The sequence below is a fragment of the Pseudonaja textilis genome, chromosome 9 (genome assembly GCF_049901715.1).
Source record: "Pseudonaja textilis isolate UNSWEBS1 chromosome 9, rPseTex1.2, whole genome shotgun sequence".
Lineage (NCBI taxonomy): Eukaryota > Metazoa > Chordata > Lepidosauria > Squamata > Elapidae > Pseudonaja > Pseudonaja textilis.
This window is the reverse complement of record NC_141998.1, coordinates 13,906,904-14,047,657: the sequence shown is the minus strand read 5'-3', so window position 1 is coordinate 14,047,657 and position 140,754 is coordinate 13,906,904. Positions and strand designations below refer to the sequence as shown.

The following is a 140,754-nucleotide window of genomic DNA, read 5'->3' as shown; positions in this document are numbered from 1 at the left end:
CCCTCCAGCATGCTAGCAAGGGAATTCCTGGAGCTGAAATCCATCCAAATTAAAGCATGCTTGTAGGGGAATTCTAGGAGCTGAAATCCACCTTTCTTTATGTAGTTGAAGCTGACAAACACTGCTCTTTCAATTACTGTATCTGAATTGGAGGAAAGGCATGTATAAAGCTAACATTTTCTTAAATTTTATTTATCCTATAGTTTGATCCTTTTACTTCCTATCTTCCTATACTTAGGATTTCATTTCTCACCAAACATCCACACAAAATAAAGATATCCATATTATTCCAGTCTGTTTTAGAACGACACCTTTATTAATCAAATCACCAAATCATATGTACATTTTCAAGGTCTTTAGATCTCTCAATTAAACAGGATGAACTTGGGAGGTAATAAATTCTTCCCTGTCAGATAGACACTGGTTGCTTATCTGAGAAATGGTGCATTTGCATCCTACATAACAGATTTTGCACTGAGCAAAAAGAAGGATTTACACTGGAGCTGGTTTCATGTGCAAATGATAGAGTAGCATTAATTTTCCAAAATATATTCAATTGTGAGAAACATAAAAGATTCTAAACAGCACTGTGTTTTTCACAACCAGTAGCATTAGTCTCACCGGTTTTCAGTAATTGATTACCACTTTTTCATTAGAAAGATGCACAAAATTTGAATTATCACTTTTATCTAAAAATGTGGTTTTATTTGGTTTTGGTCCCATGGGAAATCAAAGTAGGGTGACCCTTTTGTCTAGCAAATATATCTTCAATTTTTAACCTATTCTTAGAAAACTCAACTGCATTAATTTCACAAATTCTGTTTCACAAGTCAGACAGAAAAGTTCTTTGCAACTGTAAGTAGCCTATTTCTTCAGGTAGCAAGTAAAAACTGATATTTCAGCTTGAAAACACATATTCAGCAAGACATGGAAGAATTGATTGCCTGGAAAGTTTATCAGAAAAGCCATTAAGAGTCTTAGACCAAGGAAATCACTTCGGAAGAACATGTTACAAAGAAGTGTTGGAGTGTTATAGGTTCCATGAGTGGACAGTCAACACATTGATAGGATACAATTATTGGAGTTCATTATATCAAAGTGCCCCTCCACTTTTTGAATTCAAGGATCCAATGGTCCATTTTGCTTTTTCTTCATATGATTTCTCATCACAACAGCAACTTTCTTCATTATGTGTTCATATATGAAGACCATATCAAAAGCATCATTTTTTTCAGGAAAATACCCCCAGTTTACAACCAAATAAGCAATAATCATACAGGGCAATCTTAAGACCCATTACATTCTCCATGCCCACTGACAGCCATACTGCAGCTGGAAGTCTCATTCATGGAACTTAAAGGTATTTCTATCCCCAAGTGATGATGGTTGCACAGAGATACAGATTGGCTCCCTTGTGTTTAGCTCCCTATACACGGTAGCTGTGATTTCTGCAGTAAAAGAAAGATGTTCCCGTATTGTTATCCACCTGGTGAGACACTTGCAGTACCTATGAAAAAAGAGAAGATATAAACTTATCACATTTATTTATAAGAGATGTGGTGGCACAGTGATTAGAATGCAGTACTTCAGGCTACTTCTGCTGACTGCTGACTGCCAGCAGTTTGGCAGTTCAATTCTCATGGGCTCAAGGTTGACTCAGCTTTCCATCCTTCTGAGGTTGGTAAAATGAGGACCCAGATTGTTGGGGACAGTGTACTGACTCTGTAAGCTGTTTAGAGAGGGCTTTAAAGCACCCTGCAGCACAAGAAGTCTAAGTGCTATTGCTATTGCTATTGCCCTCCCACCAGGACACCTCCAGTTCTTTGTCCCCACCTGGACTGGGCCATCTTTTCCTGGAAAAACCCAGTGCAGAAAATAACAAGAATGGGGCTGACGCAACGGTGGGCATAGCTGAGACAAATAGTAGCTTGGTACAAGTAGAAGAAGTACAAGTTGCTGAAGGAGTGGCTGTCAGATTAACCAGCTGCAGTACATGATAGGGTGTCCAGCAGATAAAGAAGGCCGCAATGATTGTGAGCGCCATGCGAGTCACCTTCTGGCTCCGGGAGGATGCCTTCCGATGTGCACGGTGCATGGTAAGGAATAGATGCTGCAGAGTCAAAGAATACAACACCGTAATGACCAGCAAAGGCAGGAGGAATGCTATTAAGGATTGGTAGAGGGTGTACCAGTATACACTACTGGAACCTGGCAAGTCTATAAGGCAGATCTCCATCTTATTGTCCCAAAATATCTGGGTGTACAGCATAGCGGGAGTAGCCAGAATCAAGCTTCCAATCCATATGCCAACATTGATCATGGCTGTACAATGCAAGATCCGCCTCTGGGCAATGGTAGATGAGTATACCATTGCTACATATCTGGGGAAGAGACATGAAGGCTCATCACTTATAGAAAACATGACTAAATATATACTAAAAACATATAGATTGAATAAGAAAACTCATCCTTTGTGATTACCTACATGCCTACACACATTTTCTACAGGGCAGTTAATAAGACCAATGTTAGAGATGGAAGACAGTGCATGGGTTGAGAAACTGGTCTATAGGCCTGCTTGGATTCCAGATTCAATCCCTGACATTTTCAGATAAAGCTGGGAAAATGCTTCTATAAAACCCTGGAAAGCTGGTAATAATCAACGCTGATGAATGAGCTGATGGTCTCACCTAGCAGCCTCCACTTCCCTGCATCTTTCCCTCCTTCCTCTGAGCCCCTTGCTCCTTTGCAAATGCCAGAAACTTTCTCGTCAGCCCCCTTCCCCAAAACATATCATATTGAGGGTGCTAAAACACTTCAAGAACCACAAGCTTGTAAAAATGTGATTTACGTTGTTGGTAAGACATGCCAGCATTCCCTAACTCTCTTCTTCTGACCAGCAAGAATATTTCCTGTCTCCTCCACTTGGTTGCTGCCAAAATGCAAAGAAAGGTTAGCTAATGCTGTGCAAGACTGACCTTCTAGAAGGACCTGATCCAAGATATACAGGGAGTCCTCAACGCATAACTATTTGTTTAGTGACCATTCAAAGCTACAACAGCACTGCAAAAGTGATTTACAACCATTTCCTTATGACTATTGTAGCATTCTCATGTCACATGATCAAAATTCAGGCACTTGGCTATTGGCATGTATTTATGATGGTTGTAGCATCCCTGAGACATGTGATTGCCATTTGTGACCTGCTTCCAACAAGCAAAGTCAATGTGGGAAGCTGGATTCCTTTAACAACTGCATGATTCACTTAACAATTATGCAAAAACTTGTAAAATCAGTTGTGACTCACTTAACAACCACCTTGCTTAGCAACAGAAATTCTGGTCTCAATTGTAGACTATCTGTACTTGGTGGCAAGAGGCTGCTGGGTTACAGGCAGTCCTCAACTTACAACCATTTGTTTAGTGAGCAAAGTTATAACAGCACTGCACAAAGTGACATAGAACCAGGAAAAAGGTTTTAGCCTCACCCACTCCGTCGTCTTCCTTCCAACCTAGATTAGCCCTTACCTGTCTGTGCAGAGCAGAGTGATGATAGCCACACTGCTGAACTGGTTACTGAGATCAATAGTAGTTGCAGCCCAACACAGAAAGTCTCCAAATACCCAGCCTCGCTCCTGAAGAAGCTGATGGATGATGAGAGGCATGCCAAGCAGGAAGAGCAGATCAGCGGTGGCCAAGTTCAGAATGTAGATATCCAATACAACCTTCTGTTTGCAGCCCAGGACCATGGAGATCACCAGCCCATTGGCCAGGACACCCGAGGCACAGATGACGGTATAGATGATGGGAAGCACTAAGGAAACTGCTGGACCCGGAGAGCTGTCTGGGTGCTCTCTGAATATGGCTGCACCAGTTCACTATCCTTCAAAGACTGGTTGACTGCAAAGGATGTACATGAGAAGTTAAACCCAAGAGGAGAGTCACAGTTTCTGTTTTAGCAAAACACCCATGGCAAGGGCTTTTGGCAGTCAAGGTAACTTCAACCTGGCCACTCAAAGGACCTTGGGGAGGAGAAGATGTTTTTGGACCCCAAAGAAGATTTCATCTCTATTTAACTCTTATAAGTCATTTAGGCACAGCCTCTGAAACAGCAGGAAGGAATGTTTCCCAAAAATGAATGTGCTCGGTGTTGCCTGTCTTTCTGATAGAAGCTTATATTTGTCCCAGAAGCTGGGATGTCCATCCTGTACCTCTGTACCTCCTCAACAAACTCTAGTACCTAGAGTTTGTTGAGGAGGGACTGTCATGCTTCTTGTTTCCGTTCTTTTTCATGCTCCTATGTTCTCCCTTAGGAGGAAATCAAAGTCCCTGAGTTTGTTTCCTCCACATGAAATAAACAATAAAACATAAATGTATCAGCCAGAAACTGTTCTTATATCAGAGGAGAAGAGAAAGGAGAGGAGCTTAAGCAACTGGGTTGAATAGACAGTTCTGGAAATAAATTACTTTCCCAATTCCCAAAAGCTAACCAGCCTTTCCCAATCAAGTAACTTTTAGATGTATGGGTTATAGCTATAATATCTTCCAGCCAGCAGATGCAGCAACCTTGTTGGCTGAGGGCAATGGAGGTTGTAGTCCCATGCATCTATAGGAGTATCTCCTAAAGACCAAGAGTACACTAAGTCAGGGGTGGGATTCAACTGGTGTTACCACCGGTTCGGTGATTATGTTTTACGTGCGAATGTGCGCGTTGTGTGCGTGTAAGAAAACTTAAGTGTGCTACCTGGACAGCTGAAAAGCGCTGTGCACGGGTGCGAGTGTTTGAAAATCCTCTTCTTTCCTTCTTTTTCAACCTCAGCTGTGCCACGCAAACCAGCTGAATTTGAAAAAGCAGGAAATAAAGAGATAAATAAATAGAGCCGGACAGAACCGGTAGCATCCCACCCCTGCACTAATTCATCATCATCATCAACCTGCATTTGCACTCAACACTAAAGCTGCAATTGCTCCAGATGTCACCCATGGACAAGCACCAGGAAAAATAGAGCTCCAAGTTTCATACAATCGGGTAAATCTATATTTCTCATTTTTGGCAATACCTCCAGTAGATTAAATGACTATTCCCAAAGTACAAGTAGATTTATGACCACAATTGAGCCCAAAATTTATGTTGCCAAGTGAGAAATTTATTAAGTAAGTTTTGCCCCATTTTACGACTTTTATTGCCACAGTCGTTAAGATAGTAACATAATTGTTCAGTGAATCTGGCTTCCCCATTGACTTTGCTTGTCAGAAGTTTGCAAAAGAGGATCACATGACCTTGGCAACCATCATAAATATGAACCAGTTGTCAAGCATCCAAATGTAACTCACATGATGATGGGGATGCTGCGATGGTTATAAGTATGAAAAATGGTCTTAAGTCACTTTTTTCAGTGTCATTGTAACTGGATGGTCACTAAGCGAACTGCTGTAAGGGCTACCTGTACTTTACTTTTTCTTGCTACGTGTTTATTTGTTTAACAATGCAGGTTTTTTTTAAAAGGTTCAACATTATTTTATTTATTGAATATTATTAGTTCAATAAATATCTTACGAATCAGCAATTTTAATTTTAATATGGTAAATATTGATCAATCTAACCCATACAAACAAACAAGCTTTTTAAGGAGTCCCCCACAAGTTTTAAAGGTTGGAAAGGGTCTTTTGAGCAAAAAAAAGATTAAGAAACACTGATCTAAACACTAGAATAGATGGTGTTTGCTTTACACCTCACCTGATCTCCAACAACTCAATAGTTCTACATTTTCCCACAACACCCCCTCCTCTCTTGAGATATGTTGGGTTGGCAGAGAAGGAGTGACCCAAACTCCCACTGATGACTTCTGTGGTTGAGGAGGAGCCGAACCTGGGTCTCCCCAGTTCAGATGTAACCATCCCCAGGAATTCCAGTCTGCTCAAAAGGCCTCGCTCTGCGTGAACCTCCACAGAAATGGCTCCTGAAATGTATCCCTCCCTAACTTGGGTTACCCGACCGCTTAAGTCTGAAACCAGCCGCTGATGCCTTGGGATGACATAGGTTAGGCTGGAGAATCGCTACCAGATTTCTGCGTCCCGGAGACTAACCGGGCTCCCTTCTCCAAAGCCACAATACACCCCCACCAACATCTGGCGAAGGCAGCTACAGCCGCCAGCATGCGATTACAAGCCCTTGCCCCACTCTTGGCAGAGCTGCTTGAGCAGGGCAAGAGACTGGCGCTAAGCAAGGCTTTCGCTTCGCTTTCTTTTCGGAAGAAGCGCGCCCGGGAGAAGCGCGGACAAAAAAGACGCGCGCCCGGCCCAGCCAAGAATTATATCCCGCACTACATGAGTCCGGTCTCCGAAATGTCCCGTCTTCTCTTCTTTCCCTTCCCGGCCCCATCGCAGAAAATTTACCGCCGGCTCTTCCCAACGCTGTCGCAAGGGCCGGTGTTGCTGTAGACCCGTGGGTGCACGATTAAGCGTGGGAAGGCGCAGCCTTCTGCCGGTTCTCCTGCTTCGCCTGTGAGCACCATCATTCTCGCTCGCGGAGCTTTGCTGCCCCGCTTCTCCGACATTTGACTTCCACCCTCCTTCTTCCCAGGACAGGTGGGAATGATCTTCTCTGGCTGGCTTTGTTTTCATCCTCCTCCTCCACGGCAATCCCGCACCGGCAACTCGGCGGATCCCAGCCAGCTGCTATATGCGCAAACCTGGGCGGCCACTAGGGAGCACCAAAGAGAATCCCCCCCCCCTTTTTTTGCAGCCCTCTAAAGGTGCTTTGGAGTTCTGCAGGCCAAATGTGGAAACTTCTGGGGTGGGGGAAGGAGGCTGGATGGTCAGCTCCTCTGCCCTCCATCCCTGCTCCTTCTCTTTGACCATCAATTTTTCCTTAGGACAGCAAGGAAGACCAGCTGCATTACCATCACAGTGGGACCAGCCAGAATGCCAAAACATGGCTTAATTAACCAAGGCTAATGATCCACAAGACTGAGTTCACCAATCCAACTGAGTGAACAAAACCCACTTATAGATTGCAAGTCAGATTCACACAGCAACAAAGATCCAATCAAGCATAAAATGGTTTTGATGCAAAGGATGAACCCATCTCAATCCGAGCCACCTTTCTCAGTTTAGGTCTCTCCAGGTGATTGACATAGTCTATCAAAATTTCCAATCAGCTTTGCTTCTGGCAGATGAAAATCCCTTGTATTTGGACCTTAAGGGCAAAGATATGCAGTAGTCTCTATTAGGATATGGAGCGGAAATTCAGCATCATTTATAAACTATCACCTTGCAGGATAGGACTGTTACCACTTCTTCCAATCCTTTCCACAAGCAGATGATGAGGTTCCTCACAAATGCAAAGTTAGATTGCACCCATTTTGCTGACATGGACTGGTATGACTCACTCCAAGATCTGCATCTTCCCACAGAATTGTCTTAGGCATAACCTTCTCTGTCTTCTGCTGCAACTCCAAATTGCAACTTTGGGGCCCTGATTTTGGACTCCGGGGAGATCAGCAATGTTTTCCCTTTGGAAACGGAGAATTCTAGGCTGTAAATCCCACTGCCTTTCTGAGTGAAGGAACCTCATCAAAGTTAAGACATAATGGGGGAAGATTGTGTTGTAACTGTAGAAACTTAAAATCTAGACATAATGATCATTCAGGGGTGGACTTTGAATATCTATGTTTATTAGTTGCATTCTCTTCTATCTCTGGCTCTACATTCTTGGTATCTTAAAGCAGAACAGCCTACTCCATTTGCATAATTGGACAAAATGTAGGTAGTCTTCCAAAATAGCCTTCAAAACTTATGCAATGCATATGCATCCACATAGGGAAAGTAGGAGCTGGAAAAAGTTTATTAACTTTTACATCAGTTTATTAACTATCCTTCTAAAATAAATATCTAGTCCAATAGAAGAGAATATTTATAGCTCAGGGTTGAACTGTGGGGCTCTTGGCACTGATGATGTCATCTAGTTTGGTAATGAAACGTCTGCAAGAAACCACCAAGAACCCCACAGTAACTATTCCAGAACAATTAGAGGTGAAACAATAGGAAGAACAGAGCTGTGTTTAGCTTAAGGTCAGATTGGATGACATTTGAAGGCCATGTTATAAAACATACTGGGAATGACAGGACTAACATTAAATTGGGTTTTATTTCTGTGGGGTTAAGATAAAATTAGCTTATACAATGACTAAGGCCTTTTCCTAATGCAGCAGTGTATATAAAGTATAGCCTTATTAATCGCTGATAGCAAAACACCCACACTCCGCCTGTAAATTAAAGACTGTTCTTTTCCACCTAATATTTTCTGGAGGCTTCTCCTAACAGTCTTGTCAGTACCAGGGAGCATCCACAGCTTAATGCATTCTTTATTCACTTTCTAACTGCACATACAAATACTGTATATGCGCACAGGAAATGAGACAAAATAGTGGGTTTCTCTGAAACAGCTGCCAATCTGAATCATGTTTCCAATCTCCTCACCTGCCGGAACCATAGCAACTGCCTGTAATCATGGTTTGCTAAACTCCTAGTTGACTGGCAAGGGAGGAAGACCTCCTCCAAACCCTTGGTATTTTGTGATTGTGAAATATAGGTTCCCTATGCTTGGTTATGGGACGGGGGAATAGTTGGGGCTGGAGAGAACACAGAATCATAGTGTTGGAAGGGACCTCAGAGGTCTTGTAGTGCAGCTCTTGTTCAAGGAAGGAGACCTTTTATCATCTTGGTCAAATGGTTATTTAGTCTATTTTGAAATCTCCAGGGACGGAACACACACAGCTCTGGGAGGCAGGCTTTCCCACTGATTTTCACTGTCAGAAAATTTCTCCTTAATCCTAGGTTGGATCCCTGTTTAACAACCTTCCACCAGTTGCTTCTTATACTGCCCTCAGGTACTTTGGGGAATAGGCCAATCCCTTCTTCTCTGTGACAAACCCTCAAAGTACTGAAAGACAGTTATCATGTGTCCCCGCCCCCATCCTTCTCTTTGATAGGCTAGGCATACCCAGTTCCGTCAATCGTTCATCATAAGATTTAGCCTCCAGACTGGTTATCTATATCACCCCACAAACCTAACTTTGGTGCCTTAAAGCCCCCCCCCCCGACTTTTAAGGATTGCTTGCAGAAGATCTGCAATTAAGTTGCACAGATATTGGTTTTTCTGTGGAACATCTGTTTTGATGCCAGCTGATGGAAAAAGCAGTGTTTGATCCAGGTCTCAGCAATGTGCAAGGACTCTAGTATGAAAACCCCTATTATTAACAGGAAGGCTAAAACAAGAAGGACCCCATTTTAAACTCCAATGGTTTTCACCCTTGTGCTATTTCCGAACATAAAGATCTCACTCACACAAGTGGGGGTTTTCACTTTTTTTTTTAATTTCACCAATGCCCCTTTGCTGTTCCTCTCACTTTTTGACCTTGCCCTGTGCTGCCACAGCTTCCATGGCCTTCCTCACGGTCTCTTCATCACCCAAGAACTGCATGGGCTTAGTGGGCTTCAGGTTGTCATCCAATTCATACACAATGGGAATCCCAGTTGGAAGATTGAGTTCCATGATGGCAGCATCAGACATTCCTGTGCAGAGACAATGGAGCCAGGTCAGATCATCATCCACAGAAGTCTTCTACAGGATAGTCAACAATAAGGCCAAGCCAACCAAGTATAGGTAGTCCTCAACTTATGACCACAATTGAACCCAAAATTTCTGTGCTAAGTGAGACAGCTAAGTGAATTTTGCCCCACTTTATGACCTGTCTTGACTCAGTTGTTAAGTGAATGACTGCAGTTCATAAGTTAGTAACCTGGTTGTTAAGTAAATCTTCCCCATTGACTTTGCTCATCAGAAAGTCACAAAAGGGGATCATGTGACACCAGGACAGGACAGGTCATAAATATAAGTCTGCAGGCAAGCATTCAAACTTTGATCACATGATCATGAAGGTGCTGCAGTGGTTGTAAGTGTGAAAACCGGTCATAAGTCATTTTTCACCTTCACATGATCATGAAGGTGCTGCAATGGTTGTAAGTGTGAAAACCGGTCATAAGTCATTTTTCAGTGCCATTGTAGCTTCAAATGGTCACTAAATGAACTGTAAGTCAAAGACTACCTGTAACTTTCTCCCTTCCATTCTAAATCTATAAATTAAGAAGGGTTGATTATGGGGAAGAAAAAGTTTCTTCTCTGTGGACCGAATAAAGAAAGCCTTTTCTCTCTCTCTAGACGTTTTCTCTTTTTCTCTTTTTTCTGGGGGAAAAAAATCTTACAATAAAAAAACTTACAGCACTGGACCAAACCGTAAAAGTAAGAAAAATGCAGTGCTTAACCGTACAAGAGTTCAAAGGATTTGTCAAGATGATAAATGTCTTAATTCATGCAATAACTCATTTGCAGAGAGTCTGGTGCTAGGGTCCTTGCTACCTCTGCAAATGTCAAGATAAACAAGCATGTTCTCTGTTATTATCCAAAACTAAACAACATCAGAGTCAGCCAGGCTTCCCAAAAGACAAAACTGCCTTTTATTCATATGATTAGATGGATGAAGAACAGAGAGTTCTTTTCATAGTCACCCATCTTACCTCTTACACCAGCTTCTTCACACACTTTCGTTAAATTGCTGACCACCAGGACAATATGTTAAATTGCTAAATGTTACATTAGCCGAGTGTCTAAACAGATTGCATCTTCATGTAGCTTGCTTTTAACTCCATCCCTCTCCATCATTTTGAGATTATAAACCATGGAAAGCAATTCATTTGACAAGTAATTAAAAAAGGACTCAACAAGGATTACAGTCTATGAACCAAAGAAGGCCAAAACCAGGCCAGAAGGTTCAGAGAGAGATGAGAGAAGCTTTCGAAGCAGCTATTAATTGGCTGAGGTCACCACCCCAGAAGCAATGAGGAAACCCAAGCAGCTTCTTCTAGTTTTTATTGGAACTATTGCCCAGATAGAAGCAAAGGTGATAGGTATACATATCTGTATTCCTTAGATACTATCTAGTGGTGGTCTGATGCTGGAGAAGACTCTTGAGAGTCCCTTGGACTGCAAGGAGATTGAATCATCCAATCCTAAAGGAAATCAACCCTGACTGTTCTTTTGAAGGACAGATACTGAAGCTGAAGCTCAAATACTTAGGTCACCTAATGAGAAAAGAGAAGTACATTGGAAAAGACTTCTATGTTGGAAAAGATGGAAGGCAAAAGGAAAGAGGACAGCAGAGGATGGGATGGTTAGATAGTGTCATCAACGCAATGAACATGAATTTGGACAAACTCTGGTCATGAAAGGTCAGGCATGACTTAGCAACTGTACAACAACAACAAATGGTAGTCAAGATTTCTGCAATCTAGATATCAGAATCCTTATGAAGCATCTCAGCAGCTACCAGTGAAGGACATAAGCAGAACTTTGCAAAGAACCGGAGCATTGTTTGAGCCAAAGCAAATGATGTCTCACCTCCCTCCTTATTTGTGAGAAGTACTTTGCAACATTCATAACTTTGGGAGATATTGGGGCAGAAGTAGGGGAGACAGAAATGCTATTAGAGCCAAGGATGAGATGGAAAACGCAAAACCTCCCAGCTGCCCTTTTAACTTTTGTAATGTGACACCAGACTGAAAATAGCAACATAACCCTCAGCGGGCAGCTTGTCAAATTATATTCAATTCATTTCAAACCACAACTTAGGTTTGGTAGTAGCTTTTCCAGGACAATTGCTGGAGAAAGAGTGTTGATAGATGGGAGGGGAGGGAGGGGAAGGAAAGGTTTGAGTGCTAGAGTAGAGAGGATACAAATCTATTTTTCCATTGTGCCTTGTGATAAATCAGTTTAGTAATTGGCCTTATCCATCATGACAACCATTTTAAAGAGAGACATGGCAACTACTAGGTGAGAACTGCATGCCAGATGTGCTTGTTGGTTCTCATGGTGTACTAATGGTGTACAATCATCATTCTGTTGTTGGTTAATATAAGTCCTGTGTTGCAGCAAAATGCTTCCTACAGCAGATACTGCAGAAAGGTTAAGATGGTCCAAGAAGGCAGACATAAGTTACCAAGGTTCAAGGAACCTAAGTACATATCTGAGAAGCCACAAATCTGAGGCTCTGCCCATCTAAATGTCACCTGAAAGTGATATACTCTTTTATGAAGGCCAGGACTCAGCTGTCCTTTGGTGCCCTGGCCTTACAACAACTTTCTTAGCAAATCTGGTTGGTCTGTCCAGGCAACCAAAATTGCATATACCATAAGTAAGTGTATGTATGACACCTATGTAGGCTCTAGCACCTTTTTTTCCTCTTTTCTGATTCAGTTCAGATTCAGAAGAGCACGGGAAAGATTCATCTTCGCATATCATGCTAAGTCATGCTTTGCTTAACAAATTATAGTTGGCTGGATCTGCACGCTCATTAAACCATAAACCTACCAATCCCATAATGGCTCAACCAGTGACTTGATTGATCTGGAGGTCTTAATAAAAGAGCTTGAGATGAAATCAAAAGGTACTTTTTCCTAATCAAAATACTTAATTTTTTAAAGAAATGAATGGAACTGCCTTGATGGCTTCTACTTCTTTACCCCCCCCCCCAACAAAGACGTTGTGTGAGGCAAGAGGGATGGGAAAATATAATATATCCATCTACATCCATAATTTTGTACAGGGCTGGGTGATGCATGGTTGTCCTTACCTTCCAAGTGTTTGACAATACCCCGGAGGCTGTTGCCATGGGCAGCAATGAGTACCCGGTTACCCTGTTTGATCTTGGGTGCAATCTCATCATTCCAGAAGGGCAAAGCCCGGGCAATGGTATCTTTCAAGCTCTCACAGGCTGGCAGTTCCCCAGGCTTTAGTCCTGCATACCTTCGTTCCTGTATGGTTCAAAAGACAGAAGACAATGGTTAGAGCTGAGAAGGGGAGGTTAGAAAGCTTTGGGTCAACCTCAGAGATTGGGGATGACTTCTTGGAGGAAGAGAGGGAGGAGGAATACAGAAGAAATACATTGATTCTGTTCTTTATTCTTTATTCACTTCATCCAGAGTTTGATGTATTTTTAAAAATTTATATTGCATCGAAGAAAGTTGGAAGTATTCTTTTTCTGCTATTCTTTTTCATTCCTTTTTCTTTTTGCATCTTCTGCTTTTTTGATCTTTTCTTTTTGTTCTTATTTATCTTTTGTTTTTTAATATATTTAAAATATATTGGTTTTCATGTGTGTATGTATATGTATATATGTGTGTGTGTGTGTGTGTGTGTGTATGAAAACCAGTTTAAATCTATATATTCAAAAACAACTGGAAAATTAAGAGATAAATGAGCAAGTGTGTGTGTGTGTGTGTGTGTGTATACGTATGTATGAAAACCAATATATATATAAAGAGGTAAAGGTGTTTCCCTGTCAGTTGTGTCTACATACATACATGGAGGAGCAATGGCTAAAAGGTTAAGAAGCTGAGCTTTTGTCAGCTGGAAAGCTGAGAGCCCGAGTTTTAGACCCAAGCGCTGTCTGACGGGGTGAGCTCCTGCCCATGCAGCAATTCTAAAGCATGAACATATAAGTAGACAAAAAAGTACCAATTCGGTGGGAAGGTAACAGCGTTCCATGATTCATGATGTCATGCTGGCTTTATGACCATGGCTAAAAAAACAGATGAGCATCGTGCCCTCGTGTCTCAGTGGACAAAACGTGCATTGTAGCCTTCCTTAATCAGATCATCCCAGCCAGCCATGTGTCAGCTTGGGGAACTCCAATGTACTTCAAGTCGTGGTCTGTCCATCTTAATGTAGTATTTGAAACTATGGCATATATAGTAGATATTTTTTAGATATTGCTGAATAATGGCACAATGAAATAGCATAGGAGACAGCTGGATTTTCTGATTCTTAGTGAGTAGGGGGTACAATTCCCCCCCTCCCAATATGTGGAATGCATCTTTGGAATGCAGGGGAAATGTGTTTGCACTTGTGTGGGTGTTTTGATGAACTATGGAAGGAGTCAAACTTGTAGCCTGCAGGCCAGATCCGTCATGCCCACTCCCGGTTTAGCAAAGGCCACAAAAGTTGCGATACATCACGTGATGATGTGATGTCGTGAGTTTGACACTCCTGAACTAAGGGATAGCTAAATGTTGATGAAAACTAGGAAAAGCAAACGATTTGTGACATTTCAGAATGATGTATTCCGGAGCATCAGACAAACTGCTAGATATCCTCCCCTTCTTTTATTAAGACTATAACAGCATTTAAATAATTTTCAGGCAGTTCCTTTGTTAGTCTTTTGTAGCAAATATAATAAATATACTTTAAGGATTAATTGGCTAATCTTTAAAATGTAACAGCTTAAAATTAATGAATGCATTGGCATCAGCTTTCACACACTATTGCTAGGAAGGTAAGTCATCTAACAGTTATTTGGGTTGGAGAATATATAAACCAGGATAGACATTTTAATACGTCTCTTTAAGGAAATGCTAAAGGTGTAATTGGGTGTGGTTCATCAAACAGCCATAAGATGGAGACAGAAACCTGGGTTGTTTAGTTCTTGTTCTGGTGTTTCTGGAGTGTGTGTTTTGAGTCTCAGTGAGTCTGTTACTTCTGTTGAAGAGAGTTGCCGTTCCTCCTGATGATTGTTACTGATCGTTGATGTAAGTCTGTTACTGAACTGTTTTTTGATACTGGACTTTAATATTTGGATTATCCCTGAACTGAACACTGACTGCCTTACCTGTGAATGACTTGGAATGCTTGTTTGGACTGTGCTTAAACGTTTATTGGAAGTAAAAACTTACATTTACTGTACAGTGTATCTGTGTGCTGTGTGTGTGTTATTCTTCCCTACTCTCACTACGTCTCCCTGTATGCGCTCATTCTCCTAACGGGGAATTACCTCAACACTGGTTATGGGCCCAGGCCATACCAGGCTCAGATAACTGAGAGTTGGTGTGAATGCACAATACTGTTTACAGACAGCTTTTTACTGTTTAATTGTGGGTTAAAGATGGCACAAGACACTTCAACCAGTCTATCACTGATAACCCGGTTAGATGGAACAAACTATGTTTCCTGGTCTATGAAGTGCAGTCTACTTTTGCGTAGAGAAGGTTTATAGAATGTAGTTCAAGATCCACTGGATGTAAACGCATGGCATTCCAGCTAATGAGGACGATGCCAAGAAGCTTGCTGACTTTAAACAGAACAATGAACGAGCTCTTTGTATAATTGGACTAACACTAAGTGACCAGCAGCTAGTCCATATTTGTGGAGAAGAGTCTGCTGCTAGGTGTTGGGAAAATTTGAAGAGGATTTATGTTCGTGACAATGTAGGTGCACACATACATCTTACACGTAAACTGTTTACAGCACGTCTTCTGAAAGGTGGAGATATGTTAGCTCATTTGAACTTCATGAAAAGAACTTTTCAAGAGCTACATGAAAAAGAACTGATATTTTCAGAGCTGCATCAAGTTTACATCATTCTTTCCTCATTGGATGAAAGTTGTGATGATTACGTATCTTCACTAGAAGTCCTGACCAAAGATGAACTAACATTGACCGACATAACCAGAAGGTTGTTAGAAGAAGCAAGAAGATGGCTGGATAGGGAGCAACTGAGGAAGGAACAACCACAAGAAGTCTTCAACTTCCTATACTGTTAGGAAATGTTTTTTCTTGTGGGGCTAGGGGACATATAGCTAGATTCTGTAAGAAGGGAAAAAGACAGAATACTGGTAATCACCAGAAGGCTAAGAAGAAGGTTAGTTTAGCTATGTCTAGCAATTCTACTGTAAACCATGATTTGTGGGTTGTTGATAGTGGAGCATCGCAATGCATTACTAAAGGTAGAGGTTTGTCCATGAGTAAATAACATGTATCATTGGCAAATGGATGGAAGATTAAGGCTTCAGGTAAAGGTACTACATGTTGTTCTTGTGTAAATGAACATTTAACTATGTTATATGTACCTAAACTGAAATTTAATTTGTTATCAGTAAGGGATTTAGTTAATATTGGTTATGTAGTAACCTTTAGGGGAGATAACTGTATAATAGAGAAAGAGGGTAAAAGTGTGACTGCTACTTTAGAGAATGATTTATATGTGTTCCATGATGACCAGTTGAAGATGGCTAACTCAGTTTATAACAATGTTAAGCCACATGATGAATGTATACATTTACTGCATAGATGTCTAGGGCACATTAATTTCAAAATGTTGAAACAAACTGTTGAATTGTGAGAGGGAGTAAAATCAAAACCCTGTAGCAAGTATTTAAACTGTAATGCTTGTAGCCAAGAGAAAAGTAATGTCTCCCTGTATGCGCTCATTCTCCTAACGGGGAATTACCTCAACAACTATGAAAAGGGAAAGCTGTATCTTCAATACTAAATTATTAAATAAAGTAAAATTAATTAAATAATTAAATTACAGACATGTATGAAGTCTTAGATGTTTAATGCTACCTATTTTTAAAATAAGATTTTTCATCTTCTATCTTTTTCCATTTTGTTTGCAATTACCTCTCAAGTTGGAGGCGAGGGCTATCAGGCTTTGCAAAGTAGCCTCTAAGGAGCTAATTAAGTAGCATCCTTAACTGCCTGTAGATAACTTTAAATGTTTCATTAAATTACACCATGGTTTAATTGTGTTATGGCTTAGAAAACATGGTTGATGGCCTAGAGAGTGATGAGTGAACCCAGAGCAATATGGCTCATTCAACTAACCACTGCAGATTATGCTAAAGTGTAGGGAAATTATATCTTACTGTGATGAGGGAAAACTTTAGTGTTGGCCTATAGATTCCCACCTCCTTTAGCTAGTCAAAATTCTGGGCAAAGGCCAGATTGGAAAGCATCTCCTCATGATTTAGGACTATTTTTCAGAATTATTGCAAGTTTTTTTTTCTTTTCCCAACGGGTTCCATACAATTTCCAGTGCCCTAGCCTCAGTTCAGTTTTAAAAGGAGGGCTGTAGAGAGCTAAGAATTGCTTAAGGTCCTCTATTAAGAAAGTACTATTGGGGAAGAGACTGGGAGGGGGAGAGGAAGGGGAGCAAGACAAGGAAATAAATAAGAGAGGGAAGAGGAGGAGGGCATAACAGATCCTATATTCAAGCCTCCTACTTCTTTATTCCTAATTAAAAAATATCAGGAAGTGCTGACTTCTTTGCTGGAAGGACCAGACAATCTTCTCATCTTGCACTGATGAGGAATCTGAATTAATTACTCTGAATAGTGTTTCCAAGCAAGCCATGGTTTATTGACTAAACCTCACCCAGCATAACATCTTCTATAGCCTGCCAAACCAAAACCCACCCAAGCATATTATAAGTCAGAGGATTATGCTGCGAAACCTTAGACTCTTGGGATGGACTTTCCTTCCCAGAGGCCCCCGTGTTCCTTGCACAGTATTCTACCCAGATGGAAGGTCTTTATACTGTAGAAGACATAAGTATGTTGTAGCGGTCAATTGATGAGCTTTTTGCTACTCATATTTTGCTTCTCACATTCCTTCAAAAAAACACGAGGCAGCCAAATAGCTCTTCCCTCCCTTCTATATATCTTATTCTCACATCCTTGTTGAGTATTAGATGAAGGAAGGAAGACTGAGAGTCAAGGTCGCCCTTGACCCTCAAGCTTCCTACAAAGGGTTGAGGGTTTCCTACAAACCCTCAAGCTTCCTACAGGTAGTCCTCAACTTACAACAGCTCATTTAGTGACAATTTAAAGCTACAACGGCACTGAAAAATAGTGACTCATGTCCGTTTTTCACCCTTATGACCTTTGTAGCAGCCCCATGACCCTGGGATCAAAATTCAGATGCTTGGCAACTGGTTCATACTTATGACCATTGCTATGTCCCAAGGTCATGGGATCCCTTTTTACAATCTTTTGTCAATGGGGAAGCCAGATTTGCTCACCAAGCAGGTTACTAATTTATCAACTTCAGTGATTCACTTAACAACTGTGGCAAGAAAAGTCGTAAAATGGGGCAAAACTCAGCCTTACAAATGTCTCACTTCACAAGAGACATTCTGGGCTCAACTGTAGTCGTTGAATCCACATCGCCGCAGCCTTATTAACTGCCCCAATGCCCACCCCCTGCCAGTCCTCTATCAAAGGTTGTGCTGCCACTGACCTTGCTGATGACTTTATAGAAAGGGTGGTTTTCATCCATGGGGGGAGGTGGAATGTCAAAAGATCGCCTCCAGATTTTGACCTGCTCCTCCCCGTGCTTGGCTGCGGTCTCAGCCTTGTTGAGGCCTGTCAGGCCCCCATAGTGGCGTTCATTCAGGCGCCAGGTGCGTACCACGGGCACCCACATCTGGTCACAGCCGTCCATGATGTACCAGAGGGTGCGGATGGCTCTCTTCAGGACCGAGGTGTAGAAATAATCAAACTCATAGCCTGCTTCTTTGATGGCCTGGGCTCCGCGCTTAGCCTCCTCCTTCCCCTTTTCACTCAGCTCAGCATCAAACCAGCCACAGAAGCGGTTCTCCTGGTTCCAGGTGCTCTCGCCATGGCGCACAATCACAAGCCGGTGGGTTGGCATTGTTCTGGAGGAAGCAAACACTGTCGGCCTCAACAAGGAGCCAGGACCGAACGCCGAGTTTGACTGATGCCTGGAGCTACCCACGCCGAGAATGGGAGTTTGGATGCTATTTATACAGGTCTTCTGCTTCGCCCTGCCCATCTCTCCCCTCCTGACCAAGCAGCTCCATCTTTGGAGCCATTCATGCTGACGGAAGAGCAGCTCTCCCATTCTGGCCAAAGCTTCCTGGTTAAAAATAGCAAGAAGATAACTTCTTCTCCTGGGTGGGCTAGAAATAGCAGAAGACTTGGCACAGGGCTGAGAAGTTTCTGATCGGAGGCCTCTGGCTACACATGAAAGGGGGGAACTGGATGGTGAGAACTTCGCCACCACCACCAACTCTGTGAGCAATTGGGAACTGCCAGGAATCTCCTCTTTCTTAACTGCCACTTACAGCATCACTCAGGCTTAGGAGCAAAGCAGAAAGGGCCCTCTTGGATGGAGAGTTTATGTCTTGTTCCGTCCCTTTTTCCAAAAGGCAACTGGACTTCCTTGGTTTTTTTCCCTTGAAAATGTTCCGCTTCTCGCCCAAGCAGCTCAGTTCTCAGAAGAACTAAATTGATGAACAAAACTGAAGAAGTTTCTTGGATGAGAAGCAAAACTTTTTCAAGGAAAAAAAAAACAAGAAAATCCAGTTGCCTTTTGGAAAAGCACCTTTGGAAGCCCTTTTTTCTCTTGCAGCAACTCCATGATTCCTTTGAGTCTAAGATCTTCCACATTAAGAAGGATCCGTGGCCCAAATAAAAGTTTCAAGAATTTTAGGCAGAAAATCAAAAGCAGGAAGTTATTAAAAATCTTGACTGCTCTTCTTCTTTCTTATTGCTCTGGCCTTTGCTTACTTCACCCTCTAAAATATTCAGTGAGCGTAGAAAAGACAATGATTTCCCAAACCCATTCAGCTCAAAACTAGGACTAGTAAATGTCTACACAATACAGGAAAACCTTGATATGATCTATGGTTATTGCTGTGTGTATTTAAGGTTGGATCTTACTAAAAATGCACCAGGGTCTGAGCTAAAAGCTAAAGATAAAAGAGCAGGCCAAGACTTTAATCCCCCCTTTCTGCTTAATTAGCACTTCTGCTCTGTGGATAATGCAACACAGAAAGGCCACTGAGCACTGCCACTGGGAAGTGAAAAGGGTGGTGTAACTTGGCTGCTCTAGCGAGTTAAATCACCATTATAGAAAGACAAAATATGCAGTTAACTATAAAAATATGCAGTTAACCATAAAAATTTAGAATGCCCCCATCTGGACCACCAGGTGGCACTGTGGGTCACAGTCAGAAGTTTTTATTGAATTTGTCTTCTAAATGTGCTGGAATTTTTTTTTTCTTTGCAAAAAAAAAAAGTATCTGGAATTATAGAAACTGAGATTCAGCCTATGGAAAAAGCATCAGGTTTGAAGAAAGCTGCTTTCTTGGTGGTTCGGGAAGGGCATGGACAATACTGTAATCTTGATAGGAGAAATATCTGGTCAGGGGAACCTAAGTACAGTAATGTCAGACTTCGGACTTACTTTTTCTGCAGCTTCCTCTTTGGATACAATATTAGCTACGCATCTTTCCAAACACACTCACACAAAAATAATCATATGCTTCTTACCTGCTCAAATCCAGAATCTATGGCTGACTTTTCTTGAACCAATCACATCACAACATGCAAATATCAACCAAACCAGGTCATAAACATTTCCAAGGGAAGGAGTTGCTTCATTACGGACCAAAGCCAAGAGCTGCAGGTACCCACTTTTCTGGGGCTCCAGAAATTGAAAGCCCTTTGAGGTAGGTCAGTTATTGTGTTCTTCCACAATAACAGAATAGCAAGAGCAGTTAAGGAACATGCCCATCCCTGTGAAGTCCTTAAATGCCTAGGACCGGTTTATCTCAAACTGAGTCTGGCTTACACCTAAGATCAGCCTTAGGGATCCTGCTCCATGCTACCTTAGCCACTGAAGAGAAAGGTGGATAAGATCTCTTTCAAATCAATGGAATTTAAGGTTAGTGTGGCTTCCCAGGATTATGTCAGCTGTAGTATCTTCACCCATCAGCATTCTGACTATTATTTTCACTTCCTGGTGGCAATATATTTTTTTCTTTGTATCTTCTAATATTGTTTGCACTGGATTTCAAAGCCAACAGTTAGGACTTGATTGTCATGTTTCTGTTGCAATTCTATGTTTACTATTAGCATTTCATTGTTTGTACTGGTTTAAAAAGATCATGCTGGAAACTTCTGAGGTTTAACAGCAAGTAAAAACATGCATTTCAAAAAGAATCCCGCCTGCCAGGTAACTAACCTTCCAGGATCTCAGCCTTTCACAAGCTCTCCTATCCATATGTCTTCAGAATGCAGTGAGGAATCAGTTGCTCAGCCTGGCCAGTGGTTAAAACTGAGTCGGAGTAGAAGCTAAAATATTGGGCCCTGTTCCCTCAAAGGAATTTTTCAAAGTGGCAAAACATGCCTAATGGATTTAATAAGGCAACATTTGCACAAGTCAAGATCATTTCTTGAAACAAGCAAATTTATTGCAGTGAGATTGTGACATACAGAATGCTAAACAGTATACTTCAATGGTTTTGCATTTGGTGAACCCAGCCCGTTTTAAACATGGCTTATGTCACACAAATTAGGTCCATTTATCAATCTAGATCAGCTTTCCTCAACCTGATACTCTCTGAATTTATTGTAACTCCAGCTCCCAGAATTCCCAGCCTGATAAGCAAGAAACACACCTTCCACTCTTCCAGTCTGACAATTCCATTTTGTGATGAATACTACATAGTTCAGTTTTAACAACTAGCATACAGCTTTCCTGTCTCAGTGGGTTATTTTCTCACAGGAGTATACTTCAAACCTTGTAATTCACAGCCCGATGAGATTTGGGAATTTGATTTTAGGTAGCAATCTTTTAGGATCTTCTAAAACGGGGTCACCAACTGCTGGTCTGGGAACCACTGGTGGGCCATGAGAAAATTGTGGTGGTCTGCAGAAAAATTATTTGCATTTTTTTATATTGCACTAAATCAGGGGTCCTCAAATTATGCAAATGTTCATGCAATGAACATTTGTGTTGCTGCAGAGTGTTTCCCCCTTCAGGGTCTTTTTGTGCGGGTCAGCGGGGAGCAGAAATTCTGACTTGGGGTCTGCTTCAGACTCCTGGTGCGGGGCTTTGGGTGAAGGCTGGAGGGAAGGGCCACTGATGGCAAAGAACCGGAGGGCCTTGTTCCAGTGGGACCGCATCATGGCCTGGAACCAGCTGACCATCTCAGCCCGCCTAGCCTCCAGGCACCAGCACCTGACTTTGCACTCCCACAAATCTTCCCTCTGCTTGGAAAGACTATGCTCATAGTCCTCGGTGAGGTGCTTCTGCTGAGCCTCCTTCTCAGTCAGATCCAATTTGAACTGAGTCAGCAGTTTTGCCAACTCTTTCTTGTGGTGGCTGCTTAGCTCCAACAACTACTTCCTGTTTGGGCCCTAAGGAGCCCAGGATGGGAAGGCGAGGAGTGGCTGGGAGGGGAGAGGCAAGTAGAGACCAGTGAGGCACCCCTTGATGTGAGTGACATCAAGTTGGCCATGCCCACCTAGTCACAGCCGGTCATTAGACAGATTATATTAGTGGTCCGTGGGATTTAAAATTATGAATTCAGTGGTCCCTGAAGTCCAAAAGGTTGGTGAGCCCTGTTCTAGAACTGGGGCGTCAAACTCACGTTGTCACGGCAGTGTTATGTGACATATTGCAGCTTTTTTCCCCCTTTGCTAAATCAGGCATGGGCATGGCCAGCACGTGACGCATGCGGCCCATGGAAACTGATGGAAGAAAAATCCGGTTCAGTTCCAAGCCGGGAGAAAGGTGCTGGAAATAGTGTGAGGCTGATTGGAAAGGACTCTGTATTGATTAGCAGAACCAACCACACTATGCAGTTCTGGAACAGCTGACAAATGAGTGAATGGATCTTTATGGGTTTCTGTGACTTTGAAGTTTGGGATTGTGAAATGAAGGGGCTTTTGGATTTGTGTGGGGATTGTAAATTTTAATCCCAGCCTGGGGGAGCTGTGGCTGAAGTTGTTTTGTTTGTGAATAGGCTGGCCTGGATTTCTTAATGGGCACAAAATATCCATCTCTAAAGATTTTAGGCATCTCCTGGAGGTTGTTTTACTATGCAGGAAATTGGGACTGCCTTCTGCCTTTAAGAGCATGTTCCTCCATTTCTCCTTTAAGGAAATATAATATTCTGCCTCTTAATAATCCTTAAAATATTTCATTCTCTAGGGAGGGGGGATTCCTACAAAACCATTATTAGTAGCTTACCAGGGCGGGACTGATTGTATATCCAGTCTCCGTTGGCCGATTGCAAGTTCTCCAATAACCTTTAGAGCGGGAAGGGAGAAGATATTTTTTTTTTCAAACCGCGATTCGAATGGTGGGTATTTCCTTGTCCACAAACGCAGGGAAAAATGTCATCTTTGGTACCAAACTCGCAAGCGGCATCCTTGGCTTCCCAGGGCCGCTAGGGGGCGCGCTGGGAGCGAAGCCATTGCGGGCGGCCGCCTGTGGGATTGAAGGCTGGGCGGGAACGAAGCCTGGCTGGGAAAAGGCGGCAAAGGCGCTGTAGATTTCCACTGCCCCACTTGGGGCTTGGCTCTTCCCCGGGGCCAGCTCGGCCTCGCCCGCCCACAGGGTCGAGTGAGTCAGCAGGGAGCCGGCTCCGTCTTCTCTTTGCTTTGCTCCGTTTCTGCAAGAAAGGGAGGCTGGCTGCCGTGGCCGCAGATGGGAGCGCGCTGCAGAGTTCGCCCGCTTGTGCAAGCGTCCTGCTCGGCTAGCTTGGCGGTTACGCCCTGGCACGGAAGCGAGGCAAGGGCCCGAAAGCCGCCATTGGGGGCTCCGGAGAGGCGGGCAATGGACATCCCTGCCCTCCCCCCTTCCGGGCTCCGCTTGTGTTGCATTGCGGTGGTTTCAGCCGCGCGGGCGCAAAACTTGCTCTCCAGCAAGAGGGGGAAACGGCGCCAAGCACGCTTTGTTGCAGCAAGAGCATTCAAAGGATCCCGTTGGGATGGGATCTCTACGGGGACCGACGGGAACGCCCAGAAACGCCTTAGCGGATCCCTTTCCCGTTGCAACACGGAAAACTGTTCTTCCGGGGGAGGGCAGGAGAGGGTAGATATGGGTGGGGCCATCTATGGTCAAATCTTATGCTTCCATTCCATCACATTTGAGGCTGGTATGTTGGGACTACAATTCCTCTTTGCCTGGCCATGCTAGCTGGGGATGATTGTTCCCTTCTGATTTGGAATTACGAGTAGGCAGTTTGAAATGTGTGGTGATGCGGCTGGCATGCAATCCTCTGCTGACCTTACTTCAGTATCAAAGATCCTGGACAAATAGGGAGAAAACCAGGATACTGTCAGACTGGGTTGATTTCCTCCCCCCTTACAGTATATTGCTTTCTGCTGGAAGGCATAATGCCCTTCCCCGTGTTATTCATCTCCAGCAGTAGCCAACTAGGTCTTACTGCAAAACCGTAACTCTTATCACATGCTGTGATAATACTATATAGCTGTGAGTCAACCTTCCATAGGGGTTTTCAAACTATGGTCTGATTGGAGAGGGGACAAGGTAGATCTGTCTCCTACAGACCTTCATAAATGCTTTAAATGCAAAGTCCTTCCAAACATTGCAAGGCTACATTGCCACATTTTGAGAATTCCGTGCTATCTTCACCCTGGAATCCCAACGTTATTCATTTTTTATTTGTTATATTTATCGCCTGTCAAAGTAGAACATGAGAATACATCAACATAACAAGATTAATTAAAAGTCTTAAAGGACCCAGTGGCTGCACTGTTCGGGATTGAGATTTAAGCCTGCAAGAACTAACCTGCCAGAAAGTGGGATGAAGAAGCCTCAAACCCAAAGAGAAAGGATGCCTACCTCATGCTAATTCTGTTCTTGCTGAAGAAATTTAAGGCTGTATCTGTCTAGGGGAGGGAGACAACTTTATGAAAATTCAAGAATTTAAGACTTATATACCACTTCGCAGCCTTCTAAGCAGTTTTGTCAGCATATTGCCCCCAATAGGTCATTTTACGTACTGCAGAAGTTTGGCAGACAGTCAATCTTGAGCTAGTGATGGCAGTCAGCAGAGGTAGTTAAAACAGTAGTTACCACTGCACCATGGCTCATATTTAAGGGGTATATACAATCATTTTTAAGTATCAAGGGCCTGTTCATTGGTTTCACTTCATTGATTAATCATCGAACTATGATTTATTGCTTTTAATGTTTTATAATTTTAGAATTGTATGCTGCTGTCACTTGTTTAGAACTTGAATGGTATCTGAGACTGAAATAACTTCTCATTAATTTTTCTCATGAACAGTATTAAGAGTTGAGGGTTCATATGCAGCTTGTTCTCGAAAATAACCTGGATAGTACCTGTGTGCAATTTTGCATTTTGTTTAGATAAGGTGGGGAGGATAGGATTATTTCCCCCCAAACTGCAAATCAGCTATCTCCTATAAACAAAGGCAGGGGAAAATGTCATTTATGGTATCAAATTTACAAGTGCTGGCCTTAACTTTTTAAAGTCCTACAGCCCCTTGAGCAAATAAAGAACAAAGTTGTGTGAATGTCAGGTTCCTAGTTAATATTTCTTGATCTTGCTTTATAAAACTCAATAAATTATAAACCTTATCTAATGACATTTGCTAATGGAAGGTACCAGTTTAAAGTCAAAACTGTTTACATGAATCTCACAGTATTCGTCTTGTATGGGAAGATCTCAAAGAGCTTGCAATCACTGTTAGGAAAGAAATATTGAACACCTTTATTGCAAAGTAAAAGAACCTCAACCCTGCATTTTTCAATGGAAAACCCTATGAGGTTGGCACATCTAAGCATTAATCACTAGCAAAACCTCTGCCTATTGAGGGCATCACCAATATCATGTAAGATTAGCAAGTATGGAAAATGTGAAATGCACTTATTTGCAAATTATATATTGGTTTTTAAGCAGACACCAAAAAAATACTATATAAGATCCTTACTTTGGACATTTACTGGGAATACATCTGGACTTTGCACTGTTTTTAGGACTGCACTGCTGGACATGCTGCTCTATCAAACTTTATTCTTCACACTAAATTCTTTGCAAACCTGGTGTAGCAAAATTGGATTCCACCCAATACATTTAACAAGGCACTCACAGGACCAAGAGGATCTCAATGGAACACAGCCAATTAACCAGTCCTGTTATGCTGAGTGTTATGAAACCAGCTTTTGGAAGGCAAATGCCAAAGCAATCCAGATCTTATTCCAGCGTGCATTATCTTTTATGACCTCTAGTCAAGTTACTCCTGCTGTACAGTCCTTATAAGACAGATGTTGTACAGTCCTTATAAGACAGATCTCCTGATTACAGGCAATTGGTAGCATTAATAAGCATACTGGGTACTTTTATGCTTCTTAGACGACTTAAAATGGATCTCTGGATGACTGTCATACTCAGGAAATCAACCAGGCAAAAAACTCTGGAGTAGATGTGGGAACATGGCAAATATTCAAATACTGGCTTACTGATCTCTCCTGTAGGAAGGTAGCCTTCAGATACTGCAGAATATCAAAAGGCATTTAGTAATATTTCAACCAAGAAGCCAGCAGTGTATGCACCCACACTCTCAGCAAAAATCAAAATCATTTGAAGCTAATTGCTAAACTACTGTAACGATCCTGCTTTTGAGATCCAGCAAGAAATCCATTAATGGATCATTTGAGGAAAAGCTTGAGCACATGTGCTCAAATAAGTTTGTTTCTCATCTGCTTGTTCAATACAAACAGCAGTCTTTCAACCTTAATTATTTTTAGTTGATTCTAAGCTATGCAGTTTAGCCAGCCTAATTACAGAAGTACAGCCCATTTTATAATGCCTGTCCTGTTAACTGGAATCTCTCAGTTCAAATAATTTAAAATTATTTGTGTATCAACAGGATTTGCTTTAGTAAACTGACACTGACCACTCTACAGCCATGGGATTAGAAGCCTTCCAACACCAGACATAAAACTATTTTATCTTACTGCCCAACTTCTTGTCCATCCCCAACATCTGTAATGTTATGCTGTCTGCATAATTCATCAGATCTGATAGTGAGCTTTTGCCTGCAGGAAGAAAACACAATCAGCACCTGGTTTAACTTGTTTTATTTCATTTTGAAAACAAATTTGTCTTCAGTCCAGCTGGACTTGTGAGGGAGCAGAAATTGAAACCCAATAGAAAGGCAGCAGTAAGTCAGGAGCATAACGATTCAGAGGGGACGAACCCCAGCTACAGAAGGAATGGTCGATTTGTTAAGACAACAAGAATGTTATTTCAAATCTCCACAATCAGAGATGATGATCTTCTTGCTTGGCTTGCCATTCTTTGAACCAAAGCTCTCTATTTTCCTCACAACGTCCATTCCCTCTCTGACCTGGCCAAAGACCACGTGTTTCCCATCCAACCTAAGAGAAATGAATACTATGGTGAATACAACCTGCAATTCCACAAACGAACATCCCATCTGCATTCAGGGCATGGCAATAGGTATTTTAGCAGGAATTAAACTGATGATTACTTGTGCAACTTCAGACAAGGTTCTCTATTCGAGGATGGTTACTTAAACAAGTCAAGTGAACCAATTCAATCTCAAGCCAAAGCTTACTTACCATTCAGTTTTCTCAGTGCAGATGAAGAACTGAGACCCATTTGTATTGGGACCAGCATTCGCCATAGATAAAATGCCAGAGCCTGTGTGCTTGAGTATGAAGTTCTCATCAGCAAATTTCTCACCATAAATAGATTTACCGCCTGTTCCATTATGGCGAGTAAAGTCTCCACCCTGCAGAAACACATCCCAAGTACACTGAAACATCAATTTAGCCAGGCTTTCCCCATCATGTTTATCATCACCTCCAGCCAAGATGGTCAGGTGAAAATCCATGAGACTTTAAAACACAGCAGATAGCTTATCACATACATCACATAGATAGCTTATCACATACATTGTACATAATGTACAATGGGTTTTTTTAGTAACTGCAGTAATTTCAAGGCTTCTCAAGTAACGAAGATACACAGATTACAACACATGCTAAATTGATGGAGCTATATACCTGACACATGAATCCAGGAATGACTCTGTGAAAGCATGATCCCTTGTAACCGAAACCTTTCTCCCCAGTGCTCAACACACGAAAATTTTCTAAAAAGAGATTGCAGAATTTATTTAGATCTTTTGACAATGTATAAATTCAAATGAACCTGCCAATAAATGTTTCTAACTTTACCAACCTGCTGTCTTTGGAACTGTGTCTGCAAACAGCTGTAGAACAAAAGTGAGACAATAGTTAATGCTCTCAATAGTTAATACAATATTTCTGGCATTGTTACACTGACATGCACATATTTTTCCAACTAATGTAAAAAGTATCTTCTTCATTAAGTAATCTTAAATACTTTGCACAAAGAACTGTGCAAATGGTTTACTGGCTATCACCAGAAAATAGGCTGGTGAGTAGAAAACGTGTGTATTCTCAAAAGTGCAAATACAGGGGAAATCCAAATTGTATCCAATCATTTCTTTGATCTACCAGACTTCAGGCAAGGAAACCATACTTGTGGAAGCTATACCATACCAAGGAAACTATACTTGTGGAATTCTAATCACATTGTCAACCCTAGTAATATAGACTCCTTGCTCAGATAAGCAATTTTCTGAAGCACAGCAATTTAGCAATTTGTATTGAGAAACCTAAATGTCCTTCCCACTCTAAATATTTGGAGGTCACAATTTTTCAGCATACAAGTATTTTATTTGAGCAATTGGTTTGAAAGCTCTCCTAACAGAGGGCAAAGTTACATGTAACTGCATCCACAACTGGTTTTTCCTCTACAAATTACCTGGATTTCCTCTCATTTATGGTTTTTTAAGCATACAAATGTAACAGGAACTCAAACAGGAAGCAACAACTGCTTCAGGAATTGACTGCAGATTCTCCCAAGAAGGAAGCCTTCGAAGCCATAGAAATTAACTAAATCTCACCCATCTCCATTCATCTAAATGTAGAATTCTATATAGAAATGGGTTACAGTATATGAACTGTAACCCATTCTGCTAGCCGTGTGTGTGTGTGTCTCGCTCTTTTGCTCTTCCCGTACAAAATCTAGATACGAGGGCGTCTCAAAACGTGGTGACCCGGCTCGATATCTCGATCTACGCTATAGCGCTTTGGGGACGTCCTCCTTGCTCGTTTTGTCCGGGCAGAGTGAAGGAGCAAGCATTGTTCTTTAAACGACCCCATGGAAGTGTTTCCCCCCCTCCGTAATATTTAAAAAAAGCGATTAAGAGCGAAAGAAGCCATCCTCTCCTCCCGCGTCGTCGGCACTCCCTTCCCTCGAAGCAGGAGAGAAGGGTGGGGTGCGGACAAGCGCAGCTGGAACCGTGCAGCAGCAAATCCTAAGCGGGAGGAGGATCGCGTGATTCCACGAAAAGACCGCCGAGCCTCCATTTCCGAAGCACGGGAAGGAAGCAAGAGGAAGGCGGCGGCCACGTGGAGGCGGCAGAGGAGAGGACGTGCGCGCTCCCGCTCCCTGGCTCGCGCGCCCTCCCTCCCCCACCACCACCCAGGTGCGCACGCAGCTCCTCCGGCGCGGCAGCCAGGCTGCCTTTCTTCCCCCCCCCACCCGGGGTATGTTTCTGCTTCCTCCCCTCCCGCTGCATTCAACGAAATCCCAAAATGGCCCCCGCGCTCCCACCCAGACAGGAAATGGCGGCACGTCCGCCTCAGACCGAGTTTTTCCCACCGAGACGGTCTTTTTCTTTTTCCCGCCTCCGTACCTCGAAGGTGATGCGCCCGAGGGGCTGTCCGTCGGCGGTGACATCGAAAAACACGAGAGGGTTAGGCATAGCTGGGGGAAACGCACCGCGTGAGCGAAATGTAAGGTTTTTTTTTTTTAAAGCGCGGCACCAGCCACAGACAAGAACCAGTAATCGCAGCTCCCACACCAGCGAGCGCGGCGCAGCGGGAAGGGAAGCGCTTCTTCACAGCCCGTTATATAGACGACGTCTCCTCCCCCGGTCCGGACTTTCCCTCACGCAACCTTCCGCCAATCACAGAAAGGGCAGGTTGGCTAAATGAAAGGATCGCCGGCTAATCCGGGGGCTCCCTTGACTGGCAAAGGCGGGCTCGGCGCGTCCCGCGCCTAGATGTAGGGGCGTGGCCTTAACGAGAGGCGGGAACCGAAGAAAGGTAGGCATGGGGCGCATGCGCGGTATTAGACTCCGTTGAGAAAGGGGAAAGGATGGCTGGGAGTAGGAGGGGTCTGCAGCCATTGGGGTGGGGGTATTGCTCCTTAAAATTATTTCCTGAAGGAATTGCTTATTTGCCATTAATTTATTACTTTTTTAACTGAGCGCGCATCCATTGGCTGAGAAAAAAAATCTGCCTTGAGCTGGTTTGGCACATGATTTGCAACCCAAATGGAGAGATGCCCTGAAAGGGACGAGGCGGGCACGAAAAGCAAATCTTTAATTAGGAGACGAAGGCGAGGAACACGCGAGGATTTGGGATCTGCAACCAGGCCTTGGAAAGCAGCCTGTCTGCCGAATCCAGGATAAGGAAGCTGATTTGCTGCTGATTTTATTTGACGCCACCCCTTTTTCTTCAAGGGATTCAAAGGGCTCTTTTTTAAAAAAAGTCCCACAAACTGACCTCTGTGTGGAGTACGGTTCAAGCGAGGAACTAGCCCCAATGGTAACCGAGCCCTTGGTGCAAAATTAATAATTAGTGCATATTAGCTGAGTAATTCATGGCATATGTTGTATGACATACTGACACACTCTGGCTTTGATTCCATTGAGGTTGGGTGAAATTTTCTCCTTAATAAAATAATTAAAATTCCCATTCTCCAGGAGTAGGGAAATATGTGTGCCACTTCTATGGTCTGTAAAGTAGATTAAGCCACAGAGTGGCCAAATTCGTTGACAGTGGATGTTTTACAGCATCCCTCTGGCTGATCTAGGATTCCCCCCCCCCCCCTAATAAGTGTAATCTTTAAACTTTGCATTGCAATCTAATAATTTAGTGCAAACTGCTCAGAAAAAAATTAAGTGCCTCATTAGTTGAATTGGTCATAATTCACAGTGTATCAAAATGATCTGGAATCAGTGCCTTTTATTGGTTTTTTTCTCTCCCACTTCAGCTGGGACCAGATCTATATCCTGATAGTGTTAGATGTAGTTTGAGTTTGATTGATAGTAGCTGGCACTTGGGGTATCTGTGTTGCCCTCCATTTGTTCTAAATTACAAAAAGCTGCCAAATTTATTCTGCCACCTTTCTGCAAAGCCTATTTAGTGTAAAAAATAACATTGGGAATAACAGGTCAGAGTCCTTCAGCTTGTTCCAATAAAAGGAAGCACAGAATTCATGCTGTTTCTTTGGAGTGAATTTAGACTCAGCTTTCAAATGTGTGACCAGCTAAAGCAAGGGTCTTCAAACTTTGCAAGTTTAAGATTTGTGGGCTTCAACTCCCCAAATTCCTGATCTAACATGACGAGAATAAATTCTGGGAATTGAAGTCCACAAGTCTTAAAGCTGTCAGGTTTGAAGATCCCTGAGCTAAAGCTTCAGTTGTGAGACAGGCATGTGCTTGAGGAAGGCTCAGCAGATGACAGGCCCTCAAACAATCTAATGAGGACCTAGTGGCTGAAATTAGTTCCAGGTTGGGTTTTTGCCTAGATATAGGTAGTCCTCAATTTATGACCACAATTGGGATCAGAATTTCTAATTAAAGTGGTGGTTACAGGGGATACATCTGATAGTATAATTCCCCCCCCCCCCAGCAAATCACTACAGTTAAGTGAATAAAGCAGTTGTTAAGCAAATCCAGTTTCCCCATTGACTTTGTTGGAACCCATCTGGGAAGGTCACACATAATAATCCCATGACTTCACAAAGCTGTAACAGTCATAGACACATGTGGATTTCTAAGTGCCTGAATGTTGAACATTGTATATATTGCAACAGTGCAAGGGTTGGTTATAAGTCCCTTTTTTCAATACCCTTTGTAACTTCAAATGATCACTAAATGATTGGTTGTAAATCGAGGACTATCTGTATACTCTTAGCAGTCCTTCCTTCAAATATCAGACAATTAAAATGGATTCAGATAGGTTGGTGGTTTAGATCAGGGGTCCCTAAACTTGGCAACTTTAAGACTTGTGGACTTCAACTCCCAGAATTCTGGCTGCAGAATTTTTGCTCTGGGTTAAAGATTGGATAAATTTAGAAAATAAGGGGATATTATTAGTATTAGAAGGGCATGATCTCCATATAGGATGGCATGCCTTTCTATGGGACAAAGGGGAAAGGACACATTTGTACTTTTATCACCATCAAATTAGAGATTCATTAATAACAATATGGGAAAAGTTAAGGAAGAAGCACTATATTAAATTACCAGACTGGGTGTCACTGATGGAAGCAGTAATTTATCCAAATAGAACAGAAACCAAAAAAAGTATTAGATATAAGGAATTATTAGATAACCAGGGGGGCTTAAAAACAACCAAAAGATTAAAAGAACAAGGTATAACTAGATACATGCAGATTCAAACTAGGTTAAAAAAAGATACAGAGGAATTTGGAATAGAAAGGGAACCCCAAAAATTAGACCAAATTTTAACGGGCAAAGAAAAAAAAATTATTACTAGAGCATATAATTACTTACTCCAAGTAGAAAAGGAGGAAGAGGGAGTTAAGGATCCGATGATCACTTGGGCACAAAAGGTAGGTCACAACATACAGTTAAAAGATTGGGAAAAAATGTGGACCAAGAACTGCAAATTAACAGCTATCAACAGCATATAAAGAGAATCTTATCAAGATGTTTTATAGATGGCATTTGACACCGGCGAGATTGGCCAGGATATACCCAAATATGAACATACCCCACACTGCTGGAAATGTAAGCTAGTAGATGGAACATACTACCATATGTGGTGTCAATGCCCTAAAGCCAAAAAGTACTGGGAAAAAATGAGGAAATGGATAAGAGAAATTACAGGATACAATATCGAATTTAAGCCAGAAAACTTCTTACTGGGGTTGGTTAAAGGAAATCTGGAGAAACTTACCCAATATGTAGTTCAACATGTAATAACAGCGGCGAGAATTGCTTATGCCCAAAACTGGAAAGTAGATGACATACCTTCTGAAACCATGGTAATTAACAAAATACTTGAGTGTGCTGAGATGAAAACTTAAAGGAGAAAACTTAAAGGAAAAGAGGAGTCGGAGTTTTATGAAGTCTGGGAAATGTTATATATATGGTTAGAAAAAAGGAATAAGATTTGATATGAAATAGAATTGTAAATAAAATGTATTTTATTTATAAAATTGTAATGCTTGACACAGAACTGTTAAAATGTAAATACAAATGTATTTTGAAAATAAATAAAATTTAAATAAATAAATACAAAAAAGAAAAAGAAAAAAAAATGGATTCAGATGGGTAGGTGGTTTAGATTAGGGGTCCCCAAACTTGGCAACTTTAAGACTTGTGGACTTCAACTCCCAGAATTCTAGCTGAAGAATGCTGGTTGAGATGAAAACTAAAACCTTTTAGGCTCATTTGCTGTCCATTATGTGGTTCTGGCAGTTTTGAGATCAACATTTTTCACACTTTTTTTAAACTTAGAAGCACCCCCTTTTGAAGAAAGCCTTCTCAATGTGAGTAAACATTTGGAGAAAAGCATTAAGCAATTGGCTGCTTAAACTGCAAAAGGGGAATAAAGGATGCTTTTGTGATCCTTGAAGTAGGAAGAGTGTCTAGCATCAGTATCAACATGAAACTGATAAAAATGATTGTACCTCCTTATACCTTGAAACAAACCTAGTTAGTTGCAGCAGCTATGCCTGATGTTCCTTCAATTCTACAAGTTGTCAGAAGCTAAACATATTGGGAAACTTTGGGGAGTTGGTTTTTCCATTATTAATCTTAAGATTAATAATCCCAGCATCTGTGGAGAAACACCATGTGGAAAAAAATAAAATACTGTTGGGAACTGAAATCATGTTAATCTTGCTTCTTTAGTAGTAGTCTCCTCCTAGGTGCACTTGGATACTCTCCTTGTGAAGTGGACTTTGGTCTTTTTCTTGCCTGTCTCCCCACCCTGTCCTATGACTTAATTGCTCTTTTAGTTCCAGGTCTAGCAGTTCAACTATCCTTAATTCTCCATCCCCTTGCATTTTTTTTAACTTAAGTAAGGCAGAAAAGAATGTTTATATGGTTGCAAAAGTGCTGACTTTCCTCCAATAGAAACATGGTAATTGGCTCCCTTATTTCAAATTGTAAACACTGCTATATCCTGAAATTAGGACTAGGATTTCCCATGCCCAGGAACTAATTTCAGTTTATTCTTACTCTTTAAAACTAAAGGGTCAAGACATGCCTTAATGGAGTGGATTTGTTATTTCAAGCAAGAACATATCTAAAATTCTGTCATTTGACAAGGAAGCATCAATCAAATAAACAACACCACTACTTGGGTTGATTTATCTTGTCTCGTGTCAGAAATCAGGAACTGGAAAGGGGAAAATATGTATCTGCTACATCAGGATACCTTGCCATGCTTCAGAAATGAAGCAAACACGTAGGGTTAACCCTATTCCACCAGTTATTGTCGTTAAAAATAGGGCTAATATATACACACACTTAAGTTACTTACATGTATGGCATTCAGCTTTGGGTATTTTCCCATGTCATTGTAGTTGTGCTTTTAAAGTTGTAGCAACGTATGTGCAGTAGAATCCAGCCTAACCAAATTAAATGCAGATGAAGCTGATAAAATAAGACACCAAGCTACCAACATCCTATGCACAAGCAAACCACCCAAAAGCAACTTGCAGAAAGAAGAAATTAAAGCACTACAAACCCTGAAAAGAGATAACAGCATAATCATACTCCCAGCAGACAAAGGGAATGCCACAGTAGTAATGGACAGAAAAGACTATGAAACAAAATTGACAGACCTACTCCAAGACTCCAGATACAAACCCATAAACACAGACCCAACCACATACCTGGAAAAATTAACCAAGAAGAAAATTATAACCAGCCACATGAGCAAAGAGATCCAACAGACAATCATCCCAAGAGAAAAATCTTCCAGATGCCCCAAACTATACGGCCTCCCAAAAATACACAAAGAAGGCATACCTCTCAGACCCATAGTCAGCTCCAGAGGAGCACCACTACAAAACCTAGCTAAACACTTAGCAAAACCGCTACAGCCCCATGCTGAAACAGCAGCTTCACATGTACAAAACTCATACCACTTCTTGGAAATGATCAAAGATCTACATGTGGAGCAAGAAGATCTGCTTGTAAGTTTTGACGTGGTTTCACTATTCACTCAAGTCCCGATAAAAGAGACCCTTGAAATCATCAAAAATAAATACCAACCAGCTAAACACCTCATGGAACTAACAGAACACTGCTTAACCAACACATATTTCATATACAAAGGACAAAGATACAAACAAATTGAAGGAGCTCCTATGGGATCACCACTGTCACCCGTCATTGCAAACCTGTTCATGGAAGAATTCAAATCCAGAGCCCTGGCCAATGCCATCCACAAACCCAAACTATGGTTAAGATACATCGATGACACATTTGTGATTTGGCCCCATGGAAAAGAAAACCTAAACAATTTCCTAACACACCTAAACAGCACACACCCCAAAATCAAGTTCACCATGGAAACAGAAACAAACAAACAACTACCATTCCTAGATGTACTAATCTACAAAAAAACAGATGGCACACTAGGACACAACGTATAACAGAAGAAAACACACACTAACCGCTACCTCAATGCCCAATCCCACCACCACCCAGCACAGATAAACTCCGTGGCTAAAACACTAATTGCCAGAACCAAACACCTGGCAGACAAGACACACATTAAGACTGAACTATGCACCCTGACTAAAGTACTGACAGCCAACGGCTTCCACAAAAGCAAAATCACTGGCTTGATCCACAAAAACACACTAAGACATAATAGAGACCCAGAAGATGAACAGACCTATGGAACAGCTGTCCTGCCCTACATAAGAGGTACTACAGACAAAATTAGTAAGATACTACACAGACATCACATCAAGACTGCCTTCAAAACAGACAGAAAAATATCAGCCATCCTTAGAAACCCCAAAGATAAAATTGACCTGGAAAACCAAGGCATATATGAAGTCCCCTGTGCATCATGCCCAGCCACATAGATTGGACAGACCAATAGAAGAATAAGTACCCGCCTGGATGAACACAAAAATGCAGTCAAAAAGCTGGAACACACTTCCTCACACTAGTCCAACACATGGAAGCCACAGGTCATAGCATCAACTTCAATGGCACCAAAACCCTAGCCACCATAGAAAACCCCAGCCACAGAATCATCAGAGAAGCCATAGAGATTGAAAAAAGACCAGAAAGCATGAATAGAAGAAATGATTCCACCAGACTGTCAATCATTTGGAAGCCTGCACTCACAAACAAAAAAATCTCCACACCACAAGCCAGGCAAACACCTGGGCAGATCCCCGGATACCTCCAGCTCAAGCACACCCCAACCAGGCACCCAGATGAAACCTAGCTTCCTAACTAATGATAGCAGTCCATTTACCCGGAGCCAAACTGCACTAAAGGCCTCCAATAAAGTAACACAATGTTGCCAGCCAATCAAGATACAAAAAGAGCCAAAAAACAGACAGAAGACATTAGAAACACCAATCAAGCAGAACAAAGCAAACTCCAAGACCAATAAACACAGACCAAGACTCCCAACCAATCAGGGTGAAGAAAAAACCATTCTGGCACAGCAATAGGCTGCCCCAAATTTAAATCTGAAACCACTGTAAAAGTCTGACTCACAGATGAACACTATACAGAAGCCTGATGATGGCAGATGAGATTCTGCGGAAAAGCACAACTAACAATGATGTGGGAAAATACCCGAACAAAGCGGAATGCCATATATATATATATATTATATATATATATATATATATATATATATATATATATATATATATATATATATATATATATATATATATAATATAATTAATAAGACAATAGGGCTATAATATTAGCAAAATTCTTTTGTCACTGATCAAGTGGCATGTAGTCTTACATTCATGGGCACTTGACAAAAGGATCAAGATGGTAAGGGAAAATGCTTTCCAAACCCAAGAAAATTTTTTACTTTACATTTTTACTTTAGATAAATACATTAACTTATCACAATGATGTTTTGTGTGCCCAGCCCTTCTAAATATCCAAAAGGAAAGGTCAAGATAAATGAGGCCTGTTGCTAATATACCAGCTTGTATACTTAGTAGGCCTGTGCATAAGCAATCATCACAAAGAGAGATGGATCAAAGCCAGTGACACTAAACATCAACTTTCCTTCTAAAAGCTTTTAAATCAAGGCTGCAGTTTTAAAATTCCCTCCACTAAGGAAGTCCATCTAATGGGACCAAGAAGAAGGACCACCTCCTTGTGGAGCACCATCCTACAGAGATAAGATTGGCCCCCACCTTGATATTCTCTCAAAAGGCCCTGAAGGTGCTACAGTGCCCATCAAATGATTTGTTTGATTATTCTCACCATGGGGGTTGAGAGTTTACTGAGTTTTGTATTTGGGGTTTTACTTCTGATATAGTTGGGAAGCCACATCAGTTTTCTTAAATAAACTTGTTGCTGTCAGATGTATGGGCCTACAAAACTTGTGGTTTTCTAATTATGTGAATGGCCCCATACCAGACAAGACTGAACTAGGGAAAGAGAATGAGACATCAACATGGTAGGCATATAGTTAACCTGGAAATAAGCTTTGTGAGAAGTTAAAATGATCTGGATTTCTACTACGGTAGCAAAAAAAAGATCACATTTGGAAAGAGGAAAGATTACTAGGGTTAGTGCAGAGATCCCCTATTTTTGGCATGCTGAGCACATTTAGAATATGTCCAAGGGATTGTTACAAAATAGTGACCAATAGTGGCCAATTGTAGCACTTCCTTTACCAGATGGGTAAGATTGCTCCAAATCACAGTCCGTCCTGTACTAGATTCAAAAGGGCAAAACTATCTGGAGCACACACGAGTATTCATAAAGCGCTGATCAGGAATGCCTCAAAGCAGGAGAGGAGAGGACATCTTTTATCCTTGTTCAGCAGAACACTACATTTTGAGAGCACTGAGGGCAGTACAGTGGTGAAGTTTGGTCATCAGACTAAGCCGTGCTCTGTTCTGTTCCTCTTGGCTTGACCTATTAAGGATGCAGCCCGTGCTACTTGGATTTGTGTTCCCTACAGATTTGAAGAAAATATAATAATTATGGCCAGGGAACCCTCTGTCTGCCCACAAAGCATTTTCAATCTCTAGCACAAACAGCATCAGCACTAATCTCCATGTGCAGGCCCCTGGCTACAAAACAAGGATGTTTATTGGTTGGCCCTGCTCTGGGCAGCTCTGTATTTAATTAACTAAAGTGGTAAGATGGGTGAGAAATGTTAAAAGCTTTGTCAGCAGCCAGAGGACCCCCTGGGACGCCTGGTAGAAGCTAACTGGCAGGTGGTGCTTCCTGTGGGTATCTTTATGGCTTTTCTTGGATAACACAAAATGGTGGTTTCAATAGGCATGTCATACGGAAAGGCTTCTTACAAGCATACAATGATGAGAATCTGCTTGAGGGACTCAATGTGCCGTTTTAATTCCATTTGGTCTTGTAAACCCTATAAGAAGCCGAACCTATTGTAGAGTGAGAGGAAAAAATAATAATAAAGGACATTTTGAAGCTCCATCAATTGGCCCATGCTTATCAGAAGCCTGGGATGTACAGGTAGTCCTTGATTTACAAGAGTTCATTTAGCGATGTTCAAAGTTACACCACCACTGAAAAAAGTGATTTATGATGATTTTTCAGTTACAACTGTGGCAGTGTCCCCATGATTATATCGAAAATTGTCTACTGGCTCATATATAAGGAGGTGGCAGTGTCAGGGTCATTTGGTCATCTTTTGTGACCTTCTGACAAGCAAAGTCAATGGGGAAGCCAGATTCACTTAATATCTGTGTTACTAACTTAACTGCAGTGATTCACTTAACAACTCTGGCAAGAAAGGTTGCAAAATGGGGCAAAGCTTGCATAAAAGCTGTTTCATTTAACAATAAAAATGTTGGGCTCAATAGTGGTTGTAATTCAAATACTTTTACAGGATAGCTTTTTATTGCTGCTACTCCCCTAACTAAGTACATTTACACCTGCAACCTGAGAAACTTTGATTAGTATATATACTTGTTATAGATTAAAAAAGCCCTCACATTCAACTCTCTGCAGTTAAAAAGAATGATTTGCCATTGAATGGGATCAACAATTGCCCAACAGAGCCTTCTCAAATACAGTAAGTACCAAATGATGGAGAACAAAATGATAACTGGCTGGGATGCATTCTTTCATCATCAGTTGATGTGACAAAAAAAGAGTTTCCTCTAAGTTTGTACGTCCTTAAGAGTGGAAGGCGCAATAGATTATTTATATCAACTCATTTCTTTTTCATCTGAAAATGGTTGCAGAAAACTACCCCCAGGTGAGAGAAGCAGATTTGGTCTGCTCTTGCAACAGAAATAAACAGTCGCAATATATGAGGGATCGGGTTGGGGGAAATAAACCAAGAAAGTTAAGCCAATCAAAAAATTGACCCCCCCCCCACAAGAAGAATTGGCGTTCTTCTTTACGGAGAATCAAAAGGAGGAAACTTCAATGCAGAACTTGTGGGACACCATGAAGGCCTATACTAGAGGCTTGATTATACAAGAAGGAGAAACGTTAAGAAAAGACAGAATCAACAAATATTAGAGGGTGAATACAGGAAACTTGAGAAAGAATTGCAAAAATATCCACAAAAAATGATCATCAAAAAACAAATGGAGGTTATTAAGGACAAAATAGAGTTGACAGAAAAAGTAGAATTAGCTAAAAAAATTAGAAGTGCCAAACAAAACTTCTTTGAAAACGCGAATAAACCTGGTAGATGGTTGGCATACAAATTGAAAAAAGAGAAGTGAAAAAGATAATACAGCTGATTGATGATCAAGGTGTGAGTCACAATGGAAATGAGGGAAAGAAAGAGATAATACAGAAGTATTATGAGACGTATAAGCAAGAGAATATCGAAGAAGAAAAAGTTAAACAATATTTACAAGAAGCAGAGTTACCTCAAATACCTGAAGTATTAAGATCATGCTAGAAGGAAAAATAACAATGATGGAACTGACAGAAGCATTAAATAGACAAAATATTGGGAAGGCTCTGGGCCCGGATGGTCTCCCAGCTGAATTTTATAAGACCTTACAGAAATATAATGCTTGGAGTGATGAATGAAGTTTTATTGAAAGCTAAAATACCTGACTCATGGTCAGAAGCATAAATTACTTTGATACCAAAAAAGGACACTGATTTACAACAGATTAAAAATTATAGAACTATTTCCCTGTTAAATGCAGATTATAAAATTTTTGCTTCAATAATGGCAGAAAGACTTAAACGATACCTGAATAACTTTATACATGTTGATCAAAATGAATTTCTGCCTAAGAGACAGATTAAAGACAACATAAGAATAATTTTGGACACTCTGGAATATTATGAAACTCACCCAGATAAGCAAATGGCCTTGGTATTCTTAGATGTGCAAAAAGCTTTTGATAATGTAAACTGGCAATTTATGATACTACAGATGGGTCAGATAGGCTTTGGAGAAAGATTCATAAAAACAGTTGAAGCAATATATCAAAAATAATCTGCTAAAGTGATGATTAATGGAGATTTGATGAAAAATATTAATATTGAAAAAGTAACTAGACAAGGATGTCCTTTATTGCCATTATTGTTTGTATTGACTTTGGAGATATTAAATAGAAATATTAGAGACAATAGGGAAATAAAGGGAATGAAAATTAAAAAAAGGAGGAATATAAGCTACAAGCCTTTGTGGATGACTTGTTTTTTATATTGGAGGAACCATTGAAATCAACGCCTAAATTGTTCAAAAAAATTGAATATGGACAGGTGGCAGGATTGAAAATAAATAAGGATAAAACCAAGATATTAGCTAAGAATATGACAGGAAAACAAAAGGCTGTTTTGATAGAAGGACTGAACATTCAGATTATAAACATAGTAAAATACCTAGGAAAATATTTAACTGCAAGATGTGGAATTTTGAAAGAAGACAATTACGTTAAACTTATAAAACAGATTGCAATAGATCTAAAAACTGGCAGAATCTACAATTATCTTTCCTATATAGGGAGAATATCTACAAGTAAGATGAATATATTACCAAGGATAATATATCTGTTCCAGACTATTCCAATTAAATTAGGGAAATAATTTTTATGGACTTAAATAAAATAATATTGAAATACATATGGCAGGGGAAGAAGGCAAGATTTAAACTTAAGTTGTTACAAGATGCTAGAATAAGAGGAGGATTTGGCTTACCTAATTGGGAATTATATTATCAGGCAGCAGCTTTGATATGGGTCAAAGAATGGGTTTTGTTAAAGAATGTTAGATTATTAACATTAGAAGGTCATGATCTATTGCTAGAATGGCATGCTTTATGGTATAAAGAAAGTAAAACTCATGGTTATTTCAAGAGACATTATATAAGAGATTCTTTATTGCTGATGTGGGGAAAAAAACAAGAAAACAACATTAAATGAAAATTCCAGTCTGGTTGTCAACTACAGAAGCATTTGCATACCCAATTGTTTGTAGAATGGAACACATGGTTAGCTATGGTGAAATTTTAAATGAAAAGGGTGAACTCCAATCTAAACAAGAACTAGAGGAGCAAGAAATTAAGATGAATTGGTATACATATGCAAATACATTCTAGGTATGACAAAGATTGTAAAACAGAGAGATTTTATAATGAACTTTACAGAACTGGATGGAATTTTAACAGGTACTGATGAGAAAATGATTTAAAAGTTTTATGGTTTATTTGCTTGGAATTAAATTGGAGGAAGAACAAGTTAAAGAAACAATGATTGTCTGGGGGAGGAATTTTGGACATGGGATAGATTTAGATAAATGGCAAAAACTATGGTCTTGAAATTATAAATTGACAATATTGGTAGTGTATAAAGAGAATTTGTATATTTTACAGGTGGCATTTACCCCCAGCACGAATAGCAAGGATGTTCAAGAACAAATCGGAGAGATGTTGGAAGTGTCATCAGATACCCGGATCATATCATATGTGGTGGACGTGTGTGGAAGCTAAGAGATACTGGACTAAGATTCATACATGGCTTGAAAAAATGATAAAACAGCATATAGACCTGAAACCAAAGATATTTTTATTGGGTATCTTGCTTGAAGGATACAGTAGAGAATTGACGTATTTGATTATAAATGTGTTAACGGCAGCTAGAATTGTATTTGCTAGAAATTGGAAGAGTGAAAAAATTCCAATAGAGGAAGAGGTGGTTAAGAAAATGATGGAATGTGCAGAAATGAGTAAATTGACATTAGCAATCAGAGAGCAAGAAGATAAAGAATATTATAAAATTTGGGATTTATTTTATCAATGGCTAGATAAGAAAATAGAGAAGTAAACTACGTTATGGAAAGGAATATGTAAGATAATATGATGTAATTATGTTATATAATTGAATGTAAGGAAATGAATCGTATGATCCCAGTTTTGTTAAAATAGAGATTTGCTTGATAAGAAATATATACATTTTTAGTTGGGTCTAATGATACAAAAATAACACAATATAACATAATATGTATAGTTGACTTATGTAATATGAATGTATTTTTGGAAGGGAAGACCGTTGATATTGTGACATTGCACGAAAGAAATGTACCAACCGACACACTGTATTTTGGAAGATGGTTTTATGTTGATGTTTTATGTTTGTGTTTGTTAGTGTTTGACTTTTTTTAAAACATAAAAAAACTTTATTAAAAAAATTGACACCCCCCCCCAGTGAAAAAAATATTTATAGTTTTTGCTTTGGGAGTCAACACCAAAGTTGAGCAGATTAAATCCCTCACTGGGGCAACCCCCCCACCCCCACCCCAGCGATTCCCAGGTACGATTGCAATTTTGACTGAAAGGAAATGCAGCCTGGTGCATCTCCTTGACTGCCTCTAGAGAGGCTCCCAATAGCTGCCAAGGAGGTTGCACTGCTATGGTCACACCAGTAAGGAAGTCAAGCAAAAGCAGTGCTGGTATGCTTGTTATGCTCATGTCTGACACTGAAAAGCCGCAAGTTCTTCCAGCAAGATGGATTTCTTGGAGGGATTCTAGAATATTCCTTGGGAATTAGACCTTGAGGCCCCACCTGTTCCCTCATCTTCCCCTCTTCCTTTACTGTCCTGTACCTGTCACTGGAAGCTGAGCAAGAGCCATCTCCCCCCCCGCCCCCAACCTTTGGCACAGCTGTCAGACACGCTGAGCCGCCCTGCTATGCAAAGTATGAGCTCCTGATTTAATTCACCAGCAGCTGCCAAGATTGCTTCTTAGTTGCAGACCCAGGAAGTGCTTCAATTTGATCTAGGGAATACTTTTCAAATAGGGCTATGTGAAAATTTCAGGAGCGTTCAAACTTCTATGGCTAAAATGGATTCCTTAAAGCTTTCAGAATGAGTTTGAGCTCAGTCCAATCTTCCGAACACTTCCGAACACAGAATGACTAGCCAGAAAAACATCCACACCCTAATCAGAGTCTTGAAACATCTAATTGAGTTTCCACATTGTGCTAAACTTTAATGTGATTTGATTTAGCATGCAGTGTGAAAAATGATCATTTTGGTTTCTAAATCATGCTTTAGCACTTAGTATGACGTGCAAATTTTGTCAACTACTGTTTCTACATTAAACTACCTTCCATAAACAATAGATTGGACTGCCTGAACGCAACCATGACTTGGATGACTGAGAATCTCTACAGACCTCAGCCATTGTGTGGGCAATTAATCTTTTTAGACCAGGCTTGCCATTAACTTGAATCTGCAGCACCCCGGTTTTTCAGGGTTAAGGTCAGAAAACTTTATTATTTGCATACTTGCAGGACACCATTGCTCAAATAACTCAGTAGGGGATAACATTCTCCATGTCCAGTGGCAGCTACCAGGATGGCAATTAGAATTGGGAAATAGGACACAAATAAGGGCTTGTGGGACAGCAGACCTGAGTTGAAGAAATTGAACCTAATTTTTCCACCTGAAGGCAGGAAATGCAATGGATGGAAACTAATCAAGGAGAGAACCGACCCAGAATTAAGGAAAGAATATCAAAGAGAGCTCCAACCTAGAATGGAGAAATTTCTCAACAGAACAATTAATCAGTGGAACAGCTTTCCTCCAGAAGTTGTGGGGGCTCCATTACTGGAGGTTTTCAAGGATAGCCATTTATCAGAAATGGTATGGGGTCTCTACTTGAGCTGGGGTTGGACTAGAAGACCTCCAAGGTGCTTTCCAACTGTTATTCTGTTTTATTCCCGTGCCTGCTGCCCAATAAGGTAGCATGAATATAAATTTATTCTACATTAATAATTTTGTATTAAGTAACAGTCTAAATTAAACACTAAAGACTTCAGAAGAAGGTTGCAGCATCGACAAGGCTATAATAAACTGCAGTTTGATCTGTTGCATTGTCCTCTCTAGGAATGTAATTTTTATGCATGGTTATCTTCAGATGTGCTGAATTATGACTCCCATTGGCCATACATGGAGATACTGAGAATTGTTGCCCAGCACATCCAAAGTACAATTGTGGGGATGGAGGTGGATTGTGGGTTTATGCTTTTATTTCTGCCAGTGAAATGCCATTGGAGTGAATAGCAGGAAGAGAGAGATGTTCAGCCATTCATTAACCTGTGTTATTCCTTGTCAGAAGTTTCTGGATGCTGAGAATATGAGAAAATAATTCTTTATCGTGGGATTGTTTTCATGCTCTATGGGGCATGCATGCATCTGTATTTTTGTGTGTCTGTGTCAAACAGGTAATAAATGAGACCAATAATCTTTTTCCAGGAAAGGAATGAATAATTAAAATCAACGTCAATAAGTGAAAATAATGTATTATTCTCTGGGTAAAAATGGACCAGTTTCACTTTCTACCCCCACATCCCCACTCTTCATTTCATTATGGCTGGCTTCAAAATTAAAAGTCAATTGTGTTCTTCACCTGGAATAACCTCGAGTTAAGCAGAGTTTCAGTTATTTACAGGTATCGTTCAAAAGTTCATTTATTTCAGTAAAGCAACTTAAAAGGTGAAACTAATATATGAGAGACTCATTACATGCAAAGCAAGATAGTTCAAGCCATGATTTGTCATAATTGAGATGATTATGGCTTACAGCTCATGAAAAACCCCAAATCCACAATCTCAGAAAATTAGAATATTACATGCAATCAATAAAACAAGGATTGTACATAGAACAATATCGGACCTCTGAAAAGTATAAGCATGCATATGTACTCAGTACTTGGTTTGGGCCTCTTTTGCAGCAATTACTGCCTCAATACAGCGTGCATGGAAGCTATCAGCCTGTGGCACTGCTGAGGTGTTATGAAAGACCAGGATGCTTCAATAGCGGCCTTCAGCTCTTGTGCATTGTTCGGTCTCATGTCTCTCATCTTTCTCTTGGCAATGCCCCATAGATTCTCTATGGGGTACAGGTCAGGCGAGTTTGCTGGCCAATCAAGCACAGTAATCCCACGGTCATTGAACCAGGTTTTGGTGCTTTTGGCGGTGTGGACAGGTGCCAAGGCCTTCTGGAAAATGAAGTCAGCATCCCCATAAAGCTTGTCTGCAGAAGGAAGCATGAAGTGCTCCAAAATCTCCTGGTAGACAACTGCATTGACCCTGAAGCACAGTGGACCAACACCAGCAGATGACATGGCTCCCCAAATCAGCACAGACTGTGGAAACTTCACACTGGACTTCAAGCATCTTGCAGCGTGTACCTCTCCATTCTTCCTCCAGACTCTGGGTCCTTGGTTTCCAAATGAGATGCAAAAGTTGATCTCATCAGAAAAGAGGACTTTGGACCACTGAGCAACAGACCAGTTCTGTTTTTCTTTGGCCCAGGTAAGACGCTTCTGAAGTTGTTTGTTGTTCAGGAGCGGCTTGACAAGAGGAATACAACATTTGAAGCCCATGTCCAGGGTCTGTGTGGTAGCTCTTGATGCACTGACTCCAGCCTCAGTCCACTCCTTGTGAAAGTCCCCAACACTTTTGAATGGCCTTTTCCTGACAATCCTCTCCAGGCTGCGGTCATCCCTGCTGCTTGTGCACCTTTTTCTTCCACACTTTTCCCTTCCACATGACTTTCTATTAATGTACTTTGATACAGCACTTTGGGAACATCCAACTTCTTTTGCAATTACCTTTTGAGGCTTTCCCTTCTTATGGAGGGTGTCAATGATGGTTTTCTGCACAACTGTCAGGTCAGCAGTCTTTCCCATGATTGTGATTCCTATTGAACCGGACTGAGAGACCATTTAAAGGCTCAGAAACTCTTTGCAGGTGTTATGGCTTAATTAGCTGATTAGAGTGGGACACTTTGAGCCTAGAATATTGAACCTTTTCACAATATTCTAATTTTCTGAGATTGTGGATTTGGGGTTTTCATGAGCTGTAAGCCATAATCATCTCAATTATGACAAATCACGGCTTGAACTATCTTGCTTTGCATGTAATGAGTCTCCCATATATTAAGTTCACCTTTTAAGTTGCATTACTGAAATAAATGAACTTTTGCACGATATTCTAATTTTTTGAGTTTCACCTGTATTTAATCTGGTGAGAAAAGGATAATGCACAGCAACAGAGCGGTCAATGTCTGGAATACTCTACCTGACTCTGTGGTTTCTTCCCCAAACCCCAAAAACTTCAACCTTAGACTTTCTAATATTGCGCTCACTCCTTTCCTAAGAGGCCTGTAGGGGCATGCATAAGTGCACCAATGTGCCTACCATCCTTGTCCTATTGTTTCTTTTTATTTTTCTTATATGTATCCATTTCATGTATTCATAACCATGTTTATACTTATACCTGTTATTTAATAATAATTTGACAAAATAAAATAAAAACATTTATGCAGACGTTTTTTCTGACAATTCAGAGCTGCAAAAGAAAATGTATGGCGCTCTTAGGATAAAATTGAGCTCAGACTTGCTGGCTTGTTGATAAAAGCAAGCACTCCTTCATAAGAAATGCGTTTATTGGGAGGTCCATTGGGGTAACAATGGTGGTCAGCAGAACAAATTCCTGGCAATGCAGAACGAAGACATTCAGAATCTGCAAGACTACCTAATTCTCCTCCAGTCTTTCCTGATCAACCATCTGGAAATTGGTAGGGGAACAGGTATCATCCACAGCATTAATTTTCTACATACCATGAGGGAGGCTCAATCTAGATACCAATTTATTTCCAAGACTTGCTACTTTTTTTTTAAGGTGGCATCTGGGCTATTTCCTTTTTCCAGTAGTCTGCAAAAGTTCAGCATAAAGGACCCGACATCATCCCCAGGCAAAATAATGTGGAAGAATGATGTGCTTGCTGACAATTATATATTCTAATGTGCTTCCTACATTTTGTTAATACTAACAGATTTAACAAATTAATAGTTGAAGGGTTCTAGTCCAACCCTCAGCCCAAGCAGGAGACCCTACACCATTTCTGACAAATGGCAGTCTAACCTCTTCTTGAAAGCCTCCAGTGATGAAGCTCCCACAACTTCCGAAGGCAAGCTGTTCCATTGGTTGTTCTCACTGTCAGAAAATTTCTCCTTATTTCTGGGTTGAATCTCTTCTTGTTCAGTTTCCATCCATCATTCCTTGTCCTGCCTTCAGGTGCTTTAGAAAATAGTTTTGACTCCTTCCTCCCTGCGGCAGCCCCTCAAATATTGGAAGACTGCTATCCTGTCTGCCCTGGTCGTTCTCTTCACTAGACTAGCCAAGCCCAGTTTCTGTAAACCGTTCTTCCTATGTTTGTCTTGGTGCGATTCAATTTTTTTTTACTACTGGTTCTATGGGTGTGGCAGGGAAAGGAATCTCCATTCCCTCCCCATTCCTGGAGGAAGGTCACTGCAAAATCCCCATTCCCTCCCCACCCCACTAACCTGTTTTCCAGCTCCGTTCTCCTGTGCAGGGCAACAAAAGACGACCCAACTGATCAGCTGGGACTCAGGGGGCGGGGCCAGTCAGAGGTGGTATTTGCCAGTTCTTCAAACTACTCAAAATTCCCGCTACCGGTTCTCCAGAACTGGTCAGAACCTGCTGACCACCACCTCTGGTTTGTCTCCAGTCCCCTAACCATCCTGGTTGCTTTTTGCACTTATTCTAGAGTCTCAACACCTTTTTTATAGGGTGGTGACCAGAACTGGATGCAGTATTCTAGGTGTGGTTTATAGAGTGGTATTAATACATCACTTGATCTTGATTGTATCCCTCTGTTAATGCAATTTAGGATTGTGTTTACTTTTTTGGCACATTGCTAGCTCATATGTTGCATAGATTCTGTCTCACACTTCCTTTTGGAGATTTAATTCTAAGCAATCAAGTTCTCTTTAGTCCTTAATGATTTCTCCACCTTGTTCTAAAAGCCTTCCTTGAGCTTTGCAGTAGGATGCTTTATAAGCAAGAACTGCCTTTAACTCATTTTTGTTCCTTCCCAAAATTTGTCTTGGGGTACAAAGCAAGCGCCTTTCAAATCTTCCTTGCTACTTAACGCTCCAGAAAAATTTCATACTGCATTCCCTTCCCAAAGTTTTGATTTCCAAAATTTCCTCGTTCCTGGAGACCATCTGGGATTCAGGAATTATGGTCATCTGTTACATGCTTTCCCCATCTCCCCTTTGCTTAGAAATTGCTTCGAGTACATTTAACCCTGGACTTTCTCCTAGATTACTAGGAACCTGCAGTCCACCAGACCAGTTGTAATTCCATCTATCCCAACTACTGCCTATAAAAAGTGGCAGAGACATTCCAAAATGTCAGACAAATATATTTTGCAACCTAATCGGCTGAACTGGAGATGGGGGATCAAACCTTGATACGGTGCTCTACCAGTGACCCTTCTCAGGTTATGCAGGGCACCTTCAGACACTTCTATGTCCAGCACCAGGTCGACTTCAAAATGTCTGAAAGCTGAACTTTGGGACTCGGTCTTGGAAAGAGATTCAACTTACTAAAAGCTCTTCTCACCAAGATGGCTTTTTGGAATTGTTGATTTAACCATTTAGTTGTGTCCGACTCTTGGTGACTTTATAGGCAAGTGTTCTCCATGCTATTGTGTGAAGCACAGCATCTTTCAGTTGTTGGATGTTCATATTTGTGCCAGATTTGATGTTATCAAGCGAGTTCTTTGCTTGCCACTTCTTATTCCACCAACCATTCCTAGCATAATTGCCTTCTTCAATGAATTTGTATGCATGACATGACCAAATAACTCAGACATAGCCTTATGGTTTTAGTTTAGAGTGATGTGTCTGGTTTTATACGATTTAACACCTCTTGTTAGTTACTCTGGCCGTCCATGGTATACACAATAATTTACACCAGCACCACAGTTCAAAGATGTTAATAATTCTTCAGTCAGTCATTCTTAGCTTTATGGACTACTTCGAAGGAAACCTGTAAAGTAGATTTTTTTAAAGGGAGAGGAACATGCATGCCCACAGGAAGACTAGATCCAGATTCTGTTATACCTGAAATTAATAGGACTTTAGTTAGACATATCCAAAATCTCAGTAATTTTATTAGTTTTCTCAAGCTACATCAAGGTCCAGCTCACTTGGCACTGCCATTATAATCGCTGGTCCAGTGCCATCAACATGCTTCCTGATGTTGCAAAAATCTCTAATTGCAGCAAACTTTAGAAATTAATCTGGGGCTATCAAAACTTGGGCTATATATCACTGATCAATGGACTTTCTTTAGTACAAAGGAAGGCTACTTGTGAAATGTTCCCTTTGGTCTTTTTTGGAGAAGCATTGTAACTTTCTGTTCTCTTTGGCATACCAGGACAACTAACACTGCAGTAATTTCCTTGATGTGCACAAAGTCCTGCAACTTGCTTAACATAGAGGCTTAACCTTGACTTGCATGACAATCCCAGGATCCTGTCTGTGTCTGAGATGTTCACACCTCCAGTTTGGTAGAAGAGTAGCCAATTTGGGGTGCTTCATATGGGGCGATTCTAATGATGGTAATAGAGTGTGTGTAGTTTCTTTCTCTTCAAACACTGAGATTTGAATGAAAAGGGGCCAAGGTTTATTGAATTCCAGCACAAAGACCTAGAAGAGTTAAGATTTAAGTTTTTACTGAAGGACACATAATATCAGATTCTCTTAAAAGAGGAGAAACATCAATCAGTTTTATAGCTATTTATAGATTTTTCTTCTCACCACCCCTTCAGGCTCCACCATCTTTTTAATCTTTTAGTGTGGCCCCAAAATGTTTCTCCCCTTCCAAAGTTGTGTTCTCTGCAGTGCTTGTATTCAATTTCCCTCAAGGTTATTTTGCCTCTTGTGACAACGGACCATCTCCAACTACGCAAATGATTATAGTTATGTCCCAATTAAAATTGTGCTCCTAGTCATTCCTTGGTTTCTCTGACACGGCTGCCAATTTCAATACTTTTTAGGCTTGGGTAGGTCATTGACTCATCTCTTCAAGGAATGAGTTTCTACATTCATCAGAAGTGGAGGAGAAAATAATTCACCAAGTGACCTGTCCTTTCTCCCCTCATTTACCCCTCAGAGCTGCAAGCAATCAAACTTGAAAGACAATGGCCCACAAAAGATATTTGGTGAGCCCCACCAAAAAGAATCCTTTAATATATAGCAATAATGAAACAAGATACACGAAAGTCAACAGAGCTGTCAGCACTTGGGACACAGGGACTCCCTGGCTCAGGAAACCTGGTCACAAACAATGGCTTGATTTTTCACAGACAGACCACATTTGGGACCTCCACCCCAAATGCAACCTTAACCAAAGTAGGTTCCTGGGCAGGATGGAAGGGAACAGAAGGCCAACACACACACACACACACATATTTTAAAACTTAAGTTTTTGGAGTTGTCTCACTGCCACTTAACATTTGGGGACTCGGGATTAAAATGAGTAAAATCTTGGCATCCAGACTTTCCTGGGCAGGATCCCCACAGGTCAAATGCAAGGGACAGGCCCCGGCTATGGCTAAAAGCATCACGTCTCTGGATGGTGCACTCTGTCCCATGTGGAATGGTCTATATTACAATCTAGGAAGCTTATGCACATTTATACAGAGGACCTTTGCCCCACGGCTGGGGAGCCCCATGAGACTATACAACAAGTGTGATGAGTTTTTAAAACATTTTCTTTCCCATCTCTCCCACCTTCGTTTCCTCCCACCCTCACTTTTTTTTGTTTCTTTTAGTGTTTCTACATTATGTACATTGTTGTGCTTGTAGATGGATCCATCAACTGATGGAGGCAATCTGTCAGGCTGTATCTGAGGAACTTTTGGTTCTTTCAGTCAAAGATGCATTTCTTCGCTTTTGCAGTCAACAGGAAGTCACAGGGGAATATTTCCTAGCTTGAATTTGCCTGGGGTCCTTCTGCAGGGAACAGCCTCTTTTTGAAGAGAGAGAGAGTGGGCTGGTTGCTCATCTGAATTTGAGAATGCTCTCACCATGATGCTGCAATCATTGGGTGAACTGCTGCTCTGTCCATATCAAGGCTGGAGAGGATGGACAGGAAGAACCACTGTAGCTCATGGGATCCAGGGACAGATAAGAGCAGGCAAGCTTTATCTGCTTTCTCTAGATATAGTGGAGCTCTGATGTAGTGGAGCTCTGATGTCCTTGGAATTTGTTCTTTAAAATCCACGAGAAAAGTGGATGAAGTATGAGGTGTCAGTTTCATTCCATAGCTTTAGATGATCAGGCAGACATACTCATTCCAAGATGTCAAGAATGATGCACATGATGGGAGTTGTCAGTTCTACTAACATTTCCAAAGACTAACCAGATGCATTTCTTCCTCCCCTGGCTGCAGGTTTGTTGGGGATACCTTGGGAATATTATTAGAAACAAGACAATGCCCTGTACCTGATCTGGCCTGAGCAACATGATAAAAAGCCATTTTTCAGGAACAGTCCCCATCAATAGCAGCAGCACCACCATCTCTCCTGGGCTGGAAGGATTTCTCAAAACAAGTAAACCAAGCATTCCTAGTCTCCCATGGAGGCCCTTTTACAGACAAGAGGCCATCCTAGCAAAAGGAGATGGCTGTCTGGCCAAAGTCCCTTGAACTGATTCACTAGCAGGGCTTCATGGCTACCACCAGGATACAAGGCGAGGTCTCTCTCTTGATGACAGCCTGGGAAGCTATGGGAAGAATTCTAAGTGAAAGTGTGTATGAGTGTGTGAAAGAAAGAAAATGGAGAGAGAGGGAGGGGGAGAGAGAGAGAGAGAGAGAACGAACAAGGTAGGTGGAGCATGATGCCTGGTTTCCATCTGGGGTGGCTTCAATTGTTCTCAAACAAAGAGAGCAGATCATCGTTGCTATTATTGGGAAGGTCAGGGGGCCCCAAATAGGACAGCAGCTCATCTGGATTTGTCAGCTCAGGAAGAAGCTGAGGACAAGACAGAGAGAATCAGGGTTATCTACTAGCTCTGTGGTGGTAGAACATTACACAGGTGACCAGGCTGCAGGATCAAAAACACATACAATCAAGAAAAGTGATATGGGCAAAGGACATGAAAATCTCAGGCAAGAGGCCCAGAGAAAGATGGAGACCATTCCCCAGAGTAGAAATCTGACGGTATCACCTTCTAACTGCCACGTTGAGATCTCTTGTCTTTGCACTTCACCTTCTCCTAATGAAGACCTTTTTATGTAATTCTGGAGCTGAGCCCTCCGTGCCAATATAATCAATGTTTAAATCAACCTTGACTGTCTGATATGGGTCTGTCTGCCACTGAAGAGTGACAAAGGCAACACACTGAACTAGCAAACCTGTGGGATGGGACCTCTCTGTGCTGGAGTTACGCTGAATAATAAGGCAGGCAGTAACTACTCTGTATTAGCATTGTAGCTTCCTGGCAAATGTACTATTGCCATGCGCTAAATAATAATAATGTGTTGGAATGCCCTCTTCCAAAGATTACACCCAGTTCCTCCTTTTTTGACAAAAAGTGAAGACGATTGCCTTCCGTTACGACTATTAATAGTATTACCACACCACTATGTTTCTCATCTGGTGACCTTGCTGCAAGCCTTGTGTGAATTACTATCTTTTTGATTCTCGTATGTCTGATTTTATTATTTGACTTGTATTTTAAATTGTATGCAATTATATTAAAAGCCTATGGCTGAAAGAAAGACATAAATATTAATTGTCTTTTTAAATAGGCCATGCCCTAACCATGACAACGTTGCCCTGAGTCTGCAGGGAAAGGTCTTTGTACTATCTGCAAGATAGGGTGGGCAAACAAGCCCTTTCTGCTTCCCAAACTACCACTTAAAATGAGTAGAACTGAATTTTTCAAAGCGTTATTTTGTATGTGGATATGGCTTTAGGTATTAAGCAGATCCTGTAGAGACTTAAGTGCGTATCTCATTCCTTAATCTTCTCCCTGAGGTGGGTCCCAAAGGTGCTTTTTCAAGAGGCAACTGGACTTTCTTGTTCTTTGAAGACGTTTCGCATTTTATCCAAGAAGCTTCTTCAGCTCTGACAGGATGGTGGGGAATGGAAAGAGAAAAAGAGTGCAAATGACCAGCTATCTACAAGGAATATAAATCCTTCCATTCAGAGCTGAAGAAGCTTCTGGGATGAGAAGTGAAACATCTTCAAAGAAAACAAGAAAATCCAATTGCCTCTTGAAATAAAAGCACCTTTGGGACAACCATGAGCTGGACGACTAAGAATCTCCATAGACATGTTCCCCCAGGTGGGCCAATTTTTGTGGAAGCTTCTAAGGTACCTATTTTGACTCCTAACCTTCCTGACAAGGCACTAGGATTTGCATAGCCCCATTCAACAATGAGGGAGCAGAGGAGAATATGCTGGCAAGGCAGACACTAGTTTGGGTCCCTTCCCTCCACTTGGTGTGCCTCTTGGAGACTTTCTAATGTCCAGCTGCCTTGAAGTACATCACACCAATTGGATTTCTACACATGGGCACAGCTGCGGGGAAAGGGAGTTTGGGGCTTCAGGCATATTCAGAAAGAGAGGGGGGAAAATGAGCTTTGGAGGGGCAGCCCCATGCTACTTACATCAAGGGAAGGTTCAGGCCCATCCACAGGTCCAGGGGGCACTCCCATCCCAGGACCAGGGTTGAAAGGGAGCTCCGCCCCATGTGCTGGGCCTCCGGTGCCTGACTGTCCTGGTGCCTGGCGTGATGGTGGGGGAGGAAGGGGGGGATTCCGATGGTGGAGTTGTGGCTGCTGCTGCTGCTGCTGCTGTTGTTGCGGTGGCTGCTGGCCTGGCTGATTGCTGAGGTTGGGGTTGTTTAGGCCCTGTTGCACCGTATTGTGTGAAGAAGGATCCATCCTGCTTGATGGAGGCATCTGCAATTGCAAACGAAGAAAGCAAAACTGCTGACAACAGGAGGACGGGCAGAGCTGCAATCCCAGGGGAGCTTCACCATCGCACAATGCAGGCCCTTTCTCTGGTGCAGGCAACTTCATCCCCCAATGTTTTCCCATCCCACCCTGTGGACCGCCCAAAGAGACCACACTCCCATGTAGTGCAAAGACATATCTTGACTTGGCAGGGTCTGTACACCAGCCTCAATGATCAACAACAGTGGATTTCCTCCGGGCGGCTTACAGTTACATAAAAGCTAAAACATAAAAAGTTAAAAGCAAACATTAAAATCAAAGACACATGGGGAGGGAGGGAGGGAGGGAGCAGGAGCAGAGTGGGGGTGGGATCTGCTGTTACTCAATCAACCACCCCCATTTCTCAGTGCCTCCACTGGGGCCCCAGGCTGACTGGTAGACCCAGGTCTTATGAAAAGATAGGATGGTTGGGGCCCAGTGGGGGCACTGCGCAATGGGGTGGTTGGCTGAGCAATAGCAGATCCCACCTTCTCCCCCCTCCACTCTGCCCCTGCTGCCCCCCCCTCCCCATGTGTCCTTGGTTTTAATGTTTGTTTTTAACTTTTTATGTTTTAGCTTTAGTGTTACCCTGCGGTAAGATGGGCGGCCAAAAATTTAATAAATTTAATAAATGAATTTAATAAATAAATGAGGCTCTCTCACCACACAAGCCAAATACAGGTAGTTCTCTACTTACAACCGTTTGTTTAGTGACCGTTTGAAGTTACAATGGTATTGAAAAAATGACTCAGGACCATTTTTCACACTTTATGACCATCACAGCATCCCTATAGTTATGTGACTTACATTCAGATGTTTGGTAACTGCTTTGTATTTATGACGGTTGTGACCCCCTTTTACAATCTTCTGACAAACAAAGTCAGTGGGGAAGCCAGATTCACTTTAACAACCACACTACTAATTTAACAACTGCAGTGATTCTCTTAACAACTGTGGCAAGAAAAGTCATAAAATGGGGCAAAACTCACTTTAAAAAATTCTCTCTTTGCAACATATATTTGGGCTCAATTGTGGTTGTAAGTTGAGGACAACCTGTACACATTCTGGCTTAGAGCAAAATAAGAATCCAGCTGTAAACATGTCTCATGTTAGCAATAAGGATGGAGACCTTCCCAGTCATCCAGATAGAAAACATGACCAAACGAACTAATTCTACTTTAGTATAGAATCTATCAAGTCTGAAGGTACAAATTTTCCAGCCTTCACTTTTATCTGATCCATTGGGGTGGAACTTTCCTAAGTTTCTTCCCCTGATCATTAATCCACTGGGGAATCCTTCCTCTTATCTGTTAGGCAGCATGTCTCCCCACTGTCCCTCAAGGTCACCCTCACATTCCATTCCATTATCTAAACTTCCATCTAATTGACTTCAGGATGTTGGGCATCGTTCCTACACTGCAAAGATTTATTTCTGGTTCTGTTGCAGTGCCTTATTCTGACTGGGATATGCTTTCATCCATTATCCTAACAAGGTGCAGACTCACACAAAAAAAGACACACACACACATGCCTAGGAAATGTTTGCCTAGCACTTCTTCCAGCATGAGACAGCTGGAAGTCACTCAGTACTTACAAGAGAAACTGTCACCTACAACAGAAACTGTCTGTTTCCTCACAGTCTCTGGCAGAGGCGCGAAAGACATTTTTCGGCAGAAAGTGCCTTCCCCTTGAGGTAATCTGACAAGGACCCCCTGCTGATGAAGAAAACAGTCCCCTTCTTTTCCTCCCTTCCTGCTCAGTGGGCTACCTCAAATTAAATCCCTCTCAAAATTACACAGAGTAGGCTGAGGAGTGCCAGTCATTCAAACCTGCTATTCTTAAGGGAATGTTTTTAGCATGAGGTTTCTTTTGAGTGATTTTTTTTGGGGGGGAGGGGTGGTTCTTGGCTTGTTTTGTTATTCATTTCTCCACCCTGGAATCCCACACAGAGGAAATCTGCTGATGACACAATGAGCAGAACTGGCCAAGAAAGACAGTTTGTGCCATGCAAAATGTGGCTCTCCCACAGTTCTGCATGATGGCATTGGGAATTAGCTGCTTAGCAGGGGCAGAAGTCACGCATCACAACAGCCAATGTGCCAATTCTTCAAGTGGTGCTGAGATCCAGTCATGCCCAGCACCCCTGTAGATTCTTCAGTCTGGTTAGCTCTCAGCCTTAGCATTGATTGAAGTTTTGTTACCCCACCGATAACTCGGTGCAATCTGCAGGGGGTAAAGCCTAAACCCAATAAATCTTGAAGTTCTTTGTTGGATTCTGGGCTTGAGGGGGGCAGAAGAGACAAGGTTGTAGCTGCAAGGCTCACTTTGCAGGCCAATGTTCATGGACTGGAGCTTTCAGAATAAGACAGCTGGAAGACACTTCTAGGTCTTCTAGCCAATCCCCTGCTTAAGCAGGAGACCTTATACCATTTCAGACAAATGGCAGTCCAATCTCTTCTTGAAAGCCTCCAGTGATGGGGCTCCTACAACTTCTGAAGACAAAGCTGTTCCACTGGTTCTGTCAGGAACTACCACCTTAGTTCTAGGTTGGATCTCTCTTTGATAAGTTACTTCTTGTCCTGCCCTCGGGTGCATTGGAGAATAAGTTGTCCCATAGAACAGGTTAAAACTCCATTGACTGGCTGTCAGTCATCATAGACAATAACTGAGAAGATGAAGTTTCAGATTCTTTGTAAGGCACTTTTCCTTGCTTCTGTGAATCCTGGAGCCACCTACTGGTAGCTGGCTGAATTTTGGTGCATTTTTCTTTTAAAGTTGATGTCATCTCTCTCCTATAAAAGGCTGGGCAGGGACTTCATGATAATGATGCTGAGAGAGGAAAACCCTTAGTGCAGAGAAAATGAAGACTGGGACATTTTTTTCTCTTTGTCATGATGCCAGAGCTGGAGGCCAGCCAACCAAAATTTGATTCAAAGAAGGTATGAGAGGCTTTCCCAGGATCCATTACTTTACACACTAAAGAGGGACAATCAGCTTAGAAAGAAGGGATGTGCTCAGGGCTTGGAGGGGACACTTTTGGGTCCTGTCCAAGCCCTTAATACAATACTTTTGTAAGGTATTAAAAAGCAAAAGTACAAGAAATCCTTGACTTATAGCAGTTCGTTTAGTGATCATCGGCCCTGGAAAATGTGACTTAGACTGTTTTTTCACAGTTACAACCTTTGCAGCATCCCCATAAACGTGTGATCAAAATTCAGTTGCTTGACACCCGGTTTATATCTATGACCATTGCTGTGTCCCAAGTCATGGGATTCCCTTTTGGTGACCTTCTGACCAGCAAAGTTAATGGGGAAGCCAGATTCACTTAACAATGGGGTTACTAACTTAACAACTGCAGTGATTTACTTCACAACTGCAGTTAAGTGAGACAACAAACAAATGTCTCACAACAGAAATGTTGGGTTCAGTTGTGGTTGTAAGTTGAGAACTACCTGTATGTTGGTGTGTTGTGTGCGTAACAGCAGTCTTCTTTATAGGCATGGGAAAGGCAAGGGAGTAAATGATGATACAATGTAAAATAGAATAACAGAGTTGGAAGAGACCTTGTAGATCATCTAGGTGAACCACCCCTCCAAAGCAGGAGACCCTACACCATTTCTGACAAATGGCAGTCCAGTCTCTTCTTGAAAGTTTCCAGGGATGAAGCTCCCACAATTTCTGAAGGCAACTTCTGTTCCATTCTGTTGATTGTTCTCACTGTCAGAAAAGTTCTCCTTATTTCCAGGTTGAATCTCTCCTTGATCAGTTTCCATCCATTATTCCTTCTCTGGCCTTCAGGTGCTTTGGAAAATAGTTTGACCTCTTCCTCTCTGTGGCAGCCCCTCAAATATTGCAAGATTGCTATCATGTCTCCCCTGGTCCTTCTCTTCACTAGACGAGCCATGTCCAGTTCCTGCAACAGTTCACCGCCTCCAGTCCCCTAATCCTTCTCGTTGCTCTTCTCTGCACTTTTTCTAGAGTCTCAACATCTTTTTTATAGTGTGGTGACCAAAACTGGATGCAGTACTCTAGATGTGATCTTACTAAGGCTTTAGAAAGTGGTATTAGTATTTCACGTGATCTTGACTGAATCCTTCTGTTATGTTGTGTTACCACTGTGCAAATGACACTTATGTGATTAATGTATATTAAGCAGCTTGCATTACCTGTATTATGACATCATGGCCCTAATGAATGATATCACTGAGGCTTCTAATAAACACTTATCACTTCCTGTCACAATGATATATGAGTTTTCGATTAGATGGACCAATAATCTATCCCGGCCTGGCTTTTCCTTTTTTTTAATGATTATACAACGCTTTTCTTAGATTATAGTAAAGTCGGTTTCATCAAAATAATATTTATAGGAAAGAGGAAAATGTCTCACTAGTCTCTTTTAGTTGCTGAAACAGCAAACCTTTAGCATTAATTCATCTCCTCCTGGCATATCTATTTTGAAACCACTTTCACAGGCTAGGAGGAATAAAGTGCAGCTGGTGTCGGTGGACTCAACAGCTGTTTTCTCAGGACAGGGGGTTCCCCAGGTCTTGAACTACAACTCCCATGAATGGCCATGCTTGGAGTTAGGATGGGTGATACAAACCAACATATATTGCAAGGGCCTGAGGTTGAAGATGGATGTTCTGCAGAGTGAAGACTACGGAAGAAGCTTAAAACTAAAATGAGATGCTCTTCCTTTCTACAAAAATGGACCGGAATAGGTAAAGCATTGCATCTTTCTTTCTTTCTTTCTCTTTGTTTTTAAGTGTCTCACATAGCAGAACAAGCTGTCTGATCATCCCTGCCTTGCTGACTCCTGAGAGAAATCTTTCTGTTGTTCTCTAGAGGATTCTCCTCGTAAGGCTGGGGAAAAAAATCTGTATTGTCATAGGAGAGAAATAGGCCATTTGTTCAGCTGCCTTTACAAGGCCTCCTGGTGGCTGGCGCAGGAAATCACCCAAGGAATCCTCTCCTGTTCCTGTGTTCACATGCCTGCCAACAAATGCATGATGGGAGCTTTGTGAAAAAGCTATAGAAATGGGAGGGCCTTCCAAGTAACTGATTGTGATATTGCTCGTGAGATTTTTATGAATAGTTTTTAAATGGGTCAGGAGAAAAAATAGGCATCGTTTGCTGCCAAACTTCCCAGATTTAAGAAGCTGCCCACAAAATCTTTCAAGGTTCTAACTATAAATTTTGGAAGCTCCCTGCCTGTGGAATCTATCAAAATCCAATACTAGGACTATTACCTATCATGAAGAGGAAATGGGAGAGGAATTTATCTACTTGTTCAAGAAGACTTAAGAGGAACTGACCATTGCAGAGTGAAGATCCCAGAGTTGTAGACCTCCCCTCTAGCCCATTTACAACTACCACTTCCCAATATTTTCCAGGAGGAACGTCTCACTGACCTGTCCAGAAATGGAAGGAACAGTTGGCTTTTCGGGGGTCAGCAGGCTGCCCGGAATGTCAGACTGGTAGGAGATGGGAGGAGGCCCAGGGTTGAATTCATTTAACGTTGGGGTGCCGGGGTTCACGGTGGGGAATGAATCTGGGTAAGTTCCAGAAAAGGTTGAATCTGAAACAAGAAGTAGTAGTAGTCAGAAGGAAAAAATATCCTTCAGAAAAGGCTTGTACATATACAAATGTTATGAATGAAGGTTAGTTCTAACCCCATGCAATACAATCTAGGGAGATAAATAGGGCAGGGACCTGGCAAGTCATCGTATCATTAAGAGAATTCATATTAAGCCCCTGCAATTATGTGCGTATCTTGTTTCTTGATGACACAAATGTAACACTTGTGCCTTTCAATGGTGATTATGCACCATACACAAGGTAGATCCATGAGATCCCAATGAAGTCTAAAAGAAGTCCCTCTCTCCCTCCCTCTCTATCTCTCCATCTCTCTACCTCCCTTTCCCTCTCCTTCTCTCTCTCTCAGAGGAGGAGAATATATCCCTCTCTATAGAGTCCTGGTGGTGCAGTAGCTAGAATCCAGTATTGCAGGCAAACTCTGCCACAGCCAGTTCGATCCTGACTGGCTCAAGGTTGACTCAGCCTTCCAACCTTCCGACGTCGGTAAAATGAGGACTCAGATTGTTGGGGGCAAGAGGCTGACTCTGTACAGCTTAGAGAGGGCTGTAAAAGCACTATGAAGTGGTATATAAGTCTAAGTGCTATTGCTGTGCCTCGAGATCTGGCCCTTTCTCCCTCTCCCCACCAGGGCTCAGAGGCTGACTCACTTTGGTTGGTGTAGTCATTGGTGCCACCGCCAGCAGAAGAGGACTGCAAAGATCCAAATGGCGAGGGGCCTGGTCCCAAGGCTGCGATCATCTCCATGACGCTGGGCATCACCATGTGGGTGGGACTCATGGTACGGCAACGCTTCAGCACAGGCCCATCCTGTTCCTCCTTGATGTGAATGTCAGGTTTGATTGGGACCGGCTTCCAGCTGCACGTCGGGTCGATGGTGATCTCTTCAAATTCGGAGCTGAGTAAATGGGATGTTTGCACATGACACTCAACCCTGGCTCCCACACAATATAGTGGATTTATACAACTACACAGCATGTCATGAAGCATGCTGGGGTTGGGCTCAATGGCTTACATGGCCACTTCCAACCCTAGAATTTTATGCCTCTACACAAGACTTCTTGATCATGAGCTGGTAACTTTCAACCACCCACAAGACACACCATTATATTGTCTAGCCCACAAGGAGGAAAAGGAAAAATAGAAAAGGGAAACAAATAAACAATCCCAAAGGGTTCTAAAAAAGAAAATCCCTAAATGTCTTTAAGGCAAGGGATAACTGCTGCAAATGCCTCACAAAGATTTGAGGGCTGAGGTTGAGGGGCTTCCAACTTACATTTCTGAGGCTACATGGATGGTTGCCTCCGTTCTTAGCAATGTTATTTTTCTCACCAAGAGACATTATTTCATTTGGAAAAACACACGACAGAATACAGTGTCCTGCTTCTATTTCTATTCTTCATTGAAAAAGAATGCTTGTAAGCTGATTACTGATTGCATTATTAGGCAAAGAATAGCTCATAGGAGTGCTACTGTCATTCCACCCATGGAACAAGCTCTAGTGTGTTCCATGGGGCTGTCATCTGATGGACTTCCTTGGAGAAGCATTTCTTCTACCAGCACCATTATAAGAAACACAAGCCTGACAATATTATCGGAATTCTAGAGGAAATAAAACAAGAGAGCCAGCAGCATGGAGTAATATTATGCTGCATTTTGCTACAGGAAGTCTTACATTTTTGCTGCAATTGCTATGCATTCCTGGACAACCACAGTTTGGGGAAAGAGAAGCTGGCTAGCATGTGACTAAATACTCTTGAGTGAAAAGTTGAATAGCACCAGAAAAGTGGAAGTACATCAATTTAACCAACCAGCTCACAAGGATTGAAGAGTTGCCCTCTTAAAGAGTGCTGATTTGATTATCTTTAACTGCCAGTTTCTTGGAGTAGCTCATGGAGATGGAGTGGGGTAGTAAGACATAGGAAAAGATGTGGAGGGAGGCCAAGTGAAGGGAAACAAGTACTTGAATAGGGCGCAGCTACTTCAGATGTGGTTCAGCTACCATGCAGAGAAGAAGGGAGAGTTGCGGGCTTGGGTCTAATTCAGATCTGTTCAAAGGGATCATTTGCATCTCCCTTAACTTTGCTATGAGCATGACTAGCATTTCTTTCAAGGCACAAAAAGCAACTGCGTAGTGGCTCCTTTCCCACAAGGAATTTGTAATAATCTTACAACAATCTGGTAAAGGTGTCTTGCTGCTCTAGGGCTGTGGTGGCGAACCTATGGCAGCATGCTGGAAGTGGCACACAGAGCCATTACTGCTGGCATGTGAGCCCTTGCCCAGAAAAGGTCTATTGCACATGCGTGCGCGCCACCTGTCCAACAGCTGATTGTCGGGTATCTGGTGTGCATGCATGGCGATGCAGCAGCACAGAGGAGAAGCATGCAGGGAGTCATGCACACATGTGCAGAAGCATGCAACATGGGTAGTGTGGGTTGCATGCACATGTGCAGGAGGCATGGGGAGGCACACGCATTGCCTTCTGGGTGATGGCACGTGAGCATGAGCAGACAAGCACACTCGCAATTATCGGCATGGGAGCCCAAAAAGGTTAGCCACCACTGTTCTAAGGCATCCCAGGCAGGGACATGAACCTGATTGATCTCTCTCATGGGTTGAGACTGGCCCTTGGCCTTCTTCTTAAAGGCCTTCTTTCTGAGATCTGCTGGTCTAGCTCATTGTAACCAATCCAACCTCCAGAACAACTGAATACCCTTCAGAGATACTATTTCTATTTCTATTCTAAAGTCTTAGGTTTCATCTAATTTCAAACATCAGAGTGAAAGAAATATCTGAGTTAGGGTGGGTGGGTGATAGCCCTTGCCCGCCCCCTGGTGGCTATAAAACAGCATCACCACACCTGGCCAATCCCATTTCTTTTTGTACAAGAGTGAAACAAACCCAGCAAATCCAAGAGACTTACTTTTGAATGTAAATCAGGATTCCCAGCATGTACTGGTCCACTTCAAGCCCTTCCAACAAGGCTGTTTTACTGAGTGAAAGAAGAAGAAATAAGGTGTTTGTGTTGGGGGGGGAGGGAGTAACCATATAAAACTCTGACAGGCTGCAGCTGCAAAATGTCAAACTGCAGGTGGGGTGGGGTGTAATTTTTGGCTGTACAAGATTTTATAGGTAAAAACAGAACAGTAACTGAGTATATAGTCAGCCAGACACCTGATTATAAATTTTAAAAAGAGCAAGGATGTTGGGACAAACTGTATCCCCTCTGGACCTTATTGGGAGGTGGAGCCCAGCCCAAGAATTAATGCTGGGCCTTGGTGCTGCTGTCAGTCAACTGCCAACCTTTAAGTGCTCTGTTTTGTGAGCAGCTCTTGACTTCAGCCCAGTAGCCCTGTGACAATTGTGCCACTGAAGAGGAATGGAAAAACTATTGCTTTTAGAACTTGCTTTGTTCAGCCCAAGCTGGCCACAATAAACAGCTACAGCAGGGGTGTCAAACTCATGTCATCACGGCAGTGTCACGTGACATATCCGGACTTCTTTCCCCTTCGCCAAACCGGTCATGGCCAGCGGGTGATGCCGGGAGTTTGACAGCCCTGGGCTACAGAAAATAATCCACAGCATTTTTTCCCCAACCTTGGGAATTTTAAGATGGGTGGACTTCAATTCCCAGAATTCCCTAGCTGGCATTGAAGTCCACACACCTTAAAGTTCCCAAGGTTGGGGAAAACCGGTCCACAGGTTTTCTCTTGTATGCTGCTTTCCTAACCAAGGCCCTTTCTTGGATTGAATATCCCAGATGTCTTTGTTTTTGTCACAGTCGCCTCAAATATAGATACTCACTTGCAAACAGGACATCTCCAAGTCCCCCTTTCACAGTTTAGCTGCAGATAGGATTCTAAGTCAAAGCACTGCACAGAGAAAGAAAACAGGAGTCAGTTGGGCAAAAGGCATTAGAAAACAACCCCAAAGGCTTTGGTAATAAGGGCAACTGTCCAATTTCAGGAAAGGATGATACCTGTACTGGGTCCCTTGAAAGCTTTCCCTTCCACAAGAGTCAATGATTGGGGTTTTCTTCCTCTCTTCTCTTCAACAGCCCTCCTCCCTTTGTCAGCAGTTCATTGTTCTTGCTGCAGGGCTCTGTTCCCACCTTCTCCGTTAGTCAGAGGGTAGGAAGACATGGGAAATGACTATAGACTCACCTGTATGTGCCTGCAGTCGTGACCCCTGGCAGGAAGCTGGATTCTCCGAAAAGTAATGGGGCACTTCAGAGACACCTTAATGGCTGTCTGCTCCACACCATCTTCGCCATTTGGACCCGGAGTCCCAGGGATTGTGCCGCTACTGAAGTTCCGTTTGACTAAGGATGGAAAAAATGATGTGTCAATGCAGACCCAATGGATCAAGGGCAGATCTGAAAGACTACCGTGTCATTTTCTGCCGTCAGTTTCCTGTTTCTATGCAACTCAGTGAGCTGGGAGGGGTGATGGCCAGCAGAACTGGGAAAGGGTTGAGGTACATAGTATTCCAACATCAGCTAACAATGGTAAGAGCTTCCCTGGTCCATCTGATAATTTGGCCCTCCTTACACGTAATCTTTGACTTACCGCTGTTTGTTTGAAGTTAGGACAGTGCTGAAAAAAAGTGATTTATGACTAGTCCTCACACTTACAAGCGTCATAGTGTCCCTTTGACCACATTATGAAAATTCAGACACTTGGTGACTAGTAGGTATTTACAATGGCTGCAGCATCCCAGGGTCATGATCACCATTTGTGACTTCCCCAGACAAGCAAAGTCAATGGGGGAAGTCAGATTTGCTTAGCAGCCATGCTGTCTGGTGAATTTGGGGAGTTGAAATTTACAAGTTTTAAAGTTGCCAGGTTGGATACCCCTGCTCTACACTCTTCTATCTGGTCTTCAGAACATCCTTTCCCAATGTGACACATTCAGAGTAGTTTGATTCTCATCAGGCCTATTCCAATAACTTACAGGAAGCATGGAAATTTCCTCCCTTCTCCTCCTGAGCTATGCATTTATGAAGCATCTGCCCCATTGCCATGCATCTCTGATCCCAGCCTTATGGAACTTTACAGGAATTCTACTGATGGCTTTTACTCTCCTGAAGAACCAGGCCAGACAGTTCTGTCTCTTTGGCCAGACTTTACAGGTGGGGACAGATACTCACTTTTGGTGATGCAGTGCTCGGCCGGCAGCAGCCGCTTCTTGATCAAGCCTTGCAAAACAGACCGTACCGAAGGCCTATGCACCAATTGCAGGACAAAAAGATGGGACTAAAACGAAGAAAGAAGAGAAGTCATGAGCAGTGTCAGATCTGCCATCTTCAGCATGTCTTGCTTCCTGCCATAAAATGGAGGATGGAGGATGGGGAAGGAAGGAAGGAAGGAAGGAAGGAAGGAAGGAAGGAAGGAAGGAAGGAAGGAAGGAAGGAAGGAAGGAAGGAAGGAAGGAGTGACAGGAACCAGAGGGGTCAATCCAGAATGAACTGGCTGATCAAGGATGGAGCTGTGAGAACAGGAATGCGAAACTAAACCAAAGAAGTGCAGAACTCCAAAGCTGTTTCTGAAACATTGGAGGAATATGATTGGACATTGATGGGCCAGTCAAGGGTGGGGAGGGTCAGCAAAATGGGAACATTGTGGGTTTTGCATGAGAATAGTCAGATCCAGCTTTGCTTATGCTGTAGTTGCTTGACTATGTTGAACCTTTCACTTCAACAAAATGGAGTTCGAGGGTCTTTCCTAAATGTCCAAGTTAGGACAAGCCACACAGACAAAAAGGCCCTTCTGAACCCAGAGAAGTAGGCATTTGAACCCAGAGACCAGTAAATGAAAATATTATGAATGAAAAGCTACTCCACAAGGAAATGCTATCCACACAATCCACTTATGAATTTGCTGCTGCAAGGAATGACAAAGGTAACTCGGTTGGCTTAAAAGAGAGGAAACATCCCCTTTATCCTGGACTTCCTGCACCTGTGTGGATTTAGAGGCAGAATCCATTCAGCCAAGGGTAGGCCAAGACCATCGTCCCTGATTTGGTGCCCTCTAAGTAGGCTGGGACTGCAGTCCTATAGAACTCTGTATCCTAAAGGAATTTGGGAGTAGTGGTCTCCACCTGCCCAACAGACCTCAAGTTGGAAAAAAGCTGATACAGGAATTAGGACAAATAGCAGTGGAGGTGGTCATCTGTTTGAAGCAGCTGGAGTATCAATGCCCTTCACAGCAAAACAGGCTCAGAGAAGCTGCTACCTTCACTCTAAAGACCATTACCAAACGAACAGAAGTCGAACTTACACAGCAGCAAGCCGTGACTGTGATCTGGATGGTGTTCCTGCCGGGCTGGCAGACCTGCTTTAGGTAGAGGGGTTTGTGTGAAGTCTTGTTGTCTCCCCGCTCGATGGTCAGAGGGGTGGCATTCACGCTGACCTGGACTGAGGCTGGCCAGTTGGTGTTCATTTGTCGGTCCTCGTGATGGTAGCATTTAAACTGCAGCTCTAAGTCAGGCCTGAGAAGCAGAGAGGAACCACAAAATGCCTTTCTAAAGAAAATACTCGTGGTGCCTTGGAGAAGGCAGGGAGACGATGGGGATAAGAACTTTGCAATGGGAGAAAACTCTAGTATGTCCCATCTCTTTTGGCCATGAACCTGTGTGGTCCTCAATTCCTGCTGAGAATTGTGCTGCTACAGTACAATTCCCAGCAGCCCTAAAGAACACTACCAAAAGTGATGGGTGCTCTGAACTGTAGTGGATCAACACCTGGAGAATCACAGTTCCTCATCTCTATCGTAGAGTTCTCCCTGGGAATGCAGAACCTCTCCCTAGAGCAGGGTTTCCCAGGTATATGAACTTCAATTCCCAGAATTCCACAGCCAGCATGGCAATTGCTGAAAATTCTGGGACTTGAAGTCCTCCCACTTTTAATTTGCCAGCAGTGGGAAATACTCTCCTAGAGAGACAAGAAAAACTTTTTCTTCCCAGTTAAAGGAAGTTCCTTCTTCATTGGTTAAGATTTATGAAATTGTTTACTCACACAGCAAAAGAACACCTACAAACGCCTGGGGAGAAGGGCTATAATTTTTTTTGATGAAATCTTTGGAAAGTCTCTCTCAAACAGACCTGTCAACTAGTTATCTGAAGTAATTATTGAACTAAAATCAGCAGGATGATATCCAAACACCTTCCTTAAATGATAACTGAAACAGAGTCACTTGGTAGAGAGATGGACAGGACAAAAATTTAACAAATAAACTGAAATGAAGCAGTTAACAACTAGTTGATAGCTACTATTGCATCCCGCCCCACCTTTAATTCTCTACTGCTTTTCCTCCATTGTTTCTCAGCTGTCAAAGCAAATCCTTGAATAACCTCACTTGTATTATTTTTTTTCTCCAGGATATTTTCATCTTTTCCCAGAACTTTCATCTATCTGTGAAAGAGCATCTCAGGTTCAAGTGGTTGCCAGGTACAGCCCAGAGAGTCAGAATAAAGCAGAACCTGTTGCTGCTTTTTTCAAAAACAGACAATTAAAATATTCCATTTGTGCTATTTCAGTAATAAGATATGAACCAAGGCTGTAGAAACAACAGGGGGAAATGTGCTATTGTACAGAAAGGTGGATGAGATCATAAATAGAACCTTTTCTGGTTTTCAGGATTGCTGGGAGTTAGGAGGCAAATAACAGTTTAAAGTTTTGCTCTTTTGCTTTGTTCCAATGTGGGTTCAAAAGCAATGATGGAGTAAGTTCTAGTTTATCCTCTGCTCCCAGCTCACCACTAAAAAAAAAAAAGAAAAATGCAGAGTTCTGGATTTAGCTCTCAACCACCTTTCAAAAGCTGCCTGTACTTAACGATCAAGGCGGCAGAAGCCAATTCTATGTTAGAGAAGGAATAAGGTGATATGTTGACTTAGTAGCATGGCTTGGGAAAACCATCATAGGTCTCACCTGAGCATCAGAGTCTTGTAAACAGAGTCCCTGAGCTGGAAGACATGGTTGCTGACCGCCAAGTTGTGCTGGAGGCGGAAAGGCTCCAACACTACACCATCCCGTACAGGGAAGGTCAAACGCAACTCATCACAAGGGTTTCCTGGTGGGACAAAAGAGAGTGGGCTGATCATGATCGGAAGGTGCACAGCCACAGGTGCAGGGATGATATGGGGCAGAGGAGCCAAGGCAGGTGTGGGTGGAAACAGGCTGACAAAGCAACAGGGGACATAGTAAGATATTGTCTGGGCTGTGGGGCATGGCAAGGGGCAACCAGGTGGAAAAGTGCTGCAGGTGGTGTGAAGAACAGGCCTGGCTTCTGTCTTGACTCCATCAGGAGGGCTGTCGTCTCCTTTCCTTCCCCTAATTCTGTTGAATTTTGCAAGCATTTGGGGAACGAATTTTGGCACTCTCTCTTCTTTCTATTCCCACTGCAAGTTAAGGAAGTCTCTCAGGATTTTTTCTCTCAGCACCAAACTGCCATTCCTTAACTGTCACGGAACACACCTGACCCTCAAAATTCCATTGCTCTGCAAGAAGTCCTAAATTCACATCAAGGTCCAGAGTCCAGCGAATATGTAGAATCCAGATGGGAAGTTTCTCCAGGACTCAAGCATTTTGAGTTGCAGCAGGTGCATTGAGAAGTACAGGCACACCTGTGTGAACTGGGCACCTCATTTTTCAAATACCTTTTGGGGAAAGATGCCTTGTTCCCTAAAAAATAATGAGGGAATGAGGGAGACATCCATTTCTTGCTAAAAATGTGAGTTTTGCAAAACGGAATTGTAGTCAAGAAAAGCTTTGCCACTTAAATGCTATGTTGGTTTCCTACCTTATTGTGTACTACCCCAAGTCTCACAACTGAGATGGTCTATAAATATTGTAAATGAACCAGTGAATTGTCATTATTAAATGATGCCTCATATGCTCTTTAGCTGGGGGAAGCCATAAATCAGACAGATTGGAAGGACTTTCTCAGTGTCCAAGACTTACCAGATGGTGAAGGATGCAAAGAACCAATGTTGGGAGATGGAGAAGGATGCAAAGAATTGATATTGGGTTTGATGTCTGGAAGGAATGGTGACTTCACATCCTGTCCTGGAGACATGTAGGGAGGGATATTACTTCCAGGGGTCATTGGAGGTGTGGGATTACCAGGTAAAGGAGAGCTTGGATAACCAGGCATGGATCTTCCCGGCTAAAAAGAGAACAGAATCATAACCCAGACATTATCAAATCTTACGAAGCTTCAGCCCACCTTCCAGTAAAAACAATCTCAAACTTTAACACTATAGAGTACAAGTTGAAAGTCTTCTGAATATTGAACCAGAAGAAAGATGGCTGCATTTACATCCTACTGAATATGTATTTTCCAAACTAATATCCTTGAGATGTATTAACCTCATGGACACAAACGAGTGGGAAAAATTGACACATCCATGTGCTAAGGCTTCCTCACCTTTTTTTATGTGGGTCTCTCCCACCCAACCATTTATTGCCTAAAATGATTACAAATAGTCCTTGACTTATGACCACAATTGAGCCCAAAATTTACATTGTTAAGTGAATTACTGCAGTTGTTTAGTAATGTTAAGTGAATCTGGCTTCACCATTGATTTTGCCTGGGAGCACAGGCAATGGTCATAAATATGAATCAGTTGCCAAAAAGCTGATCGTATGACCATGAGGATGCTGCAATGGTTTTAAATGTGAAAAATGGTCATAAGGTCATTTTTTTCAGTCCTATTGTAACTTTGAACAGTCACGAAATGAACTGTTATAAGTTGAGGACTACCTATACTTAGAATTATGCAATAGGAAGAATTATAGGTAGACTGTTTAAAGCAGGGGTGTCCAACCATGGCAACTTTAAGACTTGTGGTCTTCAGCTCCCACAATTCCCCAGCCAGGAGTTGAAATTGACAGTCTTACAGTTGCCAAGGTTGGGCTTTAAAGTATCAAACCCTTACAATTGTTTACGCAAGAACTGCTAAAAAATGAAAGTCTCAATGCAAGATCAAGGCAGTGTTTCTTCTTCCTGGGGCCATTCAACTCACAACAGTGAGCAGAATCCAGTTTATTTTTACATGGCTGATTTCCTCTTTTGGACTTTTCAGCTGGAATCTGGCGACTGGCCTGTTCTCATTTTTCGCTAGTCCTCAGCCACCTATGAATGGGCCAAGTGTTTTACAGAAGCAACCATTTCCTTTTATCTTTACAGATCGCCAAAAAAAATATTGCATGTCAGCCTTCTCAAGCTTGAATTGGCAGTGGGTAAAGGGCATAAAGACGCAAGACTTCCTGATTTACTTTAATCACATTGTGATCTCTGTGTACCAAATAAGAGTTCTATTTATACTTCAATCAACGTCCAACTTCTTGCCTTTTCTTTCACCTACTTTTATGAAAAGCACTAGAAACTACTCTCTTGTATATAAGAGAGAGAGTTTACACCTGTATCTTATTTTTGGGACTACAAGATCAGGCATCAGGTTGTGTGCTTTTTACCATGTGAAAACTCTCCTGTGCTGCATATTTCAATTTCCCCAAAAATATCCATTCCCCCCAGTGAAACAGTTGAAAAAAAATACACCCATCTTTGGCCATACCAAGGGAAGGCTCTTGGAAGTTAAAAATGTAACATTATTCTCTTGGAGTAAAAAAGGCCATAATAGGGAATAGGAGCTAACCCCTTAAGATGACACCGGAGGAAAGTATTAAAAATGGACAAAAAATAACTTGCAAAAAGATGCAAGACAGTGCAGCTCTTGTTAACACATATACCCCTTTTCTTTAACACAGGTGGCAGAAGTGTTTCTCCCATTTTTTTTCAAGTGGGATAAGAATGGAAAAGAGGCCAGTCAAGAAATGAACCCAGCAAGAGAAGGATGTTGTGCTTTGTATGTAAAAGGAAAGAGAAATGGATGAATGAGGGAAAGTATGAAGATACGTTCTAGGTGGAAGAACTTTGTGAATCTATGTAAAACACATGAATAAGCCACCCTGGAATGCAGAGAAGATTGGTAAAGAACTGTCAAAGATGGGGAGCTGGAGACTAAAACATAGGAAGAACAGTTGCAGGAATTGGGGCTGTCTAGCCTAGTGAAAAGGACTAGGGGGTGACACAATAGCAAGTGTTCCAATATTTGAGGGGCTGCCACAAAGAAGAGGGGGTCAACCCATTTTTCAAAGCACCAGAAAGCAGGACCAGAAATACTGGATTAAACTGATAAAACTGATAAAACTGATTAAAGAGAGAAGAAACCTCGAACTAAGGAGAAATTTCCTGATAGTAAGAACTATCAACCAATGGAACAGCCTGCCTTCAGAAGTTGTAGAAATACGGCAGAGAGATAACACCTGGCATCTAACAATAGCAATAGCACTTATGTACCATGCCACAGTGCTTTACAGCTCTCTCTAAACAGTTTACAGAATCAGCATATTGTCCCCCACAATCTGGGTCCTCGTTTTACGGATTTTGGAAGGAGGGAAGGCTGAATCAACCTTGAGCCACTGAGGATCAAACTGTTGGCAGTCGGCAAAGTTAGCCTGCAATACTGCATTCTAGCTGCTGTGCCACCACTGCTCTACATTATTGCCAAATACCTTAGAATGCCTCATCAGGAGCAAACAATAGAACTCACCCCATTCATAGTAGCTTGTCCATAGCTGTTGAAATTGCCACCATTGAAACTGGCATTTTGACCATTGAACTGATCAGTAGGCTGGAAAGAGAAAAGTCAAAAACATTTGTTATTAGAGTAATCTGAGTAATCAATTTTTGTAACTTTTAAGATGCGTGGACTTCAGCTCCTAGGATTTCCCAGCCAGCATGGGAGGTGAAGTCCACATATCGTAAAGGTGCCAAGGTTAAGAAATGCTGCTTCAAAGAATACTGAATAGGTTTCATAATTCTACAGTCTCATTTTATCCCAAGAGCAACCAATGACAAAGAGAAGATTGCTCAATTCCCATGTTATACTAGGGCAGGGGTGTCAAACTCATGTCATCACAGTGGTGTCATATGACGTGATACGTGACACAGTGGTGTCATATGACTTCCCCCCCCACACACACTTCACTAAACCGAGCGTGGGCATGGCCAGCACATGATGCCTCCGGCCCATGGGCCAGGAGTTTGACAGCCCTGTATTAGGGTCTGACCTTGCTAGTGATTTTTGATCAATTTTCTTCAGCCGCAAAGAGAGCTTAGCTGCTCTCTTGGACTGCTTACTTGAAATCTGTTTCCAAATCAGATCAAACGTTTATTGTCAATGCACAACATGTGTACAATGAAATTGAAAATTCCAAAGAGTTTGCTGTGCATGAACTGTTATTAGGAGCCAATTCTACAAGTTGTGTGTTTCTTCAATGTTGAATACTGGACACCGAACAGCAAACAAGTTGAATAAAGTCCCTAACAAAGGGAAGAGCATGCAGCCAGCTAAACATCTCAGCACCTAACCATTATAGAACTTCCTCTCAGGCCTGATTTAAAGTCCTTCCACCCATACTATTTGATGTAACTCTTTTTCTTATTGCAGGTAGTTCTCATCTTATGACCACAATTGAGGCCAGAATTCCCACTGCTAAGCAGGTCTATTAAGTGAGTTGCACCCAATTTCAAAACCTTTTTGCTGTGACTTTTAAATGAATCACTGCAGGGTTAAGCAAATGAAATGGTCTCTAAATGAATTTGGCTTCCCTCATCGACTTTGCTCAGAAAACAGCTGGGAAGATTGCAAATAACCCTTGTAAATATGTGCTGATTGCCAAGTGCCTGAATTTTGATCATGGGACTGTGGGAGGATGTAATGGTTTTAACTCTGACAACCTGTTTCAAGTAACTTTTTTCAATGCCATTGTAACTTCAGTCACTAAACAATTAGTTGTAAATAAAGGACTTCCTGTATATACTGTAGCATTATTGTTCTTGTAGGCTATTTTATATTGCTGGTCTGAGACTGCACCAAAGAAACATCCATTCATCTGCATTTATACAATACACCAATGTGTACCTTAGTTGGGCTCACACAGTATGGAAAGATAGTCTTGCCCAACAGGGTGTTCTGCAGAGGGATGCAACTTTTCTACTGGAAAGTCTAGGCTGGCTACAGATTTGGAGAAGGGAAATCAAATCTATTTGAAAGAGAACCAGACTGAGGATGCTTGAACTAAACTGCAACCAAGGTTTACAAATGATAAAGACTAGATTCATACAGTGCAGTAAACCAGACCCCCAAAAAAACCTTTATTACACCTCAGCACAAATTGAAGATTCAAGAGGTGTGTGATGGGATTAAGTGAACTAAAAGAAAAAGGATCTGGATCAGTTTCCCCAGGAACAAGTGGATGCATTGGATTAAGACACAAGAAACAATGTTTTTCCCCGCTTTATTGCTGGCTTACTCTATAAACTTGAGAGAACTTTTTCTTCTTCCCCTGTGAAATTATTCAATCAACCTGCACTGACTCTGGTTGGGAAGAATTGTTCTTATGACTGCTAGCTGAAGATTAGAACAGAGTATTTTATTAGAACCTTAAAGTTCCCCAACTATTTTCAGGATGATGGGTTTCCCGCTTTAGAATCCTCCATGATCTTTGCCCAGAATTTTGGTAGCTGAAGATCCCACATCTGAAGGGCACCCAGCCTGGAGGAGGCTTTCCTTACAAAAATCACCAGAATAATAGCAACAAAAAAACAACAACTAGTGAAAATACAGATATCTCCCTCCTTCCTTAGGGAGATGTTCTCTTGATGCATTCATCATTCCATTAGGAATCTGCTTTCTCTCCTTACAGAATGAATGTCTGTAGGTCTCTTTCACCTTCACTGAGAATCTGGTACAGCTGTTACCATAGCAACGGGGTACCTTATAGTATGGGCCGCTAGTACTGGAGGCAGAAAGATAATGGCTCACTCCCTGTTGCAGTGGCAACCGGTGACCAGGATAGGAGGGGGACGAAGCAGATGGTTGAGGCACATTTGTGGTGTACTGTCCGGCTTGAGAAGGATACTGGCCACCTTGTATATATTGTTGTCCTGGATAACCCTGGAAGAGATCCAGAAAAAAGGCAATGTTGCTGCCTAAATCTGTAAACTGCTTTAAAAATAATAAATTGAGGAAGGGATTAACAAGAAGTACATCAAGACGTTCAGTGAGTTTAGGCATCTCCTGGAAAAATCAACTGGGGAGGTTTAAGGGTGTCTTATGTCTCTGCTGTCCACTGGCCCCATAACCCATCAAACCCTTGAAAAATGTTTGTCCCACCCAATCTTCCCTGGCTCTGGGAGCCTCAAGAGAAATGCTGGGGTGGGGTGGGGCTCTAGGTAGCTTGCAAATGACTCTCCTCTGTGTTATGGGGAATTCTGCTGGATGCCCCCACATCTTGGGACAGGCTCCTGGCATAAATTTCTAGATTTCATTGTAGGGTGGCCGGTGTGGTCATTGCCATCTTGTCTCAGGGTACTGTCAGTGAGACTGAACGATTCAGCAAGGGTAACGTTTCAGTCAGTTAAGAAACTAACATGTTCCCTCATTGTAGGCATCCAGATCAGACCAAGAATGCTAATTGCTAGGCTCTATTTCATTCATTTTAAGTCTGGATGAAATCTTCAGGCCTAGGAAATAGGCAGGAAATATCAATATTTCAGGAAGGAGCTCAGTATGTCCAACATACTTAATAATTCTAACATACTTTCCTCTTTCGGTTTATCTCCTTGCAACAATTTCATCACCTCAATGCTATCTTGATGTCAGAGATTCTTTTATTGGTTGGAGCCCAGGTTAGTGAGCTTCAAAATTAGGAGTACAAGTAGCCTTCAACTTATAATCAAGTGAGCCCAACATTTCTGTAGTTAAGTGAGACATTTGTTAAGTGAGTTTTGCCCCATTTTATGACCTTTCTTGCCACAGTTGTTAATTGAATCATGCAGTTGTTACATTAGTAACATGGTTGTTAAGTGAATCTGGCTTCCCCATTGACTTTGCTTGCCAGAAGTTTGCAAAAGGGGACCACATGATCCCAGGACACAGCAGCCATCATAAATATGAGTCAGTTGCCAAATGTCTGAATGTTGATCACATGATCATGGGGATGCTGCAAAGGTTGTAACTGTGAAAAATGGTCATGTCATTTTTTTCAGCGCCCTTATAACTTTGAACAGTCACTAAATGAATTGTTGCAAGTCATGGTCTACTGTAATTTTGGGTAGGAAGAATCCCAGGTTCCTTCCATTCCTGTTTCTGCTTTATCCTCTCCTTTTCCTTAGACTGAGTCCTTGTAGTTGGATGTAGGACGTTGATTAGTTTCTGCAAAATCTGCACTCTGTGACCTGGTCTCTAGGCAACACACCCACAAGTCCTCAAAAGCTAGTACTCACTGTTTACTACACCACTCTTTCTTAATTCTAGTGTAACTCCTATTCCATCACTACTTCTTTTTGTGAATAACTCTTCTATTTGTCTTAGGTTGCTTCAGCTATTTTACTTTCTCAAACACAACCATCCCCTCCTGTCCTCTCACACTGAGCATAATGGAATTATATGCCCAGACACCAAAGGTCCTGTTGGTTGGAAATTCTAGAATTATAGCTGCAGCACAATGGAATGTTACTCAGATGGTCAAGACTGACACTCCTTGGCAAAGGACTCAGGCTATAACCTAAGGCTCCAAAACTTGAGCTTCAAAACCCTTCCACCTTTGATACACACCTCACTGGAATAAGTTCTCTTGACACTTTGCCGGGGTATCGGCTGGCCTTGTGGTGGAGTAGGGTAGCCATGTTGTGGCATCCTCTGCCCAGCATACAGGGCGCTCATTGCAGGAGTCCTTGCTGTGTTCATGTTCATGGGTGACATCCCAGAGGCGTTCAACATGCTGGCTGGATTTATCCCAGGAGGTACAGTTGGTCCTCGAGGTCCCGAATGAGGGAGGAATTGATTGTTGAAAGGCTGCGCGGCACCCATCTCCAGAAAAAAAAAGGGAAAGAAGTTAAATAGGATTTGACACAAAGCCAGACCTTAAGGAAATGGGTTTGTGGGATCAACTACTGGATGTTATAGTAGTCACAATTCTAATGCTTCTATTCAATCCAGCTGGCATTTCAGCACCAGACAGACACGAAATGGCACATCAACTGGAAGCCATAGCATTTTCATTTGCAGGTTCCTCACTTTGGCTCAAAATTATTTCAACTCTAAGACCTTGTAAAGTTAACTGTGCTCATTTCTCAGTGAACAATTTCAGACGCCTCATTTTGATGCATAGATTTGGGCCCAAAAAGTGAATGACCCCTCCCTTATTTGTGTATTCTGACTACCAGGATTTACTCATTTTTCTACATCGGCTGTGCTAGCGTTGATGGACCACTGTCTTCCCGTTATGTGCACAGTCCATTCTCTGAAGCTGCTGCTGAAGACTAGATCCAAAGAATGACATTGTGTCTGCTTGTACACAAAAGATCCCTGGCATTTCAATAAAGGAAGAGAAAGCCAAATAAAAGCCAAGGAGAACTACTTTGAGATGTAGTGTAGCCAGCAGTCACAATAAACAATGAACTGGAAGACTTGATACTTGAACAGTGCAGCCAGTTTTAGATTATCGCAAGGAACCATATAGAAAGTTTGCAGGTCATCTTGGTCATTATGCTGTGATCCCAGATTCCTTGCAGATGAGCAGGAAGACCTGATTTCTAAGCATGAGAGGGAATATCATCTCTTGATTGAACACCTCTCTATGGATATGTCAAATGAAATTTCCTTCTATATAATTCCTGTCTCCATGGCTTTTACCTCTGTGGATATCTCTACAGCAAAAGAGAATAAATCTACCTCATAATTTGCCTTCTAAAGTTGTGAGTGCTCTGTCATTTTAACCTTTAAAGAAGAAACTGGACAGTCACTTGTCTGGAATGGTATAGGGTGTTTTGCTTGAGCCAGGGGGTTGGACTAGAAGACCTCCAAGGTCCCTTCCAACTCTTATTCTGATCATTGTTTATGGAACTCCTTAGTTACTTCCAAAAACACACAGCCCTGCTACCCTGTATTAATCACACAATTTCATTCTTTGACTTCAACCCATATTTTGGGTTGAAGAACAGAAAGAGGAGGAGAGAGTATATCCACATCCAGTATTCTAGGAGTGGACAACCTGTAACTTGTGGACTGACTGCATGTGATTCCTTGGCTTTCTGGAATGGCACCATCTCTGGGAAGGTGCTACTGAATGTTTCATAATCCTGCCTCTTGACTTGTTAACACAAAGTATAAATAGATGGCACAGCTCTCCCATCATGCATCTCTTCCGCCATCTGGTTAGCACTTTCCATCACCCTTATCCCACATTAAACAAACATGCTCAGCTTACCGCTCCATACTGACTCAACTCCTGGCTCTGCTTTTCTTGCAAGGCAGCAACTGTGGCTGTGGCTGTGGCCGTGGCCGTGGCTGCTGCAGCTGCTACAGCAGCTGCAGCGGCTGCTTGGGTGAAGTCTGCCGGGGGTCTCCCAGTATGAGAAGGAATGCCCATTCCCCCTGGGCCATTTGGGCTCCCTGCATAACTAGAGAAAAGACAGGGCTTATAGACAGGTGGCATATGTTCTGTACACTCTAATGGTGGCCACAATCTAGTGTTGGAAATCCTTTTGAGTACCAGGGACCAGTTCCATGAAGAAAGGTTTCTCTGCAGACCAGAGGGGACATGGTTTTGCATGCTACCTGCATCTGCAGATGGGGCTTCACTTGTAGCCCGGTTGCTGGCATGCTGCAGACCAGTGCCAGTCTGCAGACTGGGGGCTGGAGATCCCCGAATTAAGGGATCTCAGAACTGCTGCTAAATGGAGGAAAAACAAGTACAGGAATTGTGACATTTAAGAAATGTGAATGGAACAGAGAGAAGGGCTACACTGAGTCCTGTTTTTTCAAAGACACTGGCTATGAATATTTTAATCTTAAATACTATTGGTCATAAACTACATCGCTCTCAGCTTCTGAGATTCCTGTCCAAATTATAATGGCAAACATTGGGATAACTTCTTTTGTTGTTTTGCAATGTAGTTGAACAGGTATGCATGCATGGAGCAAGTAAAAGATCATAGGAAATCAAGAAATATAATTAAGATGTGGGATGCTCATCATTAAAAAGGGAGAGACAGAGAAAGCATGCTTCTTTCTAGGCTCCCAGATGCTGGTTGTCAAACCCAATTCCTCAGATGCTAATGACAGGCTGAATGTCTACATCTTGATAAAATGTTTTGGAGATATCATAAGAATTCCCATTGTATCTTCAGCTTCCATGCAGTGGAAGGAGCTGAGATGCCCATTGAGGCAAGGAAAGATGACGATGTACAAGTAAAACACCTGGGATATTAGTTAAGCAGACCTGTGATTATGAGATGGCCATAACACATACACAGCCTTTCCCCCACTGAATTGGCACCAGGCATAGCAGAAAGGGGCTGACTCTGGGTACAATTACTAACAAGCTCATCTCTTCCTATCTCTCTGGTGACTCTCCTCCTGGCACATGAGGTTGATTCACTAATTATATGGAAACGTTAAAGAAGGAATGTTGCAACTATTTTAGGATTCCAGGGAAAGAAGAAAATGACCTTTTTTTCCAAGAGAGACAGACAGAGGGGAGTAGTAAGGGAGATTCTCAGAGTAGGTTCCCACTAACCCATGGTTTGCTTAGCCACACAAACTCAGGTTTACAAATCGAAATGGCAGAGTTCACCCAGCACATTTAAATGCAAGAGAGCAAATCATGTTATGACTTGGTTCAATGTGTGTATTCAGATACATGGTTACTTTCAAAGACACTATATAAGAAATGCTTTATTGTTAGTATGGGAGAAAATCAGAGAACGGCACTATTTGAAAATACCAGTTTGGCTTTCAACAATGAAAGTACTTATTCACCCAAATGTTTTTAATATGGGAAATGTGGTCAGATACAAAGATATTTTGAATGAAAAGGGTGAGCTCAAATCTAAACAAGAACTGGATGAGCAAGGGATTGAAATGGTTTGGTATTCACACATGCAAATACAATCTAGATATGAAAAAGATGTAAAATTATATGGTTTCTATACAGAATTGTCAGAACTGGATAAGATACTAACTGGAACAGAAGAAAGGTTGATAAAAAAATTGTATAACTACCTGTTGGGCATTAAATTGGAAGAGGAACAAGTGAAGGAGACAATGATAGCATGGGCAAAAAAATTGGTTGTACAATAGAATTAGATAAATGGCAGAAGTTGTGGGATAGCAATTATAAGTTAACAATGTCAACTGCATATAAAGAAAACTTGTATAAGATGTTTTATAGACAGCATTTAGCACTGGTGAGATTGGCAAGGATGTTTAAAGATAAATCAGCTAAATGTTGGAAATGCCAACGAACACCTGGGTCATGTGTAGAAGCTAAAAATATTGGACAAAAATACATACGTGGTTGGAAAAGATGATACAACAGCATATTGACTTAAAACCTGAAATATTCCTGTTGAGGATCTTATCTGAAATGTACAGTGAAGAGAAAGTATGTTTGATTGTCCATGTATTAACTGTAGCTAGAATTGTGTTTTCTCAAAATTGGAAAAGCGAAGAGATTTCTACTGATAAAAATGTGATTAGAAAAATATAAGAATGTGCAGAAATGAATGGATTAACACTTGCAATTAAAAATGAGCCAACTGAATATTATAAGATATGGGAACTATTTTATCGATGGCTATAGAGAGAAAATATGAAAGCTAGAAATAGCTAATAGATTAGTGAAAATAAGTTTATAGAATTAAACATGCTAAGAAGAGGAGTGTTATAGTAATAGAGATACTATGTATATTAAGATAAAAATAAGATAGAGAATAGATAATTAATACCAAAGTAATGAACATGGATGTAAATTTTAATTGTTATTGCACAAGATATTTGTACCCAGATGACACACCATTAAATGGAAGATGAATTGTATGTACCTTAAATAAAATAAAATAAATTTACAAAAAAAAATGTGTGGATTCAGTTTGAACTGTCCAGCAGGAACTATTACTGCAACTCCTCCAAGGAAGCTTCAATTTGCTTAACCTTAGTACTCTCCTATGTTCTGCCCCTAAGCTCTGTGAATTCATGGTCTGTCAGAAATCACACCGACAAGCCACAGGAAAACAAATACAGGGGTACCTCGGTACTTGACTCCTCTAAAAATTGCTGAATTTGATACGTGATCCATTTTGGTGCAAAAATGTTGTCCCAATACTTGTTTGGTACTTGGTGCACAACCTGGAAGTTGTCGGTATCGGATACCTCATGACTTGCTATCCTTTCCAGCCAAAACAAGGGGTCACACCTTAGTCACATGGTTTGTTTGGCACTAATCATTTCTAGTACTCAATTGTGCCTCCCAGAACCAACTAACAATGAATGCCAAGGTATCACTGCACTTGGAACTGCATGGAATGGCGTGTCCTCCAGGAATCCTTAAGCCAAGTCTATGCCATAACCAGGGTACATCAAAAGTAATTTTTGAAGGCTGCACTACAGGTATTTGTCAAATTATGAAGGCTGGAAATTATTTCCAGAATACCACAGAACTCTGGCTTTAGGGTAGGACAATTTTTATAGACACGGTTAAGCAGTCATTGAGCATGTGTAGTGGACAATATTAAATTCTGAAAAGCAATTGGGAATTTCATTCTCTGGCTTTATTGAGGCAGGGCAGCTTAGAAATGTAAAACAAGAAAACTCAAATAAAGAGTGTGTGGCTCCAATGAGCTGAACTGAAGAAGGCCATCTTCTGCCAGATATGAATGAGAAAAGCAGGGAGAAGTTTCTTCTGAGCCCCAGATATGACAATCATTAAATGGGCTAATGGGTGAGTGTTTAATCAACAATGGACTGCTATGTAATTTTGTTCAAAAGTAAGTCCTGTTGTTGAGGAGGATTAATTCCTAGGTAGGCAAAGCACTGCCCCCTGTTTAACTAAGCTGCTGATGTTGAAAAATGCTGATTGGCGCTAAGGTGGCAGATGCAGGAGAGAGGATGAGATATGAGAAACTTCCCTACAAGTGGGAGATCTTTCTCACTTGTAGACATACACAGATGACCTTCTGAGAAGTCTCTTTCAGTTTGTTTGCTAGTGACTGTTTATCTTTTCAGATTATAACCAAATTTACTGCCTTCAAGAAGACCATCAGTTTTGAAGTGAATACCAAACAAAGAAATAAAATACAATGGGCAATCAATAGCTCAGTGAAAATCACCATGGGCAGACAGAAATGCCACCAATGAACCATCTCTCCTGGTTCAATGCACAATCACTTGTTTAGCTGATTGCACACTAGTGGTTCCAAAAACGATCAACCAGGTAAAATCCTAGCAGGATATCATGATATGGAGGTCATATATTTGCTTGTGAACAATTCACTGTTGTGTAACTCATCCAGGACAGGCTTGGGGCTTCATGTATTGTGTAACTTCTGCTCACTGTGATTGTTTCAACAAATTAACAATTTGTTAATAATTTCCCATCAAAGGCGCCACACCTGCTGATCCAACTTGCCAACTAGGACCTACCTTGTGGTGAAGCCTGGCCCTCCAGGGTATGAACTGCGGCTGTACATCCCAGGTTGCACGTAACCTTTGCCTGTGGAACCCTCAGGGAAAGGCTGCTGTCCCATAAATTGTGGTGAGTTCATGCCAGAGCCACTGCTGGCCACGCTGGGCATCATGGGATTGCCAGCGGTGTTTCCTCCAGGACCCATGGGATTTCCAAAAACCTGCAAAAGATCAAGGGAGGAGAGAGAATTCAGTTAGATCAGCAATGCAAGGATCTACTTGTGGTCAAGCAAGATGTGGAGAGGTATGAGATAGGAAGTCAGAATCCAGATATTTTAAAAATCAGGTGTTTCCACGCACGCTCTAAGTCCAGAAATTTATTTTGTATCTGAACTGAGTTTACATCCAGTCCTAGCAGCTTCTTCTGCATAATGCATCTATCAAGACCAAGATGTATGAGAATGACTGACAATTATTTTTCTTAGAGAATCTCAGCAACTTGCTGCAAAAAGCATCAGAGATGACCTGGATTTCTCTTTCATTTCTTTGTAAACTAAGTAAATTCAGGCTTGCAACCCCTAAAAGTATGATATGTATGGGAGAATGGGGAGGGGGAAACAGGGAGCTTCTTTTAGCTTTTAAAAACCATATAAAATTTATAAGACAGAGAAAAAATTAGGGAAGGCCCATCTTAGCCTGATACCTTATTGTCAACGTGTCTTCCAACCCTCAAACTTTGGAATCTGTTCAGGCTATTTAATCTGGAATAAATAACATATCTGCTATTTCTAAGTTAAATTATCAGTGAAGAGAGGAATCGAGAAAACAACTAGAAAGACTGTCAGGAAGGTTGTGCTTCCTGACTTTTTTTCAGAAGAACTTCATTGGGCTTAACCCAACACCTTAATTGATATTACTCTGATTTTTATGAATTTTATTTCTCAGAATTCCTTCCATTTTAAATCAGATGAGTTTCAGGTAATTCTGAGATCCAATTCCATTTAAAGAGACCAAACGAAAGCAAATGTGTTTCAAGCAAACAAGACTTTTTCTTCCCTGAAAGGCCTCAAAGATGAAAGAGGCTGTTGTGTTGCTCATGAAAAGTCCAATATCTCTTCCTCAACAGATGAGACTTCAGTTGAGAATATTTGGTAATCCCTGGTCAATCTAATATCTCACCAGCAGATGTCAGAAAAAGAATCAGGGTAATATAAATTAAGGTGTCGGGTTAAATCCATCCTCAGTTCACTGCAGGACTTGAGCCCAGACATTATCTTCACAGCCTTGTTGTAGGAAAAATGGAAGGAAGAGGTACTAAAATACAGCTTTATGTTTCTGGAGAAAAAGTAGAATATATGTTTAATAAATGATGTTGACTCAACATTCAACTCAGGCCTGTTCAGACACAGGTCCCAAATGAATTTGAAGAAACTCATTTCCCAGGAAAGCACATTCACTGTGGCAATTTTAACTACTTTTAAGAGTGAAGGAGACCCACTGAACGTTTAGAATTGTGTTATTAATTTAAGTTGTTAAATATGCAGGGTACATAGCTGAATTACATGTGGCTCATTTTACATATTGCTTGCTTGCCTTTAAGCTCACTTTTATAAACAAATGATTTTGTCTCCTCTTAAGCCACAAATGTTTTCAGTTTGTTTTGTGGATTGAGCTTCTGGCTTTACCAAAATGAAGCTGTGAAAACTAATTAGTGTAAAATGCTAAATGCCTCTCTGTGTCGTTTTCCTTTACTGTAACAAGTTAACATAGCTACTTCCTTTGGAAACTTTCACTTTGCATAGTATGGCCTCGTTCCTTGCAAAAAAGTTGAAGATTGAAATGTACTAGAAGATAGACACCTCAAGCTAGTAGACGAGTTTCAGATAAACAAAAATAAAATATTTATGTGGAAAGACTGGTACTAGACCTGGAAGTAAACTTTATCTTTTCTTTTCTACCTGTTTTGTATCAGGAATTGGGGTGGGGTAGAGCTTGGCAGGGAAAGCCCCTTGTGTGATTCTTGGTAGCTCTCTCTGCTAATGTGAAACTTCATGGATCAAACTGGAACAGGGGTGGCAGAAGGGTCCACTGGGAATTTTTTCATGTAGATGACTCATTTCTGGTCTCCTTTCAGCAGAGATGGGGTAGTCCCTTTCACCGCCCTCTTTTCCTGCATGACTGAAGGTACCTTTTTGAGAAAAAGGATGTTTGTGGGGAAAAAATACCTCCCTTGGAAAGAAAGAAGACTTGGGTTGTAAATACTCACCTTTTTCTCAGTTGAGGTTTTTATGAATTGTATTTCTGGGCAACTGGCTTTAGTGATAATTGCTAGTTTGATATTGTTGTTTCCATGTATTGCTGCACAGAGTTGCATGAAGCTTGAAAGGGGACTTTTAAGGGCAGCTCAAAAACAATTTTAAGTAAAAATAAATTCTCTGATCCACCCCCTGTAAAAAGAATGGCCTAGGGACACCTGTTCCAGGGTCTTGCTTCAGCAAAATTTGACAGGGGGTTGAACAGGGGGTATCCCATATCCACTCCCCATCCATCCATCCACCGTCCTCTCCCCCCACCTTTTGAAGGCTGCAAAGGGTACCTGGCTTTGGGATGTGTTGCTGACGCCCCAAACAGTGGTTACCACCGAGAGAGATCCTGCAGGCTGATTGGTAGTTTGTTGCCAAGGAATTGACTCGTAGGCATATGAACCATCACTAGAAAGGAAAACAAAACAACACACGGCTGAGGTGCCATGCCAGTAATTAGGAACCTCTGGGGAAGTGTTCAGCGAAGGGGCACAGGGGGAAACGGGGGTGGTATTTGCAACTGGATACGAGGAAACAGCAAGCAAGCCATCCTGAGCAAATTAAAAAAATAGGATTGCTAGGTACTTATGGGTCATGTTCATAAAACGAAGCCTCTGTTTTCAGCAAATTCCAAGCATGAGGAAGACAGCAAAATTGCAGGGGAAAGCTCCAGTTTTGATGGGATGTGGTTTTCCCAAACTTTTGGTGCACTTGGCCAACTGAAAGTGCATCTTGGAGGTAGTCCTCAACTTACAACCCTTTATTTAGCCGCTGCGTGAAGTTACAATGACTTCACCCAGTTCTCTTACAACCACTGCAGCACTACCAGAGTCATGTGATCAAAATTTAAGTGCTTGGCAATTGACGTGTATTTACCATAGTTTCAGCCTCCTGAGGTCACATGATCACCATTGGTGACTTTCTCTGCTGACTTCCAACAAGCAAAAGTCAAAGGTGGAAAGCCAGATTCGCTTAACAACTGCATGATTTGCTTAATAACTGTAAAATTGGGCCTGACTGCTTAACAATAGCAATTCCGGTTCAAACTGTGGCTGTAATTCAAGGACTGCATGTCCCTCTTCCTTTTATTAGGTGGTAATTTCCAAAAGGGAAACAAGAATTGCTGGACACTCAGGGATGGGAAACTCTGCATTCCGCCCAAGGGCTCCATTGTATTTCCAGCCTTTTTGCAACCCTCAGGGCTGGAGACATTAGCAAAAGGAAAGATATCAGGATGCTGAGCCCTGTGCCCACATTACAAGAGTTGCCGAACAGCAAACCTCCAGGGTCAGATGAAAAGAGGCATGTGTACAGCTGATGAGGAGGCAAGCTGTATCATACTCACCCATGCGGGGTGGGAGGGAGCGATGGTTTCATTGGGTTCATGGGGGTCATTGGCTACAGGGAGGTGAAGGGGCTGGGTGCAGGATCCAAGGCCACACAGGGAGACCGGTCACTGCCTCTCAGATTCACAGCAGCAGATAGACTAGAGGGAAGCAGGCAGGAAACAAGACATTAGCAGCTGCACAGAAACACAGGAAGTTTCTTATTCAAAGTCACACTGTCCGTCCTAGAATTATGCACTGTATTTCCCAACCGGAGAAGCTTCCAGAAATGTGGTCTTCTGCAATTCCCATGCTGGTGGGAAATTCTGGGACTTGGGGTCCATACCCATATTTCTGGAAGCTGTCCAGGTTGGAAAACACTGCGATGAACGAATGGGCAGCATCTACCCAGGGTTCCAAGACAAGCAATTAGGTGCATGAGGTAGCCAAACCATGTCTTTTGTTGTAGTCCAGAGGACAAGCCTTCTCCCCGCATCCATTTTATCTTCTCAGCACACTTGCAAAGAGGGTGGGACTGAGAAAGTTGGAGACCAGGTCAAAATGCCCAAATGAAGATACTTGAGCTTTTCTTCCTCCAAGGTCAACACCCTTGCTTATAATTTATGACTGACCCCTCAAGTGGCAACTTCTCCAAACTAAGGTGACTAGGTGAAGCAGACTGCCGAAGACACATGCCAATATATAGAGCTCCTCTCCCAAAACATGTGCTCTCTTGGCCTTGATGATAGGGCCTCCCTCCATGGTTCCCCATGTGTCCTCAGATACCCTCTTCTTCTCCAACAGAGTCAAGGCTAGGAGTGGGTGGCAGAGCTGGCACCCTGTCAACCCAATGACTTTGAGCTCTTTTGTTCTGGAGCAGCAAAAGTCTCCCCACCCCTTTCCAAGATGCCATATTTAATTTCTAGGCCGTGCAGGTAGAAGCCAAGTGCACACCTCTCGTGCCTTCTCTTCCACAATGATTTGTCTGTGGCTCTACCCCCTTAGTTTTCCTGCGGAGAAGTGGCCCCATTTGTTTAGCAGAGGCTTTCGGCTCTGATTACGTCAACTTTATACAGCGGCCAGAAGGAACTTGGCGTACTGCCCAGATATGGCAAAACAAGGTCCTGGCAAGAGCAAGCTGTCGAGCTGGCCTAGTTACACCAGATTAACTCTGTGTTTCCCACAGCTTCTGGAGCCACTCAAGAATACACATGCATCATTCTACCTGAGCATCTATCTGGCTGTTGGAACCTGAAAGTGCCAACATATTCCTTGTTATCACACCAAACAGAAGATGATACTAGAGAGGGAGACTGCTAGAAGCAGTTTTGTCCTCTCAACAGTCAAGATTTTCAACCTGTTTTCCATACATAGATGATGCTGAACTGTATCTCTAGCAGTGCTGGCTAAATAACATGGTCACTGGTGAGGGATCTTGGGTGTAGAAACTTCCAGAGAACCACAAGTTGACTGTTCTATCATTAAAAATAGCAGCTAATTCCCAGCCTTCATGAGGTCAGTTTGGTCTGATGATGATTTAGCATGTGCAAGTTTAGGGGACTGGAAACTAAAACATATGAAGAACGGTTACAGGAACTAGGCATGGCTAGTCTAGTGAAGAGAAGGACCAGGGGAGACATGATAGCAGCCTTCCAATATTTGAGGGGCTGCCACAGAGAAGAAGGGGTCAAGCTATTTTCCAAGGCAGCCAAAGGCCCAACAAGGAATAATGGATAAAAACTGATCAAAGAGAGATTCAACCTAGAAATAAGGAGAAATTTTCTTGACAGTGAGAATAGTCAATCAATGGAACAAAAGTTGCCTCCGGAAGTTGTGGGCTTCATCATGGGAGGCTTTCAAGAAGACATTGGACAGACTGCCACCTGTCAGAACTGTTAGTCTGCTGGGCAGGGGTTGGACTAGATGACCTACAAGGTCCCTTCTAATTCTGTTAATCTAAACAAGCTAAAGTGCAAGCCTAGCCATTTGGATGTAGACAACAAATTGTTTGTAAGCTACCCATGGGTTAGAGCATCTTGTGAAGCAAAGTCTGTATGGCTGCAGAAAGAGAGCCACCCCAACATTCATGTGGTGGGGATGGTAGGTCAGGATAAAACAGTGATTTCACGGGATATAAGGGACCGTACCTTTACATAGGTAGCTAACAGTTGTTTGATATGTTAGAAACAGAGAAGATACTTGGGGGGGGAGGAGGATCTAGAGTAAACCCAATCTGCTTGACGAGACACTACGAACCAGGCATCTCTTTCTTCTGCTATTTTTTTCCCAACATCCCAGATTGTCTAGATAGTGGGAATGACATAGTAAGAATAGTAAAGCAAACATGCCCAGGCAGATCTAATTAATTCCTCTTAGCTTTGGGAGGAACCATAGGAAACCCTATTTCCAACCCCTCCTCCCTGCCCTCCCACTGTTCAAGAGTAAAATTGTAAAAAAGAAAAATTTGAGAGAAATGCCACCCCCTCCTCTTCCCATTATTCATCCCATGCAAAATAGCAATAGCAATGCCGCTTATATACCGCTTTACAGTGCTTTACAGCCCTCTCTAAGTGGTTTTAATTCATTTTATTACAGTCATAGACCAGAGACCTCTAAGTGGTTTCCAGAGTCAGCATCTAGTCCCCAACAATCTGGGTCCTCATTTCACTGACCTTGGAAGGATAGAAGGCCAAGTCAACCTTGAGTCGGTCAGGATCAAACTGCGGGAAGTCGGCAGATTCATCCTGCAATACTGCATTCTAATCACTACGCCACTAAATTGTGTGAATAAGGTTCTAGAGGGCAATGTTTTCAATATTAAGCAGAAATCAAGAGCATGGGACATAGCTTCAAACTGATAAAAGGGAAGTTCAAACCTCATATTAAAGTCAAATTTTGATGGACGAGTTATTGAGGAAACACATGGGATTTGGATGCTTAAATAATCTGCATGTCTCCCTAAGATCACACATTATGTATGAGCACATCAATTCTCTTTCCCCTAGGATATTTAGTTTTTTTTTATTCAGTCATTTTATTTATTGGCTTTTTCATCTTGAGAGGAAAGGAACAAAAACATCCTCCCAAAAAATCATGATGTTGTGGAGCAGAAGGTAGAAAGAATAGAACAGAAACACATTCTGGATAAAAGATTTCTCCTTGCTGTTTTAGAACAAGGTAAGGCTGTAGGACTTTTTTGGTTGAGTGAGTCTCATTAATACACTGATCAGCTCCCACTGATGTCTCATTGCATGTAAATCAAAGATCAATTTGTCAGTAAAAAAAGGGGGAACACAATTCTTAACAAGGTCTGAATATTAATGCAATATCAGAGGTTTTCAATTCAATGTGAAGGATATGTGTTTGTGTTTATTTTCATAGTCATAATGTACACTGAAGATAGTATTTAATTTCATTGTACGAGATGCAATGACAATAAAGTAAACTAAAACTAAACTAAACTAAATTAAAACAAACCATTTCTTCTGTAGTGACTCCACTTCAGCCAGTTTTGTTCAGGACTGCCTTTTTAACAGGTTGATGGTTAAGGAAAATATATATTTCTATTACCGTATTTATCGGCGTATAACACGCACAGGCGTATAACACGCATCTTCATTTTAAGAGGGAAATTTCAGGAAAAAAATAAGGGTAGCTCAGAACTGACATCACGTCACGATGCTGCGCCGCCGCTAGGCACTATTGGGAACGGGATCCCTTAAAGAGGATTCCGCTCCCTGGACATCGGCGTATAACACGCATACATCATTTGCCCCCTATTTTCAGGGGGAAAAAGTGCGTGTTATACGCCGATAAATACGGTAATTTTAACAACCTTAGTGTGTCTGGTGGAACAAGGACCATGGTGCTTGTCAAGAAGTACAAGTAATCCTCAACTTACAACAATTGGTTTAGCAAATGTTCAAAGTTACAAAAGCACTAAGTGACTTATGACTGGTCCTCAAACTTACAATCATCACAGCATCCCCACAGTCACATGATCAAAATTTGGCAACAGGCTTGCATTTGAGATGGTTATAGTGTCCTGGGATCATGAGATTGCTATTTGCGACCATCTCAGTTGGTTTCTGACCAGCAAAGTCAACAGGGAAGCTGTATTCACTTAATGACCATACAATTCATTTAACAACAGCAGAGATTCACTTAACTGTGGCAAAAAATATTATAAAATCAGGCATGATCTGCCTTGCTTAGCAATGAAAATTCTGGTCCCAACTGCGGTTGTAAATTCAGGACTACAGGAGTTGTGGTGGTGCAGTGGTTAGAATGTAGTATTGCAAGCTAATTATGCTAACCATCAGAGGTTCAATCCTGACTGGCTCAAAGTTGACTCAGCCTTCCATCCTTCCAAGGTTGGTAAAATGAGGGCCCAGATTTTGGGGGGCAATAAAGGGATGTTGTAAACTGCTCAGAGAAGGCTGTAAAGCACTATGAAACAGTATAAAAGTCTAAGTGCTATTGCTACAGTGCTATTACTTGTATATTCCCCTTTAACGTAACTAATCCACTGAACTGCAATCCGGTGCTGATGCTACAAGGATGGTAGATGCCTGTTTGAAATGACTGCAGTTTCCTAGATCAGTGTTACTATCCATTACAAAGGCACACAGAAGCCTTGGCAACATGCCATAAAGCAGGAGAGGGCAATTGTGGCCCCTTTATGATCTGGAGACTTTAACTAACCATGGTGGCTCTGGAATTCTGGGAATTGAAGTTCACAAGTCTTAAAGTTGCCAAGGTTGGACCCCTTACTTTGAAACAGTCTTCCTATAATTCCCCTATTGCATGCATTTTAGTAATCATTTCAGAGAATAATGGCTAGGTGGGGAAGACCAACAGAAAAAGGAGAAAGCCCCGGTTTACCACATGGCTCATTTTCCCCAGTCCTTCATGTCCATGAAGTTAACACATCTCAAGGACATTATTTTAGGAAATATACATTCAGTAGAATGTAAATGCAGCCATCCTTGTTCATACTGGCTCAGGAATTCTGAGAGTTGAAGTTCACAGGTCATAAAAGGGCAATAGTTGCCCACTGCTGCAGTAACGTACTACTTGTCAGTATTCTCTTCAACAAGGGCAGAAGAAAGAAAACGGGGCATTTTCATGTTAGGTGACAGCAAGCAGGCCATCCTCCTTTGCCTGTATACCTCTGCTCAGCTGGGACAACAGGTTTAAACAAGGATATGTTTTGCTTCTGGAATGGTTCACACTTCTGGCTTTCTCTTCCCATTACTGGTGATTCTTTATTGTTCTTATTAACTATTTCGAAAACTATTAGTTATTTATTTATCTAGCTGCATCCTAATCAAAGCACACTGAGCCTAAGACAATAAGATTTGGTGTAACTAAATATATTCTTCTCCTGTTCTTGCAACAGATCCTCTGTTCTATATATTGCTAGTAGACTCTGAACAATGAACACATAAACTTTATTAACTGGGACAGCTTCTTCAGAAGGAAATCATGCGTAACCCCAAAATGAATTAGCTACTAAAAGATGGCAGAGTGTCAGACAGAAAAGAAAAAGACTCCCACTGAGATATGTAGAGTAAAAAAAGAAAGGACTTAAGTCTCATGTGTTTTTTTCCAAAAACATTGCCCTGCAGATATGGTGACCTTCAGTTCCCATAATCTATAACCAGCAAGACTAGAGGTTTTGTGAATTGAAGGTCAATGCTTACAGAGGACTGTGGGGGACTGAGGAAGGTGGGACCCTTCCCCATAAAACATCTGATAGCAGCTTAGAAGAAAGTTTTGCTTGTGGGCAGGAAACGGGCAAGGGAGGAGGAGGAAAAATAGATTCATTTCTCAGCTAACCAAAACATACAATCTGACAGCTTCCAACTGTCAGTTGTAAACCCCATTTCCCTCAGACAAAGCCATTGCCTCATCTGGGACTAGCCACAAGTTTTCTAACTGCTCTTCTGTACATTTAAAGAAAAAAAGACTGTTATTTTTGCAATGCAGTGTGGGATGGTGTGCCAAGAAGGGGAATACACAAACACACATGTAATGTGTGAAAGGGAAGGGCAGAGAACACAGCAAGAGCAGAGGCAACGAAAAGAGGGAGGCAATTAGGGGTCACCACCGTAGGTGACATGAGTAGAGCACCAGGGTCCAGAGACCTTTCCATTTTTTTCATAGGAAACTACAGAGATCCTTTTCCATAAACAGTTAATGAAAAAGAGGGGGGAAAGGAACTGAAGCTATAAATACCTCCAGTAGTACTGGAGAGAATAAATGTAATTTAGGGTTGAATTGTGGAGTCCTTGGATATCTTTGAGTTTGGCTTTTTGTTTGCAGACATGGTTTTGTTACCCAACTAGGTAATATCATCCATGGACACAGATGATGTTACCGAGTTAGGTAGTGAAACATCCGCAAACAAGCAACCAAACTCAGACAGCATCAAGAACTCTACATTTGAATACTTATATCACAGTGGAAGAGAGAAGAAACAGGTCATCTCTGAGAATTTTCCCAGTTTTACGACACAGTATACAGTTGCCATCTTGGTGCCTGTCTCAGGTATAGGACCACAACTATCACAAACGCACGAAAACTGTGGTTAAGTACCTCATATTGGGGACAGAGATGCCAGCCCTACACTTGTAAAAGTATGCAAAAATTTGAAATATTATCTGAGTCAGCCTCACCCCCCGCCCCCCAGTAGTAATTCTTTCATCCCTGGTGAAGTTATTAATTTTGATTTTAAATAAAAGCAGTTCCTCTTCCTTAATCCCCCACTAACTTTGAATGTTAATGGATGATCATGTTTTATCTCCTTGAGATGGACAAGCTTTACCTAATGATGATTAAATGAGACATGCCACTCTTAAAAGTTGCACAGACAATCATGTGGTTGGCTGATAACCACGCTTGTCCTTTGGGAGAAGATGGCTGCAATAGTGGGGCTATCCTAATTATTTATTTGATCTAATTGCAAGCCTATGATACCATACAAGGCAGGGATATTGCATTTGGGCAAGATACATTTTTCCTATTTTTGAGAGAGGCTGTCTTCCCCTTTTAAAAATACTGAGACTGCTGCCTTACATTACAGATAGTCCTTGACTTACAACCATTCGTTTTGTGATTGTTCAAACTTACAACAGCATTGAAAAAAGTGACTTACCACTCATCCTTGAGCTTACAACCATCACACCATTTCCACAAACACATGATCACAATTTGGACACTTGGCAAGTATTTATAAAGGTTGCTGCATCCCAGGGTCATGTGATTGCCATTTGCGTCCTTCCCTATTGCCTTCTGGCAAGCAAAATCAATGAGGGAAGCTGCATCCAAGCCTCTTTTTAAATTAAACCTAAACTTTGAGTTGACCCAATTTTTAAAAAGAACTCTTTCAATCATGATAAAGAAACAGTGCTTTTCTTTTTTGCAAAACAAAGTAAGTGTATGCATCCCACAAGTAGTTTCAAAATGAATTGGCAGTCTTAGCTAGCTGTGCAAACATGGGGGGTGGGGTGGAGGGGGAACATAAGTTGTCTCCCCACCCAGCAGCTGTTTAATAAATTAATCTTCCTTTTCCCTCTCCTAGCCCAAAGGAGTATCATCCAGGTACCGTCCAAAGGATATGCAGGAGGTTAAAAATATGCATACTTGGAAAAATATTAATCTCTTTGTTGCTCACATCTTATGAAAAGCAGAACCAGGAACTGATGGGAAAGTAGATATCTGATACAGTACACTAAACATTCTGCTAAATTCAAAAGGATTTCTATAGCCTTTTAGTTAGTTCTAAGAAAGGCATTTAAAAACAGCAAACAAGGGTTGAGGTAGATACAGGTTGTATTTTTCATGTAAACTAAGTGGTGGAGTCTGACCTAAACATGAAGGGATTATAGCTCTGTAATCAAACAGCATCATATTCAACCCCTCCCCCCTCTCCAAAAAAAACCTCCATTGCATTACTACTTCTCTTATTTTCCTTTAGCCACAAGGTGATGCAACAAGAGGAAATATTTTTATAGAGATAAAAAAGCTACCTTGCCATATGCCTGCAAAAATGCAGATGATCACTAGATGGCAGCAAACAGTTGCAATTTGCTGCTATCTAGAGGTTCTTTGGATTTTTTCAATCCAGATAGGGTAGTTCTAATATAACCTGGAGCAAGACAGCCCACTTTGTGTAAACACAGTGAACAAATGAACAAGAGGCCAATTCTGCTAAAACTTTCTTGGATTCTGTCAACCTTTAGGAGTAAGCCAGGTCAGGAAATAGGCACCACAAGAAATACAAGAAGGCTGTTGATAAAACCTATAACAACAGAATCTTAAACCATTAAGGTGATTTTCACTTAGAAAACCTGGTATACAAGATACAGACAGCTACAGGTAGTCCTTGATTTACAACCATTCATTTAGTGACTGAAGTTATAGTGACACTGAAAAAAGTGACTTACAACTGGTCCTCACACTTATATCCATCACAGCATTCCTCGTGATCATGTAATCAAACTTCTGGTGTTTGGCAACTGGCATGTAACTACAACAGTTACAGTGTCCTGGGTTCAAATGATCACCATCTGCAACCTTCCCAGCTGGCTTCCAACAAGCAAAGTCAATGGGGAAGCCAAATTTGCTTAATGACCATGTGATTCACTTAACAACTGTGGCAAAAAAAGGTTATAAAATCAGGCACAACTCATTTAACAACCACTTAGCTTAACAGCTTAAATTATGTGCCAATTGTGGTTTATAAATTGAGGGTTACCTGTAATACCTTCAAATGTGGAAGACAAGTCAAAGAATCCATCTCAGTGGTCAAAGGAAGACAAAAAGCAGACTGGAGGCATGGATCCTGTTATGTGGATAGCAAACCACTCTAACTGATCCTGGCTTATTGTTGCCCTTAAACATGACGTGTCAGGTATATATACTCCCTTAGCAGCATTTGTTCACCTGAATTTGTTTTGAAGTACAGAATAGTTCGTGTTTCCAGTTCACCTTGCACTGACTGCAACTTTTCAGATAATATATACTGTAATTAAAAAGAACTGACACCATTTAATTTACCACAAGATTTTAAAAATTTCATAAGGATCAGCAAGTTTTCTTTTTCTCATTTTCAGTGGAGATTGACAGAAAACCAGTACAAAGCATGGAGGCCTTTAAGTCTTCTGTTCTCACAAGGGGGTGGGGGAGAGACTTTCCTTTTGTCCTTCTGAAGGCCACCAGCTTAATACCATTCCTAGATGAATAATAAGAATTGGCAAAAGAAAGGAAACGTAGTACCAACACTCATTGGCGCTTTGGATGTAATCCCAAAACAACTGAGCACCACTTGAACACATATGCAAAATCACTATCAGTCAATTGCAAAGAGCAGCTTTACTGGGAACAGCTTACAATACTTTAACAGAATCAAAGAACAACATCTACCTATCTCAGATCCTGGGGAAGGACTTGATAGGCTGATAAAAATGCCAAAATGCCAAACATATGGCTGACTATATGACCAATCATAATTTAATCAAAATATATGCTGCCTGAATCTCAGTGACTCTGGATTACAGTAGAGAGCTGACTTTTTGGGATTTAATTCTTCACTTATTCTGTTTGAGTAATCATGAGTAATTATATCTCACAGACAGAAAGAGTGGCACTCTGCACATGCTAAGAGACACTGTGTTCATGTAATGGACAGAAGGAATAACCTGAGGGACAGGAGGAAGAGTTACAACGAAGACAACAGTCACATAAAAAGAAACTTGAGTTTGGAACAGGCCTGTAATCCGAATGTCCCAAGCAAGACCCTCTCCAGTTCTCACAAAGAGAAAGGGAGGAAGTTGGGAAGCATATTTAGACTTGCAAGTTTCTATGACTATAATTGCATAATAAAAGTAATATTAGCATGCATGACTTTAGTTTCCTACTCTCCTATCATGCAGGGTTGATTTCTTTTAGTTTACCCTTTTGAAGTTCTCTCTGCTCAATGACTGCAGACACTAAACCACAACTCAAATTAACCCTGCATGTTTTGACAGAGTTTGAGTAACAGGAGTAGATATTCCCAATCTTAATGCAAAATAGCCTGACATGCAATCTCATATTAACTCAAATGATAAGATGCTTTTCACAATAGATAATGACTTAGATCCTTCTCCTCCCCATCCTTCCCTCAGGAGGGGCAGAATCAACAGGGAGTTAATTGGGACAAATATATCTGAGTCCAAAGTATAACACAGCCCTTAGCAGCTCCGCATTCAAAGTCTGGCACTCTCTCCCATTAATTAAATTAAATGAAGCTTTATTTGTCCCCCCCCCCCTTTATTTGGGTGTTTCTTGACAGAAATAATCTAGGGTTTTATCAGGAAAAAAACAGATGCAGGCAGAAACAAGAACTTCAGTTTAGGGAACAAGGATGGTTGTTTCATAAACAGCATTTTAGTGTAGCACATGGCTTATGAGTGTGTGCAAGAGTGTATAATAAAAAGAACCCAAACTAATCCTCCCTTGAACCTTTTTCTGTCTGAAAGTGTGAGACTGCAGGATGCTTCTGGTATCATTAACTAAGATCTAGTAGGATTTTAAAGTCTGGTGGATTTCTTGAGCAGGACTTTTTATACAAGTGGGAAGGAAAGGAGATTGGCAAATCACTTCTAAAGGATGCAAACTAAATCATTCAGGATCTTCTGAACTGCTTCAACAATAGCACTGATATATTGTTGCTGAATTTGCCCCCTGAATACACGTTATCTGTTACTTTGTGTTTTGCTGCAACTTGCAGGCTCTCAAGATCACAGAGCAAACTAAGACAGTCCCAGGTAAGGTTTCACTTCATCAGAAGAAATGCGGATAGAGACTTCTCCAGAGAAAATCTGCAAATGTGGTGCTAAAATTTATGGAGGCTTATTCCCCCCAAAAAACCATCAAAAGATGCTACAGGACAAGTGGTTATGCTTGCTTTTTCTCTCTGGCACAGATTCCTTGCAAGAGTTTAGTATCTTGTGAGTTGAAGTATAATTCTTAAAGTACAGGTAGTCCTCTTTTTAAAACATTTTGTTTAGTGACTGTCTGAAGTCACAATTTGACTGAAAAAGTGACACTAATGTTTTTCATACTTATGCTTGGCAACAGACTCATATTATGACGATTGCACTGTCCCAGGGTCATATGATCACCTTTTACGACCTTCCGACAAGCAAAGCCATGTTATTAATGTAACAACTGCAGTAATTCACTTAACAACTGTGGCAAGAAAGGTCGTAAAATGGGACAAAACCTAACAAATGTCTTGCTTAGCAACACATTTTTGGACTCAATGATGGTCATAGGCCGAGGATTATCTGTATGTCAGAATCATGCTCACAACTATCAGGGATTGCCTATTTCCAAATCTGGTAGACACTGACCGCTCTCTAAAATCACTGATTAATTGCCCTCTGCTACCCCCTAGTCTGCCAAGAACCTCACTATAATGTTTTAAAATCCTTTTCTCCCCCCAGGAGAGATGCCTTTTTCCATCTCTCTGGGCTGCAATACTTTGTCATCTTTCTTTTCCAGGAATGCCTACTGGGCTTGGGACATTCTTGCAAATCAAGATAATTCCAGCATTTGAAATCTGTGGTATGCCAGCTTCTTTTTTCAAGAGGAAATCAATATTAAAAACTCAAGCAGATTAGAAAGGCTGACAGATGGTTCAGGAGGTGCCCAGTGGAAACTTCTGTAGCCATAGGCAACAATAGAGGAATAAGAGGAAATTCCAAGAAGCACAATTTAAACTCTGAAACTACATTTACAAATCATGTTACTTTAAAGAACAGAACTTTGGCAATTTATTTTGTGGTGAGAGACTGAAACAGAGAAAAAAGAGAGGGAGGGAGAGAGAGAAGAGGAGGAGGAGGAAGGTGAAAATGTGCACCAGATTCATCTTTTTCTGTCTCTTTGGCACAACTGTAAAGGGTAGGGTGCGTAGCTCCCTCTCTCCCTCCAGCAATCTGGTTCCTAGGCAGAGAAAGCGATGGGATAGCTCTCCACTGCTGTGGGTGACCCAGTGTCACAGCATTTCCACCTCTACCCCCCCTTCCCTTCCAGACTGAGCATCAGGCAGACAGTGGAACAGCACGTCCTGCTCGCTCAGCCTGCTCCAGCTGCAGGAAGCCAGGTAGCCAGACAGCAACAGACCAAAGGAAGTGAGAGCTGCCCCCCCACCCCCAGCACCCAGGAGCAAAATCTATCTGGTACATCCAAAGCAAGAATGAGATGGGCAAGAGAGGGCAGGAGCTGACTGACATTCCAGAAGCAGACAGAGCAAGCAGAGAGAGAGAGAACATGGATTTCTTAGATCAGTTTCTCAACCGTGGCAATCAAAGCTACCAAACTGAACCTTGGCTGAAGGCTTTCTCAAATGCCCTGGGCTTAAAATATAACCTTGAGTTTGTTACAACAGTCTTTATTTAAATCCTACAAGAGAAGAAAAGATTATTCTGATCAGTTCCTGTGCCCCAGTGAATTTGCAGCTTTACTAATTTATGCTTTGTCTGTTTGCAACCCCTCCCCTTAATTTTAATACAATCTAAAGTGGGTTTGCCTTTTATATAGGGCAGGCTATGGAGAGCATAGCCAGTTCTTAGAGAACTATTTTTCATGCCATGAATTAAGGCTACGGTAATCAGAAGTGTAAGCCTGACCATAGTTTACTCAGAGTAGTATTCCACCAAATTCAGTGGGGGATTGGTATATGCTCAATGCAATTTGCCTAGGGAACCCAAGGCTGAAATCCTATGTGCATTTACTTGAAAATAAGTCTGCTGGCCTCTGTGATGTTGACTTCCAAGGAAGTCTCATGCACGCTTGCAGTTACATTTCTCACTCCCCTTCTAAACATCAAGACCAGAATGCTTTAGTCCATTCACAGCTTTTTCTCTCTAGTTTTTACCCCCATGAGATTAGTCCTAGATGACAGTAAAGGCTTTCAGTTTTAAAGTGGGCTTATTATAAGGTGACCAACTTTTTTTACAATGAAGAAGAGGACACAAATAAATTGAAGAAAAAAAACAAAGCCACTTGCGCGCAGCACATTCTCTCAAAACAATTCTCCTGTGTGGAGTGCATGCATCTCATAATTGCATCTCGCCACACTGTACCGAGCCTTGACAAATCGTCATGTCAAATACAAATACGTCACATCACACACAATGGATTGGATCAGAATCAATCAAATACGGAGATTTACAGATGAGTCTTCAAATATCAAAAAGGAGGACATGCAAGAGGACACTTTTCAAGAGAGGACAGAACTTACTAAAGGAGGACTGTCCTCCCTAAAGGAGGACAGTTAGTCACCTTACTTATTAGTATTTTATAAACACCACCTCCCCAGGGGGAAAGCAAAATACAAATTTGCTTGTCTACTGATTTCAAGTGCCTATTTTTAAATGTTTGGTTGTTTAGAGAAAAGAATCATACTGTACTTCAATTCATATGACTAGAGAAAACCATATGGTCTCTAAATAACTATTCTACTCTATTCTGAAGTAACTTATTTATTGCTAAGGTCATTCATTCATTGCTGAAGACACATATATCATTCTTATTGTTTTACAATAATGATGGAAATATATGATGTCGCTTTCTTTGACTGGGACTTCTGTGATACTAAGGATGCTTAAACATAGCTTGCTGAATAAACCACACAGCTGGCTGGGTTCACACCACAGGCTCAGCCAAAATGAAGCAACTAAGCTTCTATCCACTATACTGCAAGCAAAGTGGAGCTAAGGGGAGGGCTGAGAAAATGGCATCTTGCCATCAGAATTACTTAGTGAATCTGTAATAGCAGCTGAGATTCAAACGATGACTTTAGAGACCTGGAGACAGGAGTGAAAAAGAAAAGTAGGTCTTTATAGCTTCCACAGGTCATCTACAACAGTAGGGTGTCAAACTCATGTCATCATGGCAACATCACGTGACATATCGGGACTTTTTCCCCTTCACTAACCCGGGTGTGGGTGTGACCAGCACGTGATGCATTTGGCCCGCAGGGCGAGAGTTTGACAGCCATGTACTACAGTAACAGTATTTCTATATTTGGCAAGTTTATAAAATGTGTAGACTTCAGTTCCCAGAATTCCCCAGCCAACTATTTTGGGAGTTGAAGTCCACACATCTTACAGTTGCCAAGTTTGAGAAACATGTTCTTAGGTCATACAGTACTTCAAATATGAAAGAAGAAGCTATATTCAGAGTCAACCAGCCATTTGTGCAGGTGATCACACAGCTTAATGATAGCAATTCCATGATCCTCAAAAAGATGAATTTGCTTGACAGATTCAGTAGATACCCCAACATCTCTCCAAAGTTTATTTCTCCATTGCAGTCCAAAGCATGGTGTAACCATAGCATTTATCCATTGCAAACAGCTACTGTGGTTCTTTCAAAAATCCTTCTAAAGTCTACAGCAAGTTATAACCCCTGGCATGCAATTGCAAAAATTGTGGCCTGAGGGGATTCTTAAATGCACAGCTGTCCACCACCTCCAAGTCTCTTACCTGGAGACACTGTGAGTTGAGTAAATAAGAGGAACAGCAAAAAAATGTTGCCTTAAGTGTCAATAACTCTAAAATTAATTGTGAGGAAAAGGAGGGTGGAAGAGATGATTTACTTCTGCAAGTGAAACAGATGTACTATTCCTAGTTGTGTAGATTTTTCCTATGGAACAGATATAGAAACAGGTGAGGTTCTTGTCACTACCTAGAGAAAACTACAAAAGAATTCTTCCTAATGGAAAAAAAAGTCCTTGGGAGGATCAGTGAAAAAAAGCCAAGTGCTATAACTGGCCTCTCTAGTCAAGAAACACTTTTGTTAGCTGTCATTGAAGAAACAGTGCAAGAAAAATAACTTAGGTTAAAATTTGTGTTTTATGTACTGCTTGATTCTTGGCAACTGTTAGTTCCAGGATGGAGAATCTTAAGACATAAAATATTTAGAAAAAAGTTAGGAGTTATTCTTTTCATGGGGTCTTAAAACTGTTTCCAAACAACAGTGGAAACTATACAAGACAAACAGCAAGGAAAATCTGGATAACTGGAATGAATGCAGAAGAAGAAAATTTGGGGGGAGATGCAATTTCTCAGCCTCATGTGACAAACCTGCCTCCATCTAAACTCCTTTTCTACAGGTAGCTGTCATCTCCCCAAAATCCAGCTTTTTGGCACCACCATATGTGTGTATCTCTCTTTCTCCATCCATCCATCCATCCATCCAAGCCAATGATCACAATATGAATTAACTTTCCTCATTTCCTGGATTCATTCATTCATTAATAAAAGTTGAGAGCCCAAACATGCTTTAGCACAGGGGTCTTCAAACTTGATAGCTTTAAGACATGAGGACTTCAACTCCCCAAATTCTTCCTCCAATCATGTTAGCTCAGGAATCCTGGGAGTTGAAGTCCACAAATCTTAAACTTGCCAAGTTTGAAGACCCTTGCTATAGCAGATTATTCAAACCTTTTCAGATCTTTCCATCTATCAGATCACAGTTCTCTAATCAGTATGGTCAATGTTCATGAACTATAGGAGTTCCAGTCCAGGTTACAAGCTGCCCATTATTTCTCCTACCCAAAGTTATCATAGTTTATAATTGTTACAGTTGCAACCCATGCACATTTACTTACTTGGAAATCAATTATATTGAATTGAGTGTGAGATACCCTAAAATTATAGGATACTACTTTACTCCAGGTAAGGTCATTTGTCCAAGTGCTATAACTGGCCTGTCTGGTCAAGAAACACTTCTTTTGTTAGCTGTCATTGAATAAAAAATATATCTAAAATATTTCCTTTGATTCCAAAATACATCAGAAGACTTCCAGAACCACTTATTTCCCCCAACATTAATACCTCCACTGTGAATGAGCTGCAGTTGGAAAACCTTCTATCTGATATATTATTGATCTCAGGTATCTCTTCAGCCATGTCATGAACTTCCATGGCTCAGATGAAAAAACAGAAATGAAGGCAGAAGTCATTTGCAACCTAGAGGTGTCTGCTTCTAATTAAGTTTATCCTTTGATTTTAAGTAGAAAGAGGGGCAAAATAAAACCTTATAGGAGACAGAAGATCTATCAGGTCCTACAATATCCCAGCAATGACCCTCCATTTTGGACCAAAATTATCACAAATCTAGGCACACCCAATGTCTCACCAGACAGCTTATCCTTACCAGTAACCAGATTATGATTGCTCCCCTTTTATAAGGTACAAACCAAAATTCTAATACAATTAAAAGAGAAGAGATCTAATTCTGGACTAGAGGCAATTCACCCCACAGGAAGATATTTAGAATCCTTATTTCACTTTCTCACCTGCTAAAAGGAATACCAGTGAAAAGCCAGGCAGGGAAAGCAGAAACTATATGATCCTAAGCCTCTGAAGCTCACTAAGCAAAAAACTGAATTATATATTCAGGAGTGGATAATAGATTCCAGCCTAGGGAATGAAGAGATTTTTGTTTGTTTTCAGAAAAGATCCCAGATGATACCCTACTGTTCCCCAGTGTCAGCCCCAGCCTTTCCCCACCTAGATAAATGTTCCTTGCCTTCTTGTAAGTGCTTACCTTTTTGCCTTTTCTGAAATCCTTTGCCAATTACTCTTCAGGTCACTTAAAAGTACAAATACATGTAAGCATTAATTTAATGCAATGTAAGAATTACCACCACCTCCTCCTGTTCTGACTCATCTAATTAACAGGTTGTTTAGGTGGGTTGAACACAGAAGCTGTACAAGAAAATTCAAGGGCTCTGTTTTATAGGCTGAGTTCCCACACTGCACTGGGCACAGTTGGCTTAACCATGGATTACTGGATAAAATGCAGCAAGCTATTTTGTGCATGAAGCTGTCAAAACAGAACCCACTCATATCTGTTCACAGGCTAAGTTCCCATACCACACTGAACAATGTTTTGTTTAACCAAGGTTCACCAAAGAAGCAAACAACAACAAAATAAGCATCAAGATGTTTGCAAATCCCAACTTGCAAATCCCAATATGCACTTACAAAACTTACAAAACATGCTAGATTGAAAAACAAATACCCACACACATTATAACTTATAATGTAAGAACCCAGTCACTGTCTGGGTCAGAATCCACTCAAAATTCACCTTCTGTTATAACAAGTGGGCTGATTTATTTTAATATGTTTATGAGATGCCTAGAACAATGCAGGAAAAAGAGAGAATCTTAAACATTTGCCTGAAAAGTTTGGATTTCATGTTCAGAAAACCACTTTCTGAGCATAGCAGTGGAGCTAAAATGATCTTAACCTAGAAGTCTCAGATGACACACGTTAAACTCAATTCAACTTGGCAATTCCATGGCCTAGCTGAACTGATGATGTATTTCCCAAGCAACCTTTGATACTGTCAATTACTCCTATTTGCTGGGAGGATTTAAGAAGATACTCTTGAGCTTTCTCTCTTCAGTGTTGGGAAAACCATACAGCTGGGTTTCTCACAATTCCAATTTTATTGAAAACTGTATAATATCCATTTTTTTCTTCCTGTTCTTATCATAAGGGTACCCTGACCTAAGGGTTTGGGGATCAGAGTTATTTACGAGCTTGGTGATAATAAAAAAACATTATAAAAATAGGCTTCTTGATGGTGAGCAATGTAATCAAACTGAGAGTTGTCCAGGATCATCTGGTCTGCTCTGATTTGAAAACTTCTTGGAACATTCAAGATTTATATGTGCTTTGAGATGATAGCAATTCTTGTGCTAACTATGACCACTTCCCTAACCTCACTTTTGGAAAACACAATAAATTGCCAATGAGGTTCTCGATTTGTTAGTCCTGCAGTTATACAAAATTACTGGTTATCTTTTGGTAGCTGAATGCAATGAAATTTGATTTTACTGTATACTGATTAGTGTACATTTAAAGTGACAATAATGTTTCTATTCTGTCATAATCTAATCTAATCTAATCCACTGGGCCCTTCTCAGAAATAAAAGAGACAACATTAAGGGATTCCACTGCCATTTATTATGTTGGATGGCACAACTTTTAGGAAAAAGTGAATTAAGATCTGTTTTGGTTATACCTAAACAAAGCAAAACAAACCCATGTGGGTTTCTAAATCTGGACTCCGTTATAGCATGCAGCAAAATTTTAATTGCCTGCTCTCTGGACTGGTCAAATAAGCAGAAAGGGGGAATGTCCTTGATTTATGATTTCTCTCCCCCACCTTCTGTTTGTTGTATGTTTGGGGAGGCCACTTGTTGGGTGGAATGGCTCCCATTTGAAAAAAAGGACCCCTCTGAGGTCCAATAAAGATCTTCCACAAAGCTTTCCTACAGAGCAGCACAAAGCAATTCCAGTGCTTTGGGGGTTATTTGGATCTGTTCCAACTGGCAAGGGCTGGGTGTGAGAGGCTGAGTTTGGGAAAAATCTGTTGGACTTGGTATGCAGTTTTCTAGGAAAGAGGGGGAGGGTTCTGCAATAGCAAATAAATAAGGAGGCAGACTAACCCATCCTTTGCTAGGGAGGATCCCAGAAATGATCCAGCAAGAAAAAATATTTACTTGAGAGCCTCATAAAATCTCAGAGGCCAAGTCCTAAGAAGATGAGAATCTGAAGAACAGGGTCTGTCCCATAAATAACACCAAAAATCTCCATTCCTGAAATAAAAACATTCGTTACTCTATATTCTTCCAATAAAAAGTGGCCATCCGTACATGCTTACTTACAGCAAACTTGGCTGCCACCTCAGTGAAATTTAGGGTAGGTAGACCAGGGGTGGGATTCAATTTTTTAAACAACCGGTTCTGTGGGCGTGGCTTAGTTGGTGGGCATGGCTTAGTTGGTGGGCGTGGTTTGGTGGTCATGTTATTGGCTGGGCGTGACCAACTCAATATCACTGACATCTAGGCACGCATCTCCTCGCCTGGCCTCTCATGACTGTGGGGGGATGCTGCAACAGTCGTAAGTGTGAAAAATGGTCATAACTCACTTTTTTCAGTGCCATTGTAACTTTGAATGGTCACTCCACACAAGCAAAGTACCAGCAAAGGAGGGGAAAAAAACTCCAGAGAAGTTCCTGAGACAGGAAGTCTAGTCCTGCCAAGAATGTAATAAGGGTTAACGGAGAGGCAGTTTCTGTAAGCAACACCAGAATGTTTCCTTCCTGCCTTCCTTACAGGATAAGGCCAGTAATTTCTTCTAACAACCAGTTCTCTGAACTGCTTAGAATGTTAACAACTAGTTCTACCGAATAGGTGCAAACTGGTAGAATCTCACCCCTGAGGTAGACCCTAAACTCAGATTGCATGTTGCAATGAAATGCTGACTAGTTCCCAGTAATTGCAAATTACCTTTGCACTTCACTGTATCTCTCAAGAAAAGGGACTACCATACCTGAGACCATCCAACTCAAGTTCTTCCCTGTCCCTAAATGAAAGTGTCAAACCTAGAGGTAGTCCTCAACTTACAACCACAATTGAGACCAAAATTTCTGTTGCTAAGTGAGACATTTGTTAAGTGAGTTTTGCTCCATTTTATTATTTTTCTTGCCAGTCGTTAACAACTGTGTTAATTTAGTAACACAGTTGTTCAGTGAACCTGGCTTCTCCATTGACTTTGCTGGTCAGAAAGTTGTAAAATGGGATCACATGATCCCTGAGACCCTGAAACTGTCATAAATATGAGTCAGTTGCCAAGCAGCTGAATTTTGACCATGTGACCATGGAGATGCTGCAATGATCATAAATATGAAAGATGGTCGTAAATCACTTATTTCAGTGTCGTAATTTTGAATGATCATGAAATGAACTGTTGTAAGTCAGGGATTTCCTCTTATGAGTTCTCTTTATGAATAATGCTACCTAGGAAGAAAAAGAAACCCAAAGGCTTAGGATATGCTCGTTGCTCAAAACTGCTGCATACAGCATGACTCAAAAGGGAAGTGTAACCAGACTGGGAGTAGAAGACTAACTACGCCTCCCAGTGTCCCTCACCATTGGTCATCTCAGCTGGAAAGGTTGAGAATGGTAGCTCTGCAACATCAGGAGGGTCACTGACTCCCTATCATTGACCGAAATGTTTTATTCCTTTCTGTAGACCCAGCTCATTGCCTATTTCCTTCCTCTTAAGTTCAAAATACCTAGACAGTGTTGACTGAAACATAACCATATATTTCTGTAGGACCCACTGAGACAAAGCACTGCCTAGCACAGGGGTGTCAAACTTGATTTCATTGAGAGCCTCATCAGGGTTGTGTTTGACCTTGGGGGGCCGTGTGTGTGTGTGTGAATGTGGCCAGCTTGATGTCACTCATGTCAGGGAGGCCTGTGGTGGCCCAAGTGCTCTGCCAGCCAACAGGCTCCTGAACTCTGTTTTCAGCTGCGACGGCCTCCTACAACCCTCCGTCAGTGAAAAAACAGCTTAGGAGGGCCTCCATTTTTGCCGGTAGAGGCACCGCAGCCAGTTCTTCGCTATTTCCAGGGGAGCCCCGTGGGCCAGATCTAAGCACCCTGTGGGCTGGATCTGGCCCCCGGGCCCTGAGTTTGACACCCCTGGCCTAGCAGAACAATGCTGGAATCTGGATTTCATTTGTGAAACTAAAGATACTTTCCAAATTGCAGAAGATAATAGTTACTCTCAACATTTATACTGGTTAGATCTCACCGTGAGAACTATGACCAGAACTGAGCACCAGAAGTCCAGGAGTCCAAAAACTGGGACAGGATGCAGAAAATAGGGTCCCATAAAGTTTCAGAAACTGGGTATATATTTAGCTTTGAAAAGAACGGTTAAGGGAGATATAATAATACTTTTCAGGCATTCAAAAGGGCGGCTTGTAAAACAGCCAAGATTCTTCTCTATTGTCCCTGACTGCTACACATAGAATAACAGCCTTAAGCTACAAGAAGATTCTGGATGAATATTAGAATAAATTACCTAATAATAAGAGCAGTTTCATTACTGAATCAATTATGAAAGGAGATGCTGGACATCTCTGAAAAATGCTTTTATTGTATTCAGCTTCATCCACTAAACAAAGAATCAGATCTGATAGTTTAAAGGCCCACCCATTTCACTCTAAAATGCCACAGCTAGATTAATGCTGGCTGACATGGGCACTATCTGAGATTCACATGACTAAATGAAGATCTCATCAGAAAGCAAATTTTCCTTTAGGCTTGCTTTGAATCCTTGGGTTGTTTGGATCCCCTGCTAATCCAGCCCAGAGGGAAGGTCCAGCAATGCAGATTTTAGCAGCAAACATCAAGACTGTGATGGGTCCAGCTGCACTGCCTAGTGCCAATGCACTGTGTGTGACATAGCAAGTACTCACACTTATTCTCTAAACGTTGAGTGCCTGCCTCTCTCTCTTTCTCTCTCTCTCCTCTCTTTCTCTCTCTGAATATGTTCTGATGAAAAAGAAAAACAGACTGTTCTGTCCCAGAATAGCAGCCTGAAACTACAGCACTGCTGAGGGTGATGGGCTCTTTAGGCAGCGGGTTGTACTCAGGAGCAAAGAATGTCCTCCTTAATTTAATCACCCCGCTTCCTTTTCAAGCTAAATCCAACCAAGAAAAACTAAACACTGCTTGATTTCTGCCTACTTTTACAAATGAGGATATAAACAGGTTCTAGGCTAGGATGACTTTTTTTTCCTGGCCTGGTGAAAAATAAATACCATCCATTGTGTTCTTGTAGAGCAGAGAAGACCTCCAAATAAAAACTCTTTCCTGGGACAAAATGGTCTTGGATCTGAACAAAACTTACTCTCATTGCTCTGTATTCCTACTCAAAAGCAGCAATTTGTATTTATTCCTCTTAAGCCAGCTCCCCCACATGAGCTCTTTGAGTTAAGAGTTGTTTCCGGTTCTTGTGTCAGCTTCCAGATCTTTTTGAATCCAGCTGTGACTTCCTCTGCTGGAAGGTGGGTTTGTGCTAACCTCAAGAGTGGCAATGCGAAAGCTTTGAAGGGTAAAGGCTGAAGAAAAAACAAGTCTCCTTTTCAAGAGCCCATTTCTCTCCATCCTCCCTGTCCATTTGTGCTAGAAAAGCATCATCTGGGCAGATGGGTCTACATCATCACAATGCACCACCTTCCAATTTTTATGGCTTAGGTTTGGAGCACTCTATGAGGCTGTATGCCATCATCTGTGCCAGGTGACAGATAACTTTGTGTGCAAGGCAGTCAACTGTGTTTTTTTCATTGAGCCATGGCTAAAGAAACCATAGCTGGTGAAATCAAACCCTTGATGTGGGTTAACAACATTCTATTCTGAAAAAGATGTTGAGGTTGTGTCTTTTGGCCTTCCAAGAAGTCCTTCAAGACTTTATTACAAGGCCATGCTTGAAGAATTGTGGGTTGATGGTAGCCAATATTTCTACCAGGCAATGCTGAAATCCTACCTGTCTTTTAAGTAGAACAGCATTTTTCAACCTTGGCAACTTTAAGACATGTGGACTCCCAAGATTCTCAGCCAGCCATGAGATGTTGAAGTCTACATCTCTTAAAATTGTTGAAGTTGGGAAGCACCGAAGTAAAAGGAGTACATGGGATTTCTATAACTACTGTAAGCTCTACTGGAAGACGAAGATACTTTAGATTAGAATGCTTCCAACTTTTTAACGAGTTATAATACAGACATGAAGATCCCCAATATGCGTCATGGCAACCTTTGCTGATGTCAAGACTGCAATTTCTACCCAGTGAATATTGCAATCTTTCTTCTAAATTGTTGCAAGCACTGTTTAGTAGAGAGGGATCTGCACTTTGAGAAAAGAACTGACAATTGATGAGAGCTTGTGCCTCTTCTGTCCTTTTATATAGACTCCCCTTTGTCTAGTTATCATTGCAGTCAAACAGATATTCCATGTGCAAGCAAAACACTCCTGACATCTCCCTCGTGCAAGAAACAGATTTACTGGGGAAAGTGGCTAAAAGTGTATGAAAATTTGCTTGCTACCCTTAAGGGAAAGGGAGAGGAAAGGGTTAACAGGCCAGGAACTGTCTTTAGAGGCGCTACTTCCTGCGCCAGGCTCTGGTGGTCCTCCACCCTCGAGAGCAAGGCTGTGGGGAACGAAACATGCACTGTGCATGTTTGGGAATGAATGATTGCATAGGGAAGAGAAATAACATTTTTTCAAAGAGGGCTCATAGTAATTGGTGTGATCCAATTACCCCGAAGAATCAAAGAACTGTTGCATCCTTGCTGGAACCGTGCCATACTTCTCTTAAAAGAGTATGGAGAATTTGGTAGGAAAGAGAGTTGGGATCAGCAAAAAAAAGGGGGAGTTTGCTGGAAGAATCCCAGGCAGGGATTAGGCTTTCTGCTGACTGCAGATGCACTGGACTGCCACCCCACCCCCACCATGGGGCATCAGCATAGAAAGGCAGAGTTAGATCTGAGTGTTAATTACTGAATTCATGTAAAACGACATATTGCGACTGCAACACCCAGGAAATCTGGAATTGTGTAAAGGTACAGGAAGCAGACATACAAGGAATAGAAAGAATCCAACATTTTGATTTAAGGTCATTTTATAATTCTACTGAAAGTATTTGTGTATTTTTTTACAGAGATGCAAGGAGGTATATCCTTGCCTTTTTCCTGCCAGACCTGCCTAATGTGTGACAAACAAGTTCTGGCTGAGAGTGAAGCATTACATGTTCATCTCCACCTTTTCCCTCAGGAGCTCCAAGTGGCATAAATGATTCATTCTCCTCCTTTTCCCTCACGCTCAGAACAACAACACTATCCACAAGGTAGATCAGGTTGGGCGAGAACAGACCAGCAATAGCCTATGCAAATATTGAAGTCACCCTGCGAGCTGGGTGGCTCAGAAGGAGGAGAACTCCAGTTTCTCCACTCTTAATCTGGTAAGTCTATTTGGAACATCACTCTGGCTCTGCAGCTTGGAGAAAGGAGACAGGTCTTGCTCCCCAAAGAAACAGCATGGAGAATTGTGGGGCTGGATTGAAGGATGTTCATGCTTCTAAATGTCCAACGAGTCTTTCCTCTGTCTCACAGCTCGACTTTCTAAGTGGAGAGGCTGGTCTCGACAGAGACTTGTCAACAGTAAAGCTTTATCTAGTAAGCAACGATGATGCCAGTATGTGTGACTAGGCAACAGCTGCAGCCAAGTCACCAGATCCCAGGAACAAGGAGTCACCCTTGTCTTGGCACAGACGCATCCAGTTCCAGCTGAGGCCATGGCTGGCGGTTTGCCATAGCCAGCAAGAAGGGTGCCCAGTGGCTTCTCTGCACAGAGAACAGGTTGCAAAGTTCTCCCTGCAGCTTGTATCGAGGTGCCAACTTCTGGCAACTACAAGCCCCAAACATGCACTGCATTCCAGTCAGTTAAGAAGCTATAAAATAAATATGTATACTTGAGGAAAAGTGCCACACTAAAATTGAGTGACATTTGGAAAATCCTTGTCCTTCAAAAAAATGAGAAAAGGACTGGCAGGAGACAATCACCAATAATAAAAATTTGAATTAGAAGCCTAATTATGTTTCTGTGGCTCAGCAATCAATCAGCAATCAATCTCAACTCTGTTCAGGCACTTTGGCAGATCGAATATCACCAGGCTCAAGGTTGACTCAGCCTTCCATCCTTCCGAGGTGGGTAAAATGAGGACCCAAATTGTTGGGGCAATAGGCTGACTCTGTAAACTGCTTAGAGTGGGCTATAAAGCACTGTGAAGTGGTCTATAAGTCTAAGTGCTATTGCTATTGCTGTCCTGCATTCTACCTGTTCTCCAAACAGGTAAGTTAACAGCAGAGGTTTCTTGGTAACAGGAAGCCCAGAGATAAACATGATAGCCACTGAGATGTTAAACACCTAGAAAAATCAAACAACTGTCCTTTCTGACTGTTATTTCATCTCTAGTTCTCTGTATGTGTTGTCGGGATCCACCAACACCCACTATCACCATGCAGAACTCAGTGGAGACACCATTTTTATTAAGCTGTTATTCAGCTTGGCCCCTGAGAAAATACTAAATTGCCTGTACTCTGAGTGTCTTGCAACCTCTAACAACTATTACAGCACAAAAAGAAAAGCCCAACATAGCATCCTGTTTTAAAAAGCTGAAAAGCTGAGGAAGAGAAGGCAGAGGGTATTTTGGGGGGAGTGTGTGTGTGTGATGTATTGCCTTAACAATGGTGTTTAAGCTTCCTTAGACAACGTAAAATGTAATCTGCTTTAACACCGTGGCATTGTGGGAAATTTGACCTAAATGGCCGCATATAAATATCCTGGTAACTTTCCAGCACTTTCCAGCCCAACAATTTCCCCCAACCTATGGTCTTCTGGGTCCTCAGTAGGCAGCTTTGACCTAAGGCTTCCTTTCTATATCTACTAAGAGCATGCCTAAGAATTCCAGACTAGTTTAATGTCAGTGCCCCAGGCTGTAACATAGACATGTTTCATGGCAACCTACACTCATGTATGTTGGGGTCACAACCCATACCAAGACTATCATATCACTCTGTGAACATAACTAGCATTACACAGGTGGAAAGTTCTTAATGTAGCACAGAAAATGGAAAAAAGAATGAAAGCCATTCTTTCTTCACATCTCTTCCAATATTATAACTTTTGTCAACAGGACAGTATGGGTTTTTTTCTTTCTCTCATTCTGACATTTAGGTTCATTTTATAATATGATGATCAAGAAGAGGGGGAGATAGGGAACTTAGAAAGACATTTTCCTTTCCCAGTTTTATTGTTTCCATTCCACAGGATGTGATAGGGTCATGGCTAAGACGATCCTGATGAGGTCAATATTCTACAGTTAATATGCCAAATCATAGGAAAATATTAACTCTCAGGACTAGGTTCTCAAGGGTAATTGTCTGGCGTTCATTAGCTCACAATCTGTGGACTATAACCACTTGGGTGACCTGTCATGCATATATTATTACATGCAATAAAACATGGGGTAGAGGATCTGTAAAAATGACTTACCCCCTTCCCAACCAATAGCTCTCCTTCCATAGATTTTATGTCCTTGTATTTAAGAAGAAGAGTGTTTCAATGTTCAATGTGAAACTCCAACTCTGCATGGATTTTATGTAAACATAGAGAGCACATGGACATATATTACAACTTCTGAATTATGTGTTAGTTAGTGAGATGGATAAGTAAGGAGCCTGAATGAATGTTCATGTCCAGCATGAATGGACATAAAATAAAGTTAAGAATTCCATCTGCTGCAAATGATATTAGCCTGTAAAGTGTATGGCTTACACTACTGGAGAATGGAAGAAGAGATAAGGAGCTATATGTTTAAGTGTAAAGAAAGGAGCTTCTTTTCTAGCAGGTAGTTTAACTTCAATATCAGACTAATAGTGCACCCTCTTCTACCAACCTATTGGGCTGGATGAACTAGTTAACCATAGGTAGTCAACATGTCAATGCACACTCAAGCAAATTGTGCTCTAAATATAGTTTTAATGTTTTAAATTCACCTCCCAGGACTGTTTGTGAGGGAAATAGGAAGAAGAAGAAAGAATATTATGTATGCTTGCTGCCTTGAGTTTTTTTAATAAAGTAATAAAGTAAAAGGTAAACATTGATTAAATAAACAATAAAGGAGACATATTATTCAAGACTTGCACTGTGTTTCTAATGCTTATTCCACTTTTTCTGAAGTGTTTAACCCAGGCATCCAACTGCTGCCCTGGGCATCAAGTATTGCAGCCCCGTAAGATTATAAACTTTTATCAATTGAGACATTCTTGGTGCTCTCCGAGCTTGGTTGTTTTCTTGCAGATGTTTCATTACCCAAACTGTGTAACATCACCAATGCTCAGTAATGAAACATCTGAAAGGAAACAACCAAGCTCAGTAAACACCAAAGACCCCTCATTTCAACTCTGAGCTACAAATATTCTTCTTTATTGGTATTTTTAACATTATTATGTGCATTTATATCCATTAACTATATTATATATTTTATATGAGGCTCAGGACAATTCCTCTTCGCTCAATACAGCCCATGTCTGACTTAATCAGATTCCCTTGTATTTACTTTTAATTGATAACAGCAAACAAGAGCTCACAAGAGGGAGAAACTATGTCTGTATCACATTATTTCCCATTTTAACAAGTCTTGTGCCATTTCTCTTCATTATATGTGAGTCAGATTAGAGTCCATGGCTTTTCACCAGGGAAGTTAGCTCTAGATGACTTTGAAATAAATGGAAAAGGTAAGGTCTACAATCCTTCAGATTATCAAATGCTGATCACCTGTAAATTAGACGTGGCAATTGCTCAGCGGACACAGTTTGCTGGATTTAGGATTGCTTCTGGCAGAGCTTTCAGAGGAATGGGTTCAAAGAGTACAACTGACAGGAAGCAATAAGGAACTCCCTAGTAACAGGGAGCTGCTGGTGATTGGAAATTGGTCAGGCTGCTAACGTTATTTGCTAAGTATATTCATGTGAAGTTAGGATGGTATTCACATAGATGTAGCTGTAAATCAGTCCCAGGTTAATTGTAACTGGGACTCTGCTTGTGAGCTAGAACTAGGTTGTAAAAATAGGAGTATTAAGAAAATTGTACTAAACTGTATGCATTATGAAAAACATCTATGAAAATGCTTGTGGCTTTTCATGGATGCTTTAAGAAAGAAAGCATTTCAAACTCATACAAGAAATAGGATGCAGCAAATTCAAGCTTGCGTGTGTGAGAAATTGAGTGAAACCGAATTTCATGGAGTTCTATTTATTCTGAGGACTTCTTTGCTGGAGGAATGAGACAGAAGTTAAGAAAGATTGTAACCTGCTTAAAGAAACAAACCTAAATGAAGCTGCTGCTATGAAATAATATATGTTGCTTATGCTCTGTGTGTAAAATGCTTAATTTAAGAAGTATATCTAAATATGTAGCACTTGGGACACGGAAGAAACATAGTAGACAGCAAAAGGCAGATGTGAAGAACAGCTAGCTTTTATCTTCTCAAAGAAACAGCCAGAGTTTCTTCAAACTCACAACTTGTCTTCCTTGCTGCCATATGAGACAGTTGCACTTGGGTCCCTCTTTTTCTCTTAAATATGTTAAGATCTGGAAGCTGGAATTCCTTACACCCAACCAACTTCCCTCTTCCCTCACTCTTCAAGCTGCTTAATTACTTTTGCACTTAAAACAATGGGGGGGAGTCATCACTTGCCCTAATAACATTAAGTTATTCTTGTTCTTTATTTTTCTGCAAGCACTATGTAATCAGCACAAAGCAGTAATTAATTATGAATCATTGCCATAAAAAAAAATCACACCAAACACACATATTGAATGAACGAATCAGGGGGTGTACAATAGTCGGCAGCCTAGTCTGTTTATAAAAATAACTGCCTGTGACAATCCTTGGCGATCAATCTAGGCATTGTAGGCCAGTGTATAATCACATTACTGTTTTTCAATCATTCTCCCACATTGTCCAAAACAAGCTTCAACCTGTCCCAGCAGGAGCTAGCTAGTTAAGGGAGCCAAGAAGTCCTTGATCTCCATGAAAGCTGGCAGGAATTACAAAAGAGGTTGGATGTAACTCGAACACTTTAGAACCACTCTACGCTTGCTACATTAATCATTCTTGGATCAGCTTTGTACAGATAAAAAAGTGGAGGAAAATAATTAATTAATCTCAGAAGACACAGGAACCATAAGCTGCCTTATATGAACTCAAGTTCATATCATGATATGCTCAGCTCTAGACTGTTGACTAAGCTGGCTGAATTCATTATAAACCATCAACTATGACTTATTGACTGCAAGAATTGGGTTCATTATGCAAGTATGTGAGCCTAGGGTTGGTTGTTCATTTTTGTTTTTGGTCCATTGAGTTTCCAACTTTTCTAGGAGCAATTTTCCAAAGTTTAATGACACAGTTGTTCCTATTTTATGTTCCCTAGTGGGAAAAATGTAGGGAGGAACAGCATTTGGGAATTTTTGCACATAACATATCTCCTTTATCATTGGATTGTCTTTCTTCCCCTTTGACTTCAGGAAAATATGGAATTATTCACCAGCCCTAAGGTTCCTGGATTCACAGTATGATCTCTGCAGTCTTACCCTTGGTTCCATGTTCAATTAGATGTGATTGTAATTTCTGGACATATTTTAAATTGAAATATATACCAGAGGCATTTTTAAGTGAACAGAAAGAACAGAGATAGAAACCCTGTGCTTTAGGGGGAAAATGGGCCCACCTGCATATTCTCTCTCCCCTCCCCATGAAAAGAAAAGAGACAGAAAGAGACAGGGTGGCAGCATGCCTCCAGGAAAAATATTGAGCAAAGTTACCCCTTTTCTTTTGGTAAATCAGTGTTTTGTCACTGACTATGCTCTTCGAAAGAGTTCATTACATGCCCTCAACATTTCAAATATACCCACTAGCACAAACCACTTGGGGACCACCCCCATGTTCTCAGTTGTATTGTGGAATCACCGGATGAAGGAATAGGGCCCCTCTAGGAGAAATAAAAAGATATTGCAGATTGAAGTTGATTGAGGAAGGGAACATCTAAGGTCAAACCCTTAAATCTAAACCTGCCATTTCCCCGAGTGAAGGCAGACAGACTGGCAGAGATTCTTGTGATCTAGATGATCAAAAATAAAACATCTACTTGGGTCTCTTCAAGTGGTTCTAGTTGTTTCCACATGACAATTTCTTTTCCAGAGAAATTTGTTAGGGTCTGCTATTGCTAACGGCTGGGATCGGAGTCTCACTTCTACATGTGATGGGGAACAACAGAAGATAGGTATCTTCTGGTATAGGTATATTGCATAGGTATCTTCTTGCCTCCTCAGTGGAAAAAAAGAGGCTCAACTAGAGACATTTGTCGTGATCCGTTAGAATCCTTTACATTAATCTATATTGGACATTTGTATTCATACTATGTACATACTATAATGTATAAGGTTACTATCACAATTTTCAATCTAACAGAAGCTAACATTTAACTCTTTGATTCTGTTATGAACACAGGACATATTTTAGGTTTTTTTTCTCAGCAAGGCGGGTTTATTTGTCCTCTATTCCCACAGTAACTGTTGTTAGAATTGATCCTCCCTCTTTGGTATTTGAAATAATTACTCCAATTGAGTCTTCAAACTACACTTGTCCAAAATTGCATGTGCAGCACACAAATCTTTCAGACTGGATGCCCAGAATTTCCAACAGAAAAGTTGATTGTTCTTTCTCTAATGGAAAAGGTTAAGTTTCCAAAGGGCCAGTTCTAATTTGAAAACATATCAACTTACAAACATTATTTCTTGCAATAAATCCTAAAATAATATTTGACAAAAATATGCATTAACTAAACAAGGATTATAGGGTTGGGCTTTACTAATTAAGTCGGTGCAAAGCAGGAGCACTGACAGAAAATACGTTCTCACTTTTTCCAACTACTATCCCTCTTTATTGTTGATTTTCTACAATCTCTTCATGGCTAGAAAATCTTCATTCTCCAATTCTTATTCCCCCTCCCCCCCTCCCCCCCAATTTTTGACTATGCAACCCACTGGTGACAGTAGTTTACAGACAATAGTGTAAGACAAATATTGGCAATTAATTCTGCAAGATAAGTCATATTTAACAATATGATCTGAACCATGTACTTTGCAATTTATGTTCATAAAGTGAGTCCACAAAAGAATTGACAAATTCTTAAAATAATTGAGTAAACAAAGCTGCTTTCAAGTGATTCCTGAGAATGACTTCTCAAGAATCACTTGAAGCAGCTTTGTTTATACTCGTTTTATAGATCTACAACTTCTAGCAATGTTGGTGTTGCATTAAAAAATGAAAATACCAGCATCTGGTGGACCTGCAGGGTTCATGAAGGCCTCTGATCTCACAAGTAGGAATCAAATAATTTTGAATTTCTGGGATCTTCTGATCTGGCTACTGCTATACACAATGCTCTCCAGGACAAACTGTTCTCAAGCACTGATTAGAAATGTCACTGGATACAAATGCAAAACCACGCTTCTGAAAGAGATAAGACCGAATGTTTATTGTACAGGTAGTCCTCAACTTAAGACCCAACTGAGCTCAAAATTTGTTGCTAAGTGGGACATTTTACGAGCTTTCCTGCCACAGTTGTTAAGTGTATCACTGCAATTGTTAGTAACACTATTGTAAAGTGAATGAGACTTCCTCGTTGACTTTGCTTGTCAGAAGATCGCAAAAGGTGACTATATGACCCCAAGAGACTGTAAACTTCCTAAATATGAATCAGTTGCCAAGAATCTGAATTTTGACCATGTGACTATAGAGATGCTGCAATGGTCATGTGACAAACGGTCTTTTTTCAGTGCTGTCAAACTTCAAATGGTCACTAAACAAATGGTTGTCAGGTCAAGGACTGCCTGTATGTTCCTTGCTCTCACCTTTTCTACCTGTTCATTTCTGAGTGAAACTGAAAGGGCCTATTTGGCATGCTAAAATGCCTAAATGGCCTTCCTCCGGATTATTCTGCCTCCCACCCTGAGATCTTCTGAGAGGTTCACGCAAGTTACTGAGCCATAGTACAGTTTTGTTGGGATCCAGCCTATCCAGCTGTGTGAACAGAGCTGGTCTGGTTTGCCACCCCCAGTTACAGTTTAGGACTATGCTTTTTGCCTGCTGTACTTCTCCCAGACTGAAGATAAACCTAAGAGTTTCTGAAGAGTGTTCCTTAAAAAGTTGGATTGGAGAAGAATCTGAAGTAAAGAAAAGACCAGGAGTCTAACTTTGGGAATCATAGCCAGATAGTTTACAGTTTTTGCACCACTAGCATTTCCAGGTGGTAAATGGCTCCTGTGCTGCTCCATTCTCTCTGAACATATGGAAACTGCCTTTCCATCATCAAAGCAGCTCTAAATGATAAGCAGGATTCAATCCTACCTCTCCTGACAGTTTTCCTTTTTATAAGATGCTTTTCCGGGGAATATGCTCTCAAATGCACAGGCTGGCACTGATTCTATCAACCACCCACCCATCTGGCTGCACTCTTTAATGCATTTTATGGGATGCAAAGGGAACCGGCTTATGGGACTCTAGCCTAGTTGCAGGTTATCCTGTCAGTCACTGTCACTGCAGACTCTCTCTCTTTTTCTCTCCCTCTCCCCCCTCCCTCCCTCCCAAGAGCTGCAATGCCTTTCCACTGGGAAGGGGATGACAGACCAGTGGGCTAAAGTTAATCAGCCCTGGGAATGCCAAGAGTGAGCAATCCCCTTTTCTCCCCCCACAAGAGCTGACATTATTATCAGCACCTCGCTTCTAAATTGTGAAAAGGGGAGACTTGAGACTTCCCACCTTTGCTGCAAGGAAGAAGCAAGGACCCAGGAGCAATGACTTGCATATTGCTGATTGATGCATAATGTATGGGCCAAACTGCAGCCAGTCAAGTTGTGATGATGGTTGGGGAGGAAGAGCACCAATCCACCAAACACTCAAAATGTACCCTTCAGTCACTGACATAGATATTGGAAAGAATAGATGGCTTTAAAATGGCAACTAAACTGTGTACAAAAGGGTATGCATGCTTTTATGCTAGCCTATCCCAAAAATGGTTGTATTGGGTGATAGAATTGATTGATCAATTTCTATAGCCACCCATCTCAGTCAGTGACTGAAGGCAGTCCCCAACTTATGACCACAATTCGGCCCAACATTTCTGTTGCTAAGACATTTAAGTGAATTTTGCCCCATTTTATGACCTTTCTTGCAACAATTGTTAATTGAATCACTGCAATTGATAAGTTAGTAACCTAGTTGTTAAATGAATCTGGCTTCCCCATTGACTTTGCTTATCAGAAAGCTGCAAAAGGGGATCACATGACCACATGCAACCATCATAAATACGAGTCAGTTGCCAAGTGTCTGAATTTTGGTCATGTGACCATAGGGATGCTGCAATGGTCATGTGAAAATTGGTTGCAAGTCATTTTTTTTCAGTGCCATTGTAACTTCAAACGGTCACTAAATGAACTGTTATTAAATCAAGGACTACCTTGAGATTACAGTATCTCTGGAGCGCTCAATGAAGTGTAGCACTACCATGGCTTTGGCTGATCCTGAAGCCTAAGCATACCTAATATTTACGTACTATATATAAAAGTTGCCCTGAACATTTGCTTATGAATGAATGTGAAAAGGGTTAAATACACAGGGAATAGCCATAGTAACTACACTGAATGACTTTGGTTTTCATCCCTCTGAAAATGTGAGTGAAATCGATTTAGTTCTGACCAGATCTTGCTCCTCTGTACTGGCCCAGCCTCCTAAAGGGAGTGCAGCCTTCAGCACCTTATTCAACATTGTGGGCTTACTTATAACCGGATTTCTTCAAGAAGTGCTACAGATCTGGTGAGAGGGACAAACCTTCACAAGAGAGGCTTTCTTCACAAAGGGGTAATTCATCACTGCCATGGTGCTGCACAGATATACAGGTAGTCCTTGACTTACATGGGTTTGTTTAGTGACCGTTCGAAGCTAAACAGCATTGAAAAAGTGACATGACCATTTTTCACTCTTACGACCATAGCAGCATCCCCTGGTCACTTGATCAAAATTTAAACGCTTGGCAACTGGTTCATATTTATGATGGTTGCAGGGTCCCAGGGATCACGTTTTCCCCTTTTGCGACCTTCTGATCCTCTTTTGCGACTTTCTGAACAAGCAAAATCAATGGGGAAGCCAAATTCACTTAATAGCCGTGTTACTAACTTATCAACTGCAATGATTCCCTTAACAACAGTGCCAAGAAAGGCCATAAAATGGAGCAAAGCTCACTTAACAAATGTCTCATTTAGCAACAGAAAATTTGGGCTCAATTGTAGTCATAAGTTGAGGACTACCTGTATATTTCAGATATTCCCATCTCTTTTCTAGGACAGGAAGCTAAAAGGAGAAGAATCTGTAGTTTTGGACCTTGGCTGGAAAATCTAATCTGGTTAGCAGGGCCCTTCCCCCCCACTGGAGGAATTCAGAGCTGCTCTGACCCAGATTTTCAAAAAAAACCCAGTCCACAACTGATCAGATGATACTCCTCCATAGCTTCTCCCCACCCATCTCTGGCCTCTCATCTCAACTCTTTCCCTTCCCTTTTTTTTCCAGAATACCAGCAGCTCTCCCAGCCCAGTTTCCTGATTGTTCTCACTATAAACTAAAAAAAAGGCAAGAGAAAAGTTGCTAAACCAAAACCACTATCATACCATCGCCAGAAAATTAGGAATACTTGATAAACAACTGGCCTCTTTCTCAAATGTACCTTATTCCTACTTATAAAGGAGAGTTAAGTCAACCAAGAGGGAAAACATCTATTTCCTTCTAACTTGGAGCAGTTCCATAATAATTAGCCAATATCATTTGCATGTCACAATTCCCTTTCAATGCATGTTGTATGTCTGTGAGTAAGCAGGGACCAAGAAAGGGAGTGATTGTGTGCTCAAAGTGTGTGTCAGGGTGAGGGAAAACCCAGCCCTGGTCCACTCCTCAATTGACTTAATACTACCTAAACGTCAGAAAACAAATAAAAGTCCATTCAAAAGGGTGTGAATTGGCTTGAAAATGCTTCTAACTCCCCACCCTGGCCCAAACTCAGTAATTCTGAACCCACCACCTTTACTAGATTTCAAAGTTCCCCACAGCATACATAGTAACCCATGAAGAACATACAGCATTTGAAGAAGTTGTGGGTGGGGGGAAATAACTTCCTGAGATGATACAAATCTTCGCCTTGGGAATCCCCCAAGGAATGGGATACAGCACTCTTCTTCCAAGTAAAAGCAACTCTAACCCCAGCCCTCTGGAGGGGAGGGAGGAGAGAGAGAGAGAGAGAGAGAGAGAGAGAGAGAGAGAGAGAGAGAGAGAGAGAGAGAGAGAGAGAGAATCTTGTAATATTTTGAACTATGCAATTTCAAAGAAGGTAGGCAGATAAATAATAGCTGCTGTCAAAATCATACATTCGCCACAGCTTTCCCAATTTCTACTGAAGTCTGAGTCTGAGTCACTTTTCAAAATACTAATTTCTCAGCACTGGAAACGTCCACATCTAATCCCCACTGTAATGTCCTATGTGTACAACAGTAACAAGAAGAGAACAAGAATAGGTCAAGCTATTCTCCAAAGCTTCCAAAGTTTTCTTACAACTCTGGCAGTATTTGGAAGTTTTCTTCTATTTAGCCCAGAATATCTGAGATAACCTTTTTGGTAAAGTTCAAAGCGGTTTAGGAAAACAAAACCACAACTGAAAACCCAACAAAAAACCCCAACAAAATACATCAAGGGCAAGCCATATGCCAAGGCAAGGCATATGTCCTAATGAATTAACTGAACATGAGCATGCTTTTCTGCATAGAAACCTGTGGTGTATCTAAAGTTTGACATAAAGTCTAAACAATTCGTTTCCCTGGATTAGTCAAAAAGATAAGGATGTCTCACATTAGTTAGAAATTCTTGTTAATCATTAGTAATAGTAATAATGATTCTTATTTTGGTCAATCCATCTCTTTTGAACCATGTTTTGCAGATCATTCTCCATGTCCTGTACAAAGCTTAGGAAGGAAAGACTGCCAAAAACTGCAGAGTAAGTTGCACACCTCCTTTTGAAAACTCAGATTTTGACTCCTATATGAAGATGACATCAAATATATCAAGCCCTCTAAACAACAGCTTTACAAGATCAAACAATGTAGAAAAAGTTCAGCAGCACCTATGGAGATGTAATGGACACAGAAGTGAATTACTTCCAAGATTAAAAAGGAGATTTCTCATCTTGAATAGCCAAGGAGTCCCTCAGAGGATGTTCTTCTTCCTAGTCCTACCTGTTATGGATTTCCTGCCTAAATTCCAAATCCCTATTCAGCCATAACCCTCAGCACTAGGTTCAAACAATACACTAAGCCACAGGTATCAAAACTAAATCACGTCACGTGATGTATTGCAACATTTTTTTGCCTTTGCAGAGCAGGGGTGGGCGTGGCCTGCGTGTGATGCATCGGCCCAAGGCCGCCAGTTTGACAGGCCTGCACTAAGCTAGCCACTAAGCTAACCACTAGCCCACAATAGATGGATTCCTATTGAGCTCCAAATCAAATAAACCACATTATAGTTTCCTGTAAGGTGTGAACTCAGTTGTCATTTGTCTGGCATAGTATTGTCAATCTAATGTCACAAGGCTGTTCTGAGGCTAAAATGGGAAAAAGGAGAGAACAATGAGATCTTTGAAGACACATGTTATATAAAGAAGAAAAACTGCAAGTTCTTTGGAGGGATGAGATAAATATTTCAGGGTGATGATGTCTCAGTTGAGCTAGGTTACTCAGCCACAGCAAGACAACTCGCTCTTTCCTCCTGTCTCAGTTAATATAAATCCATGCAATTATTTGGCAGAGAGAAGAACTTAAAATCCAGTGTGAGTCATGACTTCATGTCAGGTAGTTCTCAAGTGAATCAGAAGCATTCTAGTTCCCCGGAACCAGAACAAAAAGTTTCAGCATGACACATTTTAAAGAAGGAAGAAGGCAGTTGTCCAGGAGAGGTTGATAATTAAGACTCACTAAGAAGCATCTGGAGATGATGCCTCTATTTGAGTACAGACCTCATAACGCCACACCAGAAGGAGAAAAGACAGCCAAGTCAAGAAGTCAACAAAACACTTTTCTTCTAATATTAGCAAATGTAGGAATGAGGGAGGCTGACTGGCCCTTAGGGAAGGAAAATCAAAGAAATTAAGATTAATACAAGAGAACAACCTGTCTTTGCCAGAGTGTTTAGCATTTAAATAGGAGCCTTGCTGAAGTCTACAGTGCCAATATGTATTAGACCTGCTTTGTTACTAGTTGGATCTCTCTGTGAATGTGAGACAGCAGGGCTGGAAAAAGGGCAGAAAGGAGCATCTAAAATGATTACAAGCAGAACAGCTCCTTGCTAAGACAGACAACATGTCTTGGACTTTTTAAGCTAAAGGCAGGCAAGGTGAGAGAGGAAACAGACTATAGCTTAGAAAATGATGACAAAGAGGGTTTGCTCCATTTCTAGCTACATAATCATTCAGGATCAGCCAAGTGAATCTAAAATCCAGAAGATTTTGATGTGGTAAAAGAAAGAAGCTCTCTGTTTTTGGAAAAGACACAGAATGGAATCCATCACCAGAGACAGTCATCCATTTAGGTAACTTCAAAAGGTACAATCCTTGAGGACTATCTATGTTTATTACTTGCACACTGAGGGCTGTTTACTCTCTTCTTCAGTATGGCAGGCAGACAACTGAAAGGGGCACCAGCTGCTGGGAATGTAATAGCAGAAATAGGCTGCTAACCACTGGTTCTGCACAGATGTAAGGTGGAAAGGAAAGATAAAAATAGCCAAGAAACCTAATCCTTGCTGCAGGACTTGGCTGGCCACAATGAAACACAGAATGCAAGACTAGATGAACTGTTGGTCTGTTTGAGCAGTACCTCTCTTACCTGGCTTATACCACCTTCTTTCCTCTTTTTGCCTTCAATCCATGCCAGACAGATGGGTAGCATTGTTCTTTTTCCCTAGGCAGGAAATACCAGGTTTAAGCAAAGGCCAGTTCTCTCCCCCTCACCCCACAGTCAATTCTGTCTAATTACTCCCTCCTTACCCTCAGGCTCTTTGTAATGGGAAGCATTCCTGCAGCCTTCAAAGGCAAGTCCTCCTCCATTAAAGGCTTGCGGGGTTTTGGCCCCAAGCTGAATGGAAGTAAAAGGCAGAAATATTTGCTTGCTTTCAAGTATAGTGCAAAAAAATCTTCAAATCAAGTGATCTAGTGATTACATGAAACATCCACATAGATTCCTTGGCAGCAATATACAGGTAGTCCTCGACTTAGAATCATTCATTCAGTGACTGTTGGAAGTTACAAGAGCACTGAAAAAAAGTGACATGACCGTTTTTCACACTTCGACACCCATGGTCACACAATTGTATTTCAGGCGCTTGGCAACTGGCATGTATTTACAACAATTGCACTCTGATCACCATTTGTAACCTTCCCAGTCTGCTTCCAACAAGCAAAGTCAATGGGGGAAGCCAGATACGCTTAATGACCACATGATTCACTTAACAACTGCAGTGAATTGCTTAACAATTGTGACAAAAAACGGTCCTTGCATCACACCCATGCCAGAAGCACTGAGGTGCTTTTGGGTTGAAAGGACATCCAGTTGGGGGCTCCTTTCATGTCTCCAGCAGGAGCTGGAGTGAAGGACAGAAGCTCACCTCATGGCAGCACTCGGGTCTCAATTATGGGCTTGCTACTAGTCAAGCCACCGTCCTAACCACACGAGCACCATGCTCCTAAAAAAAAGTCATAAAATGAGGCAAAACTCATTTAACAACTACCTTGCTTAACAATGGAAATTTTGAGCTCAATTGTGGTTGTACAACAACTTGTAGAACTATATGGCCATCAGGCTGTTTTCTCAACTTCCTACTTTAGCTTCTGACATTATGTAGTATTCCACTGAGGTCTCCCACTGTCAGTACTACTAGGAAATCAACTCCACCAAAAGACCAGAACTACATTTTATTGAGATTGGCTATACTAACAAGAGCCAGTTTAGTATTAGGGATATGGATAAGGCATCAGATTGGGAACCTAGAGACCATGAGTACAAGTCCTGCCTTAGGCAAAGAAGTTAGTTGGGTGATCTTAGTCACTCTCTTTCATTCCTAGGAAGGAGGCAATGGCAAACTACTTCTGAAATCTTGCCAAGAAAACTCCAGTGACTTTTCTAGGCAGTCTCCAAGAATCAGACACAATTGAAAAGAAGGAAAACAATCACACAGAATCTTGCAAGTCTGATTGTGTTGCTGTACCTTCTCCCTCAGTGAATCAGTCTCTGTCTGAACAGCTTCCAAATATTGCTTCATTTTCTTTGTCTAGGGAATGGTTCTTGCATATTTCTGTCAAAGTTGCCTTTTATTCCCTACACTCATCTAAGAACTAACTAGGCCAGACCTGATTTACCTTTGAAATCCAGGTAAGACAAAGGGTAGCATTCTGTATTTGTATTTATTATTAAAATGAACACCGTTTAGTCCCCAAATTAACAAAAGAACTCTAAGAGTTGCACAAAATTGCTGTGTGTGAGAGATAGACAGTTTTCAAATTTGATAGATTAAATAAATGAAATATATCTTTGTTGTTGTCCATCAAACATTCCTCTTTGGTCATAAACCAAAATACATGCCAAAATGTGGTTTATTTTGGTTTGGCACGACAAGTGAAAACAACTATTGGGGAAATAATTTTGCCCTGTTTACAGCACAGGTCTTCTGCTGATTGCACTTTGATTTGGTTGCCAAGTGCATAAAGAAACATACCTTCTACTGAAACCATAGTACAGTGTTTTTTTGCAACTTTAAGATGTGTGGGCTTCAACTCCCAGAATTCCCTCATGAATAGTTGATATGGTGTCATGGTGACAACTATCTTCTGCAGCCTGGTACAAATGTCAGTGGCATTTGTCCCAAAACAAGATCACAAGTTAACTAAATGAACTATAGAGTCATTCACTCACTTATGTAATGTTGGGAAGGAGCTTTCGAAGGGTGTAATGGAAGGCACATACTGGTAACAATACCCACCCATAATTCATAGGGGTGCCTGTGAGATGACAGTCAACAATAAGTTGCAAGTTTTCTCTGGAAACTCTTTGTTTTTATCCCTATCCGGTGCTATGTTACTTGGCAGCAAAACATACTTGTTATTTATTGTGTTACCTTAGCAAAGTATCTCTGCTAGCTCACTACAAACCAGGAATCTTTTCTACACAAAGTCCTGAATACAAACAGACCTTCACCAAGCAAGCGCATATGTGGATGGGTGGAGTAAAGACGACCATTGAAATCAATGTTGATATTGGAAGAGATGCTACAGAAAACCCCAAGCAGCAGTAGCAGCGCCAGCCTCCCAAGAAAAGGGGAAGTGGACATGTTTAATTCTTCGTAAAAAATAATAACAACACATTTCTAATTATCATGAATCAGCAATTTCTTACAGATGCAATTTCTTACAGTAGCCTGTGATTCTTTCCATCTAAAGCAGAAGTGTAGCCCTCAGATCCTTCCTGAAGTTGCAACTTACTTATCATTCTTGTGATAGAAGGCAATGAATTACATGGACAGTTATACTTTCTGTAATTAATTTGTTTTTAATTACATTTAAATTAAATCAACTTCATTTCTATCCATCTTTGTTTTGTTCCAGCCTATTTTTGAAGAGTATAACTGTCAGTAAGATGCTCAGAGACCATGAACCATACACTTCCCCACTCCAAACTCTACAGTATGTACCTCTATCACTGCGGTTTAAAATGCTACTTACAAGCAAAAATAGATCAGAATTATGAACAATTTTTACTTATCACTCATAAGGTATCAATGTTCCTGGAGATCATTCTCTCCTGCCCACCTTTTCCCAACATTGGGAGGAGATGCATTAACCAGGAATTTAAAACTAAGTTTGTGTGCTGTCTAAATTGGGGGTCTTGGCAAGAAACAAATAGCAATCCCAAATTTGTTCTTAATTAACAATACATTGGTTAGTAGGGGGCAGAGAGTTCAATCTGCACAATATGATAAATGTCAAATTCCTAATTAATGTAGACATTCCAACTAGCTTAAGGAAGTAAATAGTTAAGTGTATAAACAGCAAACTGGAATTCTCAAAAATCTGCCTCATTGTATGCAAACTTGGACATACTTATGGAAGTACCAATTTAAAGTGCATATTCTAGATACATTCATGTTCTCTGCACAAATAGAACCAAAGTTATGCTACCAAATACCAGGATGACAATTGCTGATTTTTTAAGAAGTCAAAAGAGGTATAAGGCATATGACTTTTCTTTAGATGCCTCCACAGCTTTGTGAAGTAGCAAACAACATCAGAACCGACACAGAGAAATATAAAATTTAGAGTACCTAGAAGGGAAAACTTGTTTGAACAAAGACTACCTTTTATTGACTATATCCTTGTAAAAAGGAAATTCTAGGAGCTGCAAAAGATCAGGTTAGAGATGCTCCATCATACTCAGAGAATCGCTCTCCCCCACCATGTTAATTAATCTATATATATATAAGTGAAATACCACTCATGGACCATCACAAAATCTCCAGAACTGTAAAGCCTACAAACTTGAAATTTGCCCCATATGTTCCTCTTGGCTTCTAGGTGCTCACTAAGAAAGGATTTTATGAAATGATCATCAGAGCATTAGTATTTCCTATATTATTATTATTAACATGCTCTCATGCTAAGGAGTTCTACTTCCCCTCCCCACCTGAAATCTGTTCCAAATGCAAAATGCAAGCAGAGGAGTTTCAGTTTCATAGCACCAAGCAGCTTTAATACAGAACAGTTGAGCTAACCCACATCCAGGCTCCTTGCTGTCTCCTGCTTGCTCACACAGCAAATACTGTTTCAGTTTCCAAACAGCCCTCAACTCTCACACACTGACAGGACACTAGCCAGATGAATACCGATGGATGCTGGTAAGCAGAGGCACAATTCCCCCCCTTATTTTCCTCCCCCAAAACTAAACCCGATTACATAGTTGCGTAGCAAAACACAGGTATCAAGCTAGTCTGCAATAAAAATCATCTTCCAATATCTAACATCATGGAAAATAAGACCACATCTACAAAGGAGAGTGTGTGTTGGTATCTTCAAGTCAGTGCTGACTCTTGGCAACTGCCTGGACAAGTTGCTGCAATTTTCTCGGCAAGATTTCAGAACTGGTTTTTGCCTTCTTCTTCCTTAATTTGTGTGTGTGTGTGTGTGTGTGTGTGTGTGTGTGTGTGTGTGACTGACCCAAGGTCACCCAACTGGCTTTGTGCCTAAAACAGGACTAGAGCTCACGGTCTACTGGTTTCTAGCCTGGTGCCTTAACCACCTCCAAGCTGGCCCTCTTTGAGAGTAGAAGGGAATAACCCTTTGAAATATATCCCAACTTTGGCAGCTTGCTAACTGTGCGATCAACCCCTACAGGTCTGCCTTTAGCAGCAACTTGATTAGTGATGGACTAGTAATTCCACTCAGTAACGAAAATAGCTACAGGGCCAATGCAGAGTTTGGAAAAGAGACAGCAGCAGCACAACCTATATTCATCTCAAAGTACCTGTCCTGTCTTTTCTTTTCAAATTTTTTTTATTTCAATCTGCATATGCACAATACATTAATAATGTGGCATCAATATATCATACATTTTAGTATAGGCAAAATTAATACCAATCATCTCTCTCAATGCATGTATTTCACATTAATTCATAATCCTTCAGTACTTATTTTCAACTTTTCAAAACTCTCTCCAAATGCCTACCACCATATCAGTTAAACATACCTAGTAATTCCATTATTCAATTTTCTCCCTGCTTTTATTTTATTTTTTAAAATAAAAAATTCTCATTTGGAAAGCAGTGTGGTTTCAGGTATCACATCTCAATACAAACATGACCATTGTTACCTGTTCATTATATTTGTTTAGTTTCATATTGCATCATCCTTATTATTGTTAAATATTAAGCTTATCTTATCCAATTCCAATTCATGTTATATTAATACATTCATATCTTATTTTACAATGTTATCTAAAATTCTCACCTCATTTCTGTTGTCATTTCGCATATTACTTTTTTCTGTCACATTTGTCATTTTATCAATCCTTATCTGTAAATATAATTGTCCCCTCTGGTTAATAATTCAAGCTACCCACTTCTACCTTAATATCAATCTCCCTATCTAGTATATAACACGAAATATATATATATATATATATATATATATATATATATATATATATATATATATATATATATATATACATGATTCTGCATTATATTTTCTCAAACATCTTATGAATCATCTATACATTACAAAATACTATTTTCAATATATTCTTATACATCACAACATATTACCTTGTGGAATCTCCTTATCCTTTTTTTTCATCCATTATCTCTCACTCTTTGGACAATGTACTTTCTTTCCATCCTTGTTTGTTTTCTATTCCTCTTTGTTTTCTGGTCCTTTCTCTTAATTCCCTTTTTTCCCATTCTTATTCCCCTCCATTTCTCATTCCAGTTATTAAATTTTTCTCTCTCCTTCTTCTGATTTTTCTTTTGCCCTTCCTTTTTCTATTTTTTCCATGTCCCTTTATCCATTTTCCTAATCATTCTCCCTTCTAAAGTAGGCAAGTTATTTAAAATGTGAGGGGTCCTTGGTGCTCTCTGAGATTGCTTGTTGTGTTGCAGACATTTCATTACCCTAACTAGGTAACATCTTCAGTGTTAGTAAGGAGTGCTGTTTGCTGTTAGTTTATATTCTGGTGTCTTCCCTGTCTGTATGGGTGGGAATGGTCATAGGGATTCTTTGGTTGGGCTGTTTTCTAATGGCTCTTCTTGATTGGGATATTGTTTACTTGATTGTTGATTTGAAGTTGACCTTGGAGTTAATCTATGCTGATCTCACAGTGCTGATTACTGGTTGGAGTCTTTTTCTCTTTTGGGCTGGTTGATTGTCTCTTTTCCAAGTTTTCTTCACTTATTTCAGCCTATCATTCTTTAATGAATTGTTTTATGCAAAAAGAAGAAAGGAAGATGCCCCGAGGAAGCACTGGAGGAAATGAAAGATGTACTCCAAGAAAAAAAGATAGGTTTTTTTCCCAATAATGTCTCAATTGGAAGCATCCAAAATATTTCACTGCTTATATGTCATCATAGAGCATTGATGTCAAACTCAATTGCATCACTGATGTATCGTGACATATCACAATGTTTTTTGCCTCTGCAGAGCTGGGGTGGCCGTGGCCTGGGTATGACACATCCAGCCCTCAAGCCATCAGTTTGACATCCGTGTCACAGAGTATAAAATTTGAAATATTTGTGCTGGACAATTTACAGTCCTACGTTCAACAAAAACAGAAGTATGTAGATTTCAGTCCCCATAACAATCCAGGAACAGGCCTTGGAAAGCCATCTAATTTGCTATGTTTGCAGGTAAGCCCAAACAATGTGGAAGAGAATGAGGTTTGAAGATAGGTTCAAAAGCATAAGCCAGCTGGCCTAAAACAAGTATTCTGAGTAGTAGTTTCAACCAACAGGGTTAGTAAAAGAGAAAAATTAGATTTTTTTAGGGGAGCAAAAAGGACTGAGCAGAAATACATAGTGACATTGGCCTTGGTTAACAGGCCAATGTCACTATGTATTTGAAATCATAAACCTCCACTTTGTCAAAGTAATTTTCAAAAATGAACAAATTAAGGTTCACCAAGAACAAAAAAGCTACTTAAGATACGGTTGGTTGTCAAAATTCTAAGCTTCTTCTCTGAGGCAGCTCTGCATGAAAGGTGGTTTGGAAACTCCTACAGGCAGAAGAAAAGCTGACTGGAGATCAGGCCCAGGAAGCCTCCATAATTAAGATAATGAAACTTATTCTGCTCAGCTGCTAGTGTTGTTTACTGGCCTTCCTTTTATGTCCTTAACAGAAGCTTGATCTGCTAAGCACACTTGTTTACTTGCTCAATTTCATAAGAGCTGCTGTTAAGAGGAGACATGGAAATCAAGCCAGGTCATTCTCCAAGTCTTATGAGAATCCTGCCTCCTACTTCTGACTCAGTCCTGCTAGACACAAACTAATTATTCCAAATAACTCCTATGAAGAAAAACAGCAGATCCCTCTGCAACTGCTATATCACAAACCATACATAGTCAGATGAGCAATCCAGCCCTTGACCGCTTTCTACTTTCCCTTCTTCACACAGAGAGACAGAGGACCAGCCCTTGAGAGGGAGATTTCCAAGTACCATCTCCCTGTGGTAAGCTAAAGTTGTACAGTCCAATAATCAGATGCATGGTTTGAATGCTGTTGACAGTTTACCTTGGCACTAAGCCTATATACAGCTTGGAGAGGCTACACTTTTGTTTCAGAAGGCTAAGATCAAATCCTCCAACAAACAGTTTCTCTGACTTTTAACCAAATAGATGGTCTCCGATGCTTTGCAAATTAATCCACATGCTGGCTTTAATAACAGCTATTTTTGATCACGACATTCCCCTGTTTGTCTTGCAAGGCTTTTCAGCAAACTTATCTGTTTCTATAAAAGCACACTTACAAGAAAGTAAGTATTGTTGAAAATGGTGGTTAATAAATTACTGGATAAATATGCCTAGGATCTTCTTACAAGTTAAGGAGTACAGAACAACACCTAAGAACAGGAAAGACATTTTGCTTCCTCTCACAGTGTCATCTACTGAATTATAATAGAAAGTGTTAAGAAATGATTTTAAAAATGTAAAGACCATCTTATCACTGATACCCATAATGAAAAACATGCATCAGGTTGCAGAAGATTCTTTTAAGGTAATTCCTACATTTTTACTGATGAGGTCAGTAAAAAGGCAAAACAGTCAAGGAAGCTCACAACCAATTGCTTCATATGCTCCAGAATTTATTCTTGGATTGTTATCATAGCTTGTTCAGATGCCAACAAAAATTAGTTGATAAGACAAATGTAATGTCTTATCAACCTATTTAGCTGCCACCACTGGTTGAGGAAAACAAGAACCAACTAAGCAGCAAATTACTTATTTATAATGTCCTTTATGTCTGAATTATATCAAACCATGATTAAGCATAGGGTTTCAGACCTTAAGTTAAAAAGCACTAATGCAGGGCAGCAAACATTCTAAGCTATAACTTTTATTTATTCTATCCTTGCAAGGTTGGCTCTTTAAAGATTCTTTAAATTTAATACATATATTTCCAAAGCTGAAGAGGAGAATTCTAGAGGCTGTTCATTAACTGATCACATTATAAACACATTTGACAAAATACTGGTATAACTTTCACCAGTATCTTGCCAACAGGGAATCATGGGATTTGTCATCCAACACATTTATAGAAATTCCAGTTAGGAAAGTTGATTCAATATCACCACAAATCCATGGACAGTATTGAATTCAGTTTGTCAACAAATCCAGTAAAACGATTGTCTTAATTTTTACTGATTTTAACAGACCCACTCCATGTATGACTAAGGTTGGATTTGTATATCATATTGATCTATAGTATGGGTTGATTTTTAATTAATCAATACAACACAACCCAGTCCCAATGTATGGTCTATTCAGCAATATAGTTAATCAAATCATGGCTTAGTTGTTGTGTGGCTTATCGAGCATGGTTCACAAGTTTTAGATTTTTTTGTCTGAGTACAGGTAGTCCTCAATGTACAACCACAACTGAGCCCAAAATTTATGTTGTTAATGCAAAAGGGGATCCCGTGAACTTGGTATACAGCAATGGTTATAACTATGAATCAGTTGCCAAACATCTGAATTTTGATCACGTAATCATGGTGATTCTACAAAGGTTGTAACTATGAAAAATGGTCATAAGTCACTTTTTTTCAGTGCCATTGTAACTTTGAACAGTCATTAAATGAACTGTTGTAAGTTGAGGATTACCTCTACTGCTTTACTTGATCTCATTTTTAGACACTACTGCTCTGTTAATAATGGACTAGATAATGTGATGCATAGTTTTCTTTCCTTTACACTTCCAAAAGAATTCGGATGAGGGATCAGAAATTCATGTTGCAACTCCTTGCTTGATCCCCCGTATCACAGGCAATTGTTTGTTCAACCTAACAGCTCTAGTTGCCAAAATAGGAGAAGTCAGGTTAGGATATAGAAAGACATTGCTCCAGAAGTTTCATTCATCTGAGCCCAAGACACTGATTCTGCTAATTCTAATTAAAAGACAAATAAATGTCAGATTTCAATCCTGTAATAGTTCCACCATCAATGCTTCCACAAAACATTAAGTTCCTTCTAAATCATAACTTTAATTTTGATATGTTTTTTTCTCCAATCTCAAACCCCTTTAGGTTATGCTTGAGAATTGTTAGGAAACAAAGAAGTCATATTAATGACTGTTAATGACTATTGGTGAGGGGGAATGACCTCAAAGCTTAAACCTTTGCCATAAGGCAATCTTCTGTAAACACTATAGAGACTCAGGCCCAAATGCTTTCAGTTCACTCATGTCAGCCATAAACTGGGATTATGCTAGACTCCCACATCATCCAAAACAAAAAGACAACACACATTTCAAAGCAACATCTGAACCTGAATCATCATACAGTGCCCAAGATTTACTTGCAAGGAAGATTTCCAAGCTCAAATCCCACGAAAATAATTTATCTTGTTAATATTTTCCAACAAGTCACTCATACTATGATGAGATGAAACTGGTAGCAGCAACGATCATCAAAATGGACAGACCAGTTTCAATGGCCAAACTTTATAGAGGAGGGATGACATAATACTCTTAAGGTTTGAAAGTTAAAAGTGTCATACAGAGTCCACACATATCTTAGGCTCACCAGATCTGGGCTTATAACAACCAAATACTTACTATATGGCATGGCATCAAAGAAACTCAGAAAATTTTGCAAACCACATCTGGGATATCTAGCTAATTAGAAGGACTAATAGAAAGAAAAACTATCACCTTACCCATTTTCAGGAGCTAAATACAGGAAGTCCTCCACTTACAGCAGTTCATTTACTGATTGTCTGAAGTTACAACAGCACTGAAAAAAATGACATGTCCAGTTTTCACACTTAAAACCGTTGCAGTATCCACATGGTCATGTGATCAAAATTCAGGCACTTGGTGACTTGTATTTATGGTGGTTGCAATGTCCCAGGGTCACCTTTTGTGACCTCCTTACAAGCAAAGTCATTGGGGAAGCCAGATTCACTTAACAACCATGTTATTAACTTAATAACTGCAGTGACTCACTTAACAACTGCACCTAGAAAGGTGGTAAAATTGAGCAAAGTTCACTTAACAGCTGTCTTGCTTAACAACATAAATTTTGCACTCAGTTGGAGTTATAAATCAGGGACCACTTCTAGTTCAATATACCGTACTGTTAAAATAGAACAATTAAAGTAAGAATAACAGTCAGCTCCGATTAATAACCCAAACAAAACTAAAGACCAAAATCTTACTATAATAATACCAAATTAAATCTGCTTCCTCAACATAAGGTAGATTGGGGCTGCCCATACTTCTGGGGGAGAGGAAGGAGTTATACTATGGGGACTTCTGTCTGATCCACACAAAGAAGGGAACCTCCCTCCAGCTTTGCCTGGGTGTCCAAACTGAATGGACTGATACTATATTAAGAGTTTCCTGTATAATCCAATGCTATGCTGCAATGGCTGAATTTGTATAACCCAAGACATTATGCCAAACTGAGCAAAACCCTTCACTTTTAGCATGACATGGGGACCCCATCTTTGTTGTTTTAAGCACAGTGGATTCATCCGGTTACTTCTCTAGAAGCAGAAATCTGAGTCAACTCATCCAGAAGTGCCTGGTAGAACTGCATTACATTTGAGAAATGAACAATGTGCTAAAGGAAAGCAATACACCCAAGGAAAGCAGCTAAAGACAGGGCAGGACAAGCTTTGCCCAACCTACCAAACCAGCCTGCTGAGTGTTCTTAGCTTTGCAATGTCCCTGTTCATTCAAATGTTCACCAAAGGACAGGGGTAACTTCATCTTTGTACTTTTCTTAGTGGCGAGAGGGAGGGAGAGAGAGAGGAGAGATCAGCCTGGCAATAAGCCATGTCCTATGTCCCACTGCTATCTGAGCCAAGATTGGTGAGTTATACAAGAAAAGTAGAGCTTTTGTGGCCATTCTACCTGGGAAGACAGAAAATTCTGCCTTGCTTTCATGTTCTGTACATAGGAGGAGCTGTTATCCTATGGAGATACCTATGGGTTGTACACAAAAGACTCTGGATTCAATTCCTGATATCTCCAAGAGGAACAGAAAAGGCCACACATTTGAATGATAGTTGCTTCACAGTTGCTTAATTCAAAGATGGGAAATTTTTGAGCGGGCGGGGGTCACAAAAGGAAACAAGTCCAGAGACTTGATGAGATTGTAGAGATGGGCATCCTGATCATTCGAAGCCTGCAACTGATTTGTTTTCTAAGGATTGTTTTTTAAGCAGAGGCCTAAGGTATCCATTTGTATCTGTTGCTGGAAAGTAGCAAAAAAACAAAAAGGCAAGATTAACAACAAATAAAATTATGGCCAGGCCTGTAATATGATTGTGAAAGGGCTTGTGAAGAGAGTCAACGTAAGCCTTACAAGAGGCTTATTCCTGCTCTATTTCATGATTTGTGAGGTAGGGTTCAATTACATGACTTCACACACAACACTCAGTCATAAGACTTGGTGAATAAAACAAAATTTCTGAAGTTACCCAGCAGATTATCTCAAAACAAAATGATCTGGATTTGGCTGATATGCTAATCCAGTCAATACTGAGTTAAAAAGGGCCACAAATATGACCTTAGAAACTTAAATGTTTCCAGGACAGAATAGTGGATATTAAGTATTTTCAGCATTCCTTTTAGTTACTCTATTCCAGTACTACTGCTTTTATTTTGAGTTCAGTATTTTTTTTCCTGTGGGTTAGTCACCTCGGATGTTTAAAACAGGCAGTAAAGTGGGCTACTAAAGCTGGTAAAATGAATTTAAAGAATAAGGAGCTCTCCTCCATCTTATATAATCTGGAAGGTTTCCTCTCTCTCTCTCTCTCTCTCTCTCTGTGTGTGTGTGTGTGTGTCTGTGTCTGTGGTTTTTGTTCGTTTTTTTTACTGGATGCTTTTCTCACAAACCCTCTAGAAAGCTCCAGGACAAAAAGACTGGCAGCATCTTTAGAAGCAGAGGTGGCAGCAGTAATAACAAAGCAAGTTAGCAATGAGCTGCAGAAAAGAGCTGCTCTCTCCATTTGCAGCATTCATCCACCCTGACCAATAAAAAACACTTAAATATTTTAAAAGTTTAAAAACAAGACTTAAGAAGGCAAAAGACCACAACGGATATACAAAACAGAAGAAAGATGCAATCAAAAGTAAGAACTCCTCCCCCACTCCCATAGGATCTCAAGATAGGATTCAACTAGCCGGAACAGATTAAATTGAGCAAATAATGGAACAGAAGGAGCCAGTGGCTTTATCTTGGGCCCTGCCATGCTCTTAGCCTGGAACCTCAGGTTGTGGGGAGGACTCAAAACAACAGCAGGGACTCTGAAAAGGGGCATCTTTTTAGCTTGCAAAACTCCAGCTTTCAGACACCAGATTTGACTGAAACCTTGCAGAAGATTTCACAAGCCATAATCCTTCACCAACTTGAAAGCTAATGAAACCTGATAGAGCTGCTCAGTAATACTTGACTTTCATCCCTTCCAGCAGAGTGCTGGGGATTTCTCCTGCTTGCTTTCTGCAGTTCTGTGACAATTGCAGTTTGCCCAACAACAGACAAAATTCCAGGGGCACAATCGCCAGCATCAAAACATCTTTCCTAGACGAAAAGAGAAGTTGAAAGCCACACCACTCTTCATGCCCCCCCAAGTGCCCCCTATTCCCAGATGATGATCAAAATAACCACCAAGGGGACAGTCCCTGCCACACACCTGGGCCATTAGCTGATGTCTTCTGCAACCACCCCACCCACAACCCAACCCCGCTGGAGGCGGCCCCGTGGTTAAAAGGCAGGGGCAACTTCCTGACCACACAGCCCCAAGGTGGCAGGTTCGGTTGCCATGGAGACTCAATTTCTCCTCCCCCCCCGCCTATTTCGGGGCACACACCTTCGCTTCCAATCCCCAAACCCAACGGACAAGATCCGGAGCAGCACAAACAACCCCCCAACTCAGCCATGGGTCGGGATAAGGCAGCAGAGCCAAACCCGGAGCGTGCGGCGCTCAGTTCCCGGTCCACCAGCCCACCCGGGAACCCCGAAGGGGCAAAACCAAAGAAAGGCGGCTCCGGAGGAGAAGAACTGCAATCCAAAGGAGGGAAAGGTCCTCCTGCCCACTGGAGCCCCCCACCGCCGGTTCAAAAATCGCCTCCCCCCTCCCTGAGAGGGAAACCCACACGGCCATTTCCTCAATCTCGCCCTTCCCCTCCAACTTCGAGCACCAAGCACAGACCCCCATCCACCCCGTTTCCACCCCCACCGCGCCTCGGCGAAAGAGCCCCGGGGCGTCCGGCCAGCCACGTTAAAATGGCCCTGGACAATTACCTCACGGACTGGGGGCCTCTCTGCCTGGCGGAGCAAGAAGGAAGCTCTGGGGGCGAGCCGCTCTTGCTCTGTGTCGTCGTCTTCCTCGGGAGGGGGGGCTCCGCCTTTCCCTTACAGCTGCTTCTGTCCCGGTTCCATGGTAGCCGCCCGCCTTGGCTGCGAGGCACGGAAGAGGGTGACGGCCCGGGCGGACTGAAACAAAGCCCCCCGTGCAGGCGACAGCGGCGGCGTCTAGCTACTGCTGTGGCTGAAGCGCCAGCCCTACGAGCACCGCGCAGTTCCCCACCTCCATCCTGCCTGCGCCTTCACCTCGCCGCTCCAATTGCACAATAGAGCCGGGTCAGCCTCATCAATATTCATCGCCCTCCCCCTCCCCCCTCCGCCGACGCTTAGACAAGAGCAATGGAGCTCCTATCTCTCCGGCTCGCGAGGAAAGGGACGGAAGGGAGGGGTGAGAGAGAGCGCTTCCCTTGGCGCCCTACACCTATTGCATCGGATTGCAGGTGACGTACGTGCGCGCGGCGGAGGCGGCGGCTACGTGAGATGCTGGGGGGGGGGGAGGCAGCCCCCGCGGGAACTCACCTCCTTTCGGGCCACGCGAAGGGAAAGCGCAGACAAAGGGCGAAGGAGAGCCGGCTGCCGCCCTGCCTCCCTCTGCAGCCCCCGCTCCGCAAAGAGGCAGGCTGGGCGTGGACGCTCAGGGCGCACTGCTTCCGCCCTTCGGCCGCTTGGGGTTGCCCGGGAGCGCGTTGCGAGCCCCGAGCGCTGTCCTACGCTGGGGGGCGGTAGGGGGTTGCCTCGTATCTCAGGCAGTCAGGCGGGACGGGAAGAGAAGCGATGGGGCTGGCTTGGTGCAAAGCGGCCGAAGCGGAGAGGTATAAAACTGGCGGGGCAAAGCTCGGTGCAGCCCTGGTCAGGTGGCAAAGGCCGGACGGGCGTTGTGCCTCCGAGAGGAGAAGCCGCGTGCTGAACTCGATCGGATCTGCGGACTTTGCGGGGTTACTGTGCCGGGAAGGAGTGATGTCCCGTAATAAGTGTGCTTCTCCAACCAGGCGTCCTCCGTACCAGTCTCCCATAATCTGCCCATTAATGTAGAGCAGGGGTCCAACCTTGGCAACTTTAAGACCTCTGTGGACTTCAACTTCCAAAATTCCACAGCCATAATTCTGGAGTTGAACTCCACAGGTCTTAAAGTTTCCCCGGTTGGACATCACTGATGTTGAGGATGAAGGCAGCCCACAGTTCCCAGCCATACACCCATTTGTGAAAAGGGGCCTAGAAAAGAATTGGAGTATGTGTGTGGGACAAACTGTAACACGACACTTCATCCGAAGAACCACTGAAGATGTAATCTAGCTTGGTAAGAAAACGTTTGGAAACTAAATAGCAAACTTGGAGAACAACCTGCACCAACATCTACCAGCCAAGCTACATATATTTTCTATCATTTCAGGATTGCAAGTTACATTTCAGTAACAACCGAGGGTCCCTGAAGTTACCTAAGGATCAGAATAAGAATTGGGTAGATCTGGAAGCTTCACATTGGCTGTTTAATTTTTAAAGGCAGGTTTTAATTTGGTTTTGTGAAGAACCAGGTTCTTAACGTTGCAATAAGCTATGATGCAGTTGGTGTGAGAATCTAAGGCAGTGTTGGTGAATGTTTTCGGCACCAAGTACCCAAACGGGAGTACACATGGGAGAGCGCCGGAAACCGTAACCTCAGCTTCCCAGTGCACGCATGTGCGCCAGGAAGCTGCTCTTCCGGTTTCTGGTGCTTCCGCATGTGTGAAGACCAGCTGGCCAGCGTGCATGCGTGAGCCGGAACCCGGAAGAATAATGGGCAACAGCTGGCATGCTCGGAGAGATGACTGCATGCCACTTCTGGCACGTATGCCGTAGGTTTGCCATCACAGATCTAAGGGATCAAAACAGTTTTACTGGAAGATTATAAGAGGCAGTGCACAAAAGACAGTAGGATCCATACCACTAGGAATACTTTTTTCCACTTTGTTGCCATTACAAAAAAAGGGGAGGGAGGGAATCAGTTAGCTTTTGTGAGTTTCATTGGATAAATTTGATGAAGTGCAGTGCAGCACATGATAGCTGATGCTTTTAATATGCCACTTGGCTGTTACTTACTTATTTATTTTATTTATTTTTTCTATAGACTGACATAACTCCTACATAATAATTTCTGCAAAAGACAGAATGCAGGTGTCTTGCTGCAAGCCAAAGGCTTCTCTAAAGCCAGCTTCCAACAGTGGCTGAAATGTGCATTTCCCCACTTCTTCAAGAGGCCAAATTCTAGCAGCACCATGAAGCTGCTTAGAACTTTCCTTAGTGCTTTCCTCTCCAGGAATGCTGCTATTTTATATCCAGGAATGGAGAGCTATTCTGATCAGTGTGAGGGATTACAGATAATTCTCAACTTACAACAGTTCATTTAGTGACCTTTCAAAGTTACAATGCCACTGAAAAAAGGGACATTTTCATATGATTGTTGCAGCCTCTCAGTCAGAGATGGTATTCAGGTTCTGACCAGTTCTGGAGAACCGGTAGCGGAAATTTTGAGTAATTCGGAGAACCAGCAAATAGCACCTCTGACTGGAGATTTTACAGTATCCTCCCCCTGCCACGCCCACCAAGCCACACCCACAGAACCGGTAGTAAAAAAATTTGAATCCCACCACTGATCTCAGTAGTCACCTGATCAAACTTCAGGTGGTTGGCAACAGACTCATATTTATGATAGTGGCAACGTCTTAGGGTCCCCTTTTGCGACCTTCTGACAAGCAAAGTCAATGGGGAAGCCAGGTTCATTTAACAACCATGTTACTAACTTAACATTTGCAGCTATTCACTTAACAAACGTGGCAAGAAGACTCATAAAAGCGGGCAAAACTCACTTAACAACTGTTCCATTTAGAACAGAAATTTTGGGCTCATAAGTCAAGGACTGCTCATGTTCCCAGTCAATAATGATGTCTAACATCATAGAACGAGAGGGTAGATTTTTTTTTCTCCAAAAAGTTGCCATCCAGATGCACTGGACTCCGAGTCCCATAATCCCCCAGGCTGCAGCCATAAAGTTACACCCAATTTACATGTATTTATAAGAGTTCTTTGGATTAGTGATTAATATATAAACATTGTGTTTCACCCCCTGGAAAAGAAAAAAACAATTAAAAAAAAGCAACTAGACAAGTGATGGGAGCCTGGAGGTTGGGATGGCAGGGAGTGGCCCTGTGTAGTGGCGTCACCAACATAATTTAGCAGGTGCCCATGAAACTCACATAACTGCATTCCACCCTGCCCTCCAAATGGCAAAACGTCTGTATGGAGAAACTACTTTTTTCCCCCAGTGAAAGTAATTTTTTTGGAATAATGAGCAGAAGGAGAGAAGAAGTTTGGATACCATGCAACAAATGATGTACCCCACTGCAACTAGCATGCAAATGATACAGTTATTCTTTTTCTATCTCTGTTTTTCTATTCTGACTGTCTAAACCAATATTTTTCAAACTTGGAAACCAACTCCCAGTCAAAATCCACACATCTTAAAAGTATGTTTGGCTGAGGAATTCTGGGCATTGAAGTCCACACATCTTAAAGTTGCCAAGATTGAAAAACACTGCTCTAAACCTTTGAACAAGGCTTGCTAGCAAAGTAAATTCAACCACTCTTGGTAGAAAATTGAGGCAAGAGTCAGTTTAGTGACATTTCTGCCTAAAGATCAAGTGACTTCTTTTTCAAGCAAGTGAAAGCACATTAACTATTGGGTAAGCAATAACTTGGCTATTCATTTCTTAAACTGAACCAGGATTTTTTTTCTTTAGAAGCAAAGTTCTAGTTAGTACTATCCCAGCAGCTTGGTGGTTATATGCAGTGATACTTCTGTGGAGCAGTTTTTTTAAATGCATCCCTAGATTCAACAAGGGAATTAATGCATGTTTTATCATCTTGAGAAGAAAGACTTCTTAAAACGATTTAAGTGTCAAATCTAAAAGTATCTTAGTTGCTGGCTCACAACTAGAGAAAATACAGATATTCCTCAACTTATGACCACAACTGAGCCCAAGTTTTCAATTGTTAAGCGAGAGATTTGTTAAGTGAATTTTGTTCCAATTTGCGACTTTTCTTGCCACAGTTAAGTGAATTGCTGCAGCTGTTAAATTAGTAGCATGGTTGTTAAGTGAATTTGGTTCCCCATTGACTTTGCTTGACAGATGGTCATAAAAGGGGATCACATGACCCTGGGACACTGCAACCATCATAAATATGAACAAACTGCCAAGCATCAGATTTTTGATCATGTGATCATGGAGTCATATGGCAACTGTCATACGTGAGAAAACTGGTCATAAGCCACTTTTTCAGTGCCCTTGTAGCCTTGAATGGTCACTAAACTTGTAAGTTGAGGACTATCTGCAATTATACAGAAAGATAGAAAAAGAAAGGAAAGAAAAGAAAGAAAGAAAGAAAAAGAAAGAAAGAAAGAGGAGGAAAGGATGCAGCAAACGGGCCTCTACCT

At 41.4% G+C, this 140,754-nt stretch overlaps 3 protein-coding genes across 10 annotated transcripts; all 3 read right to left on the bottom strand.

The window, feature by feature from the left end:
• Positions 1-9,352: 9,352 nt before the first annotated feature.
• PGAM2 (phosphoglycerate mutase 2) lies at positions 9,353-18,646 on the bottom strand. The gene is made up of 3 exons (XM_026718059.2): positions 18,130-18,646; positions 12,689-12,869; positions 9,353-9,575 (listed from the first exon to the last, which is right to left on the bottom strand). Exons 1-3 carry the CDS (start codon positions 18,541-18,543, stop codon positions 9,406-9,408), a joined length of 765 nt encoding a protein of 254 aa, XP_026573844.1. The 5' UTR covers positions 18,544-18,646; the 3' UTR covers positions 9,353-9,405.
• Positions 18,647-26,761: 8,115 nt separating this feature from the next.
• Positions 26,762-29,645, bottom strand: PPIA (peptidylprolyl isomerase A). The gene is made up of 5 exons (XM_026718022.2): positions 29,454-29,645; positions 27,908-27,938; positions 27,730-27,818; positions 27,283-27,455; positions 26,762-27,078 (listed from the first exon to the last, which is right to left on the bottom strand). Exons 1-5 carry the CDS (start codon positions 29,520-29,522, stop codon positions 26,943-26,945), a joined length of 498 nt encoding a protein of 165 aa, XP_026573807.1. The 5' UTR covers positions 29,523-29,645; the 3' UTR covers positions 26,762-26,942.
• Positions 29,646-50,527: 20,882 nt separating this feature from the next.
• ZMIZ2 (zinc finger MIZ-type containing 2) lies at positions 50,528-136,895 on the bottom strand. 8 transcript variants are annotated; one of them, XM_087938938.1, is made up of 23 exons: positions 136,224-136,551; positions 132,628-132,704; positions 122,708-122,795; positions 122,547-122,621; positions 93,525-93,731; positions 85,095-85,235; positions 84,043-84,157; positions 81,465-81,667; positions 77,251-77,443; positions 75,597-75,851; positions 73,755-73,934; positions 71,526-71,606; positions 68,872-69,076; positions 67,840-67,981; positions 66,191-66,401; positions 65,062-65,167; positions 64,076-64,233; positions 63,717-63,784; positions 62,836-62,904; positions 60,562-60,809; positions 59,728-59,894; positions 53,987-54,280; positions 50,528-52,343 (listed from the first exon to the last, which is right to left on the bottom strand). In XM_087938938.1, the coding sequence occupies exons 6-23, from the start codon at positions 85,142-85,144 to the stop codon at positions 52,236-52,238; spliced, it is 2,853 nt and encodes a 950-aa protein (XP_087795064.1). In that variant the 5' UTR covers positions 85,145-85,235; positions 93,525-93,731; positions 122,547-122,621; positions 122,708-122,795; positions 132,628-132,704; positions 136,224-136,551; the 3' UTR covers positions 50,528-52,235. The 8 variants fall into 8 exon arrangements, with proteins under 8 accessions (XP_087795064.1, XP_087795061.1, XP_087795063.1 ...); XM_087938935.1 differs by lacking the exon at positions 93,525-93,731; XM_087938937.1 differs by lacking the exon at positions 132,628-132,704.
• Positions 136,896-140,754: the final 3,859 nt, after the last annotated feature.

Bases quoted from the DNA above. Each gene is read 5' to 3' on its own strand.
- PGAM2 (XM_026718059.2), bottom strand. From the start codon at position 18,543: ATGCCAACCCACCGGCTTGTGATTGTGCGCCATGGCGAGAGCACCTGG. The intron at 12,870-18,129 runs GTCAGTGGCAGC...TGAACCATACAG, and splicing joins TCTATAAAGTCATCAGCAAG to GAACGAAGGTATGCAGGACT. The intron at 9,576-12,688 runs GTAAGGACAACC...GTCTCTGCACAG, and splicing joins TATTGTCAAACACTTGGAAG to GAATGTCTGATGCTGCCATC.
- PPIA (XM_026718022.2), bottom strand. From the start codon at position 29,522: ATGCCTAACCCTCTCGTGTTTTTCGATGTCACCGCCGACGGACAGCCC. The intron at 27,939-29,453 runs GTACGGAGGCGG...TTTGTTCTACAG, and splicing joins TCGGGCGCATCACCTTCGAG to CTGTTTGCAGACACAGTTCC. The intron at 27,456-27,729 runs GTATATAGCTCC...GTGTTTCTGCAG, and splicing joins TTCCTGGATTCATGTGTCAG to GGTGGAGACTTTACTCGCCA.
- ZMIZ2 (XM_087938940.1), bottom strand. From the start codon at position 85,144: ATGACCCCCATGAACCCAATGAAACCATCGCTCCCTCCCACCCCGCAT. The intron at 65,168-66,190 runs GTAAGTTCGACT...TCTTCGTTTTAG, and splicing joins CAGTCACGGCTTGCTGCTGT to TCCCATCTTTTTGTCCTGCA. The intron at 59,895-60,561 runs GTGAGTCAGCCT...TTCTTGTTTCAG, and splicing joins CAATGACTACACCAACCAAA to ATTCAACCTTTTCTGGAACT.